Source organism: Trematomus bernacchii, unplaced genomic scaffold, assembly GCF_902827165.1.
Source record: "Trematomus bernacchii unplaced genomic scaffold, fTreBer1.1, whole genome shotgun sequence".
In the NCBI taxonomy this organism is placed as follows: domain Eukaryota; kingdom Metazoa; phylum Chordata; class Actinopteri; order Perciformes; family Nototheniidae; genus Trematomus; species Trematomus bernacchii.
The window spans coordinates 532,776-676,954 of record NW_022987869.1 but is presented as its reverse complement, the minus strand read 5'-3'; the positions used below and the strand labels follow the sequence as shown (position 1 = coordinate 676,954).

Here is a 144,179-nt window from a genome sequence, read left to right as displayed (position 1 = left end):
CTCCAGACGTCCCTGAAACCTGAGACCGTAGTCTGTCAAAATCCGTGATCAGAGTCTTGTCGACAATGAAGCTGCCCGGGATCCAGCATCTTTCCTCTAGTCCATACCCTACCCAGTCGACCAGGAACTGTCTCCCTCTACCCCGCTTTCTTTCTGACAGTATCTTTTCTACTGTATAGACGATACCTCCGTCGATGACCCGAGGAGGTGGAGGTGGTGTGGAGGAGGGAACCAGTCTACTTTCTAAAACTGGTTTCAGCTTGCTGACATGGAACGTGGGGTGGACCTTGAGAGACTTTGGGAGACATAGGCGAACAGCAACAGGATTAATAACCTTTGAAATGGGAAATGGACCAACGAACCGGGGGGCCAGTTTCCTGGAGGCGACATGAAGAGGAAGGTCCTTGGTGGACAACCACACTCGTTGTCCGACCTTGTATCTAGGAGATGGACGTCGTTTTCGGTCGGCCAAACTCTTCATGCGGGTCGCACTTCTCTGCAGCATCTGGCGAACACCCTTCCATACCCGGCGACAGCGGCGAACCAGAGCATGTGCTGATGGTACGGTAACTTCTTGCTCGAGCTCCGGGAACAATGGAGGCTGGTATCCATGGACACATTGGAAAGGAGAGATTCCGGTGGCTGATGTGGGTAAGGTATTGTGTGCATACTCAACCCAGATCAGATGTTTGCTCCAGGTGGTAGGCTTCTGGGACACCAGGCATCTCAGACATGTCTCCATTTCCTGATTCATCCTCTCCGCTTGGCCGTTTGACTGGGGATGGTATCCGGATGTCAGGCTCACAGTGGCTTGGATCAGGCGACAAAACTCCTTCCAGAAACGTGAAACGAATTGTGGGCCTCGGTCTGAAACGACATCACTAGGGAAACCATGTATTCGAAAAACATGGGACAACATGGCCTGTGCAGTTTCTTTGGCAGTAGGTAATTTGGACATGGGGATGAGATGTACCATCTTGGAAAAACGATCAATGACTGTGAGTACTGTGGTATTACCTGCCGAAGGTGGAAATCCTGTCACAAAGTCCAACGCAATGTGCGACCATGGTCTGTGGGGAATAGGCAGAGGTTGAAGAAGACCTGCCGCAGCTTGACGAGATGTCTTGTTTCTAGCACACACAGGACAAGCTGCCACATACTCTGCAACATCCTTCCACATAGCAGGCCACCAGAATCTGTGTTTCACCATAAAAAGGGTCCTCTTGGTTCCAGGATGACATGAAAGGACAGATGTATGGGCCCAATGAATCACCTGAGAACGAAGTGTCCTAGGAACAAACAGGCGATTCTGAGGACAACCTTTATGGACAGGATTCTCTCCATTAGCCTGTTTTACTTTAGCTTCAATGGGCCAGGTCACACTCCCGATCACCCGGTCTGACCGCAGAATGGGTTCTGGAGTCTTGGGAACTGGCTCCGGATCAAAAACTCTGGAGAGAGCGTCCGGTTTCCCGTTCTTAGAACCAGGTCGATAAGACAGAGTGAAGCTAAATCTGTTAAAGAATAAAGCCCACCTGGCTTGTCTGGAGTTCAAGCGCTTTACCCTCCTGATGTACTGCAAGTTCTTATGATCTGTCCATACCAGGAAATCCTGCTCCGCTCCCTCCAACCAGTGCCGCCACTCCTCCAAAGCAATCTTCACAGCCAAGAGTTCCCGATTTCCCACGTCGTAATTCCTCTCAGCAGAAGATAGCTTACGGGAGAGATAGGCACACGGATGAAGTTTATTGTCCCCCGCTGACATCTGAGACAGTATAGCTCCAACGCCATCGTTAGAGGCGTCTACTTCCACCACAAACTGTCGGTTGCGATCAGGTACAGTCAGGATAGGAGCTGTGGTGAACCTCCTCTTCAGATCCATGAAGGATTTCTCTGCCTGTGGATTCCACACAAACTGAACATGGGGAGAGGTAAGGGAATGGAGAGGAGAGGCAATAGCACTGAAATTGCGTATGAAACGTCTGTAAAAGTTAGCAAACCCCAAGAATTGCTGAACTTTCTTTCTGGAGTTTGGCGTAGGCCAATTTGCCACATCACTGACCTTTGCTGGGTCCATTTCCATCTTGTTAGGGGAAATCACAAAGCCCAAAAATGATACTGAGTTGACATGAAACTCACATTTTTCGGCTTTCACAAACAAATGATTAGCCAGGAGTCTTTGAAGAACAAGATGAACATGGTTGACATGAGTATTCTCATCTGGAGAAAAGATGAGAATATCATCGAGGTACACAAAACAGAAAACATTCAGGAAATCTCTTAACACATCGTTAATGAGAGCTTGGAAAACAGCAGGTGCATTACAAAGTCCAAAAGGCATCACCAAATATTCGTAATGTCCCGTAGGTGTATTGAAACCTGTTTTCCACTCATCCCCCTCCCGGATGCGCACAAGGTGATAAGCATTCCTTAGGTCAAGCTTGGTAAATATCTTAGCTCCCTGTAATAGTTCAAATGCCGTAGAGATGAGTGGAAGGGGATATCTGTTCTTGACCGTGATCTGATTTAGCGGACTATAATCAATACAGGGCCTCAATGTCCCGTCCTTTTTTCCCACAAAAAAGAAACCTGCCGCTGCTGGGGATGAAGATGTCCGAATCAACCCAGTCTTGAGTGAAGAATCGATATATGCCTTCATGGCCTCCCTTTCTGGCCCAGAAAGAGAGTACAGCCGTCCCTTGGGAATAGTAGAGCCCGACAGAAGTTCTATGGGACAATCGTACGGTCTATGGGGAGGCAATGAAGTAGCTCGTGTTTTGTTAAACACCTCCTTAATGTCTGAATAGCAACCAGGAACTTTAGACAAGTCAGGAAAGTCAGAAGGTTTAGAACAAATGTCACTGCTATTACCTGACCCCTGCTTAAAGTTACTAGGTCTGCTACTCAACCCTGTTTCACTGGTTAAACATGAACGAGAGCACTCAACCCCCCACCCTTTCACCTTTCCTGTCTGCCAGTCAACGTGAGGGTTGTGTTTAACAAGCCATGGGTACCCCAAAATGAGAGGATGTTGAGCAGAGTTAAATAAGTGAAAACTAATTTGCTCTCGATGTTCCTGATCTACGACTAATACCATGGGCTCAGTGCGATGAGTAACTGTACATAAAAGGCGGCCGTCCAAAGCACTAGCCTCTAAGGGCTGATCTAAAAGTACAACCTTTAAATTCAAACTCTTAGCCAGCTCCCAGTCTAACAAACTCTCATCAGCCCCAGAATCGACTAATGCATCCTGAGTCACAGTCTTATTCCCAAGCTTGATTCGTACCTGCATTAATTTTCTGACTGGAGAGTCGAAGGAAGTCACTCGGCTCACCAGCGTCTTCCTTCCTGCTGATGAGCCTGATCTTTTGCCGAACAGGCTGCCGAAACATGACCCTGCTGGCCGCAGTAGAAGCACCGCCGCTCCCGTAGACGGCGCTGACGCTCCTCCGGCGTGAGTTTGGCTCTTCCGAGCTGCATCTGTTCCTCCGCGGCGATAGGAGGCGCTGGTCGCTCTGGAGATGAAGTCTGGGAATTCCTCTGCCAAGTGTAGTATTCCCTCGGTAACTCCCGTCTGAAAGGTGGAGTGGATACTGCATTCCTTCCCTTTTCCCGCTGTCTATCAGCTAGACGTTGATCAACCCGGATAGCCATGGCGATGAGCGAGTCCAAATCTTCAGGCAGCTGTAATGGAGCTAACTGATCCTTTATGGGATCCGCTAACCCATGCAGGAAAGCATCAAAGAGAGCCGCCGAGTTCCACCCACTCTCCGCTGCCAGAGTACGGAAATCAATTGCGTAATCCGCCACTCTCCTCTGCCGCTGTTTAATGTTCACCAGGGCTCTCGCTGACTCTCTCCCGGGTGATATCTGATCAAAGATCTTGCTCATGGTATCCAAGAACAGTTCCAATGACTGACAAACAGGCGAGCACCGGGACCACTCCGCTGTTGCCCAGGCTTCCGCTCTACCCGTCAGATGAGAGACAATAAAAGCTACTTTAGCTTGATCGGTGGGAAATGCTGCGGGCTGGTGTTTGAAGTGGAGATCGCACTGTACCAGGAAGGGACGACAGTTTCCAGAGTCTCCGGAGAATCTCTCCGGCGAAGCGAGACGGATCGTAGGTGACTGCATGGGTACTTGAACGGGGATATCAGCAGACCCGACCCCCGCTGAACCGGAAAACTCTGCCGCAGGAACACCAGGGTTTGCCACGAGGTGAGTCAGTATGTCCCGCATCTTTTCAGCCAGTAGATTCATTTCTGTCGTCACCGTAGCTTGAAAGTTGTCTTGACGAGCATGTAAATCCTGGACCCCTTGGTTGATTGCTGACAGCTGTCCCTCATGTTGATGAAGGCGTGTACCCTGCGCCTGCAGGGCCGTTCTGACTGTAGTGGAATCGGCTGAGTCCATCTTGTTTGGTTGGTTGGTTCTGACACGAAGGGCTCTTTAAGAACTCAGATGCTCGATTCCTTTGCTTTGGTAATAGTCTTTATTTATAAAGATCACAAAGCTTTTCAATAGTCTTCTAGGATCTACTAGGACATTTCCAAAGAATCCTTAGGTTCAACTAGGTATTTACAAAGTCTCTGGTAACAGCATGGATATCATGAAGAGACAAGACGAACCAACACAAGACAAAGGGAGAGAAGGACTATATATACACACACACACACATTAGGTAATGAGGCACAGGTGGACCCAATCAGGGGCGGGAACAACAATCAGTCTGACCGGTGACACACAAAGACAGGAAGTGCAGACACCTGGAAAGATAGAGCAGAGTCATGTCACAATAAGACAGATAGACAAACACTAAAACCTTACAGCTTGCCGACCAACATCTACTGTTTGTGGCTAAAAGATAAATATATGGGTACCACTTTACAATAAGACTACCCTTATAAAGCATTCATAAAGGGTTTATAATTAGGTTATTCATTAGGTTGTAAACACTTTATTCATCATTAAGAACCATTTATAAACCAGTTCTAACATAGTTTTCATAGATCAACACAGGCTCACTATTTGGCAAGATGACTAAGCCTTATATTGGCACTAGCTTACTTCGTCTTCTTCATCAGCCAGCATCCTTGGTATCTGTTGTTCACTGAGTTGATTCCCCCCCTTCCATCTTGATGTTTCTTGGCATCTCTTATGACCATTTATTTACAAGTTACTAACATTTATAACTGCCAAAAGGGAGCCTTATTGTAAAGTGTAAACAAATACCAAGGATGCTGGCTGATGAAGAAGACGAAGTAAGCTAAGTAGCCAATATAAGGCTTAGCAGTACAGATAAATGTGGGCTCACTATTTGGCAAGCAACCGGTCACAGTGTTTATCTCATGTCTTATAAAAGCTTATTAATGATTTATAAAGTGTTCAAAATCTAATTAATAAATGAATGACAAACTATTCCTAAACCCTTTATAAGGGTAGTCTTATTGTAAAGTGGTACCCAGTTATGTCGTCTATGTAAGCCGAGCAGCCGGATGCTTTGTATGGTTGTTCACTTTTGGCCCTCTACATAGCATTTCTCCAGCCTTTGCCAGAAGGGTTGTGGCTGACCCAAACAGAACCACTGATATTGTGCATTCTCCCATGATGCCTTTCTCAAGCCTATACCATTTAGTGGTGAAGTGTACCACTCTGAACATCACTTTATGAGCTTGACTACTTCTGATAGGACAACACCAGCTGGGAGCCACAACATAACTGAGAGAGTGTTGTTGTTAATACGCATGGTTCTAAAGTACAATAAGCAAAGATCTTCAGTAACAAACACAGCAGTCAATAATGTTCTCCACATGATGAACAAAGACTCCACTTTCATAGAAATGTCTTGTTGAATGTTGGTGCTGCTTCTCCTGTGAGTAGTCGTGCCACAGGGGCAGCTTTCCACCGGGAAAGAAGTCTTTGTTTGGTTTTGACTTTGGTCTTATTATAAAAATGTTGTCTGCTGTTGGGATCCAGCTTGCACCTGCAGCCAACCAGTAACAATCCCTGCCCCCTCAAACTGACAGGTCTTAAAAAGCTCTCTGTGCCAACATGGCCTCCATACTGCTGACCTGCAGGAACAGATGAGCTCACAGCTTAGCTCAGCACCAGTATCCCCATCTCACAAACATACATACAGAGCATTTTCATACAATTCATCTTCATATAACTGTGTTTGTATAGTAGACAACTCCATTGTAGCCATGTATTATTTTCTTAGTCTTTACACACAACACCTATGTGTGTCTGTACATCCTGGGAGAGGGTCCCCTCTGTTGCTCTCCCTGAGGTTTATTACAACAAATCCTGTTCACTGTGGGGTTTCTTTAGGTGCTTTTATGCTGCAGGGGTATAAGGACAGAGGCTGATTTATGCTGTACACACTGTAAAGCCCACTGGGACAAATGTGTAATTAGTGATTTTGGGCTATATAAATAAATACAATTGATTGATGACTTAGACTGCTGGGGTTTTCCCTCTGTTAGAATCTCTGCAACCTCTCTGCCTCATCTGTAGAGGGCAGCCTTCAACTGGAAACAGCTGACAGTGATCACCCGTCTCTATAGGTCTGTGTGGGTTGTTTCACTGTGATTGGGTAGGGCTTGTTTGATTTCTCATTGTAGATTGGATAATCCTATAATCTGATAACGACCCACTGTCCAGATTTAGTGATTACACTTCTGAGGCAAATGCCTGTTACCATGGTTGCCAAATAGAGGAAGAGAATACATCTGTGTGAAATGATAATGTGAGTGTAGGGATGGGGGGCAAAAATGCTGTAGTAGTGCTGAAATGTGCAATCAAAATGATAATTAGACTATACTTATATCCAGTCTTTACTACCCCTCAAAGCGCTTTCTACGACCTCATTCATGCAGAGCAGTGGCAATAGCTCTTGGAAACTAACACTCACACACCGATAGCCATTGGAAGCAGTTTTCTTGCCCAAGGATACATCGACATGTTGACTGCATGGGCTGGGATTGAACCCACAACCTTCTGGTTGAAAGACAGACAGCACTCCCTCACAGCCACAGCCTGAATCCGAAGACTTTTACTGCCAAATAGACTTTAACATAGAAGGAGGGTGCTTTGGATTTGTTGTGCATGAGTCACAACAAATAAAGAAGGAGAAAAAAAACAAGAACTGCAAAAGTTAAGAATCATGAAAATATAAATATATATGCAAAATATTGACTAAAGAAATATTAAAATAATATGTGCAGTGCAAAGACATGCATTCATGCATCGATTGAGATAGATTTGGAGACTTTCAACTGACCAACTGGAGAAAGCAAGTCCCTGTATTTGAGTCCATCTTCTCAGCAGAGCCAATGAAATGCTAAGATCCTCATCCTCAGCTGTGGCTGCAGCGTAAGAACTGTGATGGAGGAGCTGCTCATGGTGATGTAGATTTCCAAAAAGTGTTTTTAAAGAAGACAGACTAAACTCTATTCTCTTGCTAGAGTGGATCCACAATATTGCTTTCGGCAGGTTACCTGCAGCCAACTCCCCTAAAGCCAAGAAGCTTCTCGTGAGCACACACCTGTTGAGCCGAGGGACCAGTTGTTAATGAGAGCTGATTTGGATTGAAATAAAAACAGCATGTGTGACATGTGACGTCATGTTACATTCAACTAAAACTTGTACTATTATTATAAGTCTGTCTATTAACAGACTAACAGAGCCACTAGGGGGACAACACATCACAGAGTTTTCTCAAAGAAACTAAAAGTGCACCAAGCTCAGTGAGCCAAGTTGTCAAACCAGTGTAGATGTGCATTAATACCAAGTGACCGGAGGGGCTTCACTCTCACCATGTCTCAGTCTCATGTTCCACTCGGGTCCAGTCTACTGCAACGGCAAGTGGTTCCATTCAATAAACGGGCCGCTCTAGTGGCCCATCTCCCAGCTGCCTTTTTTATCAAAAGCCCTGGAGCGAGTAGTCTACGCCCAGCTGCAGTCCTTTTTAACCACGCATGGAATCCATGAAAAGTTCCAGTCTGGCTTCAAACCCATGCACAGCACTGAAACAGCTCTTTTAAGAGTTTTTAATGATCTGCTCCTAGCGCCAACTCAGGTAGCCCAGCTGTCTTGGTGCTGTTAGACCTGACAGCTGCCTTTGACACTGTGGGCCATAGCATCCTGCTGTCACGGCTTGAACAGTCCGCTGGCATCACAGGCTCTGCCCTTGCATGGTTCAGGTCCTACCTGACAGACCGTAGCTTCTCGGTACAGCTAGGTGCCTTCTCCTCTGCCAAAGCCCCTCTTACCTGTGGGGTTCCCCAAGGCTCGATTCTGGGCCCCATCCTTTTCCTACTGTACATACTGCCCCTAGGTTCAATACTCACAAAACATAACATTCCCTTCCACTGCTACGCCGACGATGTACAGATATATCTGCCTCTCAAAGCAAATGTCACACACTCACTACAGCAGCTAATGGACTGCTTAGCAGAGATAAAATCCTGGCTGAGCAAAAACTTCCTCAACCTCAACGAGAGCAAGACTGAGGTCATCTTTTTTGGACCGCAACCTCCAGCCTCTCCGGTTGATATTCTGGGCTCTATCAAAAAAAACATCCTCCCCTCGGTCATGAACCTTGGAGTGACATTCACCAGCACTTTTAAATTTGACAAGCAGGTTAGCACCGTAGTAAAATCCTGCTTTTTTAAAATAAGACTATTGGCCAAAACCAAGTCGTATTTATCTTTTAAAGACTTAGAAAGGGTTATCAACGCCTTTGTAACCTCGAGACTGGACTATTGTAACGCTCTGTATGTGGGTATGGACCAGGCCTCAATCAAACGCTTACAGCTAGTCCAAAACGCGGCTGCACGTTTGTTGACTGGTCACAAAAAGCGCGACCACATCACCCCTATTCTGGCCTCATTACACTGGCTTCCAGTTCGGTTCAGAATTGATTTTAAAATCCTTTTATTTGTTTTTAAAGCCCTAAATGGGCTGGCTCCGGCCTATATAACTGAACTGCTCCAGCGCTACACCCCAGCCAGAGCTTTAAGGTCTGCTGACCAGCTGCTGCTGGTAGTGCCCAAGACCAGGCTAAAAACCCGAGGGCACCGAGCCTTCGCAGCAGCTGGCCCTAGGCTCTGGAACACTCTGCCCCTCCATGTGAGGTCGGCCCAGACCCTAGGGGTTTTTAAATCCACATTAAAAACACACTTCTTCTCTCTGGCTTTCTAATTAGAGCGGAGCATGACTCCTGACTTTTCCGTGTGTTTTATTCTTATTTTGTTTTTTAAGTTATATCTGTTGTAATTTATTGTCGTTTATTGTGTTTTGTAGTAATGTGTTTTTTATTACATGTACAGCACTTTGGCTCGACCAAAAATCGCTTTTAAATGTGCTTTATAAATAAAACCTGATTTGATTTGATTTGATTAAGATCAGAACAGCACTTCCTCTTAAGGTTACCCAAGCTCCTGAGTGATGAGAAGAAGTTGAGACCCCTCCCAACAAAAGGAGAGACTTTCTCAGAGTAGTTTAGGCTCTTTCATGACCTTGCTTAACCCAATAAGCAACGTTTTGCCTCTTTGATGCTTTGAATAATTAATTTGTATTGGGATCTGTGAAAAATATTACCTTATTGTGGAAAATAAATTAAATATTTTAGGACCCGGGCACCCCAAATCAGATTACTAAAACAGAAGGTGGTTCCTCCCAGCAGCCTTCAGTTTTTTTGGTTCAGGTTGAAAGCACCCTTCAGTTCTTTAAAGCCCCACAAAGATGCTTTGAAGAACTGCTAAGCCGCTCTAGGTATTAGATTTAAAAAACCGCAGGATTTCACATGTTATGTAATCCAGCAGCTCATCAAAATAAACACAAGTCACCCCAATCAAATGCACATTGAAAGAATTTAGGTGGCTTACCCCAGACATTGGTTTGCCATTTGAAAACACGAGACAAACCAAAGCAAAGCAACGGCAGAGAAAAGAAGCTGCTGATGAATGTGAGGCTTTAGGTCCCGGGGGAGAGTCATGTCAGGATGATGAAAGCAACAACACACGGCCCTCTGTTCAACTCTCCATCTTTTTCACAAATACTACCCCATCATCATTTTGACATTGGTCATGAATGTGTTTTTGTTACCTTGAAGTTCAGATTTGGACTGTATGCCATGTAGGCATTATGTATCTCTGATAATCTGAAACGATATCTGCAGGAAAAAAACAGTTGAAGACCTCTAAGGGCCCGTGTCCACTGGGCAGACACTCCCAGCACTTTTTTATTGTTTCTATGACAACGATATCTTTAAAACATATCATCGCTGTTGTAAGACAAACTAGCTTCACCCCCTGGATTTTATTATCTGGCCATGCTAATATTAGCTTGACACCGGAGGAGGCCTGCTAGCACACTTTAAATAAATAACCTTACAGGAAAAAGACGTTGTGTGCAGCACCTTCTGTCGAGGCGGCACAATATAATGACATGCGCTGTTTCGTCATTGGAATCATTTAAAAAGACGCTGGTGCTCAGAAATAGGCGCTATGTGGACATGGGCTCTAAATAAGTTACAGCACTTGGTATGGATATATGATACTATTTGACTTTCATCAAGACTTATGCAGAAATATTGGGGGGATTTTAGGGCATCAGAGTTAGATTGAGCCACCCACATTAGTGGTGGTGCTAGAGTTGATTGGAGACAGTGAGTAGCTTTAAGGCGTGTTCCAGAGGGTCAGCGGGCCAGCGGAACTCTCCTCTCCTGGGACCATAAAGAACAATGTACACCAAACTACGCATTCTCGAGCCATGTGTAAAATGTTATTCAAAGGCACATTTTGAAACTTCTTATTTTATTCTTAACTTTGAAAAGTTTTCAGTTGCAATTCTAAATGAATCATTGATCATCTTTCTGAGAAGTTAAATGGTTTAGTCATGAATGATGAGGGTTTAGATATGCATACATTTGTGACTTTGAAAACTATATTTATTTTGTTTGTTCAGATTGATACAGAACAAGAACTGCCCACTGAACACAGACTGACACAACAGAGAGGCACTGCTCCTACAGACACCCTGTGTAGTATAAACAAGATAGCAAGTCAATCTTTCAGTAAACTCTCTCTAAATGTTACCTACAGTATAGGATGTAATGATCTGAATGTTTTTCTTATCACTGAGGCAAATATTTGTATTTGCCTCAGTGTCTGGCGCACTTCCTGGGGGCTTGCTGCAGAGCCCACACCCTGTACCCGTTGGTGTTTACTTCCTGCCTGTGTGCGTCTGCTGTTCCCTTTAGTGATATACGATACGATGCCATATACTTTATTGTCCCCGTAAGGAACTTTGTTCTGGACTCCGTCCCGCAGTTCCACATACTTGTACGTATACAAACATAGTTAACATTCAAATACATACACGTATCATCACTCATACACCATTTGCACAACCCTCATGTCCAACATTTAAAAGTATATAATATCACATGTGAGTGTTGAGCAGCTCAATGGACAGAGGCAGGAAGGACTGCTTATAGCGGTTCAGCCTGCTCTTGGGAACCCTGAATCTTCTACCAGAAGGGAGGAGCTGGAGTTCTGGGTGGAGAATGTGGGGGGGATCAGACACGACTCATTATGTTTTGGAGAGATTGATGTTTTTCATAGCAGTCTGTACCAGGCGAGCGATCTGTGACTTTGACTGCACTGTCTAGTTACCATGCCAGGCAGTGATACCATACCTTATGGTGCTCTCCAACAATGCATGATAAAACAGTAAAATGAACTTCTGCTCGACTCCGTAAGCCCGGAGTCTATGCAGAAAATACAATCGCTGTTGAAGTCTAGAGCACAGACCCTTAACATGGACTCTCCAGCTGAGTGTACTATTTACAGTGGAGGAAATAAGTATTTGATCCCCTGCAGATTTTGGAAGTTTGTCAGATTCCAACCTCTCCACCATGGGCAAGACTAAAGAGCTCTCTAATGGCGCATTTCCACTAGGGCCTCGCTCGGCCTCGCTCGGTATGGCTAGGCCTCGTTAGGCCTTGTTAGGACTGGCTCACTTTATGCTGCGTTTCCATTACAGTTTAGTAGCTGGGGCAGTAACTATAGTAACGCAGTGTAGTCGGAGCCGTGACGTCATCTTCAATGAGAACCACAGAAAAACAACATCAGCCGTTAGCTGTTAGCACTCAGAGCTCACAGCTCCTCATATCTGTTCAGAAACTAGACAAAAGTTAAACAAGTACAAACCACAGACTGCCTGTGTCATGGAGAATACAGTCGCTGCTTTATTTATGTCTGTATAGGCCGTTGTTGTGAGTGTGGACGGTCGGAGCATATACTGCGTTAGCTTAGCCAATCTCCATTTAGAAAACACGCATTTTAAAAGGTGTTTCGCCTGTCGTCTGTCTGCAGACTTGTCAAAGCATTAATTCATGGTTTTTACAAACCGGTATCAGTATGTTGTTACTTCGGCATCATTTTGAAACGTGTATTACAATTAAATCACGGTAAAATATGTCCATCTTGTTGTAGTTGTAGCCCCCTTGCCAGCGATTCTCTCTCTAGTTTAGCATACTCAGCCCGACTCAGCCTGGTTGTTGGCCCGGAAAGAACCTCGATTTTATGGGGCCAGAAAAACTGTGAAATAGTACCCGCTAGCCGGAACTACGCCAAGTGGAAACGCAACCAAAAACGGGCCGGGCACGGCACGGCACACTTAAAGCGAGCTCCGCGCTGTAGTGGAAATGCGCCATAAGGACCTCAGGGACAAGATTGTAGACCTGCACAAGGCTGGGATTGGCTAACAGACCATCTTCTTTGGTGAGAAGGAGACAACTGTTGGTGCCATTAATCAGAAATGGAAGAAAAATAAAATGGGCATCAATCAACAATCAATGGCCCTCGGTCTGGGGCTCCACCAGAGGTGGCGCTGGACTTTTTCGCTGCCCGTCAGGACATTTCCGTCAAAATCCATTATTACCCGTCGGTCTGTACACAACTCTCACGCTCGTGAACTGTTAGCGCCGGTGTTATGCCGTGTTATTATGCATGCCCACTGCACCTCGCGGGAGCATGCGCAGCGTAAAGCAAATACTCACAGACATTTCAATGATTTGTACGGCAAAGTTAGGTTTAGAAACAATATCATTTCCTTTTTGGCGGGCATGCATAACACGGCATAACACCGGAGCCTCGCTGCAGGGAAACTTTGTTCTGAGTTTGTTCTAATCTGTAAAAATGACGGACTGCTTTCAGATTTTCCCGTCATTGTTAAAAAGAAATCCGTCATAGACGGAAAATATTCGGTTAACGCGAACACTGGGCTCCACACAAGATCTCGCCCTGTGGGGTATTGATGATCATGAGAAAGGTCTGGGATCAGCCAAGAACTACACGGGAGGAACTTGTTAATGATCTCAAGGCAGCTGGGACCACAGTCACCAAGAAAACTGTTGGTGGTAACACACTACACCATAATGGATCAAATCCTGCAGCGCCTGAAGGCCCCCCCCCTCCCCCTGCTCAAGAAGAACATGAAAGGCCGTCTGAAGCTTGACAATGAACATCTGAATGATTCAGAGAAGGCTTGGGAGAAGGTGATGAGATCAGATGAGACCAACATCGAGATCTTTGGCAGCAACTCGACACGCCGTGTTTGGAGGAAGAGAGATGCTGACTATAACCCCAGAACACCATCCCCACCGTCAAGCATGGAGGCTTGATATTCTTACTCTCACTGTTAAAATGGACCTACCATTAAAATGATAGACTTTTAATTTCTTTGTAAGTGGGCAAACTTACAAAATCTGCAAGGGATCAAATACTTATTTCCTCCGATGTATATGAACACCAAGGTATTTATAGGAGCGGACCTGAGTTATGGGTTCATTGTGGATAACCACAGGCCTAAGGTCACCCACTGCCACACCCTAAAAGGGTCAATCCACACCCTTGCGTCCTGGTCAGTAGCAGAGATTGTCTCTAAGATGTCTCTACATTAAGAAGAGAATACCTGATGTAAAAGTCATTCAGTTAATTTGCTTTTTGCAGGTCATCAGAGGTACAGAGACTTTTTTTAGCTGGAGTCATATTTGTGATTGCCTTCATAGTGTCCCAAAGTTCCTTGGAGTTCATTGTAGAAAGGTTCTGTTAATCATTTCCTTATGTCTCCTTCTAGCTTCTCTGAGCATGTGATTAAGCTCCTTTTGCACACATTTCAGTTGCGTTTTATCCCGGTTTTTAAAAGCTATATTTTTACGATTGATGCAGTCCTTAACCTCTTTAGTTGTGTATGGCTTGTTGTTGGGGTATACAGTTATTTATTTCTGAGGTATCACATTGTCAACACAGAATTGTATATAGTCAGTTACCGTCTCAGTAGCATTATCCATGTCCATCTCATGAAAGATACTCCACTCAGTAGAGAGAAAACATCCTTTAAGAGACTCTTATAGGAGTTTTATCCCCCCGGGTCTCACATTTAACGTATTGTTGAAAACTGGGTAGCAGAGGTGGGACCAAGTCATTGTTTTGCAAGTCACAAGTAAGTCTCAAGTCTTTGCACTCAAGTCACAAGTAAGTCTCAAGTCTTTGCGCTCAAGTCCGAGTCAAGTCTCAAGTCAGGATGGGCAAGTTCAAGTCAAGTCCAAGTCCTACATTTTGAATTCTGAACTTCTCCCACCTCTGGCAATAAATCCTGAGTTGTTACCAAAGAAAACCTGTACTCAGCTTTGCTTTCTCCAATATCATTGAAATGCAGCCAGATGCTGCTTCTTTTTTCGGTTTTCGCTCATTTCTTGACTTTTTCTGACTTTTTCTGACTCGCTTGCATTTAAATCCGGCTCCCCGTCTCCCCGTCGCTCTGTGTAGCTGGCCTGTACCACTACACCTGCTGTCTTTGGAGCGTCTGCCCCCCACCCTTCTTTCACATAATGGTATGATCCTAGTGTGCACATGATTGGCCGCATGGTGGCCTAAGCAAAATAAAGTCCCGCCCCTCCCTGCATGGATTCCCAGCAAGAGTAGGAGTGGCTGAAGATTCGTCTCTCTCATGGTCAATTGCAATGATTGAAGTCCCCTAGAATAAAAACCGGAGTGTCAGGAGTGTGTCGTAGCTGCTGGTGAACACAGTCAGTGATTTGAGCTGCTGCACTTGCTGCGTTCCCGCTGGGTGGAATATAAACAGTGCAGGGGTCTTAGGCTCAAGCACATAAGTTCAACGTCGGGGCTGCAGATAGTCTCACGCAAAGTGTGTTGTCTGCACCACTTGTCATTGAGAAACACACAGATGCCCACACCTCTGCCTTTCACCGACGTTTCACTCCTGTCCGAGCGGATGAATGAAAAACCCTCCAGTTCACACAAAGAGTCGGGAATAGGGAATATCACGATGAAGCCACGTCTCAGTTTACTATGACTTTACCTCTCCTCTGATGCGCTGCCGTACTCCTCCTCTCCTTCCCCTTCTACTGAGACGTCTCCTCGCAGCTGTAAGTCGTATGTCCTCCGGCAGGTCGGGGGGGGGGGCAGCAGTGTGTCTCTGGTGTCTGACAGGTTATTTCCTCCCCGTAATGTTTGACAAGGTCAAAAAAGGTATAGGATAAAAAGTGCCAGTAAAAATGTTGCAAGGGTCGTCATTGTTCCAACTAAAAGGTGTGGTCAAAAATCAAGGAAGAAAAATTAAACCAACATAAAAAACCACAGCACATGACAGGAGCCCGGGTCGCAGCAGGGCCGCGCCACCGGAAGTAGTACATGAGTAACACAAAGTGTTTACTTCCTGTCTGTCTTCTTCTGCTGTTCCTGTTAGTGTTGACTTCCTGTCGGCCTTCCTCTGTTGATTTCTCTGACGTCCTACGCTCTGTCTTTTAATCTCTTTCCTCCTCTCACTTAGAAACTGTAATTGTTTTGCTTAGCAGCGGTGGGTGTATCAAGTATTAATAACCTCTGACATTTCCAAATTGACCTATCAGAATCGAGTATTCATCCAAGCCATGTAATAAAACAATATAAAAACTGTGCCTCTAAATGACTTGACTGGACTTGAGCTAAAGATGACATAAAAAACTAGATTATAGAACTATAACATATAACAAATAAACTATAGCGCTTTATGACAACATACTCATCGTCTCTTGTCTCTTTTAGTTTAGTGAATACAGCTTTAAAGACATCAATTGGGCGCATTGACAGCAGTTTCTAACCAAAGCGAACGACAACTTGTTTCTAAAATGACAGAGCAAGTGATGAATAATATAGTGTCATAAAGATATTGTGTGGCTGTTTGGAGTCATTAAGTAGCCCTCTTATTAAGGCCTATATATAGCACATTGTTGTGCCATATGGATTTGTGTGTATTATCCTTTTGCCATAAGCTTATCATCTCCTCATCAATTGGCTCTCTTGGTGTCAGCTTGGCAGCTGCAGTGCATGATGAGAGGGAATATGCAGAGCCAATCTTCACTACCAGAAGCAGATATCCAGGCGTTTCCACAAAAACAGAGCCATGTTCAAACGGTTGAAAGTTCCTCTGAGTGTTGCCAGGTAGGTTTCCATCTCTATCAGTCAGTGAAGTCAAATTGACCGGCAGATAGTACTGGTCCCTGCATGCCAAGGATTATGAGGCTTCGCTAAGCTGTTTTAGTATTCTAGGATATTTTCACATGTATTTAGCTTGGTAGTAAAAATGTTTTAAATATGTGTTTGACCTAAACTCCTTTTAGTTCGTCATGAACCTACACATAAATCCAGATGTATTTTATGATGCTTGGGCTCATATATTTTTTGCAATGAAGCTGGAAAAACTTAAGCCTAATTAAATCACATTGTGTGCAGACTTTATTGAATTGTGCAGTGTGCAGACGTTGTATTCTACTACTATTATTAAGGAATTAGAAAGTTGGTTTATTCTAGAGCAGCATTTAACACTAACTTGACTAAAACCCTTTTCATGATATTCTAAAATGTTGCATCTTAGGCGATGAAAACACCACCTAAAATATTTAGTGGGAAGGTAACCGCCTTTTATTGACAAAACTGGATTAACTCATCCCGTAGGGCCCGTGATGGTTGTTTTGCTGCCCTTTCAATATAAAAATAATGGATAGCATACAGTTACTATTAGCTAATAAGGTCAAATTTAAACAAAGGTCAGGTCATAAGAATCTTTAGCTGAAACATGACAAAATATAATCGTAAAATATATTATTCTAAATGAGTTGTTCGCAAACATTTTGGCTCGTAAATTCTTAAAATAAGTAATCACTGCATTCTAATGGTTCGATTTAAATGTAATGTGAAAATACCCAATCAATTAATGGAGATTAACCAGTCACAATTTAGCACTGGTTACATTTTTGAATTTTTTAAATGACCATGTTTTCCATGGAATACGTAATGAATGTAGGCTTTGGATAGATTGATTGGCAATGAAAAAATAAATGACATTTTCAGGTAAAAAGCAGGAAAAAATTAATAAAAACACACATCTGCTCTGAGGCGGAGTGACAATGCTCAGTAATGGATGCAGTGGCGGCGCCAGGGTATTTTTGTTGGGTAAACTATGGTAGGGCTAACCCATACAGTGCTGGTGCTCAAGTCAGTATTTGCAATTGAATTACATACACGCTATATCGCACCCCGTGAAACAGTGAAATGCCACACGTGAGGTTTAGATTATTTCCCTTTCTCAATCAAAATGGAACTGTATGAAATAAAACGGCACATTTGTCTTATAGTAAATAAAAAGGGATCACTGTGAACGGACATATGATAGTACACGTTGAAGATCCAATAGGGATACTGAATGGCGGTTCCGATTGATCTCAATCAGTAATGCATGACGCAGACCCAACGTTTCGTTGCTCTGATTGGCTGTAGGTCTATTCAAATTGCATTCGGAGGCATTTTGATCTGACCGCGGCCGCGCTGATATTATAACGCCAGAGAATTTCCACACTTTTAGTGTATAAAACTCCCCCACTACTTAGACTATTCCTTGCACCCCTCTTCTATAAGCCCGAATGGTCTCAACCATATTGCATCAGTAACGTGCACTTGTTGTTACAGCAGGATCAGTTTGTGTGTTGTGGACACGACCCGTATATTTTCGCAATCCGTGTTCTCAACATTTTGCATTTAGCTTATTATTTAATTGAATTTGCTTACTTTAACATCACTTTTCATGGTGGGGCTAAAGTGGGGCTAAGCCATTTCTTGGTATGGCTGTAGCCTACCCCAGCCATACCCTGGCGCCGCCACTGAATGGATGTCAACGGAGGATTAAAGTTGCTTTTAAATGGAGAGCATGGACACTGCCCCCCCCCCCCCCCCCCCACACACACACACACGCACACTGAACAGTTGTTAGTCTGGTGAAATGGCTAATGGAATATAAATTCACAGCATTTTCTAATTAAAAAAAGTAATTATTATGATTTATTAAATACTTTAAATTGTATGTAAAAAAAGAAAGAAAGACAATTGAAATGCTGCAAACATTTCCAATTAATTTCTAACACATTTTTATATCTGGTAAACCATTATTACATGCTCGAGGACTAATGAGGAGATGATCTATGGTGCTTATCAATATCCAATAATAAATCAATGTCAATGAGCCTCCAGCAGCAGGTAGCCCTGAGCTGGAGTCCCCGTGTGAGCCGAGCCTCACCGAATCGTTTCCAGCGCGTTCTGCGCCCTTTTCATTTTCGGTGATTTGGTTACGTAAGAGATTAAGAGTGTGTGAAGGTGGAGATGTTTGGAGCGGACAGTTTTTCTGGCATTAGGCTGCCTGCACACACACACACCATGAGGCTGCCTGCTAAAGGCTGAAGCTGGAGCCTCGTTCCACCGTGCGTCCTACCGGAGGAGCTGATCCGTCAACATGCCCACCTTTTCAGTCATGTATAAAGGAGCCGTCATCATTAGCAGGTAAAAGCATCTCGTGCGTGTGTGTGTGTGTGTGTTGGCTCGCTGCTGTCTTCACCCTTTGTTAGTGTGGAGTGTGTTGGTGTCGGTGCTGGAGTGTTGTTTACAGCAGCTGTGTGGAAGTTACAGGTAGAGGTTCCTACATGTGTGATGTTGATGTGGGGGGACAGTTGGGGGAATCTGCCGCGGGGCTGTCGGTGGAGCGGTAAACGCGGTGCTGCGCGTGATGGAGGCGCGTTAGTGTCCAAATGTGTTCCATGTTGGAGTGCACAGTAACCAATTCTATAAATTCACGTTTATAGTAAAAACGTGTTAAAGCTCAGGAGAGTGTTTATTTCTGATGTTTGTTCATCATTCCACACACATAGAGCTCCCCATCTGTTGGTGTGCACGCATCACTTTAATCATTCCGCGGCTTACATGCAGGGTTCGCAGGGTAACTTATAAATGTATTCCGTAACAATTACTTATAACCTCTAAAAACAATGTTATTAGTAACCTAATCTGAGTATCACAATATAAAGGTAATGTAACCTGATTACTTTCCGTTACTTTTGGATAAATGCAATGTAAATAAATACAAGAGAAAACAAAAATCCACAAGATGTTTGTTTTACTTATGTTAGACAACAGAGAAACGTGAGCCTAGAAAAGAAGAAAAGAAGATATTCAGGATACAAAATATTCTGTTTTTAAAGGAAAACCCGACTTCCATTAATTCAGGATACCACATAGTAGAGTTTAGATAAGCAAAACATAATGATAATCAGAAAATGCTCAGTTTTTGTTTTATACATAGAGTATTAAGATAATGTGGGTTCAGCTAGACATTTCCAGTGAAAGCATTCTTTAAACTGAAGACGTGGGACTCGTTTCAGTTAAGAAGGGTTGTGATTTAGGCTAGTGTTGGTACTATGTCTTCATGGGTGATTAAACGTATTGTAAATCACTGTGGATTAAAGTGTCAGCTCAATGTAATGTAATGTAAACAATAAAAACACAATGTCACTTTGCATTCTATAACCTAGTAGTTTAGATGCCTTAACTGTTGGGGAAATATTTTCCAAGGCCCATAACTTTGACCCAGTTTATCAGTTCATACTGTCCTGACCGAGCACACACACCTGTAACCTTGGCTGCTGTGCTCTCAGTGTTTTGTCTCCCTGTTCCTGCATGTTGGCGTTAGCTGATAGAGGTGTTATGCTTCTATCTTGTTCTGCACAATGTTGATTATTCTCTCTGAACTAGTTAAAACCTTGAGCTACAGGAGGGTTCTTCAGAATTGATTGTGGCATCTCTACTGTGTGGTCAAACCATGGCCCGTGACATGTCTTGTGAATTCTCCGGCCGAAGCTCCAAATAAACCCATCAGTGTTTGCCATCAAAGCTCCAGCTCTCCCCGTGTCTCCTTTGAGTCGGTGACTCCTCCTGCATTGCTACACAGAAGTTTCCCCCACATTAACCAGTATGAATGTACACATTTTAACCCAGGACATGATCTTTCCTGACCCTTGGCAATAGAGTGGTGCAGTGATAACGTATATTTAGGGCCAACCCAGAAGTTAGCATCACAAGGGCTCCCTCCACCAGAAGCAATGGGATCTTTCCATTGGATTTTGGAATATTGAAAATAATAAGATTGTTGGCAAACACATTTTTGATACCTACACGTTTTGTTCAGCAGGATTATCTCCGCATTATAAACACCACTTTGTACCAAATCAAAAAAAAAAGTATTTAGCTTTTTAATTTAGCTTTAAAAAAGCTAGCGTTAGTCAATAAACAAACTACATCCTGTGGCCAACCCGGTATCACGGCAAGACGTGAACATGTGACGATTTACCATGCTGGGAGACGTGAAGATGTCACGATTTCGTCCCTTCAAACGTGACAGTTACACAGTATTGTTAACATGGCCCAGCCAGTGGAGACATACCCGGAAATGCCAAGCAAATCCTCTACCCCGACGGTCGGTTGTTATTGTCAATATTAATATAATAACTAGAGAATGCAATTCCTGAAGAAATTGCTAGTGGGAATGCTTTATGCTGAAAAGCTGACGCTAAACTGCTATGCTGAAATGTAATGTGTAAGAAGAAAGTGTAGAATTTAGATTTAAATGATACATGAACACTGGGGGCTTGAATGTGTGATGAGTGAAGAAAAGAAAGTAAAAAGGCTTGGAAAAGCAGCAGAATATTTGAACTGCAAACTTTTGAACTAACTTGATGGTGAATGATCTGTCACCATGGCAACGGCATTTGATGACACCCCATAATACGCTTAGATGCGTTGATGGCTGCATCATTACCAAACCTGTGAAGTTTTGGGCCGTTTGAAGCATTTTCACTGAAGTTATGAGAAAACCGTGTTTCATGGCGAGCATTGTGTTGCCATGGCAACGGCATTTGAAGAAATCTCAAAACTGTCACGCAGATGTCTTCACGGCTGGACTGTTAGCACACATGTGAATTTTGAGCACTTTTTGAACATTTTCATAGGAGTTAAAGGGACATCGTGTTTTATGGCGAGGGATGCGTTCCCATGGAAACGGCATATGGTGAGATTTCAGATTTGGCGTAGAGCTGTTGAGGCATGGACCGGTGATATACAAGTGAAGATTGGGGGACGATTGGACCGTGTCCATTGGACTTACAGCGACATCGTGTTTCATGGCGAGTGGTCTGTCGCCATGGCAACGGCATTTGATGACACCATAACCATAACAGATATCTGTGAAATTTCAAAACGTGAAGCATGTCAAGGAAGTTGAGTATCTGAAGTGTAATTTTTGTGTACTTTCGGGTTAATAATGTGGCCTTTTTGGCAGTTTAACTAAAGGTGTGCGGCTGCTGCTGTGAGGAAATATCAGCCTGAAATTACAATGGGTTTTAATGGAGACATGTTGAACGTTTTTGTCACTTCATGCTCTCAAGAGGCATTTTGTTTAATTGTTTTGCTTAATTATTTGTCATTTTTCAAGCTACGAGATGTTTTCCTACGTTTGTCATGAAAAATTATGTCTCAGGAATGTAGGGTTTGGGAATTATGGCAGTTTTAAAAAAAATATGAAGGCAAATTTCAAGGTTTCCTACCCTCTAGCACTCTAGTTAATGTTAAAATCTGAAGAAAGCCTCTTTACCTTGGTCTGAACAATGTTTAATATCTCTAAAAGTAAGAATCAGATTTAAAAGTTGTGTTACACGAATAATGTCAGAAAGATGTGTAACATTTTAAAGTTGGAATGAGGTTTCTGAGTGAAAGTATGAATGAACAGTTAGCAGTTGAAGTCGCATGAAGATTGTTCAAGTCTGAAGATTTTCTCCATTGACTTCAATGGTTAAAAATGTGATGAATTATGGGATGTATCTCTGGAATTATGAAAGTTATAAATAATCCAAATGATAGCCATCGATTCCCGACCGAGCTGAACATTTTGATGTTCGAACGGAGTTTCTGCGATGTTGAATGCAGGAGGAGAAGAGGTGCAAAATTCAGGCGGAATAATAAAAATGTTGTCCGTAGAATAACATATAGTTGGAATGCTGTATCAGCATTCCCACTAAATGATTTATTTTGTAATAGTCACACTCGATTTCGCCGATTTTCTTGTTGCCCCAGCTGGTCGACACCTCTTTTAGCAGAAACAAAGGCTACATTAATGTATTAAATCGATTAAATCCATGTGTGTCGTTGTAAAATTAACGGACGTGACATTGTGCAATTGCGTTGCCAGGCAACAGCTTGCGTTCATGTTAATTTACAAACTCTTCAACTAGAACCGTAGTTATATTTAAAAACATGTTAGAAGGCCTCACGAAATACTTTAATGTACATTTTAATTTAAATGTGAAGGAATGTGTGTGTATAACAAAATACATCCGTCATAAACAATACCGGAAACAGACGTAGGCAAGATCCTCAGCTCGGTGATTGGATGGTTTAGCCGCAATGCACGTTGGGATATGGTGTTTATGCGATGTGAAATCCGAAAACATTTAAAAAAAAATAATAATACTTTATTCCGAGTGTGCTTGCTTTTCTCTTTGAAAGTCATCACATAACGGCATTGTAATACACGGTTCGGCTGCATTAAATATTACTAGGGCTGTCAAGTTAACGCGTTAATAACGCGTTAACGCAAAAAAAATTAACGCCACTAATTATTTTAACGCGATTAACGCATGTGTATTTTTTGTCCTCGGCCGCCCCGTAGTTTCAGAGCGCATCGAGTTTAAAATACCATCTACAAGCTGATGCTGACAGCCCCGCTCCTGCCGCCCGCTTGTGGCAGACCACACTTCCACGCTCACCGGCAGGCCCGGACTGGCCATCGGGAGGACCGGGAGGGTGTGTGTATGTGTGGTGCGAGCGAGGCACACCTTACGTGTTGTTGTTGTTGTTGTTAGCATCTGGTGCTAGCTAGCTGCGCTAACGGATATAAGAAGCTGTTTCACTGAAAACAGAGGAGCGACATTTCGCCGACAACTGCGCCGAGCACTTGACTTTATGCAGGTAGCCAGACAGTGGGACATTGTACGAAAAGTCAGCACACTCAGCACGGATAGTGTGCGCAACATGATTGCAGCGTCCAGGCAGCTCCCGTTCAAGCATATATGCCTTGAGCTGCACATAGCTCCAACGATCCATCACAGTGTCTCCACATTCTCACACACACACACACACACACACACACACACACACACACACACACACACACACACACACACACACACACACACACACACACACACACACACACACACACACACACACACACACACACACACACACACACACACACACACACACACACACACACACACACACACACACACACACACACACACACACACAGTATTATTGTATGAGAGAGGTTCCAGGTTGAATTGAGGTGAATATTTGTAATGTTCAGAGGTTGTTGTGTTTAATATTCATGAGAATATTTGTCATTGTTCAAATGATAATAAACAAACATATAAAGCATATTTGTCCACTCATATGTTGATAAGAGTATTAAAAACTTGAAAAATATGCCTCTAAGGTACATTTAGAACAGATAAAAAATGTGCGATTAATTTGCGATTAATCGCGATTAACTATGGACAATCATGCGATTAATCGCGATTAAATATTTTAATCGACTGACAGCCCTAAATATTACATATCTGCCGTAGTTCTCTATTTATAGAGCCCTGATGAGAAGACTTCTATACAAACAGGAAGAACTGCCGCCAAAACTGAAAACGTGACGTGGATCATAAATATATCAGCAATTAAACAACATCTTACATTTCTTTTCACACAATACGTCTCCTTGCAGTATCAACACTAATTCGGCTGACTTTTATATTTAATCCAATTGGTAGATAGGCTGTATTTACACCATAACGGTGCACAGCTGATAGAAAGGGACACCTACTGGTTAAAGCACGTTATTGAATTTGATTATTTTTATTATTAGCAGTAGCGTGGCGTGGGGAACAATTTAGGGGAAGCCCATTTTTTTGGGTTGGGGGGGGGGGTGGTCAATAACATAACCAGATGAGTGATTACAGCGCCCGGTATCATTTTACACACATTTGTATCACACAGATGCAGGACTTGCACACGCCTGTTATCTAACCGACAGGTCCGCACGCACTCTCCAGCCGAAACTCTCTCGTCTTGTTAATTTAAGCATTTTCTTATTAATTTATGCAGACACACCCCCCCCCCCCCAATGCAATACCAGCCGCTCAATGCGCAGTGCAGATTCGGTAATGAATAAAAAAGAAGGATTCATTCACAAAGTAAATCAGGAGACCTTTAAAGTTTTACGCTCACATCAAAGTATCAGTAGGCGTGTATGAAACACATGAATTCAAAAACAATTATGTACAGAAACATTTGCATGCGATAGTCCACCTTCTCTTCCCTTCCCTTTCTAACACACGGCAAGTGCAGCAACAGTCCTCGTTTCTGTAATTAGCTCACTCCGTAGTCCAAAAGTAACTAAAAAATATAAACAATCTCATCTATTCAGGTGATCGGGCCCTATATGGAATAAATAATGCTTCATTTGCTTGATAATTTCAAACGGCGGTGATGACAGTTACAGTAGGCTACTACATAAAACTGATGTTGATGTGATTTGATTGGATGGCAGTGTCCAATCAAATCGCCAGCCGCCAGCTGCCTCTGAAGGGAAGCCAGAGGCGGCTGGCTTCCCTTGGCATGGCCCTGACCAATCACAGGTTGGCAGGGGCATCACGTGGGCCTCATCTGATTGGTCAATCCCTCAATTTTTTTTCACCAAGGGAAGCCCGATTCAGCTGGCCTCCTCTCGCAACAGTGAATGCAATCTACTGTTTCACCATAACATCTAGAGGGGCGCTGTTTGTTTCACTCTTTGTAAAATACTCAATGAGAGTGGGGGAGAGACGGGCCGGCAGCAACACACAGCAAAGGAGAATTATCGAAACAAAACAAAGTGTTTTTATTTATTTATTTAAATTATAACTACAATCCGAAAAAACAGGGGAAGCCTGGCTTCCCTTGGCCTCCGGGAGAAAACGCCACTGATTATTAGACTGTATATAATGACTATTTTGCACATCCCTTTCAAGATTTCAAGATTTTCTAAGGTTTATTGACATATCATATACGGTGTAGTTATGCAATGAATGAAAAACTTGGGTCGCAGGTTCCTCAACAGTGCATTACAAGACATCTATCAATATGTGTGTACCTCCACCATTACATTGTCATATTCTGCACATTTCTTATACTATCTACATACATCTTATAAGAGTATAATACATATGTATAATATCAGTTAAAATAAGTGCTTCAACATAGTTAACATTGCAGGAAAGCAATATATTAGACGTTAAGTACTTTGTCAGGTTTAATATTTATCTGTAGATACCCCCAAAGCTTTTTTCTTATTCAAAAGACGACCTTAACCTAAAGTATTCTTTAATGTTTAAATAAAGCCTTATTAGTTTGTCTGTTTTGCACATCCTCCTATTAATATCTAATAATAAAAATAATAAAATTCAATAACGTGCTTTAACCACTAGGCGTCCCTTTCTATCAGCTGTGCACTGTTATGGTGTAAATACAGCCTATCTACCAATTGGATCAAATATAAAAGTCAGCCGAATTAGTGTTGATACTGCAAGGAGACGTATTGTGTGAAAAGAAATGTAAGATGTTGTTTAATTGCTGATATATTTATGATCCACGTCACGTTTTCAGTTTTGGCGGCAGTTCTTCCTGTTTGTATAGAAGTCTTCTCATCAGGGCTCTATAAATAGAGAACTACGGCAGATATGTAATATTTAATGCAGCCGAACCGTGTATTACAATGCCGTTATGTGATGACTTTCAAAGAGAAAAGCAAGCACACTCGGAATAAAGTATTATTTTATTTTAAAATAAAGTTTTCGGATTTCACATCGCATAAACACCATATCCCAACGTGCATTGCGGCTAAACCATCCAATCACCGAGCTGAGGATCTTGCCTACTCTGTTTCCGGTATTGTTTATGACGGATGTATTTTGTTATACACACACATTCCTTCACATTTAAATTTAAATGTACATTAAAGTATTTCGTGAGGCCTTCTAAAATGTTTTTAAATATAACTATGGTTCTAGTTGAAGAGTTTGTAAATTAACATGAACGCAAGCTGTTGCCTGGCAACGCAATCGCACAACGTCACGTCCGTTAATTCCACATCCACACACATGGATTAACATCAATTTAATACATTAATGTAGCCTTTGTTTCTGCTAAAAGAGGTGTCGACCAGCTGGGGCAACAAGAAAATCGGCGAAATCGAGTGTGACTATTACAAAATAAATCATTATTATATTAATATTGACAATAACAACCGACCGTCGGGGTAGAGGATTTGCTTGGCATTTCCGGGTATTTCTCCACTGGCTGGGCCATGTTAACAATACCGTGTAACTGTCACGTTTGAAGGGACGAAATCGTGACATCTTCACATCTCCCAGCATGGTAAATCGTCACATGTTCACGTCTTGCCGTGATACCGGGTTGCTGTACTACGAAGCAGGATTTGCGGTTAGCGAGGTAACTTCAGGGTTAACTCTGAGTTTCCGGTCCTACGACGCTGGTTCACTTCTTACCGGGGTAGATCTCCATGGTAACTTATGCGGAGCAGGTTTGGTTCCAGATAAGAGATCAACTCAGTGAAAGCACCGCCTGCTGACCTCAGTGTGCAGAGTTTAAAGCTATCAAGTCATATTACAGGATAAAGCAAATGTATGGCAGTTTAAACTGCCATATGCAGGGAAGACGCCGACGTGTCACACTTATCATTCATATCACATCATATCACATCATAATATATCATATATTTCCTTATCTGTGTCAACTTTGCGAGCCGTATCTGGCCGTGCAACACTTACAGTGTCACATACTGTATGCCTAAGTATTATTTTAAGAAACACATTAAGTTGACGAAACATTAGAGTAATTAAAGTCAGATCCACTTGTGTCTTAAGGCCCTGACACACCAGGCCGAAATCGGCCGTTTTCTTTAGTCGGACGACGAAGCGTGCCCTGTCGCCCAAACTCAATTTGGTGTGTCCCGCACCGTCGGTTGTGACACGCCTTATTTGGCCTTTCATGGCCGGCGCACGGCTGATTCAACATGTTGAATCGGCCGAATCGGCCACAGGCAGTCGGACAAAGAAATCACTCTGATCAGCTCTTCAGCTAGCGAATCAGTGCATGAGAAGCGAAACGGTTGCTTGAGAATGTCTTCCACAAGCAACACTCCAATTGCTGATAGCTCCAGTACCGCACGAAACATGTTTTCGATGGACGAGAGTGAAAATGGAACGCACACGCTATTTGTTGTTTGTTTAGATCACGCAGTCTGTTCTTCTTCTCTGTCTTCCGGTTGTTGCCTCTTTTGAATGACGAATACACACTACCGCCGCCTGCTGGTAAGGAGAGTTATTGCCACTCACGCATGCGCAGTTCGTACGTGCTCGGCTGAAGTCTTTGCGGTGTGTTCCAGTGCGACACATGGCCAAGACGCAGGAGAACACGGCGACGCAACAGTCGGCGTCGGCGTCGACGAGTTCTCTGGTGACTGCTTGGTGTGTCAGGGCCAGTGATATCATAAAACTCTTAATGTACGCATTCAGACACTCTGTATTTATTTATTTTTACCAGCTGTTCTGTATTCACCAAGCAGGTACAACTATGTGGCTTTTATCCTAGATTATGGGTTTAAGTCATGGATGTTTAAAGTTGAACTTCTTCATATTTGACTAACATGATAGTTTACTTTTCATTCATGAAGTATGACGCTGCGCTGTCAGTACGCTTGTCCATGTTTGTGATTGGTCAAATGTTGCTAACCCCGCCCCTTTCACGTGAACGCGCTCTCAGCCGGACAGAGAAACCCTGGTTGATTTATCGAGTTGATAACCAGTGTCGTAGGACCGCTTAGCGAGAGCGCGTTTGTTAGGGTTAGGTAAGCTGGGTAACTCAAACATATCCAGGGTCTGTTGAACTGGCTTCGTAGTACAGGCCACTGGTCACATGGCTGCACATCACCACCGCTAAGCTAAAGGTGGCTAATGTTGGGCGTGATGACGTTTAGTCTCATTTAGACACCAGTGGGTTATTTAATGACGTATTTTAATTAAACATCTTCAGTTTTTGATCAGAAAAACAGACCTTTTTTTCAAACATCTTCCCTAAAACACCTTAAAAAAATGGAACAGAACTGGACATAGTAAATTGTGTAACAAACATAACGGTTTATTGTACACAATTTACATGTAAAAAAAGGGGATGTACTGATGGATTGAGCTTCATTGGGATCACGTGGCCAAAGAAACTTGAGCTAAGATATTTTGGGGTGTGTATGTCAAGATAACATTAATGTTTACAATAACAGATTCTCAGGATACATTAACAACATCTGACAGGAATGTGTCTACAGGTCATCAGTGTGAATAATGCTCATCCTGTGATCAGACTTTATGAAGTATTCTGCGTGTTACCTTCTTCAGGACGTCTCATTGTTTCCCTGACAGCAGTCTCTGGTTGCTACTGATGCTCCCTCTGCATCTGAAATATAAAAAATAATCCTTGCCGTTTGCTTGGCAACCAGACAGGGTTGTGTAATTGCTGAGATGACATAGATCCAGATTTCCAAAACATTATCACAATAATCTCTAAATTTGACCAACTAAGTGTTGCTAATTGTACGTAGAGGTGTGCTCTGGTTTACATTTTATTTGACCCCATCTTTTGTAGTGTACATTCCAAACAAATCAATGTTTATTTGCTATTTGAGCAGATTGATATGATCTATAACACAATTCATACCTTCAAAAAAGGTATTTCATAGTTACCACTAAAAGGTTAAAGGGCTACTGTGGTGTTAAAACCTTCTGAAGAGAGCGACTGATGATCATTTGTGTCCTCTAAATATTTAATTACACAACCAAAGGAAAAACACTAGGGGGAATCTTCAAGACAATTGTGTTGTATAAATTAGAGGACTGTGCCAAAAGCACAAACAAATATAACTGGATTAGTGTTTAGTCAACTGGACGCAGGGAATCTCAAAAAGAATCTTCCTAATGCGGCTTAATTAGGAGGTAAAGAATACTCCGGATCTGTTCGGGTTGCTCCTGCTTCAGGTCCTTACACCACTCAATGTTTCTCTCACCATCACCATCATCCTCCAACAGCTGTTTTTAGTGCTCTGATATACCCACTGTACACAAACTGCTCAGCAGCTAACAGCAGACACACAGTTAGAGACTGTCTGAACGCAGCAGAGCAGCCGATAACCACTCAGAATATTTATGGTACATCACTATTGTGTTAACAACTGAATGCAGCCCCAAAAATGAGTACAGTAAAGCTGCTGTAAAGATCTCAACGCCTCACCTGTTTGCCAAACGCTTTGTTTAATTTGTCTAATCATCCACATTAGTCATTTATTGCCTAACTGATCAATTCATCTTGGATATGTTTTTAATTTATGTGACTTTGTAGTGTTATCTTATTTACTCTGCAGGGATAGCTGCTAGTTTCCTCATCTTTTCTTGAAGATAAACCGAGATGTAGCAGATGTGTGAGTTTTTATAAATATGATTGTAAGATGGGTTATATGTCACAATACATAAGAGTTATATGAGCTTTGATCAGTATGCCTACAGACAACATGAGTCATATCAGGTTGTATGTTCCCATCGTCAAATACGAGCCACAGGAATGTTTAATATCAGTCAAAGTTTTCTAGTAACAGCTGCGGTTTCAAACACAGGGTTAATGCTGTGAAATTGATGGTTTTCCCAACATAATTACTTAAGATAGTTAAGGCAAGGGAACGATTCAGTTCATGATTTGGGTTCAATTGGCACATCTGGATATGAAAGTCTCCATGATGAATGTCCTGTGTTTCTGTCATCCGACCTTGGGTCTGGTGCTCTTAAAATAATGTCACAAGACTTCCTTCTTTCTCAAGTCATTATTCCTTCAGTTAATATGAATTTAAATACACTAAACTTAATAAATATGGGTCATATGCTGCTTGTACACACACACACACACACACACACACACACACACACACACACACACACACACACACACACACACACACACACACACACACACACACACACACACACACACACACACACACACACACACACACACACACACACACACACACACACACACACACACACACACACCTTATTTTACCCTGCTGTATATTTTTACAGTCAGCATTCTGTGTTAGGATGCTCTTATGCTAAAACTGTACATGGTGGAGTCTTTCTATCCACCCAGAGGTGAACATTGTTGCTCTCAGCTGTGGCAGATAGTGTCTCTAGAGTTACAGGGAGTATATGCAGCTTGGGACCCTCAGCTCGACAAGCTGCTTTAATATGTGAGAATGGGTGGAGTTGGACAGGTTGTATTATTGTTCAATCGTCCCTGACTTACTGAGTGAGTGTTGGACTTTTCCCAGCTTCACCATGTTGTGTGATATACTGCTTCAGTTCACTTTAAGAACAAATCTGAATGGGACCACTACAGAATATTGCAGATGAACATTAAATATCCAATAAGTCACTACAACACTGCGACTGGTGCTTTAAAACTACTGAGTGTTGTTTTAAATTTGAAAGACGTCCACATTCTAAACATTTAACACTAACAGGAAAAGTTCATTATTATTATTCCATAGTTATTTTTAGTTTTTAGAACGTTTTTTCACCATCCACAATCACAAAATCATAGAATGTGACTAAAGATCACGATGTGTGAAGAGTGGCTGTAATGCATGGGGTGACCACCAGACAGACAGAAAGAGAGACAGACAGAGAGACAGACACACAGACAGACAGACACACAGAGAGACAGACAGACAGACAGACACACAGAGAGACAGACACACAGAGAGACAGACAGACAGACAGACAGACAGACACACAGAGAGACAGACACACAGAGAGACAGACACACAGACAGACAGACAGACAGACAGACAGACAGAGAGACAGACACACAGAGAGACAGACAAACACACAGACAGACACACAGAGAGACAGACAGACAGACAGAGAGACAGACACACAGAGAGACAGACAAACACACAGACAGACACACAGAGAGACAGACAGACAGACAGACAATGAGACTTGTCTGTAGTTCCTGCCATCACAGATGTAAAAAAACTAACAAATAATAGTGTTTATTTGACAGATTTGTATCTTCTATTTTGAGATGTTTCTATTTAATGTTTGTTTATTTTCTCCTCTTTTTATTTTTTAAATTATGTGTAACGCTGTTACATGATGCTATTAACAGCATTCCCACTATCTGTTCTTCTATGCACAAAATTCTTTATTATTCCGCCTGTTATTTTGGCCCTCTTCTCCTCCCACATTCCACATCGCAGAAACTCCGTTCAAACATCAAAACGTTCAGCTCGGTCGGGAATCGATGGCTATTACTTTTCTCATTCATAACTTTCATAATTCCAGAGATACATCCCATAATACATCACATTTTTAACATTTTAACTTTAACATTGCGCAGCTCGTTAAGGCAGAGTGCGTGATGTCACAGCTAGAGTGGAGGACAGTTTGAAATTTGCCTTCATATATTTTTTTAAAACTGCCATAATTCCCAAACCCTACATTCCTGAGACATAATTTTTCATGACAAACGTAGGAAAACATCTCGTAGCTTGAAAAATGACAAATAATTAGGCAAAAAATAATTAAACAAAATGCCTCTTGAGGGCATGAAGTGACAAAAACTTTCAACATGCCTCCATTAAAACCCATTGTAATTTCAGGCAGATATTTCCTCACAGCAGCAGCCGCACACCTTTAGTTAAACTGCCAAAAAGGCAACATTATTAACCCGAAAGTACACAAAAATTACACTTCAGATACTCAACTTCTTTGACATGCTTCACGTTTTGAAATTTCACAGATATCTGTTACTGTTCTTCCACAAAAGGTTCACATGTAAGAGGTTTATCTCTCATTCAGAACAATGGAAACCTTTGATCTCTGCACAGCTCGTTAGCTCAAATATAAACACCTGTGTCATGGAACACGATGATGTCATAACACACAGGTGTTCGTGTTTGAGCTAACGACGTGGTCACTGGAGTTTAACAGACTGTCTGAGCCTATTGTTTTCTGTCTGATGGAGACTTCATACTGACTTCAACATGTTCCACATATTTTATACATTATTGGTGACACACAGCTGTCGTCGTTAGCTCAAATATAAACAGCTGTGTCATGGAACACGTTGATGTCACATTGACAGGTTTGGTAACGATGCAGCCATCAACGCATCTAAGCGTATTATGGGGTGTCATCAAATGCCGTTGCCATGGCGACAGACCACTCAGTATGAAGCACGATGTCGCTGTAAGTCCAATGGACACGGTCCGATCGTCCCCCAAACTTCGCTTGTATATCACCGGTCCAGCCCTCAACAGCTCTACGTTAATTATGGGGTTTCTTCAAATGCTGTTGCCATGGCAACACAATGCTCGCCATGAAACACGGTTTTCTCATAACTTCAGTGAAAATGCTCCAAACGGCCCAAAACTTCACAGGTTTGGTAACGATGCAGCCATCAACGCATCTAACCGTATTATGGGGTGTCATCAAATGCCGTTGCCATGGCGACAGACCACTCGCCATGAAGCACGATGTCGCTGTAAGTCCAATGGACACGGTCCGATCGTCCCCCAAACTTCGCTTGTATATCACCGGTCCAGCCCTCAACAGCTCTACGTCAATTATGGGGTTTCTTCAAATGCCGTTGCCATGGCAACACAATGCTCGCCATGAAACACGGTTTTCTCATAACTTCAGTGAAAATGCTCCAAACGGCCCAAAACTTCACAGGTTTGGTAACGATGCAGCCATCAACGCATCTAAGCGTATTATGGGGTGTCATCAAATGCCGTTGCCATGGCGACAGACCACTCGCCATGAAACACGATGTCGCTGTAACTCCAATGGACACGGTCCAATCGTCCCCGAATCTTCACTTGTATATCACCGGTCCATGCCTCAACAGCTCTACGCCAAATCTGAGATCTCACCATGTGCCGTTTCCCGGAAACGCATCCCTCGCCTTAAAACACGATGTTGTCGTGATACCTATGCAAATGGTCTAAAACAGCACCAGACTTCAGATAATGGTTAATGGTCCGACCCTCAACAGCTCTATGTCAATTATGGGGTGTCATCATATGCCGTTTCCATGGAAACGCATCCCTCGCCATGAAACACGATGTCGCTTTAACTCCAATGGACACGGTCCGATTGCCCCCAAACTTCGCTTGTATATCACCGGTCCATGCCTCAACAGCTCTACGCCAAATCTGAGATCTCGACATAGGCTGTTTCCATGGAAACGCATCCCTCGCCATAAAACGGTTTTCTCATAACTTCAGTGAAAATGCTCCAAACAGCCCAAAACTTCACAGGTTTGGTAACGATGCAGCCATCAACGCATCTAAGCGTATTATGGGATGTCATCAAATGCCGTTGGCATGGCGACAGATCATTCGCCATCAAGTTAGTTCAAAAGTTTGCAGTTCAAATATTCTGCTGCTTTTCCAAGCCTTTTTACTTTCTTTTCTTCTTTCATCACACATTCAAGCCCCCAGTGTTCATGTATCATTTCAATCTAAATTCTTCACTTTCTTCTTACACATTACATTTCAGCATAGCAATTCAGCTTCAGCATAAAGCATTCCCACAAGCAATTTCTTCAGGAATTGCATTCTCTAGTTTTAACATGCTGCTGTAACAAAAACATTTCCATTTGGGTTCAATAAGGTATATCTTATCTTGTGTTATCATTGTCAAGAAATGCCTCAAAGAGTGTATGGGTAGGACCAGTTGGCTGTTTTCTTTCTTCTATATAGTGGGACTGTTACTGTGTTCAGGGGGCTCTCTATCCTCTGAGCATGAAGCTGCTATTTTCCTGCATTTGAGATCGATTTCAATTGTATCTGACTTTCTTCATTACTTTATTAAATATAACAAAAGACAAACTGTGTCCATGAATCATTTATCAGTAAGGGAATTAGAATTTCCAGCACAATCTTATCTTATCTTATCTTACTACCTTAAAGGTCCCATGTCATGCTTTTCCGGTTATTACCCGTCCCCTTGTCTGCAGAGTCACAAACCCTCAAAGTACACCCTGTAGTGTAGCGAGTAAAACTCTAACACAGAAAATACCTGTCTATGCTGCCCCAGAACGCCTCGTTGGAGATTTCTCTTTTTCTTCCAGGGTACAGTGACGTGACCAATCCGTGGAGCTCCTCACACACACACACTCTCTCAGCGGCGAAACTGTGGCGCGCTTACACTGTAGGTGCGCCGCATTTGGGGGTGCTGCAGCCCCCTCAGCACCCCCCCCTTCCCGCGTCCATTCGCGATGTCTCGCTGTCTCGCAGACCCCACGCAGCAAGCAAGAAATGAACCCAGCTCACACTGTCCGCTCCTCGCAGCAGCGAGCCGCGCAACGTCCCGCCAACACGGCACCCAGACCCCACGCAGCATTCTCATCTGTTTGTCATTGCTGGTGTCATTTTCTGGTTGCTAACAAACGCCATTGTAACACATAATCACTGATGTTCCGCTGTAACGGTGGTGGACTCATCAGAACAGAGTGAGCGAGCTGACCAATCAGAGCACAGTGGGCTCACAGGGGGGGGGGGGGCAGGAGCTCCAACAAGCCATGTAGGACAGAGAGTGAATACACATACTATACAGAGATGCTGTATGAGAAACCAATGTTACATTACACAATGTAAATCTATTCTAGTATACCTCAACAATGGAATTATGATCAGTAGAAATGGCCATGACATGGGACCTTTAAAGTCTGCCCAGCCTGACTGCTGCCAGCGGAAAGCAGCAGACACACTGGGCAGAGAGGGAGAGGGGGCACAACAATTTTGACACTCCTGCTGAACGAAGACACTACAGACTCAACCCGGGTAGAATAAGTATGCAGTCTAGATTTAGAAGACAGATTTGGTTTAAATCTTACAACGTATGCCAACCATATGTGTCAGATCTTCTATCACTGAGTCAAACTGCTCTCATGATGTCACGCCCTGACTGTGCAGCTGAAGCCTCTACTCTGTGAAGGAAAAACAAGTGAAAGCTTTTCAAGTTTAGTTTATGTTGTACTTATTTTCTCCTCTCTCCCCCGACAGGACATTAATGGGTCCATTCGGAGTAGACAGAGCTGTTCATTCCATGGAGTTCACTGACTGTGAGAATGGCCTGGGTAAGTAGGGTTTGTATTTGTTACTGAAGCCATGGATACAAGGAATGACTGATCAAAGGAAAATGGGTTTCCTGCAGAACATAAAATACACACTGAAAACTACACTGCTGCAGGGAGAACATGCACTCCACACAGAAATAAAACATTAAACCCCCACTGATGCAGAGAAAACATGAGTCTTACAAAAATCAAACACTTGGCCCTAAAGATCAAATCAAATCAAATCAAGTTTTATTTATATAGCACATTTTTAAACGATTTTTGGTCGAGCCAAAGTGCTGTACATATAGTAAAAATACCCTACAGTAAAGACACTTTACAGCAAATACAACAGCACAGTTTGTACAGAATATCAGTATGAGAAAAACAACACCCTCTGTCCTTAGACCCTCACATCGTACAAGGAAAAACTTCCAGAGAAAAACCCACATTTCAAAGGGAAAAATGGGAGAAACCTCGGGGAGAGCAACAGAGGAGGGATCCCTCTCCCAGGACGGACAGACGTGCAATAGATGCCGTGTGTAAAAGATAATACATTTTACAATACAATCCTGTGGGAGACATCAGGGAAGCAGCATGACGAGACCCAGGCAGGACCGCAGAGACAGGTTCAGCCACGACCCGAAGTCCACGACTTAATCCAGAACTCAGGATAGAGGATCCAGGACACAGGACCACAGCAAGAGGATCAGCCTCGACTCCGGATCCCGGCGTAGATATAGACACAAAAAGAAAAATTTGGCTGGGTTAATCGGAACATGAGAGAACACAGACACAGACAGACAGAAGGAAGAACAAGCACTCCCTTAGGATAGGTTAAGGGAAAAGGGTAGCAAGTAAGAGAGTAAGAAACAGAGGTGGAGAGGCACACGCAGGGAACAAGGTCCCCACTGGAGCCTTAGTTAGAATTTAGCAGAGGTAGGGAGGAAGCTGTGAATACGGTCATAACACTCCCCGGCCTGCCTAAGCCACTCTGCAAACCTGTTTCCCTCTAATAAAACCTCAAAAGGTCAGATTATCGATTATCGATTATCGATTATTATTAGAATATGAGAAGTAGAGAGAGAAAAGATTTAGAAGAATGAGTAGTAGTAATAACCTTATTTTTCAATATAAGATCCACATTTTTAGGTTTTTAAGTGATGGCCAGAGAGAAGAAGTGAGTTTTAAGTGTTGATTTAAAAACCCCTAGGGTCTGGGCCGACCTCACATGATGATGAATCAACACCATGAAGCATGGAATCTGAGAGTCCTGTGCACATTTGGACATAAACCAGACCTCCAGGCATGCATACCTTTAAATTAGAATGATTTGACTGCAGTCGTTCATCCTCTGACATACAAAGCACATCGCACGAGGCTGCAGACACTCTGTATGGTCCAATGATTAACATTTGTTTACATTCTCATCTTACATTAAACAAAACATACTAAAAGCTAAACACATTAGCTGACACCATTCAGCAGATACACACATCTCACTATTCAGCCAATGGTGGTTACACTCAGGCATTATTCCAAATGAGCTAACAGGTGAGGCACGTTTCACATTACACACTCGATGTTAAACTTGTTTAAACAATAAATACAATATAGATATATTATAAGCATTATCACTGGCTTCTTGCAGTTCCATCTACAATATACATTCGTATCAACACTTTTGTACAACTTCTCATCAGAATTGGTACTGCAGCTGAAACAATAATGTAGGCATGTCACCATTTGAGAGGGGTTTTTCACCTGTGCTGGCAGGGGGGCTGAGCCACAACAATGAGAGGCTCAACCTTAGTGACATACATTACACAGTCATGTGATCTGTTGGGCTGTAATCTATTGTTAATGCATACATATAGCTTTAGAGATGCTTTTATTCTGAAGGCCCGAGCCTCACACGGTCCTGTTGCTCACTGAACAGCATCATAGTGAGGAGATGGTAAATGGACCGTTGTTGATTCTTGGACATTTATTTTTTATGGAAATGTTTTTGTTTTTGTCCTTCAGTTTTTTGTGTATTTGTTACTTCGTCAGAGCACTTGTTAGAGAAAAGGGGCATGGCATGCAAACAAGATCACATGATCATCTTAAATTGTCAACAACATGTAGTGTATCTAGCCAATCCTCCTCCACTATCTGGCCCTGGATCGGGATTCTGAATAGCTGGAATGATTGAAGTCGTTCTCCTAAAGGGATTGTCTCTGCAGAGTAGGTTTCCTTGTTAAGTCTCAGTGTGTTTGCCTGCGAAGGGAAGTAGGTCATGAGGCAAAGCCCTAACCCACTTAACTGAGCTGGGTTAAGGATGCTGCTGTTGTTCCATCCTTACTACACATTGACACCCCCACGCTGTGCAGCTCTGCCTACGCAAGCACAAATACCCCAAACCATGAATACAAGCTAATATCCTGCTCAAATGGAGGATATATGAAGTGTACCCAGCAACAACTGACGTACATGAACTGAATTATTTCACTTGTTTAGCCTCCTATCTCATTTTCAATTTTTTAAATGTAAATTATATATTCATCAAAAACATATGCACAACCCTAGTGACTTTTTTAGGATTATAAAAAAAAACAAGAGGAAATGCATGCCAAAAGTGTCTCTAATAACAATGCTACATTTGCATGAATGGTAGATAAAGATTTGATAGTGTAGTAAAGGTCGAAGGGAAAGGTGTGGGGGTGTGTGGGGGGGGTGTGTGAAAGCAGCAGACAGGTGAGAAGTAAAGCAGCTTATAGTCATCCGACTTGAGCAAGTGTACACACTGTTCCAATACATGGAGCCTAAAGACCCCTGCACTGCAGTGTGTGTTCACAGAGCAGTGTGTGTTCATAGATCAGTGTGTGTTCACAGAGCAGTGTGTGTTCATAGATCAGTGTGTGTTCACAGAGCAGTGTGTGTGTTCATAGAGCAGTGTGTGTTCATAGATCAGTGTGTGTTCATAGATCAGTGTGTGTTCATAGATCAGTGTGTGTTCATTGATCAGTGTGTGTTCATAGATCAGTGTGTGTTCATAGATCAGTGTGTGTGTTCATAGAGCAGTGTGTGTGTTCATAGAGCAGTGTGTGTGTTCATAGAGCAGTGTGTGTTCATAGATCAGTGTGTGTTCATAGAGCAGTGTGTGTTCATAGATCAGTGTGTGTTCATAGATCAGTGTGTGTTCATTGATCAGTGTGTGTTCATAGAGCAGTGTGTGTTCATAGATCAGTGTGTGTTCATTGATCAGTGTGTGTTCATAGATCAGTGTGTGTTCACAGAGCAGTGTGTGTTCATAGATCAGTGTGTGTTCACAGAGCAGTGTGTGTGTTCATAGAGCAGTGTGTGTTCATAGATCAGTGTGTGTTCATAGATCAGTGTGTGTTCATAGATCAGTGTGTGTTCATTGATCAGTGTGTGTTCATAGATCAGTGTGTGTTCATAGATCAGTGTGTGTGTTCATAGAGCAGTGTGTGTGTTCATAGAGCAGTGTGTGTGTTCATAGAGCAGTGTGTGTTCATAGATCAGTGTGTGTTCATAGAGCAGTGTGTGTTCATAGATCAGTGTGTGTTCATAGATCAGTGTGTGTTCATTGATCAGTGTGTGTTCATAGAGCAGTGTGTGTTCATTGATCAGTGTGTGTTCATAGATCAGTGTGTGTTCATAGAGCAGTGTGTGTTCATAGATCAGTGTGTGTTCATAGAGCAGTGTGTGTTCATAGATCAGTGTGTGTTCATTGATCAGTGTGTGTTCATAGATCAGTGTGTGTTCATAGAGCAGTGTGTGTTCATAGATCAGTGTGTGTTCATAGAGCAGTGTGTGTTCATAGATCAGTGTGTGTTCATAGATCAGTGTGTGTTCATAGATCAGTGTGTGTTCATAGATCAGTGTGTGTTCATAGATCAGTGTGTGTTCATTGAGCAGTGTGTGTTCATTGAGCAGTGTGTGTTCATAGATCAGTGTGTGTTCATAGATCAGTGTGTGTTCATAGAGCAGTGTGTGTGTTCATAGAGCAGTGTGTGTTCATTGAGCAGTGTGTGTTCATAGATCAGTGTGTGTTCATAGATCAGTGTGTGTTCATAGATCAGTGTGTGTTCATAGAGCAGTGTGTGTGTTCATAGAGCAGTGTGTGTTCATTGATCAGTGTGTGTTCATAGATCAGTGTGTGTTCATAGAGCAGTGTGTGTGTTCATAGAGCAGTGTGTGTTCATTGATCAGTGTGTGTTCATAGATCAGTGTGTGTTCATTGAGCAGTGTGTGTTCATTGATCAGTGTGTGTTCATAGATCAGTGTGTGTTCATTGAGCAGTGTGTGTTCATAGAGCAGTGTGTGTTCATAGAGCAGTGTGTGTTCATAGAGCAGTGTGTGTTCATAGAGCAGTGTGTGTTCATAGAGCAGTGTGTGTTCATAGAGCAGTGTGTGTTCATAGATCAGTGTGTGTTCATAGAGCAGTGTGTGTGTTCATAGAGCAGTGTGTGTTCATTGATCAGTGTGTGTTCATAGAGCAGTGTGTGTGTTCATAGATCAGTGTGTGTTCATTGAGCAGTGTGTGTTCATAGAGCAGTGTGTGTTCATAGAGCAGTGTGTGTTCATAGAGCAGTGTGTGTGTTCATAGAGCAGTGTGTGTGTTCATAGATCAGTGTGTGTTCATTGAGCAGTGTGTGTTCATAGAGCAGTGTGTGTTCATAGAGCAGTGTGTGTTCATAGAGCAGTGTGTGTTCATAGAGCAGTGTGTGTTCATAGAGCAGTGTGTGTTCATAGATCAGTGTGTGTTCATAGATCAGTGTGTGTTCACAGAGCAGTGTGTGTTCACAGAGCAGTGTGTTCACAGAGCAGTGTGTGTTCACAGAGCAGTGTGTGTTCAGAGAGCAGTGTGTGTTCAGAGAGCAGTGTGTGTTCATTGATCAGTGTGTGTTCATAGATCAGTGTGTGTTCATTGAGCAGTGTGTGTTCATTGATCAGTGTGTGTTCATAGAGCAGTGTGTGTTCATTGATCAGTGTGTGTTCATAGATCAGTGTGTGTTCATTGAGCAGTGTGTGTTCATTGATCAGTGTGTGTTCATAGATCAGTGTGTGTTCATAGATCAGTGTGTGTTCATTGAGCAGTGTGTGTTCATAGAGCAGTGTGTGTTCATAGAGCAGTGTGTGTTCATAGAGCAGTGTGTGTTCATAGAGCAGTGTGTGTTCATAGAGCAGTGTGTGTTCATAGAGCAGTGTGTGTTCATAGATCAGTGTGTGTTCATAGATCAGTGTGTGTTCATAGATCAGTGTGTGTTCACAGAGCAGTGTGTGTTCACAGAGCAGTGTGTTCACAGAGCAGTGTGTGTTCACAGAGCAGTGTGTGTTCAGAGAGCAGTGTGTGTTCAGAGAGCAGTGTGTTCACAGAGCAATGTGTTCACAGAGCAGTGTGTTCACAGAGCAGTGTGTTCACAGAGCAGTGTGTTCACAGAGCAGTGTGTTCACAGAGCAGTGTGTTCACAGAGCAGTGTGTGTTCAGAGAGCAGTGTGTTCACAGAGCAGTGTGTTCACAGAGCAGTGTGTTCATAGAGCAGTGTGTGTTCATAGAGCAGTGTGTGTTCACAGAGCAGTGTGTGTGTGTGTTCACAGAGCAGTGTGTGTGTGTTCACAGAGCAGTGTGTGTGTGTTACACACCGTGGCACCCCCCCTGCTGTCCCTAGACAGCACAGTCTAATCTTTTAGTCACTGCAGCCGACCTGTTGCTCCTCAGCGTGTGGACGAGGGTCCATGGTTATCCTTTAAATACAGACTGTGGATCAATGGAACACAGCCACTGGACGGAGATTCTGAAAGTGGAATTTTCACTTCTCACTAGAAATGTAATCAAAAGCATTTTAACGGAGGAACTATCCTACAGTTTCAGATTTTCTATAAAAAATAAGTTGGGTGTCCGCCATGTTTTTTTTTCACTCCGGGAAAGTTGACGATCACGTGACATGGAGACTGGTCATTAGAAATCTATAGGAAACAATAATGTAGGCATGTCACCATTTGAGAGGGGTTTTGTTAACATACAGTACTACGTGTTGCCCTGTGGACCAAGCTAGATATTGGCCATTAATATGCTTTTTGCTTTTTGGATATTGCAGTGGTGCATATTGCTATTTCGATACTGTTGGATAAATTGTGCAGCCCTTCTTAGTATCATCTTGGGTATTATAAAGCATTTTGAAAGCAACTATATTTTCATCACACTGAGTTGTGTGATCTTTACAAAGTGTCGGAACATTAAATCCTCAGAAGGCGAACATGCCCTTGATGATGAGGAGGAAATAATGATTTGGAAAACAAAATGTGAAGCCTAACAGGAGAGGAGATGCAAGTCTTTAATATTTGCTCCGGCTGCTTTTGCATTAGTATGATGTTTTTCTTATCAGATGGTAGGCGGGGGGAGGAGAGTGCTTTGAGGCTGAACAAAAGAACAAGAGTCTGTTTTCCTCAGAGAAGAGTCAGAAGGGAGCGAGGACCGAGACAAGGAACTTTATAACCCCATTCTTCCAACAGGCCATAATTAACATGCACCACTTGGCTCCAGAACTAATTAGTGTTAGCATTTTGTGAGTGAGGTAACAGGCCAGCAGCAGCTCAAGGTTCTGAATGTTAGAGAAGAGAGCCTCCAGCAGCCAGGAGCCACAGAGATACCTACAGTGTGGATTCTGAGTACAGACCCGTGTTGGTTTCACTGTTAAAGTACTACAATATTGTATGTAAAGTACATGATGAGCCAAATTATGCTTAAATGATTTCCCCACAGTACCTCTTTTCATTTACTGTGTCTTGTGGCCGACAAGTTCTCATTCTTAGTTTTCTCGGGAAATGTCCCCACCACTTTTTGAAACGAAAGATTTTGTATCCATTTTTTTTTTAGCCATACATTGTTTCAAATATTCCAAAATTAGCTTGCACCACATCTAACTAACACACAAATGGGATTTTGAGAAAGTTGAACTAGCACAATAAAAAAAACATGCAATGCACTGTAAATAAAAACTGAAAAAAAATTCTCCCTCAGCCATTTCAAAAATATCCCAGAAACCGTGCCAACTTGATGGTGAATAACACCCATATTATTATTTTTTACATCCATACACGTTAAACATTGACACAGACTGTCAAATGATTGAATCCCACAGGATACAGAAACCATTTTAGGGTCAGTGTGCCATTTTTTAACAACCAGCCAATCTCACCCCCATTTCATTTCCTAAAATCCCATATCTGTTTCATCTGAGTCCAGTCTCTGACTCGCTGTTCTCAGAGCAGCAGAGGCTTGGCAGGACAGATCTCTGCAGGGTAGCTCAAAGCAGAGCCCTAACTTCACTATTAACAAACTGTCACCTTATAACTCAACCACAAAGACTACACATAAAAGTAGTGTAGCTACACTGTAACCACAACTCTAAAACCAAAAATACATGTGTAGTCATGAGGCTTATCATGTAGAAACAACTAGTAAAAAAACAGTTATTTACATAAATAGTTTTTATTAGTAAATAATTATGTTCAAAATAAAATAGTCCCTCCGTTGCCTTCTGCATAAAACAGGGAGGTGGTTGCTATGCAACAACACTAACAGCTAGCGAACATATTAGACAGAGAGCGTTGATCCATTATTTGGCTATTTATTTAGTGGGAATGCTGATACAGCATTCCAACTATATGTTATGCGACGGACAAAAAGTTTATTATTCCGCCGACTTATTTTGGACCTCTTCTCCTCCCACATTCAACATCGCAGAAACTCCGTTCAAACATCAAAACGTTCAGCTCGGTCGGGAATCGCAGGCTATTACTTTTATCATTCATAACTTTCATAATTCCAGAGATACATCCCATAATACATCACATTTTTAACATTTGAACTTTAACATTGCGCAGCTCGTTAAGGCAGAGTGCGTGATGTCACAGCTAGAGTGGAGCAAATCTTGATATTTGCCTTCATATTCTTTTTTAAAACTGCCATAAATCCCAAACCCTACATTCCTGAGACATCATTTTTCATGACAAACGTAGGAAAACATCTCGTAGCTTGAAAAATGACAAATAATTAAGCAAAATAATTAAACAAAATGCCTCTTGAGGGCATGAAGTGACAAAAACGTTCAACATGTCTCCATTAAAACCCATTGTAATTTCAGGCTGATATTTCCTCACAGCAGCAGCCGCACACCTTTAGTTAAACTGCCAAAAAGGCCACATTATTAACCCGAAAGTACACAAATATTACACTTCAGATACTCAACTTCCTTGACATGCTTCACGTTTTGAAATTTCACAGATATCTGTTATCGTTCTTCCACAAAACGTTCACATGTAAGAGCTCGTTAGCTCAACTATAAACACCTGTGTAATGGAACACGATGATGTCATCACTCCAACTGACAGCAGTCAGTTCTAACTGTTCATTTCATACTCACACACACTCTCTCTCTCTCTCTCTCTCTCTCTCTCTCTCTCTCTCTCTCTCTCTCTCAAAAACACAATCTCTCTCTCTCTCTCTCTCTCTCTCTCTTCTCTCTCTCTCTCTCTCTCTCTCTCTCTACCACCAAATCTGAAATCTCACCATATGCCGTTTCCATGGAAACGCATCCCTCGCCATAAAACACGATGTCCCTTTTAAGTCCTATGAAAATGTTCAAAAAGTGCTCAAAATTCACATGTGTGCTAACAGTCCAGCCGTGAAGACATCTACGAGACAGTTTTGAGATTTCTTCAAATGCCGTTGCCATGGTAACACAAGGCTCGCCATGAAACACGGTTTTCTCATAACTTCAGTGAAAATGCTCCAAACAGCCCAAAACTTCACAGGTTTGGTAACGATGCAGCCATCCACACATCTAAACGTATTATGGGATGTCATCAAATGCCGTTGGCATGGCGACAGATCATTCACCATCAAGTTAGTTCAAAAGTTTGCAGTTCAAATATTCTGCTGCTTTTCCAAGCCTTTTTACTTTCTTTTCTTCTCTCATCACACATTCAAGCCCCCAGTGTTCATGTATCATTTCAATCTAAATTCTTCACTTTCTTCTTACACATTACATTTCAGCATAGCAGTTTAGCGTCAGATTTTCAGCATAAAGCATTCCCACTAGCAATTTCTTCAGGAATTGCATTCTCTAGTTTACATTAATGTGTATGTTGCCGTTTATTGTGCACCCACTGAAAAACTGTCCAGCATCAGTAGCATGGCTTACGTGGTTACTTGTATAGGTTGAGGTTGTTCTCGGCTGTTGCTTGGCGAGAATATTGCTCCACTTTCTCCGGTCCCCGAGATTCGGCTTCCAGTAGCTCTGGAGAGAGCTTTCGCACCTGTGGCCACTAACGGTCATCATTTCTCTGCTTTGTTTCAAGACCCGCATCAGAAAGCTTTTGAATGGTGGTACTTTTCCAGTTGGTCTACCTGCTCTTCACGTAGCTATGCATGTCGTCGTTTAGGTGCTTTTTTTTCTGGAGATAGGCACTGCTCAATCCACTCCTCCATAGTAAGGCCACCCCGGATGTCGAAATTAGCCTTAAATGTTTCCATCTTAAGCTGTGTTAGTTAGTTAGTTTCGTAACGGACGTAATGTAACAGTTGTAACGGTTGTAGCTTTTCTCAGACGCGGAGGGATACCAACTTGTGAAAAGTAACTACAATTCTACCCGTGATATACGCTCATTATATCATGGCTAAGAACCAATCAGATTGCTTGATTTGACTTGTCCGTTTTATAAATATATATGTACTGTAGTATATTCAGTTACAGTTGTGTTAGGTGGGGGCGTTTAATGTAATTACATATGTATTTTGAGTGTTATTGTGAAGGTAAATACTACTCCTGACATTCCTCTTTTGTCAGCAGTATGCCGATATAATGTCAGCTGCTCTTAAATGACCTTCCCTCACTCCCCTCAGCTCACAATATTTAAAACCCCAGCTGCAGCAGGTCATTATTATTCATGTATACTGTAATTAGCATTTGTCCTGTTTTGAGTTCACCAGAAAAAAGCTTCCTTGTGTCATTTATCTATGATTGATTTTAAAATAAGTAAAGTAAAAGTGCCTTCTTATTCCTCCAAACAGGGATCAAAGTGATTGGTGGAGTGAAGGAGCAAACCGGAGAGGAGTTTGGAGTCTACGTCAAACGGATCCTACCGGGAGGCGTTGCATCCTACGACGGTAAGGGGTTTAACCTCGGAGCCATCATAGATTCACTTTATTGATCCCAAATGAGGACATTGCTTTGTTAGAGCAGCATGTAAACAAGGAATCGCACATATATTCAAAATAAACAATATGTTGAACAGTAAGTATATACTTATTATATATATATATCTTTAGAGTATCACTATCACTAAGTCAGCATACACTACTGTATAACAGAACAACCTACTAACATTTAAACATATTGCTTACATTATAAGTCTGTGATGTAAATGCAGATTTTATATTTATAAAATGCAACGAGGTACAGTGTGAGAACAATATATACAAATACATTTATTATGGTTATTGAAAGGATGTGCTGTCCCAGGTTTACTCTACTGCAGATCATCAGCTGGGGGTCCCGTGGTCTTTATCATCTCCTGCCTAACTACACACCCTCCATTAACCCAGTCACCCCCCTCTGATCTCACTTATACACTGTGTCCATCTGATGCCGAGGATCTTATTCGATCATCATTTCAGATTACTCTGAAACCATATATACAGTATTTCAGCAAATATATAGAATCAAGGGTCAGACTTTTGATATTCAAAATCAATCACTCACAAAAAATGTAATTATGTTTTTATCAAAAGGCTTTAGATTAAAAGCAACAAAATAACACATAAACAATCGGCATCAATGAATCAATAAAAAAACAAATTATTTGACATATTATTTATATACTTGAAGCTCCTCTTATCTTCCTGCATGTATAGTCTTTATTGAACATCTGTCATGTTGTGAACATGTGTGGCACGGTGCAGCTCGATCTTCAGACTGCAGAGAATACCCCGCGGTGTGTTTGAGGTCTGGATTTGGGTTTATTGTTCTGCTTGTCAGTTAGTGAAACAATGCATCCGGATTTACACGCTGACAATAATAACACAATATCATGTCTTATTGTGATTCATTGGTCCGCATATAAATAAAAGAAAGAAGCTCTGCACCTACATGTGAGTCCTCACAGCTCCCAGCATGCCCTGCAGCGCCCTGAGGGTTCACTGGAGGTCATTATCAGACCAGGTGGAGGGGGGTTCATGAAGGGGGTCTGTGCAGGAGTCCAGAGGCCTGTACTACGAAGCCGGTTCAACCTAACCTGGATATGTTTGATTTACCCGGCTTACCTAATCCAAAACAAACGCGCTCTCGCTAAGCGGTACGACGCTGGTTATCAACTCGTTAACTCAAGCCAGCTTTGCCCTATCTAGTTAGGTGCGCGTTCACATGAAAGGGGTGGTATCTGGAGCCTTCGACCAATCACAAACATGGATAAGCCGCGTACTGACAGCGCAGCGTCATACTTCCTTACTGAATGAAAAGTCAACTATAATATTAGACAAATATGAAGAAGTTAAACTTTAAACATCCATGACTTAAACACTTTATCCAGGATCAAAGCCACATAGCTGCACCTGCAAGGTGAATACAGCTGGTAAAAGAAAAAGTGTTTGAATGCGTACATGAACAGGTTTATGATATCACTAAGACACGAGTGGATCTGACTTTAATTACATTTGACTCGAGTGTTTCGTCAACTTAACGTGTTGCTTAAAATAACACTTCTGCATACAGTATGTGACACTGTGAGTGTTGCACGCCAGATACGGCTCAAGAAGCTGACTCAGATAAGGAGATATATGATACATTATGATGTGATATGATGTGATATGAATGATAATGGGACACATCGAAGTCTGCACTCACTGTGCCGCGGACTGTACGTAATGTTACTTTGATCCGGTTACTTGTGTTGTGGCAGATATTTAAGTAAGCGTTCTTAACGCTAATGTTATAATAGTCAGATTGCTCTGAAGATGGGAGGTGATATTCTATTAATTTCACGTTCACACAGTCGGTGATTTTTGCCGGCCGTCTTTCCTGCAACGGCAGTTTAAACTGTATTTCCTTTATCCTGTAATATGATTTGATAGCTTTAAACTCCGCACAAGGAGCTCTGATTGGTCAGCAGGCGGTGCTTTCACTGACTTGATCTCTTATCCTGGAACCTAACCTGCTCCGGAGCAGGCTAGCCGTTCAGCATAAGTTACCATGGAGATCTAGCCCGCTAAGAAGTGAACCAGCGTCGTAGGACCGGAAACCCAGAGTTTACCCTGAAGTTACCTCGCTAAGCCAAAATCCGGCTTCGTAGTACAGGCCTCTGGTGTCCCACTGGACATCTGATCACCTCTGTCCTTGACCACAGATACTCCTCTCTTCTCTTCTCCTCTCTTTTCTCGTCCCCCTCTCCTTCTCTGTCAGGGGCAGATGGTGGTAGAAGGTGTGATCTTAATGTAAACTCTGAATGCTGTAGTGAGCAGCTGTAGCAGCGGACTTTCAAAGATTTAAGATTCTAAATGTTTTATTGTCATGTGCACAAAAGCTACAGTGTATTTGTTGGCAATACAAATGTGAAATCCCAGTCTACTCATACACTAACACTTAAAGGTGGGGTATGTAATTTATTTCAGAAACACTTTTTGTTATATTCCAAGGTGGGGTAGGTAAGTTTGAGAAATCGGCTCGAGATACACTTTTTGTTATATTCCATGGAATGCTCTTAACATCCCGATAGCAATGAATATCTTAAGTGCTTTGACAAAAAATCCATAAAAAAATGTCATCTGTGGAAGCCGTAGTACTGTAAAAAGCACGACCAATCATCTGAGCCGGCCCGGCTAAAATAACTGGATGGCCTACCTGCCTGTCAGCCTTCCATCTGTGCACAAACTTATCTCGTGCCCTCATTGGTCATGTGCACGTTCGTGTGTGTTGGAGGAGGGGCTCTGTAAGGAAGTGGCAGATTTTCTCCAGTTGTGTATTTTCAAATTCTAGCGCACTCGAGCTGGTTTCTCCAAAATTACATACCCCACCTTTAAGCAGTGGCGAGCCGTCAGAGCCCTCTAGGCCCTCTCTGAGGGCCTAAGATATTCTACAAAATAATATTTAAAAACATTAATATGTTATATTTTTCATTAGTTTTACCAAAATAACTTGATTTAATTGTATTTAAAATAACATTTCCAAATAAATAAATCCTTCGAATCTGCCTGTTAAGTTTCTGTTTGAATGTGAAGGGTTAAATGAAAGAAGCTCCTTTAGCCGTCTCTGCGAGTTACTGTGAAGAGAGGAGCTGATTGGTGGTCCCTCTGTACATTCACAGAGGGCCAGCTAGGGTAACTCAACGAGAGAGTAATGTCAAATGACAGTACAATTGACCAATCATATCTTCCCTCTAAATGGGTGGGTTTTATTATCGCAGACTTTATGACAAGTTCCGCCTGTCACTACCCGATCTGTCCCCCTGCCCGATCTGTACTGCGCATGTGCGAGATGGTCCGCCATATTGGACAACTACATACGGCAACTCTACTAGGACACTTGACACAGTGGCTTTTGGCAAAGCAGAAAAAGAACGAGAGAGATTATTGTTATTACAACGTGACTTCACTATTATTTAACAACTCTTTTTATTGGGTTCTTTTATTTGGGGTTAAGTACATTGTCAGAATAAGTGAGAAATGGATTTAACTTCTGTTAGACAGCTATCATACTGAATAAACATTTACTGTGAATGTATGCAAAAATGTATGGCATATAGCTGTCTAACAGAAGTTAAATCCATTTCTCACTTATTCTGACAATGTACTTAACCCCAAATAAAAGAACCCAATAAAAAGAGTTGTTAAGTAATAGTGAAGTCACGTTGTAATAACAATAATCTCTCTCGTTCTTTTTCTGCTTTGCCAAAAGCCACTGTGTCAAGTGTCCTAGTAGAGTTGCCGTATGTAGTTGTCCAATATGGCGGACCATCTCGCACATGCGCAGTACAGATCGGGCAGGGGGACAGATCGGGTAGTGACACCGCCCGCTGTGAAGCTTTTCTTGTTTCCATAGCAACAACAACTTCCTGTCATCAGCGTAAACTCGCCTTCAAAATAAAAGCATGCCAAATTACACTTAAGACATACAACTGCAACGAAAGTAACAAACACAATGCAATATCATTTTCAATTTCAAAGAACACAAATTGGGTTATTTATAGGTGTTGTTTTGTGTGGTAGAGGGTTGCTTTCATTGATGCGTTTTGCACCCCGGGCCGTTGTTTTTCCGCTGAAGTATACGCTGTGACGTAATAACTCTTTTTTTTCTTCGAGGGAAGGGGTGGGGGTCAGAGGGCCTAGGTATAACTGCTCGCCACTGCCTTTAAGACATGAAGAATTAGCAACTGAAACAGTGCAATAAGAAATAGTGCAAGTGATACAATGGTGCCAGTAAAATGCAGGAATAATGAAGCTATGTATATCAAATGAAATAAAAGTATAGTATAAATACTCTACACTGTAATGATAAATAATACATCTCCTCTGTGGCAAGTGCTGACAGCGCCAGATGTGCTCCTCAGTCCAAACAGGGTTCTGTTCAGATGATAAGGCTACATGAGAGATACTGTATGTGTTAGGATTCTGTACGGACAGTTCACAATAATACCTGAGCTTATTTTCTAAAAGGTGTTCAAGTTGATACAGAGTGAAGAATCATGTAAAGCATCATAGTACTTTGATCACCTGCAATAAAAGGTGCTTTTGATGATTCTTGGAACAATTACACATCTTGTCAAAGATTATCAAGCACTTTTCTAAATAAACTCAGTCTACAGGTGTATATGAGCTCAGCTGTAGTTCACCACATGCATGAATTGTTGCTCGATTGTTTTGAAGTGCATGGAGCCTGTCGGAGGAAAAGGTTTTCTGGTGAGTTTGGAACATTGGTTTAGGAGAAGACACTTTCGGACTGCAGTCCACTTTCATCCAGGCTGTACTCCATGACAAAAAGATGAATAGCCTGATTATCACGAAGATCAGTGAAAAATAATGGGGGAAAGTTTTGGTAAAATATTTAAAACGTCTTCTTCTACTACTGACTTTATTCATGTCAACCAAAGGCGTCACATTGGTCTGGTTCAACATGCAGGTCCAGCAGCTATTTGAGGAAATATGGAAGACGATTAGGGCCACATGAGGATGTGACCAAAAGTAAAAAGACATTTTGAGTTCTGACTTTTTTCTCAGAATTCTGAGATTAGAGTCAGGACTACATTTGTTTCTTCTCTCATGTGATTATAAAAAAGGGAAAAAGGCACCACTACTTCCTCTGTACAATAACTGATGGATATAGGGCAGATATTGAGGGACAGTGCCATGTATACTGCAGTTAGAAGAGCAGAGAACCATCCTTTCAGAACATAGCACATCATCACTGCTCAATAGTCATATTTAATGTTTTCTAATAATGACATGAAAGACTTTCTCAAAACTGAAGTTTACGTCCTATCAGGTTCATTTTAGACGCAACAGAATGATGGTAGCTGTTGCTGGTTAACACTTTAACACTCACACACAAGGAGCATGATGTTTGTCACATCATAGATGATTTCATTCTGTACGTTTACTGACAGCCGCCTGTGATATATTTCACTGACACTAATCTTACAGTTTTATTGAGTATTGTCTCTGCTGTGTCCGTGCAGCATCATTTCCTTAAGTTGCCGTCCAAACACACTGCACTACAGACAGTATGTAGTGAACTATTTAAAAAAATATATATTGATTGGCTTTTTTCAAACAACCAGGCAGTAGCCATCACCTAAACCAGATATTCTGTAATCTGAGATTAATCTCATATCAATCTCATATCTGAGATATGGGCAGCATTCAGATGTAGAAACCCAGCTTTGTTACAGAACCTCACTTCAAAAAGAACAACTTTAACTAGTGTTTATTTTCTTTTTTAAGTTAAATGGAAGGATTTAACAGGCTAACAAAAATAAAAGATAGACCATTAAGGCTCTGCCCTGCACTTAAAGCATAGATACATGACACATTCTTCCTTTAGTGGATTACATCTTATTTTATTAATCATACTTATACAAAGTCTTGCTGGATGAGATCAGCATTAAAATGTCAATGTTTTTTAAAATGTGACGTGCAAAGCTGCAGTGAATAGAAATAGGTCACACTGAGGTTTAGTCCTTATCTCCAAAGTCTGATACTGTTAGTTCCTAATACTTTATCTTGAGGACATGTGTGAGGTGGCTGTGAGCCAGACTGAGGGGAGAGGTCATCCAGCCTCTCAGATCCAGAGGAGACCCAGCGGTGACCTCCCAGGGATCTAAATCCTGTTAGCACCAGGCTCTGTAGCAGGTCTTACAGTTAAATATATTATTGTGAAGAATTCCACACTTGCACCCTTTATTTCAGTGTGAAGGTATCACATGGTTTCCTTGCCATGGTGATGGCAGCTCATGCAGATGTGGTGCCCAGTAACTCCCATGATGCTTTGTATTTTTGCTCTGCTACCTTTCTGTTTTAATTTGGAGTCTTGATGCCTTTATAACTGAAGCAAAAACTTAGCATGTTTGTTCTGCAGCATAATCTCCAGGTATTTAGACCACTTCTGTTTGAAGCGTAAATGCAATCGGCAGAATTAAAAGGCTAGCTTTCAATCAATCAATCAATGTTTATTTATATAGCCAAATATCACAAATGTTGCATTTGTCTCAGTGGACTTCACAGTTTGTACAGAATATCAGTGACAATACGACACCCTCTGTCCTTAGACCCTCACATCGTACAAGGAAAAACTTCCGGAGAAAAACCCCAGTTTAAAGGGGAACATGGGAGAAACCTCAGGGAGAGCAACAGAGGAGGGATCCCTCTCCCAGGACGAACAGACGTGCAATAGATGCCGTGTGTAAATCGAAGAGATAATACATTTACAGTATAGGTAGACCAAATGTTTGGAAATGCATGTGTCTATAATAAGAAGAAGAATCCACGAGGATGTCAACAATCCTGTGGGAGCCATCAGGGAAGTAGTATGATGAGAGTCAGGCAGGACCACAGTGACAGGTTCAGCCACGACTAGAAGTCCAGGACTCAGATCAGGACTCAGGACCACAGCAACAGGATCAGCCACGACTCAGGATCCCGGCGTATATAGACACCAAAAATAAATTTGGGGGAAGCTGGGTTATTGGGAACATGAGAGTACACAGGTACAGACAGAGAGTAGGAAGAAGTAAGGTATCCCCCGACAGTCTAACCCCTAGATTCCACCGGGTCCGTCTGCGTCGCGTTACGGCCGCGTTACGGCTGCGCCGCGGCGTTCGCAAACATCGCGGCCACTCTAGTCAATGGGTGCTATTCCACCAGACGCGCCGCGTTACGGCTCAGAAGTGTCCCAGAAGCGTCTCGGCGCTGGGCTCCGTTCAAAATAGGACTCAAGTCTATTTTTCGACGCGACGCGAGGCGTTGCAGAGGCGCCGGGCAGGAAGTGGACCGGTCAGAGCATCCGGCCCATCCCCAAAATAAACTAATTTTGCAGACCCTATCCCTCCGTAGTCTTTCAAGTAGGAGGAGAAATGCCAGCGTTCTCCTCCGGTTTACAGGCACTGTGTAAATTATATATATTGAATAATTATGATGATGAATGCATTTTTTTTTACCACTAAAATACAGCAACACATCTTTGATTCATGTCGTTTATAACTGGAATATTACAATTATTATTAACTTTGTCTGTACAAAGTAGCCTGTCCAGGAAATATGCTCCTGGGATGCTCGAAACATTTCAGACATGATTTGAGCATCAAGTATTGTTGTGTCGTATTGTGGCTCACGGTCTCATAGCTGTGCATCACCACCGCTAAAGGTGGCTAATGTTCGGCATGAAGACTGTTTATGACACATAGAAGCTTCAGACATTAAAGGTGGGGTAGGTACGTTTGAGAAACCGGCTCGACATACACTTTTTGTTATATTCCATGGAATGCTCTTAACATCCCGATAGCAATGAATATCTTAAGTGCTTTGACAAAAAATCCATAAAAAAAAGTCATCTGTGGAAGCCGTAGTACTGTAAAAAGCACGACCAATCATTTTAGCCGGCCCAGCTAAAATGACTGGATGGCCTACCTGCCAGATTTTTTCCGGCTGTGTATTTTCAAATTCTAGCGCACTCGAGCTGGTTTCTCCAAAACCTAGGTGCTAGGTGCCTTCTCCTCTGCCAAAGCCCCTCTTACCTGTGGGGTTCCCCAAGGCTCTATTCTGGGCCCCATCCTCTTTTTACTGTACAGATGGAGCGTCTTATTTTGGACAGTTTGAAACGCGAGGGTCGTGATTGGTCCGTGATTGGTCCGTGATCGGCCCGTGATCGGCCCGTGATGAAGAGCCGGCCCCCAGTCTGACTTGATACCGCCCCCGTGATAAATAAATGTAATTATTGTGAAGCCAGCTGCAATGGATCATTGATCCACCAGGGGGTGCAGTGGGGTTCCACACTGGAGTCATGTGAAATCAACTTCGACACAGTAAGCTGGATGTACAGTATGTCTGGTACTAATGTATAGTGGATCTTTGTTAAGATCCATATGTCACGGATAGGATCATAGTCTGTGCTAAATAAGACATGTAATCATTTACAAAACATCACCATGTTGTTATTTAACAAAATAATGTTGTTTAGTCGAAAAAAACGAACGAGAGGAAATGCAGCCGACTCTTGATTTTTAATCCTAATTTAATCATCATCTTCACCACGATCATTTATGTTTATGTTCGCCGAATTGACATGAAATCACTGACAAATATGAATATACTGTATTCAACTTCATTAAAATGTTATTAACGTGCCTAAACTCAGTAATTCACTAAAAATATTTATATTTTAATGGAGCCTTGTCAGGCAGATCAAAATCCGCGTAGCGGAGGGATCTTGATCCCTGGGTGTTATTTTTCCCCATAATGACCAAGTCGCTGCAAATTATCCCGCTTATTACATGGCCACATTCTCAACAAAGTAACGACATGACTCCCAATATTAATTGAAATGCTTTTATGGATTTAGAAAATGTTTTTATTGATTTAAAAAAGAGTTGTATGTATTGATTTAAATTGACATGCATCCGCTAAGAAAAATAGTCCGTTGTTACCGTTTTTTAAACAGTCAGAATGAAACGGCAGCTCTCAGCTGTGTGTTTACACACCTAATGGCCCATCACAGCTCTCTCCCCCCCCTGATCTTTCTTTTCCAACAGTTAAGTTAACTGTAGGTTACTCTGAGTGACAAGCTTACAGTTAGTGAAGTAACACTTTTTTTTTGTGAGTCACGACCTCGCTGTTTCATTCTAACATAACGCTCCAAATATGACTGTTTCCACTCGGACTTCAATACAGCAACACCATTGTTTTGGTTTCCATGGTAGCGTGTCTCTTTAGTAGCGTGCACTTCTTTCCTGTAAATTACAGGTCCAGCCAGGCAAAACAGTTGTTTAAAACTAATTGGCCATCGGAATGTGTGTGTCCCAACCCCCCCCTGTGATATCTCTTCTCCAGCAGTCTGTAGGTTTGTGTTCGCATATTTATGCTGTCGCAGTTCCTGTTGTTTCTATCGCGCATTGCCGGTGTTATGCCGTAGGTTGAAGCCTTGCCGTAGATTGAAGCCCTGTTCGCGGGGACGCGCAAAGGTTACGTCATCGCCTGTATTGAGCGTTCGCCTAGTTTTCTAAGCGGAAAAACGAAAGATACTATTTACTTTCTCTCTTTTGAATGATATATTTCCCATCAGATTAAACAGCAAACGGCTGAATAAATAATGTGCATACAATTGCGAGGAGGCTCGTTTTAAGGACACTTTTCAGATCTGTCACAATCTTCGTATTGGAACAAACTTCCGTTTTTGAGTCCACTCTGTTATGTTCCTCCTTCCTACAGAACAGACAGGATAATATGTCATTTGTCAGTATAGTCCTATTTCTTAAAACCTTCTCTGTTGTTTAAGTGTCTGATAACCACGAATAGTAAGCAATGATATAACAGTAATGATATAACATATGTCAGACACTGTGTTATTTTCTATCAATCCTAAAAGATAATGTGTTCAAACTGGCTTCACTCGCTTTAATTGCTCCTTTGAATGCAATTTTCCTCTGTGGTTTCCTACTCAACACATGTTTGTATTGTAATGCCACTCATATTTGATTTTTTATTGTATTTTAAGGTGACATTGAATGCTTTGAAAGGTGCCCTAAAATAAAGTGTATTATTGATCTTATATCTGTGCCTATATCACACTATTAATGTTCCTTATTTTAGACTAGGTTAATCCCGGTGTCAATAGGGAAGATCTGCACTGTTCTCTCCATAACATGTTCAGCAGAGCAGGTATTTCTCCTGCCAGATTTGGAACCCCCCCTATCATTTTGTCCAGGATAGTCATACACTCACCAAAATCACACTGGTGTTTGCTGTTCCCCTCTAGTTTGTGCTCACCAAAGCATTTTACTCTGGGCCCAGCAGGTCAAAAACTAAAGAGGGGCTTCCATATCCGGCAGACCAGGTGTTGTAGCTGCCGGATTTGGAAGCCCCTCTATACCTTTGTCCAGGATAGTCATAGACTCACCAAAATCACACTGGTGTTTGCTGTTTCCCTCTACTTTGTGCTCACAAAAGCATGTTACTCTGGGCCCAGCAGGTGAAAAATTATAGGGGGGCTTCCATATCCGGCAGCCAGCCACAACACCTTCTCTGCCGGATATGGAAGCCCCTCTTTAGTTTTGTACCTACTGGGCCCAGAGTAAAATGCTTTGGTGAACATAAACTAGAGGGGAACAGGCAACACCAGTGTGATTTTGGTGAGTCTATGACCATCCTGGACAAAATGATAGGGGGGCTTCCAAATCCGGCAGCTACAACACCTGGTCTGCCAGATATGGAAGCCCCTCTTTAGTTTTTCACTTGCTGGGCCCAGAGTAAAATGCTTTGGTGAGCACAAACTAGAGGGGAACAGGCAACACCAGTGTGATTTTGGTGAAATTGTGACTATCCTGGACAAAGATATAGGGGGGCTTCCAAATCCAGCAGCTACAACACCTGGTCTGCCGGATTTGGAAGCCCCTCTTTAGTTTTTGACCTGCTGGGCCCAGAGTAAAATGCTTTTGTGAGCACACACTAGAGAGGAACAGCAAACACCAGTGTGATTTTGGTGACAGTGTGACTGTCCTGGACAAAGTTGTAGGGGGGGTGCCATATCTGGCAGCACCTGGTCTGCCGGATTTGGAAGCCCCTCTTTAGTTTTTCACCTGCTGGGCCCAGAGTAAAATGCTTTTGCAAGCACAAACTAGAGGGGAGCAGCAAACACCAGTGTGATTTGGGTGAGTCTATGACCATCCTGGACAAAATGATAGGGGGGGTTCCAAATCTGGCAGGAGAAATACCTGCTCTGCTGAACATGTTATGGAGAGAACAGTGCAGATCTTCCCTATTGACACCGGGATTAACCTAGTCTAAAATAAGGAACATTAATAGTGTGATATAGGCACAGATATAAGATCAATAATACACTTTATTTTAGGGCACATTTCAAAGCATTCAATGTCACCTTAAAATACACTAAAAAATCAAATATGAGTGGCATTACAATACAAACATGTGTTGAGTAGGAAACCACAGAGGAACATTACATTCAAAGGAGCAATTAAAGCGAGTGAAGCCAGTTTGAACACATTATCTTTTAGGATTGATAGAAAATAACACAGTGTCTGACATATGTTATATAATTACTGTTATATCATTGCTTACTATTCGTGGTTATCAGACACTTAAACAACAGAGAAGGTTTTAAAAAATAGGACTATACTGACAAATGACATATTATCCTGTCTGTTCTGTAGGAAGGAGGAACATAACAGAGTGGACTCAAAAACGGAAGTTTGTTCCAATACGAAGATTGTGACAGATCTGAAAAGTGTCCTTAAAACGAGCCTCCACGCAATTGTATGCACATTATTTATTCAGCCGTTTGCTGTTTAATCTGATGGGAAATATATCATTCAAAAGAGAGAAAGTAAATAGTATCTTTCGTTTTTCCGCTTAGAAAACTAGGCAAACGCTCAATACAGGCGATGACGTCACTTTGCTCATCCCCGCGAACAGGGCTTCAATCTACGGCAAGGCTTCAATCTACGGCATAACACCGGTATGAAAGGGTCTGTGCTGGAAATATCAAGATAACACGGCAGGGTCCGTTACAGTTTGTTTTCATCTGATTTCAAATAAACAAAGTCTTGGCTTTCAGAATATTAAAGTTGTTTCGGCAAATTTAGATGATAAATACAACTATGAAGCTTGTAACGGCATAATTACTTAAGCGGAGAACGGAGTAAGTTAACGTTACAGCAGGCATAACAACAGCCGGTGTTTATTTTATTATTATATATAGTCGTTATTCATTTGTTTTAAAGCTCAATAAGGAAGATTTAAACTTTCACACATGTTGACCGGCGAAAAACTCTGCCCGGTTCACCTACCCCCCTCTGACTGAATACCTGTTAACTTCACATCTTGTCACAAACCTTTTGTAAGAAAAGACTGACCCAAGATATCTTGGTTTGATTTGGAGAAGGCTTTTAAAGCCTATTGTATACTAACTCTTCCCGTCAAGAATATGAATAGAACTTAGATAGATCACTTTACATTTCTGCGAATGAATAGCTAAAAATATGTATTTCTTAATAAACTAAATAGGCCACCATTGGTAGCAGTTCTCATTATATACTTCTCAGTAACTGCTCCCCTTAAATTAAATGTATTCTGTAGATGTTGGGGATTCATTAATGCATTTATTGCCATCACCATGCTTTTTCAAGACTCTTTTAAATTCTATCATTTTATAAGGACTTTTCAATGTTCGACATCGCGTGAAACAGAGGATTTCGACATTCTGTATTCCTTGCTTACTTCCTTAAACCTTTTCTCCTCCTTATCTCTTTCATGACTTTTTATTTAATGCCGGTGTTTATTTTATTATTATATATAGTCGTTATTCATTTGTTTTGAAGCTCAATAAGGAAGATTTAAACTTTCACACACGTTGACCGGCAAAAAACTCTGCCCGGTTCCTTCGGCCCCCACCACGTTGAATAAACAGAAGGCTGCTTCTGTGGAGGAAGTTACAGCGCTACGTACGCACATTTAGCTTTCAGTGTTACTGACCTGAGATGTTTTTATTACATGAATTAATTACATTGACCATACCGTTCACCATCCCCCACCCCCCTACTGTATGTTGATTTTTGACATGTAAATGGGTACCTACCCCCCTCTGAGTGAATACCTGTTGTACCTGTCCGGGGCTAAGCCCATAGGACGATGCTCTGATGTCATCACCCTCGCACATTTGTCATATGTTTACAAAAAACGATGTTAACACTTTCTCGTTCTTAATATATGCTATATTTAGGGTCGATATGTGTTGAATTTACTTTAAAATAGCAGATCACTGTGATTCGGCTTAGTGAACGTGTGTCTCTTCCTCCGCGGCTCCTCCGTGCAGAGAGGCCCCCCCCCCCGTTGACAATTCATGAGCATCTAACTCTCTCCCCCCTCCCCCGTCGCACCTTCTAACAGAGCCCCCCCACATATAAAATCCCAATTTAACCCCTGGCCTCTGGAGCAGAAATGAAAGAGTTTTAAAAATGTTTACGTTTTGGTAAGTTTTTAGGGAAATGTTGTAATATTGCAACGTTGGCCTTAGGTGGGAGCAGAATTTCTGTATTTCTACTCACATTGTCTGAATAAATATATTGAACAACTAAGGGTTCATTTGCAGGATTGATTGCTTACTTAGCCCTATATCAGTATATAGCATGAATAATAATCACACATCACTCATATTTGTTATGAATAATCATTTATCATTTATTAAATAGTAAGTCGCTTTGGATAAAAGTATCAGCTAAATGCAATTTATAAAAGCCTCACTCAGGATTTTGTTACCAAGTGTTTTTATTGCTCTTGGGGCATTAAAAACAAGATTTTAACTTTAGTTTTTTATATAATATCTGCATTTTCTCTTGTGAAAAACTAAGTCTTAGTTTGGCCATAGTTATTTAATATATAGCGCCATCTCCTGGTTAAATCCTGAAATTGAAAATCTGGCAACGCCCTCTTGGAAAATAGTGGGAGGGCTTAACATTCCCAGATACTGGTCTTTGGCAGGTCTTAGGCAGGTAACTGGCTGGTAGTAGGCAGGAAGCTGTATGCTGGAGTCTGAAATAAGATGCTCCATCTGTACATACTGCCCCTAGGTTCAATTCTCACAAAACACAATATTCCCTTCCACTGCTACGCCGACGATGTACAGATATATCTGCCTCTCAAAGCAAATGTCAAACACTCACTACAGCAGTTGATGGACTGCTTAACAGAGATAAAATCCTGGCTGAGAAAAAACGTTCTCAACCTCAACGAGATCAAGACTGAGGTCATCTTATTTGGACCCCAACCTCCAGCCTCTCCGGTTGATATTCTGGGCTCTCTCAATAAAAACATCCTCCCCTCTGTCATGAACCTTGGAGTGACCTTCACTAGCACTTTTAAATTCGACAAGCAGGTCAGCACCGTAGTCAAATCCTGCTTTTTTAAGATAAGACTATTGGCCAAAACCAAGTCGTATTTATCTTTTAAAGACTTAGAAAGGGTTATTAACGCCTTTGTAACCTCGAGACTGGACTATTGCAACGCTCTGTATGTGGGTATGTACCAGGCCTCAATCAAACGCTTACAGCTAGTCCAAAACGCTGCTGCACGTTTGCTGACTGGCCACAAAAAGCGTGACCACATCACCCCAATTCTGGCCTCACTACACTGGCTTCCAGTTCGGTTCCGAATTGATTTTAAAATCCTTTTATTTGTTTTTAAAGCACTAAATGGGCTGGCTCCGGCCTATATAGCTGAACTCCTCCAGCGCTACACCCCAGCCAGAGCATTAAGGTCTGCTGACCAGCTGCTGCTGGTAGTGCCCAAGACTAGGCTTAAAACCTGAGGGCACCGAGCCTTCGCAGCAGCTGGCCCTAGGCTCTGGAACACTCTGCCCCTCCATGTGAGGTCGGCCCAGACCCTAGGGGTTTTTAAATCTACTCTTAAGACACACTTCTTCTCCCTGGCCTTCTAGTCAGAGCGGAGCACGACTCCTGACTTTTCCCTGTGTTTTTTATATATCTGTTGTAATTTATTGTCTTTTATTGTGATTGTAGTAATGTGTTTTTATTACATGTACAGCACTTTGGCTCGACCAAAAATCGCTTTTAAATGTGCTTTATAAATAAAACTTGATTTGATTTGATTTGATTTGAAAATGACCTACCCCACCTTTAACCAGTGGGGTATTCACTGACGTATTTTATGTCATAGAACAAAAAGTGTTAACCACACATCTTAATTCAGGCTAATAACCAAAAACACATTCAAAAAACTTCCAGACCAGGGAACAGGAAGTGGTAAAATGCTAACTTATTTGCGGGTTTTAGGACTGAATCATGCAAACTCTATGCGGTTGTGACTCTAACTGTCCATTACCAAAAGCATATTTCAGTCTCTCTCGAGCCTTGACTTGACAGACGTCAATGCTCATGTAATGCTCTTGTCCTATTTACCCCCTGTGGTCTCGAAAGTCTTCTAATGCAGTTTTTATCAGTCCTTTTGTCTTCTTGATGAAACCTGATGGCTTCCTCTCAGATGTGATGGAGCCCTAACAGGATGAATCATGTGACTCTTTTATCTTTGTCCAAACACCATTGTTTATTCAACTACATATTGTGTTGCATGATATTTTTATGGTGGATAACTCAATGGTTGACTTTCTCTGACCTCTGACAGGAAACCTGTTGCCGGGAGACCAGATCTTGGAAGTGAACGGGGACAGTCTTGTAGGAGTCACAAATGACAGGTAGTCCAGTGAAAACGTTCCTTTAACCACATGATTGAGAGGTGACGCTGTAACAATGTGTTTCTGTTTCACAGAGCTGTGGACGTCTTGAGAGCAGCCTCCGCAACCAATCACATGCGCCTTCTCATAGCCAGAGACGAGGAAGCAAAGTAAGAAATGTCTATGTATTTGATACAGAACATTCATAGAATGTCAGGGACATAATTGTAGAAGATAAGATCTGTGGCAAACACACGTTTATGATACTTACACGTTTTAGTCTCCACATATTGACACACATTTTCTTTTGTTTTTAAGCCTTAAAAACGTAAGTTAATCTAAACCTGATTTTAAGAAAAGGGAAGCGGAAGTGGTAAAATGTAATTTCATTTCTAGGTTTAAGGACTCATTCCTTAAACAATTCCTGCACCACTCTATTGTGGTGACAGGTCTCCCTTGTAAAAGAGATCGATGATCTCAATGGGACCACCTGGTTAAATAAAGGTTGAAAAATGGTGGCACACTGGTTCTCAGACTGCTCCATCCATGCTGTGATTCATTTTTTCCAACCTACATTACTGAATGTCGAGGAAACAGATCTTTCTCTGGTCCTCTTACACTAAGGCTTACAGATGAATGAATGTTACTCACATAAAGAAGCAAACGCATCTGCTCAATAACCTATGCAACAAATGGGTTGAACAGTAATCTTGATATGGCAACACATGACTGATGGAAGGTCGGTCGTATTAGTGCTCAACCAGCTTTCTAATCTGACCGCAGCCAGTTTTGGTGAAAACAAGATCAGTGCCAGCTGTCAGCCCCACAGGCACCCCCCCTCCCCTTAAACACATTCCAGACAACATCTTCCTTAATTGTAAGTCGTGCATTTTGATATTGAAATGAGAAAGGTTTGGCACGTCTCAGTCATGATATTTCCTAAAAATTATGTTTTTTCTGCCTGTAAGCGTAATCCTCAGAGTAGAGACTCACTGCTCATAGGATTTGCACCTTAGCTTTCACAGATGCCAGACTTTAGAAGTGCACAGTGGAAACCCCACCAGCAGCAGACTGATTCATTGTAAAGATCCCAGTTGGAATATGTCGAACTGCAGGAATGGTGATGACAAGGGACATCCTAAGGTTTATAAATGATGAAAAAGGGAATGTAGTGATGGATTCTCACAGTGGTGGTGAGCCCCCCCCCCCCCCCCGTCTTTGTGGAGGAATGACAGCAGACTCAGAGAGGGGAGAGAGCTTAACCTAGGGCTGTTCTCCTGATGAGATGAGGCTTGTGTGTTAATCTGTGCTCGCTGCTTTAACTACCCTTCAGAGCAGAGGATCGAGGGGGGGGGGATTATGCCCGTCTGTGTCTGCGTCTCCCTCAGATTTACTCTACTTCTTTTAAAAATAACTTCAAACTAGCTACATGCGCACCAGCTGTGATACTAAATAATTACTATTGTCATTACCCCGATAAATATGACTCCTTGATATTAGCTTCAACAAGCTAAGCACAAAAAAAGCAGATGGAATGGCTTGTGTAGTTTGAAAAATGAATCAACCAATGGTGTGAGTGTTGCCAGGTGAACAACAGTTTAAATATGCATATCTACATGCCTACGTTTCATTTCTATCTTCAATAATGACACTGATTATTTATCGTTTACGCTTCGAAGTTTAAATATGTATGTGGTTTAGAATCAAATATGTTACCTGTACTCACATATTAGGGTGCATGGTGCATCCTACACTGAAAATACTGAAACGTTGACTTTAATTAAATGTATTACATTTCACATTACTGCATTAGGTTAGTTAAAGGCAATAATATTAAATTGAACCTAATATTATTTATTTAAACTTAAAAGTATTGCTTTCAACTAACCTAATACAGTGATGTGAAATCTGTTGACATAATATATTTAATTAAAGTCAACGTTTCACTTTTTTCCATGTTTGTATTGTATACAGTGTAATGAACACTACATTAGGGCTCGGTAAACTCATGTATTGTAAATCAGGACAGTTCTTTGTCAGATTCATTTCAGGCTCATTGGATAGGGGATTTGATTTGATTTCTCAAATGTGGGAGCGACTTGGGGAGAACGATTCTCTGGAGAACCACAGCAGCTGTAGAGACCATCACCACGTTCAAGACCTCCAGATCATGATTCTGCTCTGCTAGCCGCAGCAACACTCTACAGCACTAACAGACTAATTGAATAGAACCATGATATCACCCCTAAGTGCAAGATTAGAAAGATGAAAAGACGTATCTCAGGAGGAGAATGATTACAAGAATAAGGGACCTGTTAGCCAGTGATCTGTGCTGCTGTCGTCTTTCTCAGCCGTGCAGGAACCATTTGTTTCTTTATTTACCATGGAGGGATATTACAGCTTATCATAATCTGTTTACTGTAGATATGGCACATTTCAGTCATCCTCAGGAGATTCAATTGTTGTGATGTCAAAAAAGTTACAATGAATTCCACAGTTTTTATAATAACTATGTAAAAAAAAGCTATTTCAATATTGTAGGTATTATGCAAAATAAATGATTATTCTTTTTAATAGCTGACCCTATAATATATGTAACCACTCTATTGATTGTATGATTATTATCAGTGGCGGCTGGTGGAATGTTTTCTAGGTAGGGCTGTGCCACATGCAATCAATTTCAGCAAACATCCAAGTATGACTTAATGCAACAAAAACAGGAGTTTTCAGTGTTAATTTACCAGTCTTACATTTGAATGCCTCCATAAACAATTTAAGCATTTGAGACTGAGGACTATGTACAGAAACTTTTATTATAATGTGAAATAACTCACTATACATCAGTAACTAGATTTCATTGATAAGTATCATATCACTGATAGTTCTGGTTCCGTCACTGTTAGTTAAAGGTCACCTATTGTGCAAAATCCACTTCTTCATGTCTCTTCTACATCAACATGTGTCCCCTCTTCTTCATGTCTCTTCTACATCAACATGTGTCCCCTCTGTGGAAAGAGACTCTGAAAGTTTCAGGAACAAAGATTCTCTCTCTTTTCGTCCGGATCCATTTCTATAAAAACCTGTCTGAAAATGAGCTGATCAGATTTTGGCCACTTTATGATGTCATAACGATTTTTTGGCTTGTGTAACCATTAGCCAATCAGCAACCAAGGTAACCCCCCCCCCCCCCACCTTATCACCTGAATCTCCCCCTAGAGCACCATTGTGTTCTGTTTGACCAAATCTCTCTCAGAGGGGCGTGGGGAGGGGCTCCTTATTTTCATCTAAAGTAAAAGAAACAGAGGGGATTATGGGATGCTACAATGCACCATCTGTTTGGTATTTTGAGCAGAACATTTCAGAGACATGTTTGTATATATCTGAGACCTATAATATATTGATGAAAAATAGTATAATAGGGGACCTTTAATAAAGAATGACAAAAGCCTATCCCAGTGACGTTCTCTTTGGTTTCTCTGAACAGGAGAGAGTTCGCTGAGCTGCTGGAGAAGTATGGCTCTAATGGAAGCACAGGATCAACACGCAACTCCCCCATACAGCAAGGTAGGAGACCCCTGTTCAGCCCTCTGTACCATAGTTGAAAGCAAAACTATTAAGTTAAACCTAGTATTTTTTATTTAAACGTAATATTATTGATTTCAACTTACCTAAAACAGTTATGTGAAATCTGCTGACATTATTCAAGTCAACGTTTCAGTTTTTCAGCGTATGTGGAATTATAGTTCTGTGTTCACACTAATGCCTAAATGGCATCATCATATAGTTCTAAAAAAACATTTCTATTTTTGACCAAGTACTAGGCCTAGAGGGCAGATGAAGCAAGTCTGCCTTTAAAAATGGCTTGTGACAAGTGCACTTCCATTACACAACCACCAACATCTGTTTGAGGCGGCAGGAGGCAGCCAGCTGCTGCAGCTTTGTTAACACACGGCTTCAGCACAGAGCCCTCTTTAGACTGTGAGTCGACCAATCAGGGTTCATCTATGGATCAGATCCCATTTCAAGTGTATGGTAGAACACCAAACATAGTGACTGTGGTTGACTCAAAGGCACAGTCACAGATGACCTGGTGAGATAATGTTGATAATTAGTGTGTAAGACATGTTGTCCGACCAGGGGAGTCAAAAGGGTTCTTTGTGTTTCAGCCACGCTGACATGTCAGAAATTCCCCCAGACGTCCGAGGGCCGGTCAGGAGGAGCTGATGGGGCCGGCTCTCGCCCCCCCCTGTACTCTGCAGCACGGCACATGGCGACGGACCAAGCTGAAATTCAGTCCGACCCTAAAACCAATCATGCGGCTCAAGAACCTGGTCAGAAACAGGCTCAAACTGTAGTGTCTGCTAGCTCAGTCCTCCATGTAGTACTTTGGGGGGGCAGTAGTTCAGTCCTCCATCTAGTGCTTTGGGGGGGCAGTAGTTCAGTCCTCCATCTAGTGCTTTGGGGGGGCAGTAGTTCAGTCCTCCATGTAGTGCTTTGGGGGGGCAGTAGTTCAGTCCCTCCATGTAGTGCTTTGGGGGGGGGGGGGCAGTAGTTCAGTCCTCCATGTAGTGCTTTGGGGGGGGCAGTAGTTCAGTCCTCCATCTAGTGCTTTGGGGGGGCAGTAGTTCAGTCCTCCATCTAGTGCTTTCGGGGGGGGGGCAGTAGTTCAGTCCTCCATGTAGTGCTTTGGGGGGGCAGTAGTTCAGTCCTCCATCTAGTGCTTTGGGGGGGCAGTAGTTCAGTCCTCCATCTAGTGCTTTGGGGGGGCAGTAGTTCAGTCCTCCATGTAGTGCTTTGAGGGGGCAGTAGTTCAGTCCCTCCATGTAGTGCTTTGGGGGGGCAGTAGTTCAGTCCCTCCATGTAGTGCTTTGGGGGGGCAGTAGTTCAGTCCTCCATGTAGTGCTTTGGGGGGGCAGTAGTTCAGTCCTCCATGTAGTGCTTTGGGGGGTCAGTAGTTCAGTCCTCCATGTAGTGCTTTGGGGGGGCAGTAGTTCAGTCCTCCATGTAGTGCTTTGGGGGGGCAGTAGTTCAGTCCTCCATGTAGTGCTTTGGGGGGGCAGTAGTTCAGTCCTCCATGTAGTGCTTTGGGGGGGCAGTAGTTCAGTCCTCCATGTAGTGCTTTGGGGGGGCAGTAGTTCAGTCCTCCATGTAGTGCTTTGGGGGGGCAGTAGTTCAGTCCTCCATGTAGTGCTTTGGGGGGGCAGTAGTTCAGTCCTCCATGTACTGCTTTGGGGGGGCAGTAGTTCAGTCCTCCATGTACTGCTTTGGGGGGGCAGTAGTTCAGTCCCTCTACTACTTTGTACATATGTAAACACATGATATGATGCATTACTGTCACTCTCAGTATTTTAAAACATATCTAAAATGTGCCACACATTAAAAAAACTACACAATTAAAATGATTTGAAGAAAATAGCATTTCTGCATACTGAGTACTTTATCTTTTGATTCACAAAGTACTTTTTACTGAAGTAGCTAGTAGCTTCCCACTGCTCCTTATACCAGGATGTTCAATTCAGAGTCTAAATCTCCCAGTGTGTGCAGTAGTGCTTTTTCCATGTGTGATGATACATCTGATAAATCCATGCTTTGCTTCATACTGTTTTACTGCCTAGAAGCAAGAGCTCTGTGTGTTCTCTAAGGATCCATGACATCTTGTTTACTACTGAGTTTCAGCATGAATCACCTCCCATAATGAAACATACCTTTGAATCTCAGCACAGGGAATGTTTACCCCAGGCAGTGGACCAACATTAACCATTCTGTGGTATATTCTGCTGTCGGCAGTGGCTTGGTCAGCATGTGTGGAGAGCCTCATTGAGCGTGCTGATATCTGACACAGCAACCAAAATATTGAAGAGTAGTTCAGAGCATGTTGTCTGCTATCTGCAAATAGTGTTATCCATACTTTTATAACCTTATAGAACACATATCCAGACCAAGACCATTATGTTGCTTACAATCCATCATCTAAATTATTATGTGTCCAATAAGTAATACATAATTATTGAGATAGATATTTAAAGCCATCTTTTTTATTACTTTGACAATTGTAGTTGTTCAGCACCCTGCAGAGCACAGGTTGAAGGACAAAAACTCACTCACTATTTTCTCTGTGTTCTCTGCATTTCCAAAGGAGGCCGCTACCTGGAGAGCACTTCCTCTGGCTCCTCGTCTCGCTCCCAGAGTCCTTTGCTGCTGAGCCCAGCTGGCACTCAGAACATGTACAACAGCAGCGGGCCCATGTTGCGCTCCCTCAGGTACCGTCAGTCTGTAGCACCCACACACACCTGTACAGAATCCACACACACCTGTACAGCACCCACACACACCCGTACAGCCTCCACACACACCTGTACATCCTCCACACATACCTGTACAGCATCCACACACACCTGTACAGCCTCCACACACACCTGTACATCCTCCACACAGACCTGTACAGCATCCACACACACCTGTACAGCCTCCACACACATCTGTACAGCACACACACACCTGTACAGCACCCACACACACCTGTACAGCCTCCACACACACCTGTACAGCCTCCACCCACACCTGTACAGCCTCCACACACACCTGTACAGCCTCCACACCTGTACAGCCTCCACACACATCTGTACAGCCTCCACACCTGTACAGCCTCCACACACATCTGTACAGCCTCCACACACACCTGTACAGCCTCCACACACACCTGTACAGCCTCCACACCTGTACAGCCTCCACACACACCTGTACAGCCTCCACACCTGTACAGCCTCCACACAGACCTGTACAGCCTCCACACCTGTACAGCCTCCACATCTGTACAGCCTCCACACACATCTGTACAGCCTCCACACCTGTACAGCCTCCACACACATCTGTACAGCCTCCACACACACCTGTACAGCCTCCACACACACCTGTACAGCCTCCACACACATCTGTACAGCCTCCACACCTGTACAGCCTCCACACACACCTGTACAGCCTCCACACCTGTACAGCCTCCACATCTGTACAGCCTCCACACACATCTGTACAGCCTCCACACCTGTACAGCCTCCACACACATCTGTACAGCCTCCACACACACCTGTACAGCTTCCACACACACCTGTACAGCCTCCACACACACCTGTACAGCCTCCACACACATCTGTACAGCCTCCACACACACCTGTACAGCCTCCACACACATCTGTACAGCCTCCACACACATCTGTACAGCCTCCACACACACCTGTACAGCCTCCACACACACCTGTACAGCCTCCACACACATCTGTACAGCCTCCACACCTGTACAGCCTCCACACACACCTGTACAGCCTCCACACCTGTACAGCCTCCACACACATCTGTACAGCCTCCACACCTGTACAGCCTCCACACACATCTGTACAGCCTCCACACACACCTGTACAGCCTCCACACACACCTGTACAGCCTCCACACACATCTGTACAGCCTCCACACACACCTGTACAGCCTCCACACACATCTGTACAGCCTCCACCCACACCTGTACATCCTCCACACAGACCTGTACAGCATCCACACACACCTGTACAGCCTCCACACACACCTGTACATCCTCCACACAGACCTGTACAGCCTCCACACACATCTGTACAGCCTCCACACCTGTACAGCCTCCACACACATCTGTACAGCACACACACACCTGTACAGCACCCACACACACCTGTACAGCCTCCACACACACCTGTACAGCCTCCACCCACACCTGTACAGCCTCCACACACATCTGTACAGCCTCCACACCTGTACAGCCTCCACACACATCTGTACAGCCTCCACACCTGTACAGCCTCCACACACATCTGTACAGCCTCCACACACACCTGTACAGCCTCCACACACACCTGTACAGCCTCCACACACATCTGTACAGCCTCCACACCTGTACAGCCTCCACACACATCTGTACAGCCTCCACACACACCTGTACAGCCTCCACACCTGTACAGCCTCCACACACATCTGTACAGCCTCCACACACACCTGTACAGCCTCCACACACACCTGTACAGCCTCCACACACATCTGTACAGCCTCCACCCACACCTGTACAGCCTCCACACACACCTGTACAGCCTCCACACACACCTGTACAGCCTCCACACACACCTGTACAGCCTCCACACACACCTGTACAGCCTCCACACACACCTGTACAGCCTCCACACACACCTGCACAGCCTCCACCCACACCTGTTCAGTGCGGTAATGTAACTCAGAACATTTATTCTAGTTCTCTACTTAAGTAAAACATGTAGGTACTTGTTCTTTACTTGAGTGTTTTTACATTATGCTACTTTATACTTTTACTCCACTACATGTTTTTTTTTACATATTTAGTTTGTAGTTACTTTGCAGATTTAGGAGATTAGTACAAAATATAAATCAACACAAATGATATTTTATTAGTATGGGATGAACACATTAATGCACCAATCATTTTTATACAATTATTTAAAAATATCTGGATGCTTAAAATGGCCATTTTGTGTAACAAGTTATTTTATTGTTGGTACTATTTATTGCTAGCACTTTTTTACTTTTTGTACTTTTTACTACACTGTAGTATTGCTATTTTGACTTAAAGGTGGGGTGGGTAATTTTGGAGAAACCGGCTCGAGATCGCTAGAATTTGAAAATACACAACCGGAAAAAATCTGCCACTTCCTTACAGAGCCCCTCCTCCAACACACACGAACGCGCACATGACCAATGAGGGCATGAGATAAGTTTGTGCACAGATGGAAGGCTGACAGGCAGGTAGGCCATCCAGTTATTTTAGCCGGGCCGGCTAAAATGATTGGTCGTGCTTTTTACAGTACTACGGCTTCCACTGATGACATTTTTTTATGGATTTATTATCAAAGCATTTAATGTATTCATTGCTATCGGGATGTTAAGAGCATTCCATGGAATATAACAAGTGTTTCTGAAGTGAATTACCTACCCCACCTTTAAGTCATGAATCACTCTGTCCATGTGTCACCCAGTCATCCAGGTGAAGGAGTGATCCAGCTCATCTCAGTGGCGCGATCCAGCAGTTTGGGCATCACCATCGGGGGAGGCTCCAACAAACCTGACGGCCCCGCAGTCTTCATCCAGGAGGTGCTGTCGGGGGGAGACTGTCACCGGGTGAGAGAGGGAATCAAACCCTCAACTGCAGATGTTGAGAGGGAACATGGAAGGTGTAACCAAGGGAACTATATTGCTCAGAGCCATACTAACATCAGTGATGTAAAGTAACTTAGTACATGTACTCAAGTACTGCACTTAAGTACTTTTTTGACATATTTTTACTTTAATTAAGTATTTCCATTTAATGCTACTTTATACTTCTATTTCCTACATTTCAGAGTTGCATATCGTACTTATTACTCCACTACATTTATTTGTATAACTCTCACTTACTAGTTACTTTGTACATAATTACACATACAGTATATGCTGATATAGTACAGTGCAGTACCGCACTACTAATCTACACAGTATCTGAATTTTGGTCCACATTGAGCAAAAACAATTATTACTGACATACAACTAAAATGTTCTTAGATGTATAAAAACAAATTTATAACCAAAATGAACCATAAAATACTGTGAAAATATCCATTCTGCAAGTACTGTCACTGTTGATTCTTGAAGTACATTTAGCGGATCATACTTCTGTTCTTCATATTATTCTGAAACGGGTCAGGATACAGAATGAGTACTTTTACTTTTTGTACTTTAAGTATATTTTGATGCTATTAGTTTTGTACTTTCACTTAAAGTGGACCTATCATGCTATATTTAAATGATATATTGTAGGGCCATACCTATATAAGGAATATTTATACGTTTCTGTTTTCAAAATACCAAACAGATCATGCATTTTAGCCATGCATTTTCGCTCTATGTGCTGTTTGCTGTCTACGGGTCTGATTCTGCTGACCACGCCCCCCTGCAGGAGAGGGGAGACGTGCTCTGATCAGCTGCTGGGCTGTCAGAAGAGGGGGAGAAAAAGAGATCTCCGTCCTCCGTGTTTTATTATATAGAGTCGTTATTCATTTGTTTTAAAGCTCAATAAATAACAAAGAAGACCTTTGACCGGCACTTTTCTAATTTTGTCCGGAAGATTTAAACTTTAACGGACATCTTGACCGGCGAAAGAAACTGAAACTGAAACTCTGCCGCACGGTCCCCTCGTTCCTTGGAAGAGGCGGAGAGGTGGGTGTTTGTCATCTGCTGGTGGACTAACCGGAGAGAATTACAGTGCTTGCCTCGACGGGGAGGGATTGCATTGAATTAAAGCAGCGGGAGCAAACGCTTGCCTCGGGGAGGGAGAAAAAAAGCCACAGCGGAGAATAAACAGAAGGGTAACCATGGTAACTATGGGCGGGAAGTCTTCTTCGCTGCTTTTGTGGCAGACTACAGCGCCACTTACAGGCCTGGCATATGTACTACAGCGTCTCCAGCGCTTTCGAGCGGCAATGGCCGGCCGTGGCCCAACCCCACATTCCCCTGATAGGTGGAGAGTTGGCCCAATAGCCGTAGCGCCACTTCTGTGACGTCAGGACAGTGTTCAAATCTGGATCAGTCTGCATCAGATCCGTTGCAGCCCCTTTTTTAGAGATTTGGGTATGGAGGAAAATAGAGAGGGTTGTGTTTTCTGACACTTGGTGAGTTCCCTGGAACACCGGGGACACATATTCATGTAGAAAAGACGTACAAAAGTGCATTTTGCATGATAGGTCCCCTTTAAGTAGCATTTCAAAACTACGGCTTTTACATGTGGTGGAGTATTTTAAGACCATAGTATTGGTACTTTTACTTAAGTAAAGGATCTGAGTACTTCTTCCAACATTGATAGTATCTACACTTTATCATTAGCAAACGCCTTCTTACTTACCCAATAATAAGACATGTTCACACTGATCACGTTGATCCCAACGTCTGACTGAAATGTCCTTGATTTTGTCCAAGGCAGCCGCCACATTCCAATTGGATGAAGTGCATGAGGATTGTAGGTCTTACATTAGATACACAAATTCCCCTACAATATGGTAACAACAGAATAAATCATACTGTTATTTGACTTCAGTGTCTCCCATGAGCCCAGACTGGAGGACTACGACGATAAGAACTGAGTGAGATGGATTCAGTGCAGCAGTGAGGGACTGCTTGTAGGGAAATTAAGTAATGAAGATGGAGGAAGGAAGAGGAGGGACACAGGTGGAGCAGGAAGTAAAGAGTGCATGTTTGGGCGTAGGCCTTAGATTAGCATAAGATACTGTACTGCTGAGTCATGCCTCGGGTTAAAGGCTGTTTCTGTGACTAGCTGTACAGAACAGACATGACATCCTCTGTCATCTCCACCATAGTGGACACAGTTATACAGCGTGGGGACCATCCTGCACACTTACTGAACTCAAACACACCTTAACATGTACAGATATATGATTAGACGACCTACTGGCCAAGACATTAAACACGTTTCCTAAACTGACGCTTTAGTTTTGCAACTGACTAGTTTTAGTCTTATTACTTAAGTTAAAATGTAAATGTGAAAGTAACTGAAAGTAACAAAAACTGAAAGGAATGCAGTCAAATTAGATATAAGTCAGTCAGTCGTGATAAATGACAGGCCAGTGGGAAGTCAAAGCAGATTATACACTACTGAAGTGAGGAGAGACGTTGTTACTGCTGCAGCGTCTGCATCAGAGCATGGGCCTGTTGTGTTTGTCATCAACACATACATTGAATGACAAACATATTAAATACAGAGAGCAATTTGAACAAAATAAGTATAATCCTAAATCTCTGAAAGATAATCAAGAAGTATCATCGTTTTAATGCTGGTAAACATGTATCATACACACAGCACATACAGCACCCAGGGGTGCTTACATCATTGTCTAAACATACAGTGCATTCATAATGAATCCTCTGTGTTGCCATTTTGAAATCTCTGTTGCATCATTTTGAAATGAACAGTGCTAGATGTACTACACTACATGCTAAGCAATGCAGGTTGGTTTCTTTTTAGAAAACTTGAGCAGTTGGTGCATTTTCTCATGATAAGGGAGATGGTCTTCGAGGTCCCAATCCGGGCAGCTGGACCCTTCAATGAGCACAGCTTCCATTGATACTACTGTAGATGAGATCAGAACAGAGTATAACAGTCTGCATCCAACCACCATGTGCAAAGAGTAGACAAGAGCATGAGGTTTAAATAAATTCACATAGCAAACAATGTTGTAGTAATGTACTTACATGATGATGGTGCAGCCAAAAGTTCTTCTGAAAATGAGCAGGCAGGGGGGGCTTTCTTGATCAGGCGTTGTTGTGCCGTTTAACAAGGCTGGAGGTGTTGAAAGACCAGGAGAGATCATCAGAGATGTTGATGCCGAGGAATTTGAAGGTGGAGACACGTTCTACCTCACAGGGACAGCACATGCCTTGAGCACACCATGATATGCCATCTGGGCCACCAGCCTTCAGCGTTCACCCTGCTTAGTGCAGATTGAACAGCATGGTCTGATGTTCTGTTCTTTTGGTGGGGGGGTTGCTTTGATGGCTGATGTTTTATTGTTCCAATCACAACGAGCATACAAGTTGTTGAGCATGTCTGGAAATGAGTTATCAGTGGTAAATATATAATTATGCAAAAAACATCAAAGTGCCCTTTGCCAAAACTGTTCCTTTGTTTTTCCCTAAAACACATGATTCTTTGTGGTCTTATGTCCCCTTGACTAAAGACAGTACCCATGAGGTGACAGACATAACAATCCTGTTCATTCATTGAATCCTCTTGAAGGAATTCATGCTGGACTAAAGAATGTGAAACACTGCCTGTCTCAGTGTCACTGCCGCTCTGTGAGAGGAGTCCCAGGACAGATACTGGACACCAGTGTGAGGTCAGCCAGGACTCTGGGGACATCAGCCTGTCCTCCACACAGTGCACTGCTGCAAGCATGTGAGGGAGGAGGTGAGGAGAACAAGTGAATGTTCCATCTATGCTGACAGGAAGCTGCTGTTGATGGTGATGGAGGAGCTCTGTGTGGCTGCAGAGTCTCAGGAAACTAAGGGAACACACTCATTTGTGCAGGACAGTCAAAATACACTGCAGCCTCTCATCTGCTGGAGGGTAGAGATCCACAGAGAGGTGAACATGAAGGCTTCATCAGCACACTCCAGCTGTACCATAAATGAACCGTGAGATCAGTTAACTGTTCAGCTGATAAATGATGAATCCAGTTACTGCAACGTTAACTTTGTTGTTGTTATTATTTTGGCTGTCATTCATTGAGCATAGTGCTAGTTCTGGTGGAGCGCAGTCTCTGTTGCATTGGCTGATCGGCATTAGCCTTTTCATTTACACGTCATCATGGCTCATTCATATTGAAATACTACTAATCCTAAACATGCAGTGGCAAAGTCTGAATGCTCGTCAGCTGCTGGGCTGCCAGCAGATTAGAAATGTGCGATCATGCTCTGACTGACTCTGCAGACGTGCAGGGTCACCCTCCACCATATCGGGGTCTTTGGAGTCAGTTGGTCAGGTCTGCATTCCTCCAAATGTAATGCTCTGATGTGAATGTTGAACTTTTCGACATATGTTTCTCCCCTAAACCATCAGTTTCTTCAATCTGTGGGGGTCTTTACATTAAATCCTGATTCGATGTTGAATTAGAGCCAACAATCCCAACTATAGGTGGACTCGCAGCACCCCTCCCCCCACTCAATTTGCACATACAGCTTCCTTCTCTCTTTCTCTCCGGCTTCCTCAGCTTCTCCCTTCCCAATCCCATCCTCCTCGCCTCTGTGCGCCCACTCTCCGTCAGCTGTGGCAACATGACAAGAGAACACTGGAACATCACTGCTGTTTGTATTCTGGAAGAAAGCTGTTTCCAAGCAGATGTTGCTTCTTGTACCCTGCAAGATTTTCAATCCTTTTTATTCAAGATGCCAGGGAGTAAATCAAAGAAAGCGCCTCAGAGCTAACAAGATATCCCATGATCCCTGTGGACAGTACTTTGAGCACTGGTTTGTACCTTTTGGTGCAAGATTTAAAAATACTTTTATATGATTATGAATTATGAATGAATTTTGGCCTTAGCTGTTCTATTTGTATATATTTATTTTCATTTTAGGTTGCATCTGAAAGCCACATCCATCTTACCGTTATATAGTCCTATCCCAAATAGAAGCATTTCAACAACAGATTTCTCCCATTCGAAAACTGAGCCAATGTTGGAATCTTTTGAACCAGAATACTTGTTTTTGTTCTCTTCAAACTTCGTTTTGTTGTGTTTGACGTGTCTTGGTTATTATTTTCCATTCAAATGATTGTATTTTGTCTTTTGTCCTCTGTCTGAGTTCTGATTTGCATATCAAAGAAAGAAGTACTTTAGAATAACATGTACAAGGTGTAATCACACATGTTGTGTGCTTAACTAGAATCATTATCACATAAACCTGCCGTTAACATGTGCGGCACAGACATACAACACGAATGACATTATGTCGTAGAGCTGACAAAATGTGTGTTTTTTTAAGCATAACTTGGTTGACTTTTTCTCATGAAGGCACAGTTAAGAACATGTTCAAGATATCAGAGTGATAATGGCCCAGCCTGCAATAGTATGGCTAATACCAAACAAAGCATCAGGGACACATCACACGTGACTTCAGCCTGTCATTTCATCTTTTCTTGCTCCCTCTTATAAGTAAAAACACTTCTATGGCACATCTGTAACATGCACATTTACAGTAGCAGAAAAAGAGGAAGTATGTTGCTGTCAGGGGGGGGGGGACAGTTTACCAGTAATTTAATTGAATATTGGACATAACTCTTACACATTCACCATTGTTTACATGCATATATGGGTTCAGACACAAAAAAATACATTTCAAACGCCAATAAGTCATTGCATTAATCCAGATTTCCCGCGGTGAGGCTGCAGAGCATCATGGATGGATGCATGACGTTTCTTTTGGTCCATTTGCTTCACGCACGCCTCTGGAATCTAAATCCCCAATAACAGATGGTGAATGGGACAGGGTAGTATTACTGTAGTCAACTGCATCAGAGACAGGGCACAGTAAAGCATGCTGGACTGTATGTCATAACGTCTCTTTTCCTCACGCAACACTGTAAATAATGCCTGGCTCTGTTCAGTCTCTCAGTCTTCTGCTTATGGAAGCAGGTTGTCAATGTCCTCTAAATCCCAGCTCTAATCCTCTGTATCATATAGGAAGCAGGCTAGCATTTCATGCTCTTTGATTCCCTGTATAGGATGAGTCAGCTGGGGAATTATGCCTTATCAGAGCTCTAGTTGCTATATGGTGGCACACCCTGCTTACATGGGAGAACATGTCTGTTCAATGCTACTCAGGGTTTTATCGGACCACAGTCACCTGCTGGTATCGTTATACATTTCTGTTATCCTCTGCATTATTATGGTAAGACTTTTGGGGTCTTTTTATAATATGCGCTTGTGGGTCGTGTAGATGTTGACCCAAAGAGGAACACCACATGCTGTATTTATCATTGTGTCAGAGCTGTTTTGGTCGAATGCAACTCTGACATCCAATAATTAGACTGTTGCAGAGGATGACATTCAACACATTAACAGGGTCAAGGTTAAGAGGGGAAATATAAATGAAATAATGTTTTTTATTGAGGTTTGATATGGGTCTGTTAATGCTCATAGTCATGTGTCTCTTCAAGTTAAGAGTGGTTTAATAACTGTAGTTTTTAGGGCTTGTAAGGAACATCCTCAGATTAGAGAAGAGTTAAATATTTGCATTAGCTCCAAGGTTATACATTTAATAGGCTCAAACTGTGTCATGCATTTTCAAAGGGTTTTAGGCGGACATGAGGCAAGTCGTCTGCCATGAAAAATGGTCTTAACATGCCATGTTTCAAACCAGAGTTACAAGATGAATTGTCTCTTCAGAAACATACACATCAAGAGAGGGGAGGTTCTTCAGTCTGAAGGCTCTGTGTGTGTTGCAGGATGGACGTCTGCGGCCTGGAGATCAGCTCATTGCTGTGAACAAGGAGTCCTTGATAGGTGTGACCCACGAGGAGGCAAAGAGCATGCTGAACAAAGTCAAATCCAGGTGGGTGGGCCTTGTACATTTATTGTTCATTCAGTAACTCTGGCCCAATTACAAACCGCCCCCGACACACTTCCATTCAGTTTGCACGTTTGATTGGAGGCTCCGCCACATTAAGTGCCGTTCGAAAGCAACAAGCGGGGAGGGGGAGTGGGTTACCAAGCCCTGACCGACCCAACGGTGTTTGTGTTGGGGGATCGGGCTTTCTGTGCTTAAACTTGTGTTTCTTTTTTTTCTTTCTTTTAAGCCGCTTGTAGCACTTTGGGATTGCTTTTAGCAATGAAAGGTGCTTTACAAATAACATTTATTATTATTATTATTATTATTATTATTAACAGTTCTGTGCAAACATTTACAGACTTTTTCAAAAAACCAAGCAGTTTATAAACATCCGATTTTTTAAACTAAAGGATTTTAACAAAAAGGAAATGGCATTTCCTGTTTCTGACGGAGAGGAGGGGAGCCGCTGTATTTACAAGGAATGAAGCCTTGTTTAGCTGTGAGAGTGACCACAGACGGAGTTCATTCCATCACGGAGGGGGAGTGGGTAGGGGCCGGTTTGGAATTTGGTCTAAAAGTGAGTAACATCTGTGAGTCTCTGTGGAGACGGGGATCACAGTGGGGATTAGTCATCTCTCTTTCCTCTGTGTTCCTGCTAATGTCTTGTTTGAATTGTGTCTCCAGCCCAGACAGTGCTGTGGAGATCGCCTTCATCCCAGGGAAAGGACTTTTTCCGAGCAGCGCGTCTCTCCACAACGGGGTGCAGCGGGCTGCAGGCAACAGCTACAACTCCGGACGCTTAAAAGTCCACATCAGATCTCCTGAGGTCAGCCATGCTTAGTTTCATTCATCAGAAACATACCAGAATATGTCTAGGACTAAGAAATACTGTTTCCAGAATACTATAGCAACGGATGCAAATATGAAGTAGCAGGAGCAGTATTTCCCAGTGAAGCTGCACTTTGTCAAATGATAGGAATAGTGTACAGTAGTGTTGTGTGTAATGTACGGTGTAGTGTACAGTACACACCAGTGATTAAAAAACAAAGGTAGTCTTTCTAAACATTTGAAGATAGGGCAGGATGTCCAGTCCGGTGATAGTAATGATTCTCTCTGACCAATCACTGTTTTGCAGTGTTTCAACAACACCTACTGCTATTGGCTGAGGTTGCTTAGGATCTCGACATACATATATCAGAAGAATTATATCGAATCTTATCTATTCACTATTGTCATAGGACATCCACAATGCAGCTGGTCAAGTTGATTACATCCGTGCTGTGCCATGTAAACGCGACATCCTACAGTTTGCTCTAATGAATAATTCACAATTTAAAGAACATATCAATAATATTTTGCAACTAATGTAAGACAGGTTTCTGTATGGAACTTGAAGTTCATAACCACATGTAAATGCAAGTTTAAGCTATTAATAAGAGGTTTGTTAAGTTCTGAGAATTATTATGAGCACACTCCACAGGATCAGATGTATGACCTTTTGTTTGTCATTCATTTTGCATCCGTCTTGTGCAGATGTGTGCAGAGGAGCCAGCCCCGGTGTCCTCTCCGTCCCCAGACATCTGCCCTCCAGATATTCATATTTCAGGTAAACACCTCACTGTTAACACTCAATGTTCCCTTTCCAGATGTACTCCCATTCATAAATGGGCTCGGGAAGTATTAATAGACAGACTGACACGGTGTTGGTTTAGATCTTTTTTATAGGGTTTGATGCCAATAAGAGAAATATATAATTTGCCAGCCTTCTACTCTTAGAAAATGCACAATGACACTGTTAATATAACTTCCTGTATGTGTTACTGCATTGTCCTGTTCACTGCACCTCCTCCCCTTCACCCTCTCACTATCTTCCTGTTGACTTGTGTAATATAGTTCACAAAGCAGCATAAAACACATTTAAAGGACTATTAAACACCTGCTGAATCAGAGTAAATGTTTTCAGTGATTTGTCCTCAATGTCCCTCATATTAGATCAGATACATGTTAGATAAAGCCAGCTGATCCCAGAATGAAAAAAGGGGAACACTTTCTCCCTGGCAGAGATTGGGGATTAAAGGACAGGAGAGAGGATTTAAAGGTCCCATGTCATGCTTTTCCGGTTATTACCCGTCCCCTTGTGTGTTAAGTACACCCTGTAGCGAATACAACTCAAACACAGAAAAGACCTGTCTATGCTGCCCCAGAACGCCTCGTTGGAGATTTTTCTTTTTCTTCCTGGGTACAGTGACGTATTGGGTATAGTTACGTTACGTGCACGGAGCCGTTACGTTTGGACCAGGATGGGTTCAAAGCAGAGAACACATGTCACTGTGTGTGCTGTGTGCTCTGCATGTGTGACCATTACAGAGGGGTTCATCCTCCGATTCTGCAAGGCTTAATGACATTAATAAGACCAAGACAGTAAACGCTCATAATACATCATATTATAATAACATTTTTAGGCACAGCAACAGTTAAAAGCTGGCTATTGACATTTCTCAACAGTCCTGTCAACAGGGGTGGGAAGTACTAAGTACTGTACTAACTTTTGAGCTGCTTGTACTTTACTTGAGTATTTCCATGTAATGCTACTCTATACTTCTACTCCACTACAATTAAAAGGGAGATAATGTAATTGTACTCCACTATATCTATTAAACAGCTTGAGTTTCTTTTAACAAAATCCATCTCTAAATTCAACTAGTGAACTATCTCTTTAAGTTACAAAAGAGCCACGTTATTTAAATATTTTACAAAAGTAAATCAGAACTTTTAAATGCTACTTGATGCATATTATCTAGAAATGTCACATTTATAACGTTTTAGACACACATAAAGGCAATTTTTACCTTTTATACATTTAGTACATTTTGCTGATAATTATTTTGTACTTTGACTTAAAGGTAGGGTAGGTAAGAATGGATAAACCAGTTCGAGTGCGCTAGAATTTGAAAATACACAACCGTAAAAAAATCTGCCTCTTCCTTCAGACTTCCTTACAGAGCCCCTCCTCCAACACACACGAACGCGCACATGAGGGCACGAGATAAGTTTGTGCACAGATGGAAGGCTGACAGGCAGGTAGGCCATCCAGTTATTTTAGCCGGGCCGGCTCAGATGATTGGTCGTGCTTTTTACAGCGCCACGGCTTCCACAGATGACATTTTTGTATCTATTTATTGTCAAAGCATTTAATGTATTCATTGCTATCGGGATGTTAAGAGCATTCCATGGAATATAACAAAAAGTGTATCTGAAATAAATGACATACCCCACCTTTAAGTATATTTTGAATGCAGGACTTTAACTTGTAATGAAGTATTTTGACAATAATGTATTGGTACTTTTACCCGTATAAAGCATCTGAATACTTCTTCCACCTCAGCCTGTCATGCAGAGATGTGAAATACTGAGCATACGAAAAATCGAAAGTTGAAAAGTATTATATTATACTTATTGAAAGTATTTGAAAATTCAGAACTATTATTAACTTGGTAGACATAAAACATGTACTGTTTGATGAAATGACATTTTAATAACACGTGTTACTAGTGTTTTATTGGCTGAAACACCTGAAGACTGACAGCAATATAAAACAGTTGTGTTTAATCCAAGAGGAAGTGCTGGAAGGTGAAACTGAAACGTTGGGAGCAGCAGGTCTGATGTCGAGGGTCGCCTCCAGCTCAGAGCCAATCCTATTGGGCCGGATTAGCTCCGTCAAGGTTATTTCCTAGGTGCTGTGACCACCTCGCTCCCCGCAGCCTCTTATTGGTTAAGCCTGTTGCTAGCCATGACAGATGTCCGTAGTTCATGGTGAGGTGAGCACATACAAAAAATGACTGGCTATTCTTTTTTTATAAGAGTGACTCCTGACACTAAATCAACTATTTTGGTTTCATTCTCATTCTCAATTATGGGAAGCAAGGATGAAACCTTAATGCCATTTAAAGTAAAGTTGCTGTTATCAGTTCTTCCTGCTGCACACGCAGACTTACAGTAAACAGCACACTCATCTGTTTGAGTCAGCTGATCTCTGGGACAGACTGACCTTCCTCTTCCTCTCTAAAGCATAGCCTCATCCTGTTAGAAGATAAACGCAGCTGTGTCCATAAGAGTCCAGTCTAAAGCTACATGTATCACCTGGGCTCCTAATGAACGTATAGTGATTGCAGTCTGTTTTTTATAAAGCAAGAATTCCGCGGTCTTCAAGGTCAGTAGTGTACCAACAACAGTCACAGCAACATAAGTTGAACTTATTTAAAGGGGACCTATCATGCAAAATGCACTTTTGTACGTCTTTTATACATGAATATGTGTCCCCGGTGTTCCAGGGAACTCACCAAGTGTCAGAAAACACAACCCTCTCTCTTTTCCTCCATACCCAAATCTCTAAAAAAGGGGCTGCAACGGATCTGATAAAAACTGATCCAGATTTGAACATTCCTCTGACGTCAGGACGGAGGAGCTGACCTATCAGGGGAATGAGAGGTTGCCGTGGCATGGTAACAGCATGGTAACATGACGCTCGTAACTCGGCCCCCTCCTTTGCAGGGGGGCGTGGTCAGCTGCAGCGCATGCAAAGACAGGGTGGAGGACAGCAAATAGAGCGAAATGAGGCATGGCTAAAATGCATGATCTGTTTGGTATTTTGAAAAAGAAAACGTATAAATATACCTTATATAGGTATGGCCCTACAATATATTATTCAAATATAGCATGATAGGTCCACTTTAAACAACAACTGCAGAAACAGACAAGCGGAACATGTCCAACATCTCAAGAATAAAGTTGAAAATTCCGTATTTCTGCTAAGACTGCTTGAAATGTCAAGTGTATTCTAGACATTTCATCTTGGTTGTCATCATTTCAACAACTAATTTGTTGAAATGCAAATATATATATTTCTTAATGTCTCAACCTCATTCTCAAAAGGCACAAGAAAATCCTCCTCTGACTTTCAATCTTCTTGTGTTTGGCACTACAACGTAGGGATTCACTTTTAAGTAAACATTATGATTCCCTTTTCGACATTTTAAACTTTCTCAAAATGCTAAAATGTTAACAAAATAATAATTTTTCCTCCCAATTGTTTCGATCTCCTCGCCATAACAATCCTTCTTAAGAAATTGAAATGTGGCTATTTTGTATGTATTCTTTTATATTGTATTATGTAATATTGTATTTGTTTTACACTAGAATGACAACAAATGATATGATGTGTGCTGTTTAGGTTTGAAGCACAGCTGTTGTCCCAGCAGCAGACCTGTCAATCATCCCTGCCAGTCAGGGGTAGGGCGTGGTGCAAATCTTGTGGGCGGGACTTGGAGGAGGGTATCAGTGAAATGAGTTCAAATCCCTAGCAACAGGGGGGTGCGGACCAGAGGAAAGGTTGTGATAGCAGACTCACCAATCTGGGACAGACACACTTATCAAATTAATATTAGGCACTGGCTGATGCCGCCCCCTCCCCCCCGCTCTCTGTGTTCCCCTCAGCCTCATCTATATAATCATCCACCTTTCCTTCTCTTTTTAATCATCTGATCTCATCCCCCCACCCAAACACAGACTCACACACACCTCCCCTATCACCACAACCGCAAAATACAGATTATGCAGTGATATTTCTGCTCCTGTTGTTTACTCAGTGTCCTGTGGCCTCACTTACTCTCAGAGTCCCGCTGAAGGCCAGTAGGGGGCTCCGGCCTGATATCTGAATGTATTTACCAGAACTCCTGCTCACTGCTTTCCCCTTTGTCTGTGACCAAATCAACCACATCTCTTATCTACTTTTCCTCCTCTTTCCCCTCGTCTTTCTCTTTTTCTTTTCTCCTTTCTCTAGGTTCCACAAGTCAGAGTTCGCCAACGGGGGCCAAACCTAAGATAACACTGGACCCCTACATACGCCTCAAATCAGACAAGTTAGACTTGGTGAGTCAGATGGTTTTATACAGCCATGAGGCCAAATACTTGACCTGTTGTGCAGTGGTGTACTACTTTTGAGATACTAGTATTTAACTTGAGTATTTTTATTTGTGGCTACTCTGTACTTCTACTCCACTACAGTTCAGAGGTACATGGTGTACTTTTCCTCCACTACATGTATTTAATACCTTTAGTTACTTTACAGATGTGGATGAATGATGTGAAATATAATCAAGTGTTAAATCAGACTTTAGTTCCACCTGGAGTAAATTCACAAGCTACCCTGCAGTATACAAAGTCATTCAGACTAGCTGCACCTTTTTGATGCTAATACTTTTCTATTTTTACTTGAGTAACCTTTTGAATGTAGGACTTTCACTGTAACAGAGTATTCCTATACTGTGGTACTTCTACTTTTACCCAATACTAGATATGAGTACTTCTCCCACCTCTGCTGTTGTGTGATGCCGGGCATGTTGAAGTGGTTTCTTTCAGTGCGTACGAGGCTTTCGGTGCATTTGCCTTGTTAAGCTCTGCCACCTTTCTCCCGTCTCTCTCTCTGATTCTCCTAACCTCGATTTACAAGTGCATCACATAAGTGCATAAACTATAGTTACAACTCTGAACAACAAGAGAAATGCAGATGTATTTGCTTCAAACAAAGCAAACCATTGTAAGTGCTGTAGCACTACTAAGCTGGGTGATCCTGATGTGTGTGTCATGAATATTCCATCTGCTTAATCTGGAGACAACCTGTCACTCTAGTGTTCTACTGAAGAGAGATATACAACTGTTGAGTGGCTGCAGCAGAACATGTATGATATTAGAAAGGACATTTAGACGCACACATACAAAGGCATGGAATATAATACCTATAACAGAAAGATAGCTAAAGCTATAGAACATTTTGATCTGGTTCTTCTATCACCACCAGCAGCAACTTCCACCAAATCCACAGAGACTGTCTGCCCAGCAGCAACTTGCTCAGCGAATAAAACCTGACAGTTAAACTGTCATTCAAGAGAGTTTGTCCTGATACTAGCTAAATAAGAAAGGTGTCGCCACAAGGACTCATCCGGTGGGGACCATGAATATCCACAGCCACATTTCATGACAGCCTGACCAGGATTTAAAGCAATTTACAAGGAACTTTCTTCAAGGAGATCAGCACAAACCTTTAATCTGATCAGGACAGTCCTGCACACAGACCTCTGATTCTGCTCTCTGTCTGAACATCATGTTTCCTGTAGCTCAGTTCCCATCAGAGCTCTGGTCCAGGTAGCTTGTAAATGCCTTCCTGTCTGATGGCGGCCGCCCCCTGTTATCTTGCTCAACATGTTTGGGAAAGATGGCGATTCCACCGTGGGAACGGACAACATGTCCTCCATGATGTACACAAACAACTGTTGATCTCTGCTATGAGACTAACATTCCTGCTCCGTCTCCTCATCCATGAACTCTGAATGTAGCGCAGCGGAAAGGGACGTTTGATTAAATGTTCTGTCCTCCCGTTAAAGTCACAAGATAATTTTGCGCTTAGTAACTGTAATGCAATTACTGCCATTATCAACAGTTACACGTTACATTACTGCGTTACAGACAAATGTAATCTGATTACCCCCAACGCTGCCAACCTTTGCCTGTGATAATCTAAACATAGGCTCTTCTCAAAGATAGTTTCTTATGATTCTCCAGCAAAATGACCCTGTGACAGGCTTTAAGAATAACTACCATCTCTCTGATGGGCAGGTTTGTGGGGAGAGCGCTGTCCCACAGACTGGGTTCAGTGGGGGGGGGGGAGATGTGGAGCCTTTGAGGGACATATGATCCTCACATTTATTCTTATCAAGCACACTTTACATCATGCACGTTTCGGCTCTCCATTTAGGTTTTTAGAGAAACCCTGAGCAGGGTTGATCTGATCGCCCCCAGGCCCTCTCTTCATCTCATCATTGATCTCTCTCTCAGTCTCTCTTCGCTTGCTTATCACGCTTGCGCTCTTCATCTGTACATTCTTCTTACCCTTTCAGCCCATTCACCCCCCTCCCCCTGCCCCCAGCTTCCTGTCTCTCTGCTGATGGCTCTCCTCTGCTCGTTCTCTGGCTCTATTGCTGCCCTCTGTGCAGTTCGGTTACCATTATTCAGCTTTGCTTTTAATTTAGCTCAACCGAAGGTTGATCCTAATCTACCAATTCATTCATGGGATTAGAGAGACAGATAGGTTAAATGCTAAAGTTAAATACAGGAAAAGTCCTCTCTTCATGTGCTGGCTCGATGCAAATGAGTCCAGAGCTGGTCATATTAGAGGTGTGTAGAGTGAGTTTGGCACAAGCAGGCAGCTATGTGGACATTACCAGGGCCAGGCTGTCTCCCCATTGACCCAATCTCCCAGGTGATGGTTACTGTAGGTTACTGTAGTCCAGGTGGGGGGCAGTATGGCATTAGGGATAGAAACAGTCCTCTCCAAAGCAAAGTTGCTTGACAAGACGCTAGACTTGACATTACAGAAACCTGGACGGTATGTCATGGAAAGTGTAATATTCCAAAAAACAGTGAGTCCTGTAACCTGGGGCCTCATTTATAAAGCTTTGCGTAGGATTCACGTGGGAAGGTGGCGTATGTGGGACAAAGCAAATAAATACGCACACACATATTCCGATTTATAAAACAATGCGCACGCACGTCCTACGCCGGTTTCCCTTTATAAATCACAATCAACTCGAAATGCGGCGCAGCTTTAGCGGGCTTCACGTCACGCCCATATTTGCCTATAAATAGTCAAATAAATGCCCATTCATTCATTCATTTTGACTGACTGCATGAAGAAGATCGCAGGAAATGAGGACAGCACAGCTAAAAAAGACATCTCACACCGTGTCAGATTTTGGTTATTTTGGGGAGGTGGAGATAAATCATATTGTTTGGTGGATGCAGTTTGAACCAGAGTAGCAGCATGGAGGTCGGATCGTCACCAACATAAATAAATAAGTGGTCAGAAAAAAGTTAATGACAAAAAAAATACACCTAACCTTCCTCAGGCAGTGTGTTTGTACCGGGGACATGAGACACCCCCTTGATGAGAAACTGTAAGAAATGATCGGGGAATCCCTCCGGAGTGGAGTCATGACGACTGGATCTGAATTATTTGTTTGTATTTGGTGGTTTGTGTTCCAGCTGTCGATCAGCAACTATATATCCATAATCCACCAGTTAAAGGAAATACAACTAATGTGTTGTGTTATATTAGCTGTACAATTTACCACATATGGTGTTCTTAGTTTCCATACCTCCTGTGTTTTACGAGCGACTTATCAAGTAGGCTATTGGCGAACGGCATAACACATGATTAAACATGATAGTATATAAAACCATGCTCGTATCTATACAACCTATAGAAATGCAAAACGGCGTCAGTTTAAAGTAGTTCTGTCCTTCTGCTTACCGCATCATTTATGAGAATACATTTCTTAACAAGAGAACATAATCGAGGGGTGATCTATAACATTTCCGTATTTATTTATTTCTCCAAGTTATGTTTTTGTGTGCACTGAGGAGTCTCAAACAGGCGGTTGTTAAATCATTTTAATCAATTTGTGAAAATTAATTCTTCATATATGATAAATGAGAGGTAACATTTTATTTATGGTATTATTTCCACATATTTCTCTCCATTATTCCTTCTGCCAACGGTGTCGCAGTTTCTCGTCTCACCCGTTTTTTATAAATCGCAAAGATTGCTTAGAAACTGGCGTACGCCATCTTTTGAGCGTATGCAACATATATAAAATAATGAGCTATAAATGAGGCCCCAGGTCTCCTCTCTGTGGCTTCCTGACAGCCATGGAGTCTCAGGAACCATTCTTTGTTCAATCCATGCAAGAAACAGACCATTTAGGGCTAAATTAAATTAAATCTTCTTTTTCTTTCTCTGCTTTAGGCTTTGACCTTCCTCGGTTTGGACGTCACAGAAGAAAAGAGGAAGAAACTGAGACAAAGCCTGACCGCAGACCCACAAGGCACTGTGGCCTATGGAGGTGAAGCGCACACACACACACACACACACACACACACACACACACACACACACACACACACACACACACACACACACACACACACACACACACACACACACACACACACACACACACACACACACACACACACACGCACACACACACACACACACACACACACACATACACACACACACACACACACACACACACACACACACACACACACACACACACTGCTAGTGGAGCCGGAGCCGGAGCATATATGAAGGTAGATATGGTGCAAAATGCGAGAGCTTGTAAAACCTGATGTGAGCACTTGCAGAAAAGAAATCTGAGCTTGAGTGCATACATTTACACTTGTATAAAATATCCACGTATCTGTGAACCAAATTTGAAGTCACAGAAGAAAAAAAAAAAAGTGTTGTAGCTTGTAGGAAAAAAATGAATTTAGTGATGAAATGTTCACTTGCAGAAAAATACATATTTTAAAATATATTTTCCATTACAACTGCAACTTGGTTATTACAACCTCACAAATCAGTCATTACAACGTCACGAATCTGCTCTGTGGCAGTATAAATCCACGAATCTGCGGCCTTGACTTTTGCTACACTTCTTGCGATGAATGTGTCGCTAAAGTAATTTTCACCTGTAGATGTGGGGGAGGGAGGGGGGTTGGAGCGAAGGGGCGGAGCTATCAGAACGAGGAGGTGCAAGCTCGGGTCGGTCCCACACAAGTCTACTGTTGCCCCTTTCACACCAACGCAGCTCCCGTTCTAGCTCCGTGCTTCGCTCACTACAACAACAATGGGGGACTGCGTCGGGTCGATGATCGTGTTACTTTTAATCATACGAAGCCAGATTAAATTAAATAACTACTTCTCCAACCTTGTACTTTTCTCCAGAGTGCCGTGGTTCATTGTTTATTAATGTGTTTCAGGGGCATTTACCGACCGCTGCAGTGCTGCTCGTCCACCTGGAGATTATTCTCCCGTTAACTCACAGCAGCGGCCGCTTTAAAGTATTCACTGTCTGACTGTCACACAAGCAGCTGATACATATCCCCAATTCCCCATAAATTTGTTTGTTTGTTTGTAGCCTTTATTTAACCAGGTGAAAAATCCCATTGAGATCAACGATCTCTTTTTCAAGGGAGACCTGCGGTACATTGGTTAGACATAAAAACAACAGAAAACAAAAAGGACATCACAACTGTTAAGGAATAATTATTCTAGATATCTAACCTTTTGCTCTGTGACATTTTATGATCTACTCTGACGTCTGTTATCTCCTTTAAGGAAAGGCATTGGTGCCATATGTGTTGTTGTTACCAGTTTGTGACCGGTCAACTTGTCTGGCACGAATGGTAATTGTTGTGAACGCTGAGGCACTTCTTTATCGGTGTTTGTGGACTCTAAGATGTGAAATCTTTGAGGCCATAAGTGTCGGACGCAAGTGATTCAGTGTTCCCAGCTGTTTAGTCTACTCTCTCAGAGATGTTGATTTCTCTCTGTGAACCAGTTAAAAGGTCTAGCATAGAGAGAGGCTCTTCAGAATTGACGTGGCAACTCTCCCGTGAAGTCAGACCCTCTGACTCGTGACTTGTGATGTGAATCCTCCGGCCGATACTCTGAATAAACCCATCAGTGTTTGACATCAAAAGCTCCAACTCTCACCGTGTCTCCTTCCTGAGTCGGTGACTCCCACTGCATTGCTACACAGAGGTTTCCCCCACAACAACATAATTACAGGGGTATCAATTAGCAACCTATTCACAATGACAGGTATCTAATAACATTTCATCCAGCCGTGCTTTAAAATGATGCAAGGGAATCAAAATGCTCAGTTTCAAAATAAATTGCATAGTGTTCCAAGCTAGAGGAGCAGCGCACATAAAAGCTTTAGTACCTAAAACAGTCCTAGCACTTGGCACATGTAATAAAAACACATCCTGGGATCTCAGGCAATAGCTACTTGCCACTCTCTGTGAGATCAAAGAGCATATATAAGTTGGGAGTTTACCCAACATAGCTTTATAGATGAATATGTACCAATGACTGAGCCTCCGTACAGTAAGTGAAGGCAGACCTGCCTTGGCATACAGGGTACAGTGATGAGTAAGTGCTTTACAGTTAGTAACAAATCTCAGAGCACTGTGATAGGCGGCATCTAACCTTTCCAGGCAATGGGCAGGTGCATTCATATATATCAAATCACCATAGTCCAGCACAGGTCAAAAGGTCACAGTGACTAGCCTTTTTCTGGCCTCAAGCGAGAAACAGGACTTGTTTCTGAAAAATAAACCTAGTCTAACCCTCAGTTTTTTAAGCAGATTATTGACCTGAAGTTCAAAAGTAAGACAATCATCAAGCCAGATACCAAGGTATTTATAACAGGTAACCACTTCTAGTACTTGTCCTTGCATAGTAACAATATCCAAAGCAGTCTCTGGAGTCTTTTTAGCTTTAGAAAAGAGCATTACCTTGGTTTTATCAACATTTAAAAGAACCTTAAGCTCAGAGAGCTGAGTCTGTATAATATTAAAAACAGCCTGTAATTTAACAACAGCCTCCTTAATGGAGGGACCTGCACAGTACATCACGGTATCATCCGCATAAAAATGTAAAGTAGCTTCATCCACATTTTCACCTAAACTATTGATGTAGATGGAGAATAAAAGTGGACCTAAAACAGAACCTTGAGGAACACCATTAGTAATGTTTAACCACTCAGAAGACAGCCCATCAAAGTGAACACATTGGGACCTTTCAGAGAGGTAGTTCACAAACCACCCCACTGCAAGGCTGGATATGCCAATACTGAGTAGCCTCTGCTTTAAGATGCGATGATCGACGGTGTCAAACGCTTTGGAAAGGTCAATAAGCAGAGCTGCACAGCTCTGCTTATTATCTAAAATACTCGTAATGTCATTCACCACTTTCATTGTGGCAGTGATGGTGCTATGTTGTTTTCTGAAGCCTGACCGATGTTTAGACAGGATATCATTTTTACATAAAAACTCCTTTACTTGTTCACTCACTAGGCGTTCGAGCAACTTCGCCAGAACTGACAATTTAGAGATTGGCCTATAGTTATTTAAAATAGTTGCCTCCCCTCCTTTCAGTAAAGGCAAGACATAAGCTGACTTCCATACTTTTGGAATTGTATTTGTGCTGAGGGAGAGGTTAAAAAGAGAAGTAAGAGGTGGAGCAATAAAATCTGCAGCTATCTTTAAAAAGAAAGGTTCTACGTTGTCCGGGCCAGCCGGTTTCTTAGGATCTAACTTAGATAATGCTTCATGAACAACATTAACAGTAAAAGGAGTAAAACTGAAAGGGTTTTCCAGACCACATTGTTCAGAGTCACGGATTGGGGTGTTCAAGTGAATGTGAGTCAGTCTGAATTGACGCTGTTTGGCATCACAACGCTGTTATGAAAGTTTCTCTGGTATAAAATGGGTGATGTTAGCATAGCAACCGAAGCTAAACTGACTATATTGACTACTTGTTGCTATTCTATTGTGGCATAAGCCGTTTTCTACAGGCACATTTTACCGGCGTACCGGTGATTCTACTTGTCTAAGAACCGGTTTTCGGTTCGGCGCGAACAGGAAAAACCGGTGCTTATCAGGCTCAAGCTCCGAACCGGCCCTGGAACCGCGTTGGTGTGAAAGGGGGAACATGCAGGGCCCCGCAGTCATCCGGTTCGACCTGACTATGGCTGTGTGACTGACCCGAGCTTGCGTCTCGTCGTTCTGATAGCTCCGCCCCTTCGCTCCAACCCCCCTCCCTCCCCCACATCTACAGGTGAAAATTACTTTAGCGACACATTCATCGCAAGAAGTGTAGCAAAAGTCAAGGCCGCAGATTCGTCGATTTATACTGCCACAGAGCAGATTCGTGAAGTTGTTATGACTGATTTGAGAGGTTGTAATAACCAAGTTGCAGTTGTAATGGAAAATATATTAAAAAAATATGTATTTTTCTGCAAGTGAACATTTAATCACTAAATTCATTTTTTTTCTACAAGCTACAAAACTTCTTTTTTTCTTCTGTGACTTCAAATTTGGTTCACAGATGCGTGGATATTTTATACAAGTGTAAATGTATGCACACAAGCTCAGATTTCTCTCGCATTTTGCACCATATCTACCTTCATAGCATATAGTAGACTCTTCACGCTAACGAATGATCACTTCTTCTTCAGGGCAGGGAAGGCTACGCAGTACGCAGGCTACTGTTCCGCAGCTGCTGCCTCTCTGTTGGACTCCGGTACTGCACATTACTCACGAGACGTTTTAAAAAAAAACATTCGGGGCTTTTCAGAAAACATCCGGGGCTTGAGCCCAAGTAGCCACACCCTAGCGCCGCCAAAGATTTAGGAAATTGGTCCGTGCGCAAAGCGTTGTGGGGATTTTAAGACCGCGGAGGATGTGCGGCCTCGAAATTTCCCGCAATGAAGGACGCCGGCCTCGGTAGAATTCCAAGGATCCTGGACATTGGAACAGTCCTTCGGCGGGACTCGATGACATAGCATCCTTGAAATAGTGGCTCTGGAGGAGCCTTCCTCGACATTGAGAAACACCCACAGTCAGACCTCACCCCTAGATTCCACCGGGTCCGTCTGCGCTGCGTTACGGCTGCGGCGCGGTTTTGGTCCGACCTCCTCCAGCGTCATAAACTACCGGGCGCGTTTCAGAAGCGGAGCGTCGTGCGTGCAGGCTCGCAGTTTTTTGATTTGGGCTTATTTCCTCGACATTTGTACTTCTACAGTAGTTAAATGGTTTATTTTTGTGTCTGTTTCAATTGTGTTTATTGTTGTTATTTCCTATTTTGTTGTGTTGTAGACTACAGACACAGTTAATAATAATTGTAATAGTCCAGTTATAAACGACATGAATCAAAGATGTGTTGCTGTATTTTAGTGGTAAAAAAATATGCATTCATCATCATAATTATTCTCTATATATAATCAATAAATCACTGACCACAAGTTTAATAAACGTTTTAATTATTACAATTTCACCCAAAACAATATTTTAAACAGGAACATCAAATAACAGTTGAAATGTACAACAATTCATTTCATACATTCATTAACTTTAAAACATTAATATTCACCTTCCACTCCACAAACTCCAGCGACTAAACACCAGGCCTTGTCCTTTCTGATGTTGTCCTTGTAAAAATGATGGGTTATGTCGTATAAAATAGTTTGTTTTTCCACTTCCATGATGAAAAGCTCGTCGTCCATTGTGCGTGTCGTAGTGAAGGTGTAGTGATGTGAAGGGGGGTCTGCAAAATTACTTTATTTGGGGGGATGGGCCTGGGCCGGATGCTCTGAACGTTCCACTTCCTGCCTGCCCGACGCGACGCAACGCGTCAAAAATAGGATTCATCCTATTTTTAGAGGAGCCCTGCACCGACACGCTTCTGGGACGCTTCTGGGACGCTTCTAGCCGCGTGTGGTGGAATAGCACCCATTGACTAGAGTGGCCGCCATCGTTGCGAACGCCGCGGCGCAGCCGTAACGCGGCCGTGACACGGCCGTGACACGGCCGTAACGCGACGCAGACGGACCCGGTGGAATCTAGGGGTCAGAGTGTGTGTGACGGCTGCATGTCACTGACTGGTTGTGTCACTTGGCTGTGGTGTCACTTTGTGTAACCGTGACGACGGTCTGAGCCTGTACACAGCTCCTCACCTGGAGACACTTTACAGGAGCTGGGTCAAAGGGTTGATAATATGTGATCACATTTGTTTATTACTAATACTAATCTAATACATAATATATCTACTAATGGGGTGTTTCTCAATGTCGAGGACGCTTTCTTGGTAGCACATGTCTTCCGAGTCACTTGCTTCAGAAGCGAGGCAAGAATCCTTCCTAGCCTCGGAAAACAAAGAATGGTGGAACAGGCTAACAGGTGTGCAGGTGTGCGTCATATGAGAGGCCCCGCCTTAAATGGAGCGCTATTTCCGCCAAAGATTTGGAAATTGGTCCGTGCGCAAAGCATTGTGGGGATTTTAAGACCGCGGAGTCTACACATGTGCAGCCTCGAAATTTCTCGCTACGAAGTACGCCGGCCTCGGTAGAATTCCAAGTATGCTGGACATTGGAACAGTCCTTCGGCGGCACTCGATGACGTAGTATGCTTGAAATAGTGGCTCTGGAGCAGCTTTACTCGACATTGAGAAACACCCATGGAGTAGTAAATAATTCTTCATGTTCAATAATTGACAAGTATAGGTATATAAAACTTGAGTTAGAATTGCCTGATCGGAAACAGAATCAGGTTTATTGCCAAGTAGGTTTACACATAGCCTACAAAGAATTTGCCTTGGTGTATACATAAGCACAGGTAAAGAAGATACAAAGTAGGAAAAACAAACAAAAAATAAATATAGACAATCATAAAAAAACGTTTAAACTATTATACATTAAGGTATATATATAATCTTATATATATATAGTATATTTTTTCTTTTATTTGTGCTTGTTTTTCTTACTTTGTATCTTCTTTAACTGTGTTTATGTTTACACCATGTACACCAAGGCAAATTCCTCGTATATGTGAAACTACTTGGCAATAAACCTGATTCTGTTTCTGATTCTGACTATGACAAAGTAAAAGATAAATAAAAGATCTGCAGTATTGTTGTGGAAAGTGTAGATACTAAGAGTAGGAATATCAGGTTTATCAGTTCATAGCTATTAGTGTTTGTATGTAAACATGTACTGTGTAAAGTATTGGAAGTGAAACAAAACATATAATAACAGCTAAGAATTGCTAGAGTTTCTTCTGACTTTGGTCACGGCCTTAAGTCCAGATACTGTTCCAGGATAGTAGGATACAATCTGAAAAGAGCACATATTGATCACAGCAGCTCCATTTACAACATCAACACATATTAAAGGTACGATTCAGGGACAACCTTTAAACATGTGGGTGTTTCAGTTATAGTTGTGAATAAAATGGGAACTACGAAGTGATGTTGTGTAGGTTTCTATGGCAACATAAATGAGGTTAGAAGGTGGTAGTCTCAGACCGATGAACTGTGTTTGAACCCGATTCATTTCACTGTCTGTGATACAGAGAGAGGTTTACTAGGTTAAAAACTGTTGTGCAGCGACCTCTAGTGACCAAACACATGAACATCACCGTAAGAGACTGGTGTTTCCTGTCCCGTATAAAAGCAAAAGTTAACTTGTGTTTTTTACGTTTTTTATGTTACAAACATTTTTTCATTTTTTCAACCATGATCTTTTTCTAAATCTAACCAAGTAGGTTTGTTCCAATTCAAAACATTTACCATGTTATAAAACTGCCACCTTTCACATAGGTCTGAAGCGTTAAGATGGTAATGATTAATAACATTTGAATGGAAAGGGTTTTTCAGGGGATTCCAAGCTATAAAACCTAAAATGCTTAATGCATTGGTGATGTGAAAACTAAAAACCTTTGCAAAAACACAAAAAAGTATTGACATACATTATAAATAGCATATTGTACTTATTTACAATGTATCTGTGCTTGTCTGTCCTCTCCCAGACTTCGTGGAGGCTACCCGGAACATCTTCCAGGAGAACCTGGAGGAGCTGGGTTTAGGGGCGGATCCCTTCATGTTCTCCTATCATGAAGCAGCGAGTTTGATGGACACGTCCGCCTTCCACTCCCCCGTAAGCTCTCACACAGATCAGATCAAGAGCAAAACTGAAAAGATCCTCAACTAACATAAACACATAACTTGTTCTTCTGTGTTTGCAGACGTATGAATCAGAATGCAGCTACAGCAGTGAGGAGATGGAGCAGTTTCAGACGGAGGTGAAGCAGCTCCACACCCAGATGAAGCAGCTCAAGGTAAACTATTGTAATGTACTCATTTTTTGCAATTTCCTCTGAGCTGATGCTCAGTGATCTCAGCTCTCCTCCTCTCTGTGCAGCTGATGCTGAAGGACATGGAGCACAGCAAGAAGACTCTGGAGGAGGAGCTGCAGAAGACCTCGGAGGTGAGGAGTGTGTGGGGACTCACATGTTGGAGCCTGGTGCATGCTGTGAGAATTATTCACTCATGTAAAGTAAACTCAGTTATTATGATGCATCAAGCAACATTTACAATGTTCACCCAAACAATTCCTTCTAAACTTTACAGTTATTCAAGTTAAATAATGTGCAGCAAGTTTCCTTTCCACTAACTCAGGCCCAATTCCAATCCACCCCCTACACCAGGGGTGCCCAACCAGTCGATCGACCGGTCGATCGCGGGGAGATTCCCAGTCGATCGCGAGATGTGTCTAAAAATAGAACAACAATATTCTGTTTTATCGTTCCTGTGCCAGAATTATGCACTTGAATGCATCAAAGCTTTGTGATTGGCCGGCGTGACCCCATGTGTCGGGGCGTGGCTGGTGGGCAGTGGGCACTATTTCGCTGACGTTGTCCGTCTCAACAGGAGTGACAGTCCGCACACACACAAGACCACAATTATGGCAGAAGCAAAAAAGCCCAAAATATATAATTTTCACTCCGAGTGGGAGGATGATTATTTTTGTATCTATTCCAATTCAAAGTCCATCTGTCTCATCTGCAATGTGAGCGTGGCTTTATCGAAGAAGGGTCATTTAGGAGCGGCATTTCAAAACAGTGCACAAACGCTACGAGACGGAATTCCCTCCTAATTCTGCCCTACCTCCCAAAAGGTGAGGGACCTGAAAGGACAGCTAAATGCACAGCAGTCCATTTTCACCAGGCCCAACAACAAGAGCAAGGCTGCTACCATAGCATCTTATCGTGTCAGTCACGTTCTTGCGAAACACATGAAGTCCTTCAAAGCGAAGTTGTGAAAGAAGCATTCCTGGAGGCTGCCGACACGCTTTTTGGGGACAGTAAAAATAACAGTAGCAGGTTTTTGATATAATAAAAACTCAAGTTAGATACCGTTATTAATCAGCTGTAAGTTTTAGTTTGTTTGAACTTATTCATTATAATTATTGTACAAAATGGTATAAGAATGCAAACTTAAAGTGGACCTATCATGCTATATTATAATAATATAGTGTAGGACCATACCTATATAAGGCATATTTATACTTTTTTTTTTTCAAATTACCAAACAGATCATGCATTTTAGCCATGCCTCATTTCACTTTTTTACCCCTGTTTTTGCAAGGGCTGATTCTGTGAGAACAGCACCCCCTACAGGCCTGGCATATGTACTACAGCGTCTCCAGCGCTTTCGAACGGCAATGGCCGTGGCTGTCTCCTCCTGATTGGTGGAGTTGGCCCAATAGCCGTAGCGCCACTGTCCTGACGTCAGGACAGTGTTCAAATCTGGATCAGTTTTTATCAGATCCGTTGCAGCCCCTTTTTTAGAGATTTGGGTATGGAGGAAAATAGAGAGGGTTGTGTTTTCTGACACTTGGTGAGTTCCCTGGAACACCGGGGACACATATTCATGTATAAAAGACGTACAAAAGTGCATTTTGCATGATAGGTCCCCTTTAAATTGATTATAGTCTATTATCAATTCAGGTTAAGAAACTAGTGTTGCTTGCATCCTATTTTAAAGGCATTTCTTTTTATACTCTACTAAAATGCAACAAAAAAAGGGTTTGATTCTATTCATTTAGTCTTTTTTATTGCACTTTGTAAGCAGATTCCTGTGTAGCTTCAGATCTGAGTTGTCTTATTAGTAAGCCTAATTTATACTTTTGTAGCAACACTATTTTTATATAATGGCAAAGAAAGGGTTCAGAGTCTTTTCTTTTTTTCCTGTGTCATATGTGGCAGCACTGTTCAATGTTTCTTGAAAACATGACCCACTGTAGTATGTGACGTGTGAATAAACTCCAACTCTGTATCAACAACACTGTTGTGTAACTTCAGTTAAATACTTGTATGTGTGTAGATTAGAAAGAGGTAAGATAAAGGATCTGCAGTATTTTATGAAGTATTAATCGTACAAAGGTCAGTTTTATACAAGTAGAAGTGTGTATTTACCTGGTAGTAGGCTACGCCTCTCTATTTGGACTGGTAGATCTCGGCAGACTGGCAACTTTAAAAGTAGCTCTCGGTTCAAAAAAGGTTGGGCACCCCTGCCCTACACCCTACCCCTACGCACTACCCCTCTGTTTGCGCGTTCGCGCGGAGGGTCCGCCACATTAAGGCCCCGCTCACACGGGACCGTTTGCGTTTATGCACAGTATGCGTATTCAAAAAAGTCTTCCGTTCACATGCATTTGTTTCATTTAACGTGTCTGTTCAAACGAGGACGCTGGAAACGCTGTAGTACATATGCTGGGACTGTAAGTGGCGCTGTAACTTCCGCCAAAATACACCAAAAGCCGCGAAGAAGAGCAACCCGAGCAGCCCCGCTGCAATGTTGCCATGGCTACCCTTCTGTTTAAGCCCCGAAACTGAAACTGAAACTGAAAGAAACCGAATCTGTGGATATTGCATCGACCAGAAGCACGTCTCTGTGGAGAGGACGGCTCAGAAAGAGAGATATTCTCTACAAACACCGGGTGAGATCGCACCTTTGTCAATATAATGGATCAATGCATGAAATCTGACTCTGTTTATTTTGTTTAAGGAGTATAATGGGCGTTAACAATTCTGGTTTTCCTTTTATAATATTATTTCATTCAAGAACCCCTTGTGCGTTTAATTAACACAGCTATTTTTGATAGTTGCTACAGCAGAGAGGTGGGGCTATCGCAATTTTTTCAGGAAATATTCGTATAGAGGTGATTACACGGACTCGGTTGACCCCCCAGAGCGTTTCGTTTGCAAATCTATCCACCTTGGGACCCGTTATTGTTTGTGGGGTCAGTTTCTATCGGCCTCGTGTAAATAATAGGGCTATACGCACGCGAAACTATGCAGATACAAGCAGTTTTCTCCTCGTGTAAACGGCGCCTGCTGTTCCAAACCAGAGTAGGGGGAGTGGGTTATCAAGCCCTCAAACAGCGAGTCTGCATCGGTGCTGACTTCACCTGCTGCCCTACCTGACCGGACTCAACGCTGGGTGTGTCCGTCAGGAAACACGCTGTTTACAAGTAGTTCCTGCAAACATTCACTGATAAATTGCGATGTTAACAACCTCATGATAACCTCATATTTAGGATCTTAGGATCATACCTGTGTTTAGTCATACCTATGCATTTTATTATAAAGTTGTGTATATTTACAGATTGTTGCAAAAACTAAGAAGCTTATAAACATCAGGTTTAAAACTAAAAGAGCTTGACAAAAAAGTAACATAATTAAAGATGTTTGGAGTTTTATTTTAGTTATTCATTTTAATTTTTTGTCCAAGAGATGCTGATTTGAAACCATTTCCTGTTTCTGGCGGAGAGAGGGGAGTTTGTCCCAAAGCTTGCCGCTGTATTTACTCCCTCCATCTGACAGGAGAGAGCCTCGTTGAGCTGCGAGTGTCACTCCGACACGGAGTTCACTCCGTCACGGAGGGGGAATGGGTAGGGTGTGATTTGGAATTGGGCATCAGTCTTTAAACACTGCCAGAGCCCATAACCTGTTCCTGTTAGTGTTTACTTCCTGTCTGTCTTCTTCTGCTGTTCCTGTTAGTGTTTACTTCCTGTCTGTCTTCTTCTGCTGTTCCTGTTAGTGTTTACTTCCTGTCTATCTTCCTCTGCTGTTCCCGTTAGTGTTTACTTCCTGTCTGTCTTCCTCTGCTGTTCCCGTTAGTGTTTACTTCCTGTCTCCCTTTTTCTGTTGATTTCTCTGGCTCTCCAGCACTCCATCAAGTATTAAGAACCTCTGAAATGTCCAAACTGACCAATCAGAATCGAGTATTTAGCCAAGCCATGTCATAAGACTGTAACGGCAGTGTGTGAATGTTATGGCGCGTTTCCACTACAGCGCGGAGCACGGTTTAAGAGGGCTGTGACGTCAGCGGCCCGTTTTTGGTTGCGTTTCCACTTGGCCTAGTACCGGCCGGCGGGTCCTAATTCACAGTTTTTCTGGCCTCATAAAATCGTGGGTCTAGGGCCAGAGACAACGAGGCTGAGTCGGGCTGAGTATGCTAAACTAGAGAGAGAATCGCTGGCAAGGGGGCTACAACTACAACAAGATGGACATATTTGACCGTGATTTAATTGTAATACACGTTATAAAATGATGCCGAAGTAACAACATACTGATACCGGTTAGTAAAAACCATGAATTAATGCTTTGACAAGTCTGCAGACAGACGGCAGGCGAAAAACCTTTTAAAATGCGTGTTTTCTAAATGGAGATTGGCTAAGCTAACGCAGTATTTGCTCCGACCGTCCACACTCACAACAACGGCCTATACAGACATAAATAAACCAGTGACTGTATTCGCCATGACACAGGCAGTCTGTGGTGTGTACTTGTTTAACTTTTGTCTAGTTTCTGAACATATATGAGGAGCTGTGAGCTCTGAGTGCTAACAGCTAACGGCTGTGTTGTTTTTCTGGGGTTCTCATTGAAGATGACGTCACGGCTCCGCCTACACTGCGTTACTATAGATACTACCCCAGTTCCTAAACTGTAATGGAAATGCGCCATAAAGTGAGCCAGTCCTAACGAGGCCTAGCCATACCGAGCGAGGCCGAGCGAGGCCGTGTAGTGGAAATGCGCCATTAGTCCCTCTGACAGCCTCTGCCTCTGAGGCTCCGTTTACACGGAGACGGAACGGGTTGTATCCACTACAGTTCTCTATCGTATGGACGGTTCGTTCACACGAGGCCGTAACGGAACCGCGGAAACGGAGCCCTCAAACGATAACGGGTCCCAAGGTGGGTAGATCTGCGGACGGAACGCTCTGGGGGGGTTCAAACGTCTCCGTGTGTACGCCCTATACGCCATAGCCCCGCCTCTCCCCACCTCTCCTGCTCACCCCCGTGCCACCCGCGTCATTGCTGATGTGTTTCGCCAACAACAACAACAGTGTTCCGAGTGTTTCGAGCAGGTCCCGGTATCTCGCAGGACAGTGCACCCAGCAGGAGCCTCCAGCAGACCCCCCCGCACGGCAGAGTTTCCATTAGCCGGTAAAATAAAATAAATAAATATGCTGAAGACCGGCAAATCTAAATCTCTCCGGTCAAAATGTCGCTTATTGTTTAGGTGTCCTTTGACACGCAGGCAGTCATATCATTAGCTATAACTAGCTAGATCTGATCGATATGGACATAAACGCGAGTGAAGTCTAATCGGACAGGAGAGAGAGATCAGAGATCAGCTGCTGCTGACGGAGACACGCAGCTCTGCATGATAACCTGCAGCTCCGCCCGCTGTGATGGAGCGGTGAGCAGAGCAAAACACACACTTCAAGTTAGATCATCACCCTTAGCTATTTTAATTACCTCTCAAACTACCTAAACTAGTTATAAATATGTTTATTTTTACTGTCGGGTCACTCATTACTAGGGTTGGGAACCGAAACTCGGTTCCAGATGAGAACCGATAAGAAAATGCCGGGTACCAGGTACCCATACAAAATACACAATTTCGGTTCTGCTTAACGGTTCTGCTTAACGGTTCCTAAACGCGGTAGACCCTGTATTCCACCGGGTCCGTCTGCGCCGCGGCGACCCGGTGGAATTCAGCGGCGGACTGGTCATCTGTGTGTTCTGGAGAATCACAGAACGGCCGGTTGTCAGCGGGCCGTTGACGGCCGGCTCGGTACGCTGATGGCCGGCACCGCCCTCCATTTTTTAAAACGGCATCATGTAAGTTGCACTGACAGGCGACAGAGGTCCACAGTTGCCCCGCAGCGAGGCTCCCCCCGCCCTCCCGTAGACACCAAAGATGGATCGCGGTAAACGCTCTAAAATGAGGCTCCACTACACTAAAAAAGAAAAAGACAAGGCACAGTGTAATGCCTGTTAATAGCTTGCCACAGGCATAGCTCAGTTAAAATAAAGCACAGCTATTGTGCAATACATTTGTATTGCATGTATATTTTTTATTTGTAAAAATGTCAGTTAAAGCTTAAATTAATAAAGATATTTTTGTTATCTAAACGTTTGACCTCTTTCTTTTACAATTTTGGAATCGAAACGGGGAATCGATAAGAACCGGAATCGATAAGCAGAACCGGAATCGGAATCGGAATCGATACATTTCAAACAATACCCATCCCTACTCATTACTGGATCAGCCAGCTGCATGAGACCACGGATACTGACGGGCTGTCAGAAGAGGGGGAGGAAAAGAGAGGCTCCGTTTATTATTCTTATATTATTATATAGAGTCGTTATCAATTTGTTTTAAAGCTCAATAAATAACAAAGAAGACCTTTGACCGGCACTTTTCTAATTTTGTCCGGAAGATTTAAACTTTAACGGACATGTTGACCGGCTGAAAAAAGAGGCCTGCGAAACAGCCAGAGCCTTGCCTCTCCCCACCTCTGCTGCTCACCCAAATATACAGCTCCTCTACCACAACCATCAGCAACAAGTGGACATGGAGAACTACATGAACTACATGTTGCTAAATCCACCGCGGAGAATAAACAGAAGGGCAACCATGCTCGGGAGGGTCTTATTTGCTGCTTTTGGTGTATTTTGTGGCGGAAGTACTTCAAGTACAGCACCACTTACAGGCCCGGCATATGTGCTACAGCGTCTCCAGCGGGTCGAGCGGTCTCGTGTGGACACGTTTCTTTAGCTGATTCCGTGTGGACGGAAGACTTTTTTGATATTGAATTCTGTTCGTTTTCGTTTCCGTGTAAACGGAGCCTGAATGTGTGTGAATGAGTGAATGCTGAATGATGTAGAAGTGTTTTAGAGGTGGTAAAGACTGTACAGCGTTATATAATACATTCTATTTACCATTATGAATGTATTTACCATTCTGTTGTCCTCCACAGAAAGCAGGTCTGACTGTGGAGGAGAACGCCCGTCTGAAGAGCCGCCTGCAGGCAGCCGAGGCAGAGGCCGGGCAGCGGCTGGGGGGGCAGGCGGGGGGGCAGCGACAGCCCAGCAGCGCCGAGCAGGACTACGAGGAGGTGATCCAGCTGCTGGAGGCTGAGATCAGAGACCTGAAGAACCAGGTGGCCAGCAAGAGGCCAGCCCGGGGCCTGGACTCCACTAAGGTCAGTCTCTAGAGTCCACTTAGGTCAGTCTCTAGAGTCCACTAAGGTCAGTCTCTAGAGTCCACTAAGGTCAGTCTCTAGAGTCCACTAAGGTCAGTCTCTAGAGTCCACTAAGGTCAGTCTCTGGAGTCCACTAAGGTCAGTCTCTGGAGTCCACTAAGGTCAGTCTCTAGAGTCCACTAAGGTCAGTCTCTAGAGTCCACTAAGGTCAGTCTCTAGAGTCCACTAAGGTCAGTCTCTGGAGTCCACTAAGGTCAGTCTCTGGAGTCCACTAAGGTCAGTCTCTAGAGTCCACTAAGGTCAGTCTCTGGAGTCCACTAAGGTCAGTCTCTAGAGTCCACTAAGGTCAGTCTCTGGAGTCCACTAAGGTCAGTCTCTGGAGTCCACTAAGGTCAGTCTCTGGAGTCCACTAAGGTCAGTCTCTGGAGTCCACTAAGGTCAGTCTCTGGAGTCCACTAAGGTCAGTCTCTAGAGTCCACTAAAGTCAGTCTCTGGAGTCCACTAAGGTCAGTCTCTGGAGTCCACTAAGGTCAGTCTCTGGAGTCCACTAAGGTCAGTCTCTGGAGTCCACTAAGGGCAGTCTCTGGAGTCCACTAAGGTCAGTCTCTAGAGTCCACTAAGGTCAGTCTCTGGAGTCCACTAAGGTCAGTCTCTGGAGTCCACTAAGGTCAGTCTCTGGAGTCCACTAAGGTCAGTCTCTAGAGTCCACTAAGGTCAGTCTCTGGAGTCCACTAAGGTCAGTCTCTGGAGTCCACTAAGGTCAGTCTCTAGAGTCCACTAAGGTCAGTCTCTGGAGTCCACTAAGGTCAGTCTCTGGAGTCCACTAAGGTCAGTCTCTGGAGTCCACTAAGGTCAGTCTCTGGAGTCCACTAAGGTCAGTCTCTAGAGTCCACTAAAGTCAGTCTCTGGAGTCCACTAAGGTCAGTCTCTGGAGTCCACTAAGGTCAGTCTCTGGAGTCCACTAAGGGCAGTCTCTGGAGTCCACTAAGGTCAGTCTCTAGAGTCCACTAAGGTCAGTCTCTGGAGTCCACTAAGGTCAGTCTCTGGAGTCCACTAAGGTCAGTCTCTGGAGTCCACTAAGGTCAGTCTCTAGAGTCCACTAAGGTCAGTCTCTGGAGTCCACTAAGGTCAGTCTCTGGAGTCCACTAAGGTCAGTCTCTGGAGTCCACTAAGGTCAGTCTCTGGAGTCCACTAAGGTCAGTCTCTGGAATCCACTAAGGTCAGTCTCTGGAGTCCACTAAGGTCAGTCTCTGGAGTCCACTAAGGTCAGTCTCTGGAGTCCACTAAGGTCAGTCTCTAGAGTCCACTAAGGTCAGTCTCTGGAGTCCACTAAGGTCAGTCTCTGGAGTCCACTAAGGTCAGTCTCTAGAGTCCACTAAGGTCAGTCTCTGGAGTCCACTTAGGTCAGTCTCTGGAGTCCACTAAGGTCAGTCTCTGGAGTCCACTAAGGTCAGTCTCTGGAGTCCACTAAGGTCAGTCTCTGGAGTCCACTTAGGTCAGTCTCTGGAGTCCACTTAGGTCAGTCTCTGGAGTCCACTAAGGTCAGTCTCTGGAGTCCACTAAGGTCAGTCTCTGGAGTCCACTAAGGTCAGTCTCTGGAGTCCACTAAGGTCAGTCTCTAGAGTCCACTAAGGTCAGTCTCTGGAGTCCACTAAGGTCAGTCTCTGGAGTCCACTAAGGTCAGTCTCTGTGAGGAACAAGACACATTACTTGGACTCAAATGCACGACTCAAGACAAAGTTAAAAACTCAGAAAGTCTTTAATAAAAGAAGAAAACAAAGTACAACAAAAATCACTCTTTTAGAGGAAAAACTTAGCAAAAACTGAACTGCAAAAACAAAGACTAAATAAACTAACTATGAGAAATAACTGAAAGGGTCTTGGCTTCAAACACTGACTCTGACTAACATGAAACAAGACGAACTGGCACAGGACAAAGGGAGACATGGGCTGCAGTCGAATAGTCCATTTAGCTTAGGAACCTTCCTAACGGAGTGAAATGACCCGGAAGTCCCTCAGTGGCAGCCATGATAAGTGCCGTTCGAATTCTCTAGATGAAAGGAAAGGAGGTTTTGTTGTGTTCAGAATTCCAGAAAAGACAGACAACTTCTAAGTTTAACTATTTATTGTAAAGAGAGCAAAAGATATATATTACTTGGCCAGGACTCATCACGTCTTTGGGAATCACAGGCAGCAAAGCTGTAATCTGTAACCACCAAATCCGTCAAGAGCCTCGAACCTCGTGCGACAATACATTTTATTACACAGGGCGTTGCCCGTACATTTATGATTGGTCAAAACTAGCTGAATAGATACCGCGGTTTAGACTTGGTTCTCTTTGGTTGGTGCACAGACTCAGATAGAGTCTCTTGGCAACACAATCCTCCAACCAGCATTCGGCCGGCCTGTGGAAGTCCCTCCCTACTCTGGCACCATCATACTAATTTGTTTTCTCTAACGTTTCTTCAGATATAGCGGGAAACCATAATGTTGCTTCCTAGCTTTGCGGGGGAGCGCGGCTCCCATACAGAGTCAAGGCCGGTGCGATGTGCTGTTCTGACTACCTCTTTGTGTTCTCTCAGTCTCTGCACTCCACCTTGCTACTTTCAATATTGCAAGCTAAACACTTTCTGATGTAACTTTTCCCTTTGTTCCTGTCCTCCCCATCAAAACTTGGGGGGGGGTGATTGGGTCCATTTATTCCTAAGTCACAGCACATACAATGAGCACAATAAGCAAATAATGTAATAATAAGAATCAGTCTTTCTAATGTTATATAAAAATAGACTCCACAGTTTCAAACTTCCTTTATAACCTCCTTTAGCTTAGGAACCACTGGACCTCCCTTGACGAAAGGAGAGGAGAAAATGCTGCCCCACAATGCCTTGCGGCCGCAGCATTTGCCGTCACACAACAGTCGGCCGTTCACGGAAACAACCGATTATGAACGAGAAATGATATCATGAAAGTTACGGTGCTTATTAAGCTTTTTAAAACGTATGTGGTAAGTTGCCAAAGTGCTTTGTTTTGAACGTTCATCAGTATTATAATCAAAAAGAGAAATATGAACGTTAGTTTTTACTGAAATGATCAAATAAAGTCAACATTTCACAGTCTTTACTGAGCTGTGTGGGGTTTGTTCAACTTTTAAAAGATGTTTGAATGGTGATATACACAGTGATAGATGTTAAGGACTAACGTTTATAATAAATACATTTGTATTGATTTTAAGATCTTTTCATACAATCATACGTATTGGGATCATTTGTATTAATGTGGACCGGAGGGAGAGGGTGACGAGCATAAGTTTCACTTTCCTTTTTTATTTCAATTCCAACTTTGGTCATGAAGAATAAGTTTCTCTGTTGTCCCCGTTCATAAAGCATAAAACAACAGCATCAGAGCACGGTGCAGAGTCTCTAGATGAGTTTACAGTAGTCCCTCGTTCTTATTAAACATCCATGTTGTAGTCCGCTGTATAGAAAACTGTAGTTTCCATAGTTTCCCCACAGCAGCAGGCGCACATTTATGACCTCCGCTGGCGCATCATAAACACGTCGGATAGTGAAAGTGCAGTCGGATTCTCTAAAGTACCGCAGTCTCTTCTCCTAAGTCCTTTTGAATTCTCCTATCCACTATCCCTTAACCCTGTGACCTTTCACTCAGAGGTCAAGGAATAGACGATAGGGATAGAACTTAGGAGCTGATTTTTGGATTATCCGACCGCAACCGAGGACTAATACAAGAGGTAAGGAGACACAGGTGGCAACAATCAAGGGGGGGAGACAATCTCACAGGCGGGAAAACACACAATGGCAGGAAGTAAGAGCTCTGAAACGAGAAGGAAAAGTAAGTACAAAATAAAACAGGAAGTGCAATGACAGACAGTGCATGACGAGACTAGTCATGAGTGACTGAAACTTAACACGTAAACAAAGAGACATGACGTAACATAAACCTAAATCTAAACATGGACTATAAAGTAAACATGAAACATATAACATAAACCTGATAAATAACTTTACATGACACGAGTGAATGTGTGTGTGTGTGTGTGTGTGTGTGTGTGTGTGTGTGTGTGTGTGTGTGTGTGTGTGTGTGTGTGTGTGTGTGTGTGTGTGTGTGTGTGTGTGTGTGTGTGTGTGTGTGTGTGTGTGTGTGTGTGTGTGTGTGTGTGTGTCAGGAGGATGTGCAGGAGCTCAACTGGAGGATGACTTCTATCGACGGCCAGCTGAGGAAGTCTGAGCTGAGCAGGAAACACCTGGAGGTCTCCAACAAGAAGCTGCTGGGCTTCGCTGAGGTCAGACCTTCAACTGGACACCTTCGCAATAAAACTGTATGTTGACCCTAACCAGAAACAACAGTGTTCATTTTGTATTGAAAGGATAGGATTTCTCCCAAACTGGACATATGTTCTTCTTCTGTGCCATAGAGCTTCATTGTTGTCCAAAAGCTATTGAAAAGACTCCAATGATAATTCATCATTACTGAGCTAATAGGCCCCTGTCCTAACATAGGAAAAACCTCCATGACAATCAGCATGCATTCTGAATCACCCCATAATCACTGCACATTAGGACACATACACTGGATTCAGAAACAGCTATTAAAATGACCTTTTTAAATCTCTGTGTGCTGCCAGTCTCCTGAGCTGTCATGGAGCCAGTGTGTCCCCCAGTGGCTGGGGGACACACTGCAGCTCTCTGCCACGTGTGAGGAGTCAGAATGAGCTCTTTACTGAAGGTCCAAGTTTTTTCAAGAAGGTTTTCATGTCTTGATTACATAGAACAGTGTTCCATCTATATGAGTCATACATGTGGACAGTCTGGTCTTCTCTTCTACTGAAAGCTTAGTTGATCAGGGACCCTGACTCTACAGGCAATGTACAGTTGTGATACACAGGGCCATATTCAGAGCTTAGCTCACCACTAGTAGTCCATTTGAATGTTTCTAGGGGTTAACTCTCACAGTAAGAACTTTCCACAAAGCTTTTTCAGGACTTGTGAGACCTGAAGCTAAAAGGAAGTGAACAGAATTTGACATTAAGTATGTTTTGTTCTTTTCTGTGAATAGAGACATATTGTCTGTAAGGGACAGGACTAATTTACTTAGAAACTGTGTCTCTGCCTAAGAGAAAAGTATAATTACGACGGAATTAGAGACTAACAAATGATATACCAGGAAGGGCCGATCTTTGTTGGAGTTGAGTGGTTCTCATGAGGCCACATGACCTGCTTGGGTCTCCAGGTCAGGTTTACGTCCTGGCATTCAGGCTCTGACATCACACCCCTCTCTTTATCTCCCTCTCTCTTCTTGTGTCTCATGAACAAACAATATTGGGACAGAACCTCACGTAAGTCCCCATTTTCTCTGTCCTCAGAACGTCCACAAAGTGCTGACCACACCCAGCCTGTTCGGTGGAGAAGGCGGGTAAGAGACATTACATTGCATTTAGCTGACACCTTTATCCAAAGCGACTTACAATAAGTGCATTCGACCAAGAAGATACAAACTTGAAGAAAACAGAATCATATAAGTACATCAGGTTTCATAGAGCAGATGGGAACTTGGGTCCCCCTCGCAGTGCGGGTGCAGCGAGCCGTTGATGCAGAGCGGAGTGCATGTGCTGGGGTGTATGGTTTAACCATGTCCTGGATGTAGGAAGGGCCAGATCCATTCACAGCATGGTACGCAAGTACCAGTGTCTTGAAGTGGATTCTAGCAGTTACCGGAAGCCAGTGAAGGGAGCGGTGTGGTGTGGGAACATTTAGGAAGGTTGAAGACCAGACGAGCCGCTGCATTCTGGATGAGCTGCAGAGGTCGGATGGCACATGCAGGTAGACCAGCCAGGAGGGAGTTGCAGTAGTCTAGGCGTGAGATGACGAGAGCCTGGACCAGAAGCTGCGTCGCTTTCTGGGTCAGGAGGGGACGTATCCTCCTGATGTTGTAAAGAGTGTATATGCAGCAGCGGGTTGTTGCAGCGATGTTTGCAGTGAAGGACAGTTTGTTATCTAGGGTCACACCCAGATTCCTTGCAGTCTGAGTCAGGGAAACAACAGAGGTGCCGATGTTGATTGTTAGGTCAAGAGTGGGACAATCTTTTCCCGGAAGGAAAAGCAGTTCAGTCTTGTCAAGGTTGTGCTTGAGGTGGTGAGCAGACATCCACTGAGAGATGTCTGCTAGACAAGCAGAGATGCGTGCGACGACCTGGGTCTCTGAGCGGGGAAAAGACTAAATTAATTGAGTGTCGTCAGCGTAGCAGTGGTATGAAAAACCATGCGGGCTAATGACAGATCCGAGCGAGTTTGTGTACAGAGAGAAGAGGAGGGGACCGAGGACAGAGCCCTGAGGGACCCCTGTAGATAATTGACAAGGGTCGGACTCGGACGGTCTTTGAGGTAGGAGGTGAGGAGGGAAAGTGCAGAGCCTGAAACTCCAAGTTCTTGGAGAGTGTGAAGGAGGATCTGATGGTTCACCGTGTCGAATGCAACAGACAGGTCCAGAAGGATGAAGACCAAAACCATCTGCCGCTCTACATCTCAGCGTCATGTCCCACAACTCTGTAAGCAGTGTGTGTGTGTGTGTGTGTGTGTGTGTGTGTGTGTGTGTGTGTGTGTGTGTGTGTGTGTGTGTGTGTGTGTGTGTGTGTGTGTGTGTGTGTGTGTGTGTGTGTGTGTGTGTGTGTGTGTTTCAGGAGCAGCAGGTCCTCTCCAGCCACCGACACCCCCTCCCCCCTCCCTGACCCCGCCTTCCAACTGGCTGTGGAGGCCAAGGAGCTGGTGGCAGGAGTCAGCACCCCCCCTGATGAGCGAGGTACACACTGCTGTTCTTATTTTAGTTTTGTATTTCATCTGTTGGTTGTGGAGAACAACATTTCTCCTCCATGAATCCAGAGTGTGTGTCATGGTAGTGACGATCCAGAATCTTGACTTTTGCAGCCTTGGCTCTATAACGACATGCATATTTGCACACAAGTTAAACTTAAAAAATAAAATAAAACCCTAACCCTTGGTAAATGGTATGCCATATGCATTAAGACAGAAACAAGTATCTAATAATAAAAAGCCCAAAATATCATAGTGAGGCAGTTCCACCTGTCTGTCCGTTAGGAAACCTGCTTTAGGCCCATAACATCCCATCATGTAAAACACAGATAAAGCAGTAAAAGCAAGCAGGTTTTCTATTATTGATTTCACTTACTTAACATCTCTGTATTACAATATTTTAAATCTTTCATCAAAATTTTTTTTGAGGTATGAGAAAAAGGTTTTGATCTTTTTTTTTTATTAAGTGTTAATCGTAAAACTCATTTTAGCCATGCAATAAACACAAGGTAAATGAATAAAATAAAATAAAGTTTAGCCTAAAGAAACACGTGACGTACATGTTGCTCTGAGAAGATCTGTTTCTTTTCATTTGTTCCTGACAGGGCTGTTCAGTTCCTTTGTTCCTTGTTTCTATGTCCTCAAAGGGACTAAATGATTGTTACAGTTTGTTGGTGGTACTAAGTACATTTACTCAAGTTCTGTACTTAAGTAAAACAATGAAGGACTTGTACTTTTCTTGGGTAATCAACATTATCCTATTTGATACTTTTACTTTATTACATTTTCTCTGCAAACGTTTTACTCCACAACATTTATTTTACACATTTAGTTACAAGTTACTTTGCAGATTTAAGGTTTTGCGATTATAAGGTTATTAATATAAAAATCCATACACATAATATTATAATATTATAAGTTAAGCTACCCAGTAGTGTATAAAGTCATTCAAATAAACCCCAGCCTTACCAAGTGCCACATTGAGGAGATGAACACAAAAATACAACAATATTTTGTATACAATAATGAAAAATGTATCTTGCTTAAATTGACTGTTTTGCATAATAATTACTTTTACATAAGGTACTTTATATATATTTTGTCACCAACACTTTTCTACTTTTACTTTAGTACAATTTTGAATGCAGAACTTTTACTTGTAACAGAGTATTTTACACTGTAGTTTTATGGTATTGTAATTTTACTTTCACATACTTCCTCCATCTCTGCAGTTTGTAAAAGTTATTTTTCTGTCCCACTGTGACCGACCTGCAGTCAGTGTGTTGGAGGCAGCATCAGTCCCAGATGCCCCCCCCTCCTCACGTTTGAGAACAGCGCAGAGCCAGAGAGGATTGTGGGAGGACCGGGGCAGGCTGAACCCACCATGGACTACATTACCCAGCAGACTGGACCCCTCCACCACACCTCCATCACCAGGTCCTCCTCTGACAGATGGAACACAGCCCATGTTTAATGCCAAAGCCTGCCTGCACTGAAAATGAGTGTCTTGTTTTGAAATATACACCCGTCTTTACAGAGGGTTCAGCAGCGGGGGGGCACTCTCTTCATTTCTTCATAATATCTGTACAGAAGTCTCTATGAGAAGTGCTCTGCCAAATATAACGTCAGCTGGATATCTGTGTGACTCTAACAGCAGGTGGTGTTGGGGGGGCTGCATGTCCGAGCCCACAACACACACATGCTGCTGTAAACCCTGTTAATACCCCCCCCCCCCAGATTCCCTCCATGGATTGCATGTAAAGGACGTGTTAGCTTGAAAGGACGCTCCACTGCTGGTCTGTTCAAAGAGTCTCCCTCATGTCATGATACCTGGCTGCATCTGTCTCCATCACACTACCGGTGAGCAAAAAGTGAAATACAACAGTCCCTTTCCCATCTTCCCTCGTGTCCTTGTCATTAAAGAAAGGTAAAGAATGTGTCAGAGATATGGGACTGAGCAGAGCTTCATACTGCATGGTTCCTGATGTGTGTGAGCTCCGGCTGTGTAAACCTGTGTTTGGTCGTCACAGAGTCTCAGCAGACATCATAGGCTACACGTGGAACATACATGTGATTTATAAGGACAGCTTTTAAAAATACGGAGCTGTCCTGTATTCAACAAGATGAGTCTCTGATGTGTGCCTCATATCTTTCTGTTACTGTTTTATAATAAAGGACCAACTGCTGAGTGGACGCCTCCTGGTGTTATTTTTTTTATACTTCCTTTTTTTGCTTTCTTTACAGTGTATAATTACTGACAGTTAATCATTTATTTCCTTTTAAAGAGAACAGTGCCTGAATGGGGACAGTCTACATTATATTCAAACAGTACAGTTATCCTTTGGATATGTACCTAAACCATTTTGGGTCTGTGAGTTTCCCCATTTTGAGACTATCCCCTTTAATGTTCAGCCATTGTGCACTTTCTGCACTCTCGAGCCAGGTCTTAGTCGTAGCCTTTTTACCAGCAGCAGGGAGAATCTTGACAAGATATTTATCTTCTACAAGTATAGTTCCTTCCATATTTCAAGGCAACTTTGAGGGATTCCGTAACCTAGTTCCTCGCACTGACCTCCTGCTGTTTACCAAAATCAACCTTTATTCATCCCGAGGGGAAATTACATTTTCAATCTGGTGTTATTGACTTTACATCACACAATAGGCTTGAAATGCCATATGCATTTATGTAGAGGTGTCAGAGCTTAGGGGGTGCAATGGGATGGAGGTTTGCTTCCTTGCTCAAAGACACATCGGCAGTGGCAAGGAGACAAACTCTCTCCAGCTTCCTGTCCCCCTCTGTCTGATCAGGACCTGAAGCAGCCACCGCTCAGTTCCCAAGGCCAATCCATTAGACTGAGCTCCTGCGGCACAAATTATTCCAGTTTCCCCACATTTAACACTTACAGTAATACAACATTATTTTACCCAAAGGTAAATTCAGATGATCTAGGAGACATGTACAGTGTAACAGCCTGCAGTTTTCCACAGAAGACACAAGAATCTCAGACAGGTATCGTTTGTCAGTGAGGAGTGTTTCAGGTGTGTGTTTCACCTAAAAAAAACATGAGCTTGCAAAACGTTGTAGTTGAGAAAATAAACTAAAAGTAACTTTAATTGACAGAAATCTCAATGACATCAGCCCACACAAATTAGCAGACAAGTAAACTATAAGGCTGGCGTCACACTGTCCCGAAATTGACACCAGATGGACAAACGAATACGGAATTGTGAATTTCGCACGAAGATGGCCCCGAACTTGGTCAACAGCCAAGCAAGTACGATACCTACCCACAAATTGTACTATAATACGATGGCTACACGACGGCATTGCGAGGGCTTCACGTAGTCGTGTTGCCTTCCTAAGACAATCGGGCAGCTTCTTGTTTCCTTCGTATTGTCTTCGTGAGGCGAAAATGATGGCACCGATGATCAGACGAAGTAAAGACGAAGATGACACGATTTGACAAGATGCCCTCACGCTGGCCTTACGAAGGGCAAAATGGACACATGAATTCAACACGCAAATGAACCTTCGCAAGGTCTTTCGGCAATTTTTTGGCATGCCAAAGATTTTGCCACCGCTCACGAAGTTGCTGCCGGAGCCTGAGAAACTCCACCGGCGGTCATACGATGGCTTAAGATGCCCTCACGAACGGCCCGATGTTGTTACGATCAGAGCCGAATTTGAACATTTCCTTTATCGTGTGTCCATCTGGTGTACATTTCGGGACAGTGTGACGCGGGCTTAAAGTAATACCTGGTAAACAACGTTTATTTCTTTAAAAGAAACTTCCCATTTATTGTCATGTTGAAACCTTTACAGAAACACAGGAGGGTGGCGGTATTAAAAGGCTTTAACTAATAGACTGGCATCACATTATGTAAAGAGACCAAAAAGACTTTAATGTTTTATCGTACTGAAAATAAAACAATGTGACCTTGCAGTTCAATCCTTTTTACAGATTCTGGAACTTTACCTTCTGCACCATCTCTATGAAGGTAGATATGGTGCAAAATGCGAGAGCTTGTAAAACCTGATGTGAGAAACAAAATCTGAGCTTGTGTGCATACATTTACACTTGTATAAAATATCCACGTATCTGTGAACCAAATTTGAAGTCACAGAAGAAAAAAAAGTTTTGTAGCTTGTAATTTTCTAACACTGTGCATGCAGTAGGCGTTGGACTGGAAGTACCGACCATAAACGGTTTTGAAAACTTCTGTCACGTAGTGATCATCCTCTCAATAAAACATCTTTGCTGAGGTTTTTTCGAGTCTTCTGGCCAATCAGAATCAAGATTGTTGCCGGAAGTCCCCACGGAGAATAACTTTGCGGTAGAACTATTCTTTATACATCCATGGGTACAACTTCAGATAAAAATGAACAGGTAATGTAATATGACCCCCGGTTTGATGATTGACAGGTCAGAGGTCACAGAACAATGGGGGCTATCTACCCTTACCCACAATTTAAAGTAATTCACACAGACTATCTCCTCTTTGCTCTTCTCTCTGTGTGGAGCAGCATGTTCAGCTTCAGAACAAAGTGAAAAACAAACAATGGCATCAAATATTATTAATATGTCGGGTAGTAATAGATGTATTTATTTTCTTCTCAGAGTGTACAAGAATGCGTATTTATATGTTAGTATTTCAAAAATTCTCTTCTTCTGGGGTTGGGTTTTCAGCATGTGTGCCTTTTTATGTGATACAGTTCAGCTTTGATTCCATCATCTCATTAAACCTTTTTAAAAAGCATTCTTTAGTTCTGTGAAGGGATATAAGGGATATATGCACTGTGCTTCACTTTAATTAATAATGTATGCTGAAAAGCGTATATATATTACGATTTTTTGTTGAATAGATTTGAGTGGTTCAAAATTCGGGTTGCGATTTATTGACAAAGGAAAAAGTGGCTCCCGAGGCCTGACCAGTTGTGAACCACTGGACTAGGCTACTTGTTGCTTGTTGCTTTAACTTGTGGCATAGGCCTAAGCCGTTTTCTACAGGCACATTTTACCGGCGTATTTTTCATTATGATTCTACTTGTGATAGTCGGACATGACAACCTGTGCAGCCCATGTATTGATTCCATCCGATAGCTGCTATAATAACAAACAAAACGTCTGCCTGCTCTCCACAATGATCAATAACAGAGAACGGATGGTCAAAGTAAGGTACAAATAAACAGAATCACACGAAGCCTGGTTAGTGTTGTGTGAAGCTGACAATTGAGCGGCCCGACCAAGCAAGGAGGCAGAGGCAAAACGTCCCAAATACAACCCGGTGTGGGCATTTATTAAAATCAGACACATGACTCACAGCCTCAATCCTGCTGTTCTCCCTGAACATATCCTGCAGCCACAAGGGTCTCACCCACCACAGGAAACACAGAGCCTAAATACCCACAGACTAATCAATCAACAAGACACAGGTGAGGGGGGAGGAGACAACACAGGGCACCAGGTGAACACAACAACAACAGACATGGGGGAAGGGGAACACTTTTCAGAATAAAACAAGAAACAGAGACAGACAAACTAAAACATAGACAGATCGTGACAAATAGATGCATAAATGACATGTATATTCACATTCTTCCTGTGCCATGTTTTAGTGTAGAACAGAATATACTTCGCCAAATATGAAGCTATATTATCCGTAACGGAGGCCGAGATCTATGGCCCCAGAGATCACCTCCGTTACATGTTGCCTGACTTTATAAAGTGCGTTTTTTTTTAAAGTGTGTGGTTGCGTTCTAGTCACTTTGCTCAGCGCTACTGCTTGTTACAACTTTTATTTGCCGTACTCTCCATAAACTGTTAGCTCAGGTCAATCTCACCCGCTCCAACGTAAGCGTGACGTATGCGGTTCTTGCCTCAAGACTAGACCGATACTTTTTTCGAGCTTGGTAAGAACCGGTTTTCGGGGAAAAGAGCCGTCTCCGCTGCGGCGTGAACAGGAAAAACCGGTGCTTATCAGGCTCAAGCTCCGAACCGGCCCTGGAACGGCGTTAGTGTGAAAGGGGCAACATGCAGGGCCCCGCAGTCATCCGGTTCGACCTGACATGGCTGTGTGACTGACCCGAGCTTGCACCTCCTCGTTCTGATAGCTCCGCCCCTTCGCTCCAACCCCCCACATCTACAGGTGAAAATTACTTTAGCGACACATTCATCGCAAGAAGTGTAGCAAAAGTCAAGGCCGCATATTCGTCGATGTATACTGCCACAGAGCAGATTCGTGAAGTTGTAATGACTGATTTGAGAGGTTGTAATAACCAAGTTGCAGTTGTAATGGAAAATATATTTAAAAATATATATATTTTTCTGCAAGTGCTCACATCAGGTTTTACACTCTCTCGCATTTTGCACCATATGTACCTTCATACATCTCCGCTGCTCTGAGGTCAGCTGTGTGATGCATGGGACTCCATCTCCCATGAGGCTGTTCTGATGACAGGTTGCCGTTTCCTCTTCTCTCACACTCACCAAACCAGGCGACTCCTGGTGCTGAGCTCAGCGCTCTTTATATGCAGACTCTGAGATGCAGAGTTCTTGTCTGGGATCAGTTATGTTTTTGGGAGTGTGGTCTGCAGCAGGCATCATGATGATTTTATAAATAAACTAAAGTAATTGCCTCATACCAATATGTGCTACCCACACAATAAACAGTTTTAACTTTTTATTCCGTACAGAACCAGACAAAAAGTGAGGAAGGCTCGACAACAGTCTATGGAGTGTTACATTAAACTTAAAATACCATACAAACAGCCCCCCCTCCATTTCTTAAAGTGTCAAATAAAAAGGTATGCACATAAATACATCTTTATTTAGCCTCTCACTGATTCTGTTGCTGTCATTGGAGTTATTGATTTGCATGATCTGCCGTTAATCAATTTGTGAAAATATGTCAAGTTAGACTGAGCAGGTCTACACTTCCTGAAAGTCACTGAAGCTTTCTAGGAAGCGTCCTGTGTGAGAGCAGAGATCAGTGTCATCTCTTCACCGGCTCGTGTTCCTCAGTGTGTTTGAGTCCTAACTTAAATGTGATGCGTGTGGTCAGTGTCTCTGGAAGGCGATGGGGGGGGAGCCCAGGCTGCTGGGGCTGGGGCTGCGGAGGCTCGACTCGTACGAGCTGGGTGTCATTCCCACAATACCCTCTGTCTTCGGCGTCTCCCCGGACAGGAAGTCGTCCTCGTCCTCCTTGGAGCACTGACACACACACACAATGAAGCAACACACACACACACATGAGCCTCAACATCTGAAGATAAGATCAATATGTATTCAGCTAAATAAAATGCATTTTATACCCATTAATAGACATTTCATTGTGTATTTTCATATGTATATGCTTAATTATACCTCAAATGGAAACCAGTTTTACACAAATCCTTGCAAACCAGCCGAAACTTAATGAATTCAAATACTTTCTCTGCCTAATATCAAAGTTTAGTTGTGTTATTGTTGGCTGCAGCTCTACGACAGTTCCCCAACATGACAGCAGTGCATTAGAGGATTCCTTGACCAGTGCTCAGCCTATCATCTCACCTGTTGTCCTGTTGTGGGGGGGGGCTGCTCTGTGTCTGGTAGCTCCTCCCACACCTGGTACAGAGGCTCAATCAGCTGACTGGACCTGCACACACACACACACACACTATTTGTGTTTGTGGAAAAAGGGCCTGTCCCGGGCTCCTGCAGATATCAGAGGTGTGATAACAGTAATCCTGTGAGGAAGTATCCCATCAGAGGACACAGAATAAGACGTACCTGTGGAGCAGGTAGGGGTCGAAGGGGAAGAAGCTGTCCAGAGGGTTGGTGTTGGTGCCCACGCTGTCTCCCCCCGCAGAGCTGCGCACCACCGGCAGCACGTGGCGGTTGTTCCTCTCTATGATGGTGTAGCAGAACACCACCTGGTACTTCCTGCAAGAGAAGTGGCATGATACCTCTGGAGCAAGGACCGGAACACGAGGAGACACTGGAGAGCTCCAGCTGATGTCGCTGGAGATTATTGGAAGAATTGACGAAGCTCCTGCCCAACTCTGAGCCTCTCTAGCTGACTCCTCAATATTTAACTACTCCTCAGAGAATAATCAACATTCGATAACCAGTCAGAGAGAGCTCTGCTCCTAGCAGGCCATATAGAACATCAACAACCACAGGAAGACAACAATTACACACTTTCAACTGTCTCCTGGGGGGACATGTTGCTTTATTCAACTCTCTCTAATGTAAATATTGAGTATTTCCATGATGCTTGTACCCCATCATTAAAAAGGGAATATTGTACTTTTTATTCCACTACATTATTTTTGACAGGTCGAGTGACTAGTTCTATTTACATTGAAAGAAAACATATGACCGTAATAAATAAAACACATTTTTTAGAGATTCAACCAGTGGTTCCACACCTCTTTGGTAGAGACATAGAAAATAGATTTAGAAAATAGGGTTATTGCGTAGACAACTAAAGTTGTGCATCATTAAAACATAGTGAACAATTATAAATCTCACCTTTCCCAGAGATCTTAATTCATCTTAAAGCAGCATGTTGCTTTATTAAAACAGCAGTTCTATTTGGTGGTGCTTCTTTCACCACTGCACGTAACATACTGTATATGAGAACATCAAAAGAAATGCAGCGCTCGTTGTGATACTCGGCAGCAGGGGGCAGTGTGTACCTGGTGATGGCTGCGAACATGCTGCTGACTGCAGGCAGACACACCTTCAGAGGGTTCAGCTGACTCATCACCACACGCTCCAGGTTCAGACCCTGCAGGTACTCCAGGCCTGACACACACACACACACACACACACACACACACACACACACACACACACACACACACACACACACACACACACACACACACACACACACACACACACACACACACACACACACACCCACACACACACACACACACACACACACACACACACACACACACACACACACACACACACACACACACACACACACACACACACACACACACACACACACACACACACACACACACACACACACACACACACACACACACACACACACACACACACACACACCACACACCACACACACACACACACACACACACACAACACACACACACACACACACACACACACACACACACACACACACACACACACACACACACACACACACACACACACACACACGTTACAACACTACACGATCTAATATGATTATTTGATGAGGACTGTTAATGTTTTCCAGTTTCCGGCGGTTAGTTGGAAAAGTTAGCTTTCTAAAACATCTTTGTGATGTCCTGATATTCTGTAAAATGCTTACGCTAAATGAAATGGCTTGCTAAAACATATTTAACATATTGTTATGACTTAATTAATTAATCCTAGCATCCTGGTCTTGACTGGCTTTTCAGGACGATCATTTTTTGAATAGCTGATTGCAAGTATGTTTGTGGTTAGTCACATCTTAAAAAGCAACAGTGATGTCATAGCTGTGTGAAACATTGAGACGTGGTCCTGTTGAGCAGCAGAGGGTGTCACAGATCAGAGGGTACCTTTCTTCATGTTGCCCTCCAGCATGGCTCTGTGTCTGAAGATGAGGGTGTAGAAGGCGGCCTGGCAGGCGGAGTAGAAGGGTCCGTGCAGGCTGATGTCGCAGCAGGCCGCTCGGCCGCTGCTGTCCTGGCTGTCGATGTAGCGATGGATCCACGAGAGGAGCAGGTCCAGACAGGCCCGCACAGTGCTGCAGGGGGAGGGCATAATAACAGCAGGATTAACATCATCACAGAGGGGTACAGGGCTCACTCAGGCTCAGGGTCCCCGCAGAGTGACTCACAGCACGGGGATGAACTTGGCCCGGGCCAGGAAGCTGCCCAGGTACCCAGCCGCAGCCTGGCGCAGCACGGCGGGCTGGGAGGGGCTCTGCAGCACCTTCCACACGTGCTCCAGGAAGGCCTCCGCCAGCGCCTGGACACACAAATACACAACATATAGAACTCATATCATATGGAAAAACGTAAAAAGATGTATTATTAAAACAAAAAGCAGCAAAAGCAACTCAAGATGAGGCCTTGTGGGTACGTGTAATATACAGGGAGTCATTGTGTATGCCCAAAAGAACTGCCAGCCACTGACGGCACAATGACTTTTTGCAAATGAATTCAAAATGACATGATGTGTGTACGTGCTTTATGAAGTAAGTTCTCTACTAGAGCAGCTTCTGAGCACTATAAGCACCATCATGACCCTGAACATCACTTCCATACATCTCAAGCATCGTTCCTCACTTTGCACTATTGAGCTTTTTTTATTTGGATATTAAAGATGCAATAATTGAATTTTCCACCCCATAAACTTCAACAGGAAGTTATTAAACCGTTCAACAGGAAGTCTGCATCACAATTTACTAATGGTTGTTCCCTGCAAACATTCATTCAGCGCAAATTACGTTTTCTTCCCACAATGTTGTTATTGTAATGTATTTATAAAAACAGTTTTTCTTATGTTGTTTATCTTTGCACCATCATACACAAACTCCTTGTATGTGTAAACCTACCTGGCAACACACCTGAGTCTGATTCATTGAGACAAGAGCAGAACTCACCCCTTCACAGGGGGGGGGGGGTTGTCTGGATGTATCTGACCTCACCTCAGCTAGCCATGTGTATCACTGCTGAGAGCAGACTGAGGGCTAAATGCTGTTTCCTGTAATCACACACACTGATGCACACAGCGGGGGGGGGGGGGGGGTACTGACCACTCTGAAGCTGCAGAGGTAGAAGAGTGTGTACTGCACATGACAGGAAGCATGTGTGGGCAGGATCAGCTTGTCAAACACACTCAATAAATCTCTGTACAGATCCTTAGTCCGGTCTGCGTGAAAAGAGCCTGGGGGGGGGGGGGGGGGCAGAGCAGAGACACACCTTACTCACACAAACCCTCACAACAACACACAGAGTACACAGAATACATCTTTCAAATGTTGTGGATCTGTGTGACCCCGTTACCATTCACATGGCACACATCCTTGATGTACGCCAAAAGGACAGCCATGAGGGTGTCCAGCCTGTCAGCCACTGGGTGGGCCATCACTGAGGGCCTGGGGGGGGCATCTGCTGACATGTCCTCATCCTGACAGAGACATACAAATGTTAAATGCATACTAGTACATTCAGAACCAGGTTTATTGCTAAGGCCTAGGCTCCACGGGAACGAAAACAGGTTGAATCCGCATATTTCTCTTGTGTATAGCCCTTTAAGCTACACGACGCCGTAACGGAACGGTAGAAACGGACCCTGCAAACGACAACGGGTCCAAAGGTGGATAGATCTGGGAACGGAGCGCTCTGGGGGGTCCAACGGGGCCGTGTGGTAGCCTATACGGTCATCCGTTTCTGATAATGACGACGCAATAGCCCCGCCTCTCCCCACCTCTGCTGCTCACCCCCGCAAAAGTACACTGCACACTGAATTCAGATTATTTATCTTTATCTCGATATGGACATAAACGCGAGTGAAGTCTAATCTGACAGGACGGAGACACGCAGCTCCTCCCGCTGTGATGCAGCGGGAGCAAAACACACACTTCAAGTCAGATCACCACCCTTAGCTATTTTAATTACCTCTCAAACTAAACTAGTTATAAATATGTTTATTTTTACTGTCGGGTCACTCATTACAGGATCAGCTGCTGCATGAGACAGACACTGACGCTGTGAGAAGAGAGGAAAAAGAGAGGCTCCGTATATTTTATTATTATATATCATTATATAGAGTCGTTATTCATTTGTTTTAAAGCTCAATAAATAACAATGAAGACCTTTGACCGGCACTTTTATAATTTTGTCCGGAAGATTTAAACTTTAACACACGCTGACCGGCGAAAAACTCTGCCCGGTTCCCTCGGCCCCCACCACGGAGAATAAACAGAAGTGCAGCCATGACAACCATTCTTCTTCGCTGCTTTTGTGGAGGAAGTTGCTGCTTTTGTGGAGGAAGTTACAGCGCCACGTACAGGCTCGGCATATGTACTGCAGCTTTTCCAGCGGTTGGATGTAAACGGAGCCGTCTCGTGGAGCTTGACACAATCCGGTGTCTATTGCGTGGGGACGGAAGCTTTTTGGCGTTTGCGTTTGCGTTACTGCCGTATGCTTTCCCGTGGAGCCGGGGCCTAAGTAGGTTAACACACACGAGGAACTTGGCCTGGTGTCAATGGTGCATACATAAGTTAAAGATGATAAACTAAGAAAAGGACCACAAAATGACATACATGTAATATAGACATACCAACAAAAAAACAATGTGCCGTTTAATATCACAAAATATTTGTTTTAAAGAAAACAGAATCAAATAGAATATGGGAAGTATTGGTATGAAGGTGTAAAGCTGTGCAGATATAAGAGGTAGCTTAGTGTGGGTGGTGCAGGGCTCACGCTGTTAAAACATATTGTTTCCATAGTGTGCATTCATGTAGTGCATAGAGTTTATGATGTGGCTGAGGGTCAGTAAAGTATATTATAGAATATTATCATTTCCTGCTTGTTGTGGAATGCTTCCTGCCAGCAAGTCTTTCCACTTTGTAAATGTATAATATTATTTATCTACAATCTACCCAAAGGGATCACATTACCATTTCAAAGAGGCCTTCCTCTGCCCTGTCCTCTGCTCTCTGACTCTGCACTGTGTTCTCTTCTGCCTCCTCGATGTCTGACCGCGATGCACTCACCTGAAACACACAACACACACCGTAACACACTGTAACACACACAAACAATCTAGGAGACTTCACAGACTGGTCTACTGAGCTACAGTGTAGAACGTGAGACTTCTCCTTCCACCCTGTGAAGCCCTTCGGATGACTTGTTATTTCAGGTTGAAATACTTACATCCAGTTTGAGCATCTTCCCGATGATCAGCTCCAGCACGTCTCTGCGCAGTGCGGGGATGTACATGCTGAGCCTCAGGAGGTTGTGGACATAACACTCCTGCAGAGCAACATACTGTCACCCACAAAGCACTGCTGCGTTCAGGACGCACATCACACTATATGGTGCTTTTTCAAATTACAATACATTTAATGTTTTATAGCACCACGTTTTGAAAGCACTGAATGATTTATTCTGATCTCCTGCTACATTATGAAGCATCTGCTTTCTGTCCCAGAGTCAGAACTAAACATGGAGAAGCAGCGTTCAGTTATTATGCTCCAAACATCTGGAACAATCTGGAATCCTACAGGTCTCTCACCTCTTTCAATCCAGACAGTTTGCTGCTGCTTTTTATTAAATGAAATATCTATTCATATCTTACACTGCACTCTTACGTTTATTCACACCTTATACCTGTATTCTTTTATTATAATTTGTATATATTTGGCTTTTTAATGGCTCTTTATAAATGTATTTAAATATAAATTGTATAATTAGTTTCTTGTTTCTGCTCTGTGTGCAGACTCACCAGAGTTCTGGAGGATTTCTGCACGAAGGGGAAGTTCTCCTGCAGGATGGGCATCAGGAAGCGACTGGTGCTGAGAGCAGAGGACACACCTTCACATTAGAAATCAGAACCCCAGGGCAGGACAGGAGTTTTTGTGAAGCCCTGACCATGCATAGTAATACATGATTTCATTATATACAGTACCAGTCAAAAGTTTGGACACAGCTTCTCATTCAATGTTTTTTGAGTATTTTAATGTTGTTCTACTTTGTAGATTAATACTGAAGACATCATAACTATGAAAGAACACATATGGAATGATCTAGTTAACAAAAAAGTGTAAAACAAAATCCAGAATATGATTTTTATTCAAATAAATAAAAAACTTCTAATGAGAAGGTGTGTCCACACGTTTGACTGGTAGTGTATATGCTAAGGTCCATCATTTGAATAGATCCTGCCTACGGTCCTCTAGCTGTGTCTCCCCGTCAATCAAACAAGAGTTACATTTCACTAAATTGTCCCTCCTGGCTTCCTTAAAGTCCAGATAGTGGGAAGATAACATCCTGGGACTTATTCACATCACATCTTGCCTATCTTAGTGGATATGGAACCAGTCTGCTCATACTCCAGTTCAAGATAAGTCCAAACTTTTCTTTAGATGTTAGTTTTCATTTTTCCAGAGCAGAACGTTGAAGCATGGATAAACCACAGATTCAATGTAAGTGTTCGGTGCCTAGAAAAGTATTCGGTGCCTAGAAAAGTATTCATATAAATCCTTATAGGAATCACATATTCCTAGACGGACTGTAAAATATGCCTCTTTCACCTTCAGCCAGGACCAGCACGCATAGAGTAGACTAGACTAATATGTTTCATTTTTTAAAGGAGAACATGTTGAAATAATGCAGTGATAAGTCATCTGGCTGGTTTTAGATAACATTTGTTATGGGAAGTTCAGAGCTGGTTCATTATGGTTCCTGCACACATCAGAGCTGGTTCATTATGGTTCCTGCACACATCAGAGACCAATCTTTAGTTCAGGTGGGTAAACGAGTGACAGGAAGAGAAAACAGAATCATGAGTGACTTACGATGGAACGTATCTGGTGATGAGCTGCAGCGCCTGGTGACACTGATCAAAGTTCCTGGGGAGGTCTGAACAAATCACAGCAGCAGAGGAGACGTCCGTTTAACATCAGTCCATCATCTGTAGTTACCATATTCACACTCATCATGCCCGCACAACCTGCCTAAACTTTGAAGCAGCAATAAGACCATCACACGCCTCGGCCAGATGTTGAGATCCGACCAAATGTCTTCTGTTTTACCTTCACAGCCGTTGGTGTGAGGAAGATGATGAACATATGAGGACTGCTTTGGATCGCTATCTGAATATGTGATTACTGTATCATTTTTTAAGTAATCAACCGAAAAAAATTCCTCAATTCGTATGATGGATCAGATTATATTAGTTGTATTTTTTTCATCTTTCTTTAACCTGTTAAGCCCTGAGCCTGTTTTTCAGGTCTCAGGCTCGAAAATGACATTCCCAGAACAAATGACCATATCTTCCCTTCTAAAAGGGTTAAATTAATAATCTTTTTTCTCAAAGTAATGATAAACCTGTGAGTTGGATGTAGAAAAGTCAGAATCAATATAGATGTTTTTTATTTTAAAGAAAATTCAGTCCAAAAATTCTTTTTTACTTATAGTGAAAACTACCCTTGGATGATGGTAAGGTCGACTAAAAGCTTTAGGAATCCAAAGTACAACATATAATAAGTACCCTGTATCAAGATTGATGCAAAACAAGTGACATTTGACCTTTTTAGAGAGATTTAGCCAAAAAAAACTCCACCTCTGAGGTGATTTGGGTGGAAATTGTTTTTTTTCCCATATCTCTGGCCCCCCTTGGTCGATTTTGATGGTTGACACCTCTTTCTGACCGTTAGAGCCAATAGAATCGAAGGGGGAGTCCCCCACACACACTCATTGTGAAACAAAAAGGTGCGGGCTTTGCGCATGTCATTTTGCATTAGAGTGAAGCTACATTCTAGCTCTGACATCTAGAAACGTAAAAGCAGTTTTAATGCTCATGGATTATCAGAAATCATTTCAAAGGGACACAGACACATTGGATTAACCTATGGATTAACTTCAGCAGCGTTTTTATCGTTTTAATGCCATTGAAGATCACTTTTGACCAGACAAAGACACAGGTGAGCCATGTTAGCGTTTTTAGCTACCTAGCGCCACATGTTTTGATGTCTGTTTTTGTTTATAAAGTCGCGATTTCGTATAATTCAGTAATAATGAGGGTACCCTTCGATTCTGTGTCACCTCACAATGTGAAACGATGTCATGGATGTGCAGAAAAGATAAATAATAAGGTTTTGTGAGTGAATTTCGGTGCAGTAATCTGTTAGCATTTTTCGCTCGTTGCTAATTCAGAGGCTCAGCGTTAGGATTGTGGGTTTTATTTAAAAAAAAAAAAAAAATGATCAGTTAGATGAGTTTCTTCCCGTTACATGGATATAAAACATTCATAGTTTATTAAATGAAGATGCCCTCAGACACTGTTTCCTGCTAGATGTTGCGGGAGGGCGTCGGTACCGGGGTCTCTCGGGCTTAACAGGTTAAGAATATAAGCAGTAGCAGTAGTATACTGCAGTTAGCAGTAGAGCAAAGAGTGCAACAAATACCTATTGAAGCAGATTATTTGGTATAATAAAAACATGTTTGTAAATGATTTTGAATTTTCATTTCATAATAAATGTTGACTGAACAATGCACCAGTCACACAGTTGCAGTCATAACAAATCCTACACAGCCACCACTGATTACTAATAGTATATTTCTAATATACTATCTGGTTTAAGCAATAAAAGGAGCTGCCAGTATTGAAATGTTGATTTAGGCTTTCAATGTGAATATAATGAACAGAGGTTTGAATCTACAAACGATCAGCCCTCTAAGATATACGATATCTCTAAGAATGTGAGTTTGTTATATTATAACATACTCACATTCTCATAGTACGTTTTTGATGCTAACATTTAGGTATTGACATTCCACGTGGAAAAATAAGGAGGACACCTACTTTCATCATCATCGTCTGAGTCAGAGATATCCACCCCGCCTTCACAGATGGTCACTCTCTCTGGAAACAAGAACACATGTTACATCTCCACTGAAGCTGGTTTACAGTACATACAGGACACAGCAACTCTGCACTCTCTGATTTCAAACAGAAATGTAAACACTGCAAACATAACATGAGGACCAGACCAGGAGAAAACCAACATTATGTCACTACTTTGACAGAGTGAGAGCTTGAATCCCATTTTTGTATTCTATCAATATTTTGATTTTTGATAAGCAGTGAGAAGGACTTACTGGGGCTGAAGTGTGAGACCACCATCTTGAGGCAGGCACACAGGTACACAGTCTGAGCCGACACCAGGTTACTGAGGAAGGCCATGTACTCCTCCACCACTGCCTGGCTGCGGCCCACCCAGGGGAGCCTCTGGAAACACAAGGCGATAAATCAAAAGTCAAAATTGGTGCTCATTCATTTTTACATCCAACCCACTCCTTTGTGCGTGTAGCCATTAGGCTGCACAACTAACTGACCCCCACAATCATTTAACAATGTCTTAACACTGTGTAAACCGTTTGACATAATTATATTGTTGTTATTTTATACATATACATATATATATTGTTATTTACATAGTTCTTATCCTTTTTATCGTTATTTGCACTTTTACCAGTCCTCTCCTGTTCTATTACTGCGGCTGCTTTCACACCTTCATTTCCCTTTATGTTGATCAATATAGGTTTATCTTATCTTATCAATAATTGATTAGCTGACTTATGATAACAGCTCTTAAAAGGGACAGTTAGGGACAAGAACAATACAATACTTTGTAAATAAGTTGTTTAAATGGATTGTGTTTGTCTATAATTGTGACTTGATGAATATCCGATCACATTCATTGACCAATTTATGCATAAAACAAGGATATTCCAAAGGGTTCACTTTTTCTTGCCACTGAGTAGTGAGCTACACTACTCACCAGGAGAGGGTAGATCAGCTGTTCATGGTCCTTAGTCAGCTGGGTCACACAGCTCCGAAACTCCTGCAGCCACTTGATGATCTGAGCATCCTGTGAGAGGAGAGAGACACTGATCAACACACACACACACACACACACACACACACACACACACACACACACACACACACACACACACACACACACACACACACACACACACACACACACACACACACACACACACACACACACACACACACACACACACACACACACACACACACACACACACACACACACACACACACACACACACACACACACACACACACACACACACACAACACACACACACACACACACACACACACACACACACACACACACACACACACACACACACACACACACACACACACACACACACACACACACACACACACACACACACACACACACACACACACACACACACACACACCTTTATCTCAGGGTCCGACAGCTGATGTTTCAGCAGCTCATAGTCCCCAGAGTCTCCCTTAAAGAGAAGAGAAACAGCGTGGCTTTAAAGGAAACCACACAAGTGTATACAGCACCTTTCAACACAAGGCAACTCAAAGTCCTTCTCAAAAATACAAAACGTTAAAAGTATTAAGAAATAGAAACACATTAAGCAATGACATTTAAAAACTGATAGTAAACTACTAACATAAATACAGAATAATGCTGTTATAAAAGACATGAATAAAGGTTACAGTGCGCTGTGAGCTATGAATAGTTCAATAAAAAACTGCAGCAAAAAGACTGGATTTAAAAATAGTGAGAGTCACAGCAGACCTGCAGGATTCTGGTAGTTAGTTCCAGATGTTTGGAGCATAATAACTGAAAGCTGCTTCACCATGTTTAGTCCTGACTCTGGGACAGAAAACAGACCTGATGCTTCATGATGTAGCAGGAGAGGCGGATTTCTATGATCAGGTCAAACTTGCGCTGAATTCCTGCGTGCGTAGTAATCAGCAGTGAACCGCTTCAACACGTGTATTTTGGTTTATTCAAGGCATTCATTTTGTTATTCAACAGTATTGTTGTTTTATAGTTATTTGTTAATGTATATAACCCAATTTGTGTTCTTTAAAATTGAAAAGGATATTGCATTGTGTTTGTTACTTTCGTTGCAGTTGTATATGTCTTAAAGGTGGGGTATGTAATTTTGGAGAAACCAGCTCGTGTGCGCTAGAATTTGAAAATACACAACCGGAAGAAATCTGCCTCTTCCTTCAGACTTCCTTACAGAGCCCCTCCTCCAACACACACAAACGCGCACATGAGGGCACGAGATAAGTTTGTGCACGAGATGGAAGGCTGACGCAGCGTCCACATGGTGGCGTGCGTTGATGCTTGCCGGTGAGCTTGTCTGAAACTCAACCAACAACCAATCACATGAATCTCCCGCCCCGGACACACAAGCACACGGTTTGATAGGCTAGAGCTTGTACTGGCATATGATTTGATTGGCTGACGCTTCCGCCGAAGCTTCAAAAGTTGAACATTGCTCAACTTTTGAAGCGAGCAACGCTCCCACAATGCAGTTCGGCAAAGCGTGACGTCAACCCATTCAAAGTGAATGGGCAGAAGCGTTGAAGGCGGGGCCGGCTAAAATGATTGGTCGTGCTTTTTACAGCGCCATGGATGACATTTTTTTATGTATTTATTGTCCAAGCATTTAATATATTCATTGCTATCGGGATGTTAAGAGCATTCCATGGAATATAACAAAAAGTGTTTGTGAAATAAATTACATACCCCACCTTTAAGTGTAATTTGGCTTGGCTTCCTATTTTTTATGGACATGCTTTTATTTTGAAGGAGAGTTAGCGCTGTTGACCCGAAGTTGTTGGAGAAAAGTAATATCTACATAGCCTATAAAGACGGAGAAAGTAAACGATAAAGTTTATGGTTAAGTGTTAGCATCCCCCGAAGAGGCACAAGCTCTTACGTTGATATTGGAGATTTCAATAAATTCAATTTGGCAGCCGCAGTGCAGTGCAAAAAAAAAGAAAAACTAAAAGAAAAAACGAATATCCGAATAACGAAATTGAAACCCGAATAGTACTCCAACGAACGGATATTCGGGTACAGCCCTACTGTGAGGTCCACCGTAGACGGACTACTTTTGGACAAAATGTCCTCTCCATTACAGGCAGCTCTTTGTGGAATAGCCTCCCAACTGAGATACGGGATTGTCCCACTCTCAATAGTTTTAAAGGTCAACTAATAAAAGAATGGTTGAGAAACAAACAGACGTGTAACCACCGCTAAATGCACTTTAATACAGGGGAATCTCCTCTTGCACTTTATGTAGCTCTTGTATCCTCTCTTGCACTTTATATGTCGTAGCTGCTATATTGTATTACCATGTCATAAATACTTGTGTATGCTGCACTCTTTTGCACTTTTTGCATATCATGTATTTTGTTTTTGCTAGGTTTGTAAAATGTAATTTTCTTAAATGTTTTATGTGATGGAAATTAGCTCAAAGCTAAATCTGGCACTGTTACGCTCGACACATTTTCATGTTTTAAGTAGGGCTGTCAGTCGATTAAAATATTTAATAGCGATTAATCGCATGATGTCCATAGTTAATCGCGATTAATCGCAAATTAATCGCACTTTTTTTTATCTGTTCTAAATGTACCTTAGAGGAATATTTTTCAAGTTTTTAATACTCTTATCAACATATGAGTGGACAAATATGCTTTATGCAAATGTTTGTTTATTATCATTTGAACAATGAATGACGACAGGCCGTTTGTGATGCACACTAAGAGTTAGACCTAACACACTTAGCTATTTGATCTACCTCTGGAACAACCTAAACTAGTTATAAATATATTTATTCTTCACTGTTGGGTCACTCATTACTGGATCAGTGAGCTGCATGAGATACTGACAGGCTGTCAGGAGAGAGAGAGAGGGGGAGAGAGGAAAAGAGAGCGCTTCCGCTCATCTCTCCCGTGTTATTATCCAAAGTTAATGTAAACTTGAATAATGTACTTCATTTGAATGTAATAATTATGTTGGTTGTTGTTTGTGGAAGCGCCAGTGAATGAGCCCCATTAACTGAGCCCCATTAACTGAGTTTTAAACATAACTTTAAATGGAATCCCCATCGGATCGGCGATCGGTATCGGCCGATACTGATTCCGGCGATCGGCCCCAAAATTGGCGATCGGGGCACCCCTAATTACTGTGCATTGTCCCTGCCAAATAAACGATTAAATTAAATGAAAGATCAGAGATGTATTGTGGCCCAAAGTTATTCAGTGCTTTATAAACCAGCATTTTAATGTCAATTCTTTGACAGACTGGAAACTGTCTAAAACTCAGAAATTGTTAATTTAACGTTAGAAACAAAGAGCTGGGTTAAATGGGTCAATAAGAGGGTCAGGGGTTTGTTTCCAACCACCTGTAGTCAACATGTTGAAGTGTCCTAAGGCAAGATCCTGAACCCCAACATGCTCCAGGAGTCATGCCTTCTTTTGAGAAAAAAGCGTCAGCTAAATCAGGGGTTCCCAACCTTTATTGTGCCAAGGACCGGCAGATACATAAAAAAACATCGCGGACCGGTTGTCAATTTTAACTGATTTTAATATTTACTCACCACCAGCAGGTAGCAACAGAGGCTAATTGTATGTAACAGCCTGAACAAATACTAGAACAATATGCATCCAAAACATATTAACAAAGTTTAAAAAAGAACCGGTGTTGGTTTTTGGGAAAACCAAAAAAACGACGTTATTCAGTTTTTAAACCAAAACGGGAAAACAGATAAATCAACGTTTTGGTTTTGTTTGATTTACGGATAATCCAGTGAATGCTGGGAAAACGAGGAGAAGGCGCATTATGAAGGAGATGTCCGGTCGCCAGGGTGTGTGTGTGTGTGTGTGTATATGTATATGTATATGTATATGTATATGTATATGTATATGTGTGTGTGTGTGTGTGTGTGTGTGTGTGTGTGTGTGTGTGTGTGTGTGTGAGAGACACTGGCATTTATTTTCAGAAGATATTATGATAGTGTCGTTTGTTCCGGTGCACTCCGACAGCATTTAGTACTACATCGAGATTAAGATTAAACTAATTTATTTTGGGAACAGCTGCATATATGGAGTTAGCCATATGTGTGTAAATTACTGTTCATAAACATTTGAAAACAAATGCCGGTGTCGGACAGACACAAACACACCGAACACACAGAGCTGAGCTGAGCAGAGCACATACACACACACACATCATGCGCCTTGGTGACTGACTGGACATCTCCTTCATAAAACTAATAAAAGGGGGAGTAATCGGGCAGTTCGATGTGTGTAGAGGTGTGTGTGGTTAACACGTAGCAGCCTGCAGTCACTCTTAAGCTGTTCTGATGAAGTTAAACACAGCGAATGCGGTGCGTGCTTTACCCGCTGGTGCTGCACTTCTCAGAGGCGGAGTATACGTCCCGCTGCCTCCTGATGCTGCAGCCATTTCATGAAGTGAAGGAGGTTTTCCTTCTATAAAACAGCTGCGGGCAGCAGATACTGTGAGAGTCCCGGTCATTAATTCATAGATCAAGGCAGACTGGTTTACTCTCCTGTTTTGCCAATCCGGTGCTTAAACAAATAGCTCTACACCCCTGGCCGACATGTCCAGACTTAAAATGAAGTCCGAGTTTGAAATATATCTCAAATAATGTATGCACTGCCATTTCCCCACATAAACATAACAGTCTGCAATCAAACGGTTGTCTCCTGTGCGCTCCTCTTCCTACTTGGCGCACCGGTAACATGCTCGTGCGCACAAGAGGCTGAGACCTTAGGCTGAGCCGCCGAATCCCTCGGAACATCATAAAAGCCATTTTCAACGGTTTTCTGGTGAAAGATTAACTAGCTACTGGATGAAATCATATGACTGGTGGCATAGGTGCGGAAATTAAACACTTTTTGAAAAACATATTATGATAAAATATTTTTATATATTTATAATTCTGCAAATATTACGATAAACTCACAGCTATTTCGCGGCCTGGCAGTAACACCTCCGCGGCCCGGTACCGGTCCGCGGACCGGGGATTGGGAACCCCTGAGCTAAATGACATGTCATGTAATGTAAGAGGTGGGAGAAGTACTCAGATATTGTACTTGAGTGTAGGAATACTCTGTTACAAGTAAAAGTCCTGCATTCAAAATAGGGCTGAATGATATATCGTGTCATGGCGATAACCGCGATATGCGCATGCGCGATATTCACATCGCAGGGACGTGCGATTTGATTATTATTTTTTATTAATATATATTATTATTTTTTCATTTTTTTTTTTAGGACGTGCGATATTAAGTAGGTTAATTAACTCAAACACGTCATGTTACAATTATTTTGCTGCTTGCTACAAAAGGAAAACTTGCGCGGCTCTCATGTCAGGGGTACTTGAGTGAGTGGCATGCAGGCTCTGCATGCACAGCAAACCACCAATCACAATCATTCTTGATCAGATCACAGCAGGCCCCGCCCCGCTAGTTTGCAGACCATCAAAACACCGGTAAAATATGAGCGAGGCACAGGAGGACAATACCGGCGAGAATGAAGATTTACTTCCAAAAAGAAAAGCAACATCTGCCATCTGGAACTATTTTGGATACAAAAAGGTTCTTCTCTTCTTCATTCACAGATGAACCCCCTTATTTGAGGGTAAGCAACATGCATTATCATGACATGTTAGATCATGACTTAAAGGGGACCTATCATGCAAAATGCACTTTTGTACGTCTTTTATACATGAATATGTGTCCCCGGTGTTCCAGGGAACTCACCAAGTGTCAGAAAACACAACCCTCTCTCTTTTCCTCCATACCCAAATCTCTAAAAAAGGGGCTGCAACGGATCTGATAAAAACTGATCCAGATTTGAACATTTCTCTGACGTCAGGACGGAGGAGCTCCGCCTATATGGGCAACTCTCCACCTATCAGGGGAATGAGAGGTTGCCGTGGCATGGTAACAGCATGGTAACACGACGCTCGTAACTCGGCCCCCTCCTTTGCAGGGGGGCGTGGTCAGCTGAAGCGCATGCAAAGACAGGGTGGAGGAGAGCAAAATAGAGCGAATTGAGGCATGGCTAAAATGCATGATCTGTTTGGTATTTTGAAAAAGAAAACGTATAAATATACCTTATATAGGTATGGCCCTACAATATATTATTCAAATATAGCATGATAGGTCCACTTTAAGGTATGATGAGTCAACCAGTTAAGATCCGTGACTAAAATCCTTCATCCGGTTAAATATAGTTAAAAAAAAACGCAATATATATCGCAGGGGAAAAAAATATCGCAATGTCAGTTTTTTTTCAATATCGTGCAGCCCTAATTTAAAATGTTACTCAAGTAAAAGTAGAAAAGTATTAGCATCAAAATATAATTAAAGTAGCAAAAGTAAAAGTAGTGATTGTGCAGATTGGTCCATTTCAGAATAATATATATGATATGTTTTATAATGATTGATCATGAAAGTGTTATCAAAGCTGGTAAAGGTGCAGCTAGTTTGAATGACTTTGTATACTGCAGGGTAGCTTGTGAGTTTACTCCAGGAGGAACTTAAAGCTCCCATGTCATGCTTTTCCGGTTATTACCCGTCCCCTTGTGTGTTATGAAGGTTTTTATGCATGTAAACGGTCTGCAGAGTCAAAACCCTCAAAGTACACCCTGTAGCGAGTAAAACTCTAACACAGAAAATACCTCCCCAAAACGCCTCGTTGGAGATACGTCACTGCCCATTTGAGTCTTCCATTTAGTTCCGGGTACGGCCTGATGTCATGCGGTACCCGGAACGAAATGGACCAATCCCGAAGAGCTATGGCCACACCCCAGCGGCGCTGGCCGCACCCTCTGCCAGCCTAACATTTACTGTTGGAAGCTCTGGTTCAGTTCACAATCGATCCAGTCATGCCAATGCCAAGGACCTGTTTCCTGAAATGTGAGGAAGAAATCTGAGCTGTTTGTCCTACCGACGGAAGAACCCACGACGAAGTCAGTGGTTGAAATTTATTTTTAAACACTGTTCCTCCAGAAGGTTCGAAAGAACCGGCATTTCACAGACGAAAGCTTCCAAAACATTGCCCAGTTTGAGGCCGGATATGCACAGCATGTTTGGACCGTTTGGAGCAGGGGAAGATTCTGGTACACAACCTGTAAGTTTGCATTGTTATTTGTGTATTTATCAAACAAGGTATCTACCACGACTGTTTAAATGTGTAAACATGTTTCGGACTGCTAAGCCAGTGCTAACTATGCTAACTAAGTTGCTAGCGTTTCCATATATCAACTCCAATATTAGCAGATCGCCTTACATACATGTTCCTCATAGCTGGATAATGTCTGCATTCACACACGAAATAGTCATAGACCGTATACTCCTGGTGATTTACCGTTCGGTCAGTCGCGAAACGTAATTACATTATAGCTAGCGTAGCATGTATGCTACCGATCTACCGACGGAGCTAGACCTTGGTTTGGTCGGAAAAACATTTTTGTTATGCTACGTTGCTAGCGTTTAAATATATCAACTACAATGTCAGCAGATGGCCTTACATGTTTGTCATGGCAGGAGAATGTCTGCAGTCACACACGGAATACTCATACAGTATACTCCGGGTGATTTACCGTACATTGTGACAATACATGTACATACTGCATGTATAGCTAACGAGGCTAGCTGTATGCTAGCGCAAAACAATGTATTCATGCAAGTTACAATGTATTACCGAACGTAGCAGAATACCCGTATAATATTGCAATTATAAACACGTTATTGCTAGCCTAATATGAACCACTAGCTTTTGTTCATAGTATCGTGTAAAGCTACCAAGGTAAACAAAGCTAGGTTAGCTCTCTTTGCCCGCTCACAGACCCCCAACAGACGGCCTAGAGACCTCCAAGAGGTGTCCCTGAAATGGGGACTCTGTTTATTTCACACTTCCAGCAGAGACAACGGGGAAATCCCCTCTCTTTGCCCGCTCACAGACCCCCAAAGGACTGTACATTACAGTTAGCTTTCCTCCGACGCTGATAGCATGTATAGCTAACGAGGCTAGCTATGCATGTATAGCTAACGAGGCTAGCTATACATGCTAGCGGGAAACATTGTATGACCGAACGTAGCAGACTACCCGTAGAATAATGCAATTATAAACACGTTATTGCTAGCCTAATATGAACCACTAACTTTTGTTCATAGTAGTTTTATTACACTCCATTATAGTTGCCGTTCCTCCAAGCTAACGTTCATATCGTGTTAGCTACCAAGGTAAACAAAGCTAGGTTAGCATATTAGCAGGCAAGCTGTTCATTAGAAGATAGATCCACACTCCTACCACAACTACTACTAACGAATCTAAAACAACTAAGTTTCTCTAATATTTTGTGATTTGCATTTTATTTCGTCCAGCCAGATCCTGCCGGACAATACATGACTGGACGACCACACTGAGGCATCGTCTCAAAAAGCCCCGACTGCTATAAGCAAGATGCCGACAACGGGGAGTAATTGACGATATACCGTGTATATATGTATATTTACGTTCATTTTGTACATTTCTAAAAATAAAGTTTAATGGAAATACTTAGCCTATCCTTTCTTCCCTGAATTATTTGCTCCTATAACATATCATTCATAGCAAACCATGATTTGATTTCTCATCAAACAGTAGTAGTTTATAACGGGTAAAAATAACTTACTCTTTGTTATGACCGGCTCGTAGGCCACAACGGAAAGACAAGGAGACATACACGAGTTTACAAAACCACGGCACATTTATTGTGGTAAATGCAGAGATAGGTGGTCAGGGGAGAGGATTGCTGAGCTGCTTGGAGGGAGAGAGGGGCTGCCGTTTGACTCCGGGCAGCTGGCTAGCACCTCGGCTCCGGCCAGGTGTCCGTGATCGCGCTGATTAGCCTCTTCAGCTCCACCCCATCGTAAGACAAAGGCCCTGGGGCCGTCACACTCTTCTATAACAACAGTTGTTGCTACAGTTTGGTTAGTTGGCGTATAAAATATACGGCTGTACCGACGCCATGATAAGACTGATGTTCGGCTGAGAGCAGCCGTTTAGACATGGGCGCAGCCTCTCTGGTGGTTGACTAATCAGAACAGAGTGGCCGAGCTGACCAATCGGAGCACACTAGGCTCACAGGGAGGGGGGGGGCAAGAGCTCCAACGAGTCGTTTAGTGGAGAGAGTGAATACTGCTGAATACACATGCTTGACAGAGATGCTGTATGCGAAACCAATGTGAGTTTGGAAAATTGCACAGTATAAATCTATTTTAGTATACCTCAACAATGTAATTATGATCAGTGGAAATGGCCATGACATGGGCCCTTTAAGTCTGATTTAACACTTGATTATATTTCACATCATTCATCCGCATCTGTAAAGTAACTAAAGGTATTAAATACATGTAGTGGAGTCAAAGTAAATCATTTACCTCTGAACTGTAGTGGAGTACGAAGTAGCAAAAAATTGAAATAATAATAATAATAATAATAATGGGTTCCATTTATAAAGCACTTCATATTCGAATTCAAATCCCGAAGTGCTACAGGCAGTGAGCAGAAACAGTATAAATAGACATGACACAACACGGTAGGATTATTAAAAAGCAATAAGAAATAAATAAATAAAAATAAAGATAAAAGGATGGTAAAAAGGTCTAGGCAAAGGCTCTTTTGAAGAGATGGGTTTTGAGGCCTTTTTTAAAAACCTCCACGCTCTGTGGTGCTCTCATGTGGTCGGGGAGAGCGTTCCACAGACTGGGGGCAGCCGAAATACTCAAGTAAAGTACAAGTACATAACATTTTACTTAAGATCAGTACTTGAATAAATGTACTTAGTTACTTTACACCACTGACTGAATGACCTGTGATGTAACGTTAGAGGTTCAGGGGCCTCATTTATAAACGGTGCGTATGCTCAAAAATGGCGTACGCCAGTTTCTACGCACTAATTGCGATTTATAAAAAACTAACTTGACGGGAAAATGTGCGGTCCTCCACGCAAACTCTGACCCATGCGTACGCACTAAGCACAAAAACGGGAGAGACGAGAAACTGCGACACCGTTGGCAGAAGGAAGAATGGAGAGAAATATGTGGAAATAATACCATAAATAAAATGTTACCTCTCATTTATCATATATGAAGAATTCATTTTCACAGATTGATTAAAGCCAATCTTAAAATGATTTAACAAACGCCTGTTTGAGACTCCTCAGTGCACACAAAAACATAACTTGGAGAAATAAATAAATACGGAAATGTTATAGATCACCCCTCGATTATGTTCTCTTGTTAAGAAATGTATTCTCATAAATGATGCGGTAAGCAGAAGGACAGAATTACTTTAAACTGACGCCGTTTTGCATTTCTATAGGTTGTATAGATACGAGCATGGTTTTATATACTATCATGTTTAATCATGTGTTATGCCGTTCGCCAATAGCCTACTTGATAAGTCGCTCGTAAAACACAGGAGGTATGGAAACTAAGAACACCATATGTGGTAAATTGTACAGCTAATATAACACAACACATTAGTTGTATTTCCTTTACTGGTGGATTATGGATATATAGTTGCTGATCGACAGCTGGAACACAAACCACCAAATACAAAAAAAATAATTCAGATCCAGTCGTCATGACTCCCACTCCGGAGGGATTCCCCGATCATTTCTTACAGTTTCTCATCAAGGGGGTGTCTCATGTCCCCGGTACAAACACACTGCCTGAGGAAGGTTAGGCTATGTGTATTTTTTTTTGTCATTAACCTTTTTCTGACCACTTATTTATTTATGTTGGTGACGATCCGACCTCCATGCTGCTACTCTGGTTCAAACTGCATCCACCAAACAATATGATTTATCTCGACCTTCCCAAAATAACCTAAATCTGACACGGTGTGAGATGTCTTTTTTAGCTGTTCTGTCGTCATTTCCTGCAATCTTCTTCATGCAGTCAGTCAAAATGAATGAATGAATGGGCATTTATTTGACTATTTATAGGCAAATATGGGCGTTACGTGAAGCCCGCTAAAGCTGCGCCGCATTTTGAGTTGATTGTGATTTATAGAGAGGCGAAGTCCCGCTCATCTACTTCCGACCCATGGGACCTTATTTCGGAAAAAGTATGTATTAAAGTCAATGGGGAGAGAAAGATTATCTTTCGATCCCGTTTGAATTGTGCCATGAATTACACATATGATGTTTGTCAATCTTAAAAAATCATTTCCATGTCAAAAAAGTCACAGTTTGTCGTAAAACTGTTGAAATATAAGACCATGAAAAAGACTACAAATCCCAGAATCCCGGTCCCGCATGCTGGCTCTTACGGAACCGACTAACTCCCCTTTTGTGTATGTACAGCTCTCAACATGCCCAGACTTGTAGTGATTTTCACCTCTTTTAATACTTTTCGCCTCATTCTGAAAGAAAGAAGTGAAATGTGCCAACGTGACGGCCGTCTTGGTGTGTGGTGCGAGACAGGAGATGTAGTTATGTAGGCGCGTTCACACCGCAGTACTTTTTCCACTTTAGTTCCGATATAGTTCCGAAATGTCGCGTTCACACCAAAAAGAGCCGGAACAAAAATTAGTTCATGAGAACCTTTTTACCCCCTTTACCCTGCTAGAGAGAAGGTACTTTCGTGGGAGGAAAAAGGTTCCTATGTCTGATTGGCTGGGCGGATTGCAAACCACGCCCCGTAAAACTCCCAAAAAGTTTTGTGAAGCCGCTATTTTATTATCCTCGCATTAGCATTATTAGCATTAGCCCAGCGCAGAAACGCAGAGAGACTAACTTATGGCAACACAAAAGAAAACATGGGAGCGGTGGAGATGAGGAGGTGTCGGCGTTCTGGCGATTTACTCGGAAGGCTTCAGTAGAAGCTGCTGGGAGACTCCCAGCAGCTTCTACTGAAAACCCAAAGCAGAAGAAGAAGAAGTGACGTCAGCGGCTTCATTTGCCTAATCCTCCCCCAGGGACTTATTCCGGTGTGAACGCAATCTGTACTTAGTTCATGAGAACTAAAGAGTTCTCATGAACTAAGTTCTGATGAACCTTTGTGGGAAAAGTACTGCAGTGTGAAAGCGCCTATTGAGCGGTTTCACACAAAGAAAGTGTTACTTCACAGTTTTACGACACATTTTTTTTTTTTTTACTTGCAAAATTATCTTTTAAATTGACAAACATCATATGTGTAATTCGTGGCACAATTCAAACGGGATCGAAAGATAATCTTTCTCTCGCCATTGACTTCAATACTTTTTCCGAAATAAGTCCGAAATAAGTCCCTCCCTTTCCGGTGGACCTCCATGGGGGAGGTCCACCGGAAAGGGAGGGACTTCGCCACTCTACAAAAGGGAAACCGGCGTAGGATGTGCCGTACGCAAGTCCTGCGCCGGTACGCAGTCTTTTATGAATCGGAAAGTGTTGGTGCGTATTTATTTGCTATGTCGTACGTAAGCAACCTCCCCACGCCAGGGGCGGATCTACCGGGGTGGCATGGGGTGGCAACTGCCACCCTAAAAAATAGCCTTGCCACCCCAGCTGCCACCCCAGTTGGCATCTTTGTTTTGAAAGAAATGTTGTGGCTCATCGGACATTTATGAGAGAAAATCTCTAATGTCTGAGTGCAAGTGAATGCAGCACAAGACACGAGTCTTGTAACCCCCTGGCGCGAGCTTGGAAATAATATGATTGGCGGCGATTTCATTTGAACGGGACTGCGCATAACGAGAAGCATTCGGACCCAAGTACTGAAGGAATGAGGTGCGGTCTACAATGACAGAGAAGAGACTGTCAGTGTGGCTGTACTCAGCATTGAATCAAAACGCACTAAAGCTGTTGATCTTAATAAGTTTGTGAGGCGTTTTGCTGAACAAGATGGTAATCGCCGCATTCAGCTGTAATAGACATGTCAACTTGATGCTCTGCTCACGTATGACTCGATGAGCATAACAAACTGTTAAGATGATGACCTTGTATGTGTGTATATATTTTTTTCTTTGTGGGGGTCTTCCCCCAAAAAACAGTTTTAAGTCCTGATGAAGTCAAATAAGACGGTGTGTAAAACTACACTGCCCAGCCAAACAAAAGTAACCGCTTTGATTTAACTAGGCCAGTAGGTAAGGACTTTCTACTGGATAATAACTGCAGCGATGTATATGTTTTAGCTGAATACACGTTTTTTAACCCTAACTGATGCAGTTAGTCACTTCTTTAATGTTTGTTCTTTCTGATGTAAAGTCAAGGTTGTAACTGTTTGCAGTAAAGTCGTGTGGCGCTGAACTGTTCCTTTGAATCTTTTGAATTTTGATACATGATAGTAATTACTTGTCTTTCAAATTTGAAGGAGGGTGAGCAAGCATCTTGAGGAACATTCATCATTAACTCCTCCAAAAAATATAGTAACTGTAATCATAACAGTGATTGACAGCTGTTAGGAATAGGGATGCTCCGATCGATCGGTCACCGATCGAGATCGGCCGATACTCACTCTCTACCTATCGATCGGTGCTCTCTAAACATGTCGATCGCGAGAGCCGATCGCATGACGTAAAATACATGACACTTTTCTCTGTGCGCAGCAAAACAAGCTCGCCAAAAATGGCTTCACCAGTCTGGCAGTATTTTAAGGTGTCCGAAAAAGACAATAAAATAGCGGTATGCAACGTGTGTGAAGCAGAAATCCTGCAGCTCCACCCGCTGTGACGGACCGGTGAGCGGAGCGAAACACACAAGAGTTAGACCTAACACACTTAGCTATTTGATCTACCTCTGGAACAAGCTAAACTAGTTATAAATATATTTATTCTTCACTGTCGGGTCACTCATTACTGGATCAGTGAGCTGCATGAGATACTGACAGGCTGTCAGGAGAGAGAGAGAGGGGGAGAGAGGAAAAGAGAGCGCTTCCGCTAATTTCTCCCGTGTTATTATCCAACGTGAATGTAAACTTGAATAATGTACATCATTTGAATGTAATAATTAAGTTGATTGTTGTGGAAGCTCCAGTGAATGAGCCCCATTAACTGAGTTGTAAACATCACTTTAAAGGCCCCCGCCCACTCGATCGGATCGGCGATCGGTATCGGCCGATACTGATTCCGGCGATCGGCCCCAAAATTGGCGATCGGAGCATCCCTAGTTAGGAATAATATGATTGTTAATAGTAAGAGTGAAACAAACTCATTCAGTTATTGTTCAGTTAAAATTCATTAAATTATGTCTGCCACATTATATATATATATATATATATATATATATATATATATATATAGTATTATATATATATATCTATATATATATATATATATATATAATAATATATATATATATATATATATATATATATATATATATATATATATATACTATATATATAATGTGGCTGACATAATTTAATGAATTTTAACTGAACAATAACTGAATGAGTTTTTTATATATATATATTTATGAGGCGTGTGGCGCAGTGGATAGAGCTTGGTGTTCGGATCAGGGGAGCACAGGTTCAAACCCCTCTGCAGTCAGCATGTCGTTGGTGTCCCTGAGACACTTCACTCACCCAAATTGCTCCCTGTGGGGATTGTCCACAGTATTGAGTATGTAAAGTCGCTTATGGATAAAAGCGTCTAACAAGTAACATGTCATGTCATATATTTATATGTAAGGCTTTACTGATGTGCCACAATATGTCACCTATGTTATTGAGTTAAAATATTAATATTGTGGCTTTCCAAGTTAACATTAATTGATATGACTGCGATTAAATCAGCATATACTTCTGCCAGGGGATGCCACCCCTCAAAATCTCCTGCCACCCCATGAATATGTGTCTAGATCCGCCCCTGCCCTACGCAAGGCTTTATAAATGAGGCCCCAGGTGTTAGTGGCTCCTCTCAGCGGGCAGTGGAGGGTGGAGCTCTCACCTGTCGGTGTTTCGCCAGAGTGTCCGCCACAGTGCCTCCGAACCGGACCGTCTTCACCGGAGGAGAGTTCAGGAAGTCCCGGTCTATCTCCATGTTTCTCCGCGAGCATGGAAAAGTTGCTTTGCTTTGTTAGCTGTGTTCACGCTAAACCCTCCGGAGAACACACCCTCCCTACATGTTCCTCTGGCTAGCAGTCCTGTGTGTGTGACAGCGGTAATTATTATAGAGTTATTACAGTGTTTTGAAAGTACAGGCCGACTTTTCACTGAAAGCGCGTGCGTTCACAGCAGGAAGAGAACCCCTTGTTTACGGAAGTGAATGTAGCTCGGCAGTGCCGCATTCAAAGTCGTCCCCTCGAATGATGGGCTAATGGGTTCCGGTTGGCCGGTGTTCTCTGTCTGCTTCAAGGAACAGTGTATTTTAAAAGGGTTTTATTTGTTTTTGTGAATGTTAATTTTGCAAAAGTAACAATTAAAATTATGCGGTTTAAGTAACATTATAAATAAATCAAAATGTAAATATAGTGCATTGAGTGTTGTGAAATTACTACATTTACTGAAGTACTGTACAAGTAAGACTTTGAGATACTTGTACTTAACTTGCGTATTTCCATTTTATGCTACTTTATATGTTCTACCCCACTGTAATTCAGAGGTAAATGGGGTACTTTTATTCCTCTGCATGTATTTATTCATGTAATATCTTTAGTTACTTTACAGATGTAGATGAATGATGTGAAATATAATGAACTCTTAAAGGGGACCTATCATGCAAAATGCACTTTTGTACGTCTTTTATACATGAATATAAAATGCACTTTTGTACGTCTTTTATACATGAATATGTGTTCCCGGTATTCCAGGGAACTCACCAAGTGTCAGAAAACACAACCCTCTCTATTTTCCTCCATACCCAAATCTCTAAAAAAAGGGGCTGCAACGGATCTGATCAAAACTGATCCAGATTTGAACACTGTCCTGACGTCAGGACGGTGGCGCTACGGCTATTGGGCCAACTCTCCACCTATCAGGGGAATGTGGGGTGTGTAGTACATATGCCAGGCCTGTAAGTGGCGCTGTAGTCTGCCATAAAAGCAGCGAAGAAGACTTCCCGCGCATGGTTACCATGGTTACCCTTCTGTTTATTCTCCACTGTGGCTTTTTTTCTCCCTCCCCGAGGCAAGCGTTTGCTCCTGCTGCTTTAATTCAATGCAATCCCTCCCCGTCGAGGCAAGCACTGTAATGGCGCATTTCCACTACACGGTCGGCCTCGGCCACACTCGGTACGGCTCGGTACGGCTTGGCCTTAACAGGGCCGACTCACTTCATGCTGCGCTTCCATTACAGTTTAGGAACTGGGGTAGTTACTATAGTAACGCAGTGTAGGCGGAGCCGTGACGTCATCTTCAATGAGAACTCCAGAAACACAACACAGCCGTTAGCTGTTAGCACTCAGAGCTCACAGCTCCTTATATATGTTCAGAAACTCGACAAAAGTTAAACAAGTACACACCACAGACTGCCTGTGTCATGGTGAATACAGTCGCTGCTTTATTTATGTCTGTATAGGCCGTTGTTGTGAGTGTGGACGGTCGGAGCATATACTGCGTTAGCTTAGCCAATCTCCATCTAGAAAAACACGCATTTTAAAAGGTTTTTTGCCTGCCGTCTGTCTGCAGACTTGACAAAGCATTAATTCATGGTTTTTACTAACCGGTATCAGTATGTTGTTACTTCGGCATCATTTTGAAACGTGTATTACAATTAAATCACGGTCAAATATGTCCATCTTGTTGTAGTTGTAGCCCCCTTGCCAGCGCTCCTCTCTCTAGTTTAGCATACTCAGCCCGACTCAGCCCTGTTTGTTGGCCCCGATAGAACCACAATTTTGTCGGGCCAGAAAAGAGGTGAAAAAGTGGCGCCGGGCCGGGCCGTAACTAGGCCTAGTGGAAGCGCAACCAAAAACGGGCACGGCACGACACGGTACGCTTAAA

General features: G+C 42.7%; 2 protein-coding genes across 2 annotated transcripts; one reads left to right on the top strand and one right to left on the bottom strand.

The window, feature by feature from the left end:
• Window positions 1–35,680: 35,680 nt before the first annotated feature.
• On the top strand, window positions 35,681–111,869 carry si:dkeyp-72e1.9 (syntaxin-binding protein 4). The gene is made up of 21 exons (XM_034113588.1): window positions 35,681–35,747; window positions 45,808–45,903; window positions 61,648–61,717; window positions 61,792–61,866; window positions 65,181–65,260; window positions 65,863–66,027; window positions 67,833–67,956; window positions 70,720–70,861; window positions 77,730–77,836; window positions 78,518–78,659; window positions 79,367–79,439; window positions 83,673–83,761; window positions 87,693–87,789; window positions 95,327–95,454; window positions 95,543–95,635; window positions 95,719–95,784; window positions 102,633–102,857; window positions 107,041–107,157; window positions 108,238–108,287; window positions 109,552–109,670; window positions 110,957–111,869. The coding sequence occupies exons 1-21, from the start codon at window positions 35,681–35,683 to the stop codon at window positions 111,175–111,177; spliced, it is 2,346 nt and encodes a 781-aa protein (XP_033969479.1). The 3' UTR covers window positions 111,178–111,869.
• A 4,480-nt stretch (window positions 111,870–116,349) lies between these two features.
• On the bottom strand, window positions 116,350–142,508 carry rrn3 (RRN3 homolog, RNA polymerase I transcription factor). Its single transcript, XM_034113742.1, has 17 exons — window positions 142,187–142,508; window positions 127,656–127,712; window positions 127,193–127,282; window positions 126,510–126,639; window positions 126,214–126,273; window positions 124,205–124,268; window positions 123,133–123,202; window positions 122,562–122,660; window positions 122,306–122,401; window positions 120,684–120,807; window positions 120,434–120,564; window positions 119,513–119,643; window positions 119,232–119,419; window positions 118,362–118,470; window positions 117,451–117,603; window positions 117,232–117,316; window positions 116,350–116,892 (listed from the first exon to the last, which is right to left on the bottom strand). The coding sequence occupies exons 1-17, from the start codon at window positions 142,277–142,279 to the stop codon at window positions 116,740–116,742; spliced, it is 1,833 nt and encodes a 610-aa protein (XP_033969633.1). The 5' UTR covers window positions 142,280–142,508; the 3' UTR covers window positions 116,350–116,739.
• Window positions 142,509–144,179: the final 1,671 nt, after the last annotated feature.

Bases quoted from the DNA above. Each gene is read 5' to 3' on its own strand.
- si:dkeyp-72e1.9 (XM_034113588.1), top strand. From the start codon at position 35,681: ATGGGTCCATTCGGAGTAGACAGAGCTGTTCATTCCATGGAGTTCACT. The intron at 45,904-61,647 runs GTAAGGGGTTTA...GACCTCTGACAG, and splicing joins AGGCGTTGCATCCTACGACG to GAAACCTGTTGCCGGGAGAC. The intron at 66,028-67,832 runs GTCAGAAACAGG...GCATTTCCAAAG, and splicing joins TCATGCGGCTCAAGAACCTG to GAGGCCGCTACCTGGAGAGC.
- rrn3 (XM_034113742.1), bottom strand. From the start codon at position 142,279: ATGGAGATAGACCGGGACTTCCTGAACTCTCCTCCGGTGAAGACGGTC. The intron at 120,565-120,683 runs GTAACGGGGTCA...CCCCCCCCCCAG, and splicing joins GGATGTGTGCCATGTGAATG to GCTCTTTTCACGCAGACCGG. The intron at 119,644-120,433 runs GTCAGTACCCCC...TTGTGTGTCCAG, and splicing joins ACCTCTGCAGCTTCAGAGTG to GCGCTGGCGGAGGCCTTCCT.